Source organism: Ambystoma mexicanum, chromosome 7q (assembly GCF_040938575.1).
Source record: "Ambystoma mexicanum isolate Mex_15411 chromosome 7q, UKY_AmexF1_1, whole genome shotgun sequence".
Taxonomy (NCBI): Eukaryota; Metazoa; Chordata; class Amphibia; order Caudata; family Ambystomatidae; genus Ambystoma; species Ambystoma mexicanum.
This window is the reverse complement of record NC_090941.1, coordinates 535,102,273-535,246,451: the sequence shown is the minus strand read 5'-3', so window position 1 is coordinate 535,246,451 and position 144,179 is coordinate 535,102,273.

Genomic DNA, 144,179 nt, shown 5'->3' with positions numbered 1-144,179 from the left:
TGCAGAACTAACCCTTCTCTGCAAGGCAATGTGAAAAGGGAGAATGGGCTCTTGTTGAGGAGTTCCTGATAGTATATCAGTCATGTCATCATCTTGACAGACTGGTGAACTACTACCCCACCCCATAAATTCTGTAACTCTATTCATGAGTTTTCTGTAACCCGCATCAGCCTGCTCTGATGGGTCTGGCTTGTCAAATTCGTACTCTGGAAAAGTGTCCAGACCACTTGCAGTCTGTAAACATTCTTGTAGATCTTCAATTTTTGATTGAGGATTAATTAATTCCTCTGGAACAGATCTTGTGCCAAATTTAACACCAGCAGAGGTGACTTCTTCCTCTTCTGATGATGATGATCATTGGTCGAAATGGTGACAAGTGCTGTAGGTTGTACTTTTTATTAACTCTGCACTACAAGCCTGTCCGACAATTTGTACATTTTATGCCACCCCAGAACATTAGGCTGGAGAGGCGGTATTACTTTGCAAGTTTTGAAACTTTCTTATCCCTTGTTCTAAATTGATGGAATAGCCTTAGTCAGTCTTATGATCTGACTTGTGGATTGTGCAAGTAGATTGAGACTGGGGCTAATATTAGGACATCAACAAGATATCCTTCTCTACATCTCTATGCCCCTCACACCTTTGTCTCTCTCTTCTTTCCAATTGTTCAGGCCCCCCCTACAATTGTTTTTTTCTTTTGGGGGACGACAGCATTGATGCTCACCCGGCACCGCAGATGGCGTTGATGTCGACTTCAAGGGCCTATGATGTTTTGACGCCATTTTGTTTCCCTCTACCTTCGATTTATGCACCAAAGGGTCTTTTTCATGAGGTGATCGAGAAGAGTCCCTCGATGAAACCCTCAACAACTTTTTATCAGCTTTTCCGGTTTTGGACCTCCCTCTGTCCCGTTTTTCGTGAGTAGGGGCATGGTCTTCATTAGCTTTTTTTGAGGGGGTCTGGGCCGCGTTCTCCAAAATGTTTAGCATGGAAACTCGAAAGGCTTCCCATTTACTCAGGGAGTCATGCTTTGATGGGCATGCTATCACCTCCTCCGAAGACGTCGAGGAGGATGAGGGAGATCAATGCCGTCTTTTCTTTGTCTTTTTGGATGGCGAAGAAGACTTTCTCAATGTACTCCTAGACCTATGCTTTTTACGATACTTTTTCAAAGACTCGGCCGAGTCTTTCCCTTTCGAAGTAGACTTCGATGAACCCTCCCCCATCGCCAGTTTACCTCTGCGTTCTTTCAAGGCTTTATAGGTCATCGACTAGCACGAACCGCAGTCTTCAATTCGGTGGTCGAAAACGAGGCACCAAAGACAATTTTTGTGTGGATCAGTCAGAGACATTTCCTTTCAACACTTCAGAAATGTTTTTAATCCCGTCTTCGGCGTGGAAGGGTTCGAAGAAGAAGACATAGCTTTTTCTTCACAAAAGATTGAAGCGCCGTTTGAAACGATTTGAAGCGAATCTAATGGATAAAAACGGAACTGAAGCCAGCAGGTATGCTCAAGGCTCTTATACAGGCGATGACGTTGATATTCGATGGGTGCCGCCGAGGGACATCGACGCCGCAGCCTCAAGGGGGTGCCCTCTGGTGGAAAGGAGAACATTTTTTCCGAAGCAGCAAGCTGAAGGTAAGGATATATCTAAGATGAGGAATACGTGGGAGGACACAATCCCTTCGAAGTGTGTGTTCCTTTGCTGCCGGGACCCTGAAGACTCTCTGGGCCTCATTACAAGTACCCCGGTCCGGATTTAACGCTGCCTGTATAACCATACCGGCACCGTTTCCACGATCGCCAAATTATGACCTACTGACCCAGAAATAGCACCACCATAAACCGCCACCGCGGACTCAGGGACCCCGTAAACTTCGCCTGCACGGAAAACCCCCCTGTTACCGGCAATACGAAACATTGCGAGCATTACGAGTAGCATGGACATGGAAACACCGCCACAAAAATAGTGCTAAAACCGTGACCAAGGTGGCGGTATCGCCGCCACCGCGAACAGGATGTTAAACAGTGCCTGGTGACCTGAATCAGGCCACAGGTGCACCAAATTAGCCCAGCTGGACCAAGCAGGCCACTGGGATCCTACAAAAGGGCCACACCCAGGCCAACTCCAAACAGAACTATGCAGGCAGCAGCTCTAGTAGCATTGGGACTGGGGCTATTGAACCAACAGGCAGCACAGCACATGATGGCAGGGGTGTGTGTGTCCAGGGCACACAACCCACCCCATGTTTTCTGGGGTGGGTTGAGTGGGTATGATGGGTACCCGTGGCACCTGTGTGGCAGCAGGCTGCGTGGAGATGGTGGTGCTGGTGGCCGGTACATCTGTCCCAGATGCAGCTGGTGGCAGAGTTGCTGAGCAGCTAGCATCCTCCTCCTGGGAAGAGGCGCTGGGTTGCACACGTGCAGGTGCCGATTGCCTCGCCTGTTGTGCGTTGTCACTGTCACTTGAAATGGCTGTGGGGACACAGAGGGCATGCTATTAGTTGTGGGGTGGTACCTGATACCTGTTGGGTGCATCAAATGCATCAGACAGGTTGATCAGTGAACATTTGCATTTACACGCATATGAATGTTGATGGCCATGTATTGTAGGGATGTTGCTCATCGTCTTGGTCATGATTGGGTCCTTTGGGGCACTCATGCACTGGCTGGGGGGGGTTGTTAATGGGTCATGTGGGGCACTAATGCACTGGATGGGGGGTGGGAGTTGTTAATGGGTCCTTTGGGGCACTCATGCACTGGCTGGGGGCGGGGGTTGTTAATGGGTCCTTTGGGGCACTCATGCACTGGCTGATGGGGTTGTTAATGGGTCCTTTGGGGCACTCATGCACTGGCTGGGGGGGTTGTTAATGGGTCATTTGGGGCACTCATGCACTGGCCGGAGGGGTTGTTAATGGGTCCTTTGGGGCACTCATGTACTGGCTGGGGGGAGGGGGTTTGTTAATGGGTCCTTTGGGGCACTCCTGGCCTCAACAAGTAGTCATATGGAATTCATACGTGTGCACTTACCAGCATCTGCAGGTGGGCTCACTCCTGCCTCAGCATCCCCAATCCCATGGATAGCCACAAGGTGGAGGACACTGCTGCAGCACTCCTCCCATGTCTGCAGCCTCAGTGGTGAGGGGGGCCCTTCATCTGTGCCACTGCTGCATTGCCGGTGTGTTGCGATCAGGTTTCGCACCCTCAGTCTGAGATCGTCCCACCTCTTGTGGCAGTCCTTAACGCTCCTTGTAGTCACGCCCACAGCTGTGCACTTGCGTGCAGCTTCGGCCCACACATCCTTCCTGCGCTGCTGTGTTGCACGCCGTTGGTCTGCAATAAACGGCATTTCGTCATGCTGCACTATGTGGTCCACCAACACAGTGAGCTCCGCCTCAATGAAGCGCTGTTTGCGTGGTCTCTGGGCAGGGATCCTGGCTGCCATGCTGGTGGTCGTTTTTGGCTTCTCAGTGTGCAGATTTAGCCTGTGCTGACTCTGGATGGCAGTGGATTGTGCTTTATATGATGGTCGCCTCTCTATTTCCGGTTTGCGCGGTCATGGTATTTCCGCTTCCGTGTCCGTGAAGACGGCGGCAGACACGGTTTTTACACTGCTTGTGGGGCCGCTATGTCCATTTCCGTGGGTGTTTACGTGGCGACGGTGATCACTGTTTCCGCGTCTGCGTGGTGCACGAGACCGACAGGCCACAATCGGCCGATCTGTCCGCAACCTTGCGGACGCGGAAACTGTATTACCGTTGTCACGGAATCACTGCATTCCGGACCGGAGTACTTGTAATGAGGCCCTCTGTACCATTTGGACCCTGTGTTCTTCATCCCAGGACATAAAGCAATCTCCCCAATCTGGGAATCTCCAGGGGTCTGTACAACCCTTTGTTCTGAAACCACACTGTCAGGCTCAGAAGCTGAATTCTTTGCCCATAGATGACAGAGGAACTTGCATCGTCAACTACTGCTTATCTCAGCTACTCTGGCCCAGACCCTCGACACACAAGATGCTGAATCTTCAATAATCCCAGATTGAGAGGGTGTAGAGACTAAGCACCTATGTTGGAGTACTCTCTGCGCTTCTGTGTCATCATTGGAACCTATGGCTGTTGTCAAATAGCGTGCACTATGACCTATGCAGTCCGCACTCTGCAAAATGGCCTGCTTCAGAACTGCTTTTTGGACCCAGGGCACTGCTCAACTGACTCTCCAGCTCCTCTGATGAGTGCTTTCGTCTCTTAAATCTTCATCTCTTCGTCCCTACTTCATTACCAAGGGTCTTTTGTGGCCTACCCTCCATCGGAACTCCAGAAACTTCTTTGGACTCTGATAGAAAGTAACCCTTTCCTGCAAAAGACTGGCCAAATTAGCACAACTGGTCCCCTTTGATCTTTTCCCAACTTTGTGGCCTAGATAGGAACATTGTTTTTACTTACCTGTGTATTTTCCCTCCTAAGAGAGACGCTTCATAAACTCTTACCTTTGTGCTTTGTGTGGACAATCTCTCGTTTGGTATTTGTGAAAAATGTGTACTATACGTGTACCTGTTAACTACCCCACTTCATCTCCCGAGAGTTAGGCCTGGACTGCTGTGCCACTCTACCTACTAGGGACCCTGGAGTGTTTCAGGGAATCACTGGTAACTAAGTAAATAAGACATACCTAAGACTTAAGGAAAATCTCCCAAACACATATCAATAGTGTTTAGTGTGTATTCATTATTCCCTTACAAAGCTGAGTCCAGAATGAAGATGGTGCTGATTGTACTACTGTATTAGTGTACCCCAGGAACAGAAAATCACAATAATCATAATAAAATCTGCCCTCATTGTGCTTTATTTTCCACTGCCAGTACATGCAGTTTATAATTTGGCTTATCATTTGGTGCAAATGGTTTGATTTTTCAGTACGGGCTATCAATCTCTAACAGGATATTTAGTGGCCTGTCCAGTCAGCAAGGAGAGCAATGGACAGTGGTTAGCCACTAGTTATTCAATACTAGCCCGTTATTAATATATATGTTTGCTCATCTATGATAGTTATTGGGTGATATGAGCTTCAACCATAGGCCATAGGTGTTTCTTATGGCCCTATTTAATGGACGACTTCAACACATACTTAAGGAATTCTCATATACATCTTCCCTCCAAGTATATACTTATAACCTCTCTTCAAGTACTGCCGAAGTGCTTGGCTGCTTCTAGTGTCCTTGGGGGCGTCATTCTATTATAAGCCTTTGAAACAATGGTTGAGACGATCCAGTATTCTTTGAACTGGGTAACAATATTATGGTGTCAGAAAATTGTTAACCCATTTTTAACTTAGCAATTTAAGAGAACGTACTGCTCACACCCATAACTGCATATTACTTCTGCAAGTTAATTACAATACATTACACTCGTGCATCTCAACTTTAATTTTCCACATGATTGGTTTAGATTAAATTATTTTACAATATCTTGCTTTAATAAATAGACATTATAAGAGCTAATTAAGACATGTTCAATTACTTGAATGTAATGCATTTATAGAAAACTCTTTCATTTTCTCCCACATCTTCCATCTGCTGGTGTATTACACAGTTGGGCTTTTTAACCCTGACACAGTAATTGAAAGTAGCATAATGAAACTAAATTGGCTATATAATGTTACAGAAATATATGAAATATAGATGCAAAATAGCAGAATCTAGATAGGATAAGCTTTATTGCAGGAAACTCATCTGAATACTATAGAGCCAGGTGAGAGAAAGAGCCGTTCTACCAGAATTACAAGAGCTTTCATCCATGGGAAAGTCCCATTGAAAACCCCTTTGTAAATCAGGCCCATTTTGAAACGAAATCCAGAACAAAATACGGTGATTGGCATCATATTTAAGTTAAGCTGAAATATATCAGGAGAAGTTCAAATAAAATGTGTTAAGGCTTTGTTGTCTGAGCATAAGAGAAATTGGCCTTATTAATGTTTAATTATGAAATGTCAATGTTCACTTAGTTATAAACAAGCTCTCCCAGGCCCTGGTGCATTGATAAAGAGTTGAGATTTCTATAGGTTGATTAGAATGTCTCCACAGAGGTTTTACTGAACACAAATCCTAAAGAATAAAGATACATGCGCCCTTCCAGAAAAGTAATGAAAACAACAGCCTCACAGGAAGATGGCCATTAATACACCACATAGTTGGAGATTACACTTTTTGTTTCAAAGGCTCCCTAAATGTTTCACAAAAGTGTTTGTATCTTGACAGCTAAAACACTTTCTCACAATGTTGATGGAAGAAAGATTAGGGATATTTCTATTTCGGATCATGCACCAACAAACTCATCCCTATTTACAAAAAGCTGCACCTGTTGGTGCAATCTGTTCTTAGCAACCTACCCAAGTTTGTTGAATGAAGTGCATTTGAAGTCAATTCAACTGACTACTAACCTGTGCCGTTGTACCAGCCCTACCTAGGATGCCCTAGACTAGACTTCCATCATACTTTAATCCTGATTTTGTGCCCACTTATCCTTCCTGTCCATAACTGTTCTAACCTGTATATCTGTATATATGTTTTACTGTGAATATACCTGTAACTATATATGTCTCATTGGAACCATACCTGTAATTATGTAAGCTTTGCATCTCCTTATTGCTGCACCCTGCTACCCTTGGGTTTGGTGCGCAATAGAAATCAATAAACAAACAAACAAGTCAAAGTAAAATATAGCATCTGAACTAGAAATGAACAGTTTACGGGAAATCCCAAAAGCAATATTGAGATCTCTATAAAGAGCGCTTGCAAGAAACATACAGAATTGTGAAATGGGCCAGGTACACAGGAAGTTCAAAGAAAGAACATTCAGGAGATTATTTTTGGGGTGGGAGGGGACAGCAAAATGTTACTATTGAGAAAAAGGGGAAATGGGTTGTTGTAAGGGGGAAGGGTTTTCCCTGTTTCTTAAAAAAAGATTGGTAGGTGAAAAGGAGACCCCCACACTTTCTACAGAGAATTCAATACAATAATTGTTGTTTTGTACATTCATGTTTTCAAATGAAGGATTTCTTCACATGGGAACGTTCAGATTTCCAGCTAAAACACGAAACGTAGAGAGCTCAAAATGATACAGCCTGTCTTATTGGCAGCGTGAACCATTCCTGTCATATTAACCCAGCCATGACGGAAATTCATTGGCTTCAGATCAAATAATTCTATAACCTAAAAGTCCTTTACTGGGTGCATAAAGCATTACATGTTACAACGCTGGGATAAATTATCAGATTGGCACATGCATATCAGGTCAACTTCCCAAGACAACATTTAAAGTAACACTGTTTGGAAGACAATACCTCTGTGGGTCAGGTTCGCAGCTATGGATCTCCTGCTACATCTGCAACGCTGAATAGACCTCTGGAAAATCACAAAGGGGCTGCAATGCCACCTTATGTGCTCTGCCACCTTATGTGCTCTGCCTGTGGAGGATAGCTTCAGAAGTTGAGGAGCTCTGACCTATAATCCTGTCAAAATTCTATACTGTTGTGTTTGGCACCCGGTGACACCGCTCTTCGGTAACAATGCAATGAAGCTGCTGTGAGGTGTCATGGGCTCTGCATCAAAATGTCCTGTAATCTATATAGCAATTAATGTGTTTATGTTACTATATTGCAAATGCGTTTGCTGTGTATCTATAGCTGCGCAAAAACAAATGGGACAATATTGGCAAGGAGGGCCGCTTTCATCCAATGGCACACTAATGCACAGTAGCAGTGCTTCTTTTGTGTGCATCATCTGCCAATGCCTGCCTGGTGTGTGGAGCCTCTCCCATGCCGTGGCAGGCGGCACATCACTGTTAAATTGTGTAAATACACTTCAGACATGTTGTGGCAGGCAAACTCTCTTTATTTAGTCAAAGGTAGACTCGTATCCAGGAAGAACGGCCCCCGGCCAGTGACCCACAGCTGTCCTCCTCTCTCAGCCTGCTCTAACCACTCACCACTCTAGAACCTGCAGCTATTACAAAGATAGCAGGCAGGTTCTACAGTAGCTAGGTTACATGATGCACATGAAGTGCATGGTAAACAACAATACAGTATAAATGACTATGTCCTATGTGAGGCACCTAGCTCCTCCTAACACCTCCTTTCCTTTTCCAAACAAAAAAACAAACAAAACATCAAAAGAAAAAAAAATAATGTGATCTGTACACTGAACTGCTAAGAGACAGCTGATATGAAATATAGAGATTACAGGATTACAGATAAAACCTGAGGAATCAGGTCCTTTGACACAGTTAAATCAAATTCCATTCATCCCTTTACACTTCTTGCAGATGGCTACCCTCTCTTTGTTCCAGACGCTACCTCCTCTGACCAAAACAGATGAACCAAGGTCCTTTACAACCTGTTTAGGTTGGGAAAATAATGAAGCCCCTTTGCGTACCTTGGTGGGAAGTTTGATCTTAATCCAGTCACCCTCCTCAAGTCTAAAATCTCTGCAGGCATTCTTTTGATCATACCACTCTTTAGATCTGACTCCGGACTCAAATATTCTCCCCCTCACATACTCCAAGTCCACTCCCACTAATTTAGATCTACCCATCCAGCCAGGACATATGTGTGAATTAGGTTTTCTCCCCCTCAGTACCTCAAACGGGGACACACCTGTGACACTGTGGGGAGCTAGTCTGTATTGAAATGTTCTCTCCATCACTGTTCTTATCCTGTCGCCACAAGTGGCTACAGCGATCCTAATGGCGTCCATGAGCGTCCGGTTAAAGCGTTCTACACACCCATTGGTCTGGGGGTGATATAGAGATGTGTTCACTTGTTCTATTCCATGACTACTCATAAATTCTCTAAATTCCCTGGACACTAAGTGGGAACCATTATCAGACAGACATTTTTTGGGGAACCCCTCTCTCCAGAACAACTGTTCCATGAATTTTATGATACTGCTGCTAGAAATGTCTTTTAATTCACAGACTTCAGGCCACTTGGCTAGAAGGTCCATAACTACTAGCACATAGCTGTCTCTTCCACCACTAATATTAAACGGACCCAAAAGATCTAGGGCAATGTCATCCCATGGAACCCTAAGAGATTTCCTCACCGTCATGGGTACTCCCTGTATCATGAGACCTTTATTCCCTTCAATACATTCACTGCAATCATTGACCTGTCCCTCAGCATCCTTGTAAACACCAGGCCACCAGAACTCTGACCTCACCAAACCTTTAGTCCTGGCCAGTCCCAAGTGTCCAACATGGGCTAAATCTATTACTAGACTTCTCATCTTGAGAGGTACCACCATTTGATGTCCCCTATGTAAGTAACCATTCTCAACCCACAGTTCTTCCTTCACTTTGGCAAATCCACATAAGTCACCTTTGTAGTTCCTTATTTTATCATCCATCACCAAAGTCAACAGTTTTTGGTAACTGGCGTCTTCACCACAAGCAGTATCCCAATCGTCCTTCTTTAATGTTTCATGTGCCTGGAATATCTCCACATTCTCCTCATAACTTGAGTGACGATCTCCCATCTGATATTCCCTCTGCACTGATCTAGATAAGGCATCAGCAACTACATTTGTCTCACCACTGACATGCAGCACGATATATTGCAAACCCTGCAAAGAAGTCACCCACTTCATGATGCGCCTGGATACTCCTTCCAGGCCACCTTTGATGAAAATCCCAATCAAAGGCTTATGGTCAGTACAAATCGTGAACTCCCTGCCCCACAGAAACCTTTTAAACTTTTCCACTCCCCGGACAAATACTAATGCTTCCTTTTCTACCACTGAGCATCTATTTTCAGGTCCCTCGGGGGACCTAGATGCAAATGCAATTGTGTGCAAACCAAATTGATCCTCCTGCATCAGGACAGCACCAATGCCATAGTCACTGGCATCCACAAATAACAAGGTACATTTTCCTTCCTCAAAATGGATTCTTTAATTTTTTCAAATTCTCCCTTACATGAATCATTCCACCTGAAAGTAACTCCCTTGCGAGTAAGCATTCTCATGTTTCTTGACATATCTGACAGACCCCTGATACATTTTCCATAAAATTCCACTAGTCCAAGGAAAGACAAAAACATCTGCCTTTGACTTTGGTGCCTACATTCTACTTATGGCTTCTATGGCTTCCTCTTTGAGTTTGACACCCTCCCCTGTAATTCCATGGCCCTGAATATACGCTTCTCCAAAGCTACTGTTTAGTTTAGTTTATTATTTGTATAGCGCCGCCATGGGGCATCCAGGCGCTCAAATTAAGAGCAACATACAGAGTAATACAATACAATACAGATTACAGAATAATATAATACAATGCAGATTTGGTATATTAAACAGGTAAGTACAGGTTAATGCGAGGTATGGTAAGCATAGGTGTTAGGAAAGATTTCATAATTGTAGGTAATTTTCCTTCCATGTGGCAACCCCCAAACTTTTTGCTGTTGTTTTACACCCTGATCTAGACTTTGCCGGAGAAGCGTAGCCTTCCGCCGCACTCCTCTGGGCTTTCGCTCCATTCTTACGGGGAAACTGACGTGCCCTTAAGTCAGTACCGGGAGACTTTGTTTCCCTTAGTCCTTTCCTCATGTTGCAGCTTTTGAGCAACATGAAACAAGAGTGCACCGTAATTTACATTACCGTGCTTTTGGGTCTCTAGTCATCCCAATGGCCCTAGAAACCTCGCTGGACTTATCATGAAATGTGCAATTGTGTCATGGACGGGACTGGTGGCAGCTATCGTTTCTTTGTGTTTTGAACCCCTTTTTGCCATGTTAACCGCGCTTCCCGCGTTTGGCCCAAATGGGTGGCCTGGCTTCCAAAATGGCCAGACCACGAGGTTCTTTGTCCTGTCCGCTGACCGTCTTGCCCCTTCACCTTCACCTTCATGCCTTGTGTGTGCCTCCAGGATGTGGGCTGGGATGTCTGTTCCCAATACACATCCTGGGTGTCAGAGAGTCTAGTGTGTCTTGAATGCCTGGGACCACAGTGGTCCGTGATAGGTCCACGTATGGTGTGAGTGTTTTGTGAGCAGATCTCCCATTGGGTCCTCTCCGTTTTGGCGCAAAGGGAACTCTGGATAAGAGGAGGCTGGAAACACCACTACCATGTCGATCTCCTGAGTTCTCACGAACGAAGGATAAGGAGCCAAGTATCCTGCAACTAAGAAGCTGAGTCGAGGAATCGCTGGTGACCCGCTGAAGGTTTGGCAACCTGCACTGCTGTCGTCCTGTGAAACCCCTCTGCCTCTGATCGAACGAGAAGACCTGTAATGGTGCTTCGACCCTTTAGAATAGTTGGAACAACTATTCTCGGCATCTTCACCAAATCCTGTATGTAAGCCTTCTGACCAGCCTACACAGGAACCTTGCTCTGTCACCGCCGTCTGGCTTACTGCTAATCCCGTGTCCTCGGCACTCTCACACGATTCGTACACTTGGCATTCCCAGGTCTGAAGTGAGACATGTGCTTTGGGACCGGAATACCTGCGGTTGCCGAGTTGCCCTGCTGTGGTAACAAACCTGTGCGTGTTCGCTGCATTTTGGGACACCCTCGACCCTGACTCCTGCTGTCGCGGAATCTACACGGCGTCGAGACATCCTGCTGATCGCATCTGAACCTGCTAGGACCGAAACGGAACCGGAGAAGCATCGGTCTGCCTGCATCGGGGACCGGTGAGTAGTCAATACCCTAACCGGTTGCCCTCCCGCAGGAGCCTGTGGCTCTCCACCGCTGTCGTAAACAGCAACCCTTTTTCCGCACTCACGCCCTACTTCTGCCCACAAGTGGAGGCCGCGCTTGAGTATCGGGGAACTGTTCATCATCGTTTTGTTCACCTCTCTGAACTGCCTGATCTCCCTGAAGAGACTCTCCTTTGCCCATTGACACCCGCGTGTGCAGGTACTTTTGAGCACAAGGCTCCACTCTTCGTAGGGCTCAGACTTCCTTCTAGTTAGGTGGCCGCTGATGTCGAACTGGGTCTAACGATTACCTGCACTGCCTGTTTTCCTCCCCATCTAGGTGGTCTGCATATTTTGTGCTTCTAACTCTTTAGACCCCTTGGTCTTGTATATATATTGTATTGCTTGTGATGTGTTGGTTTATTGGAGTTTTACTGTGATTCTTTACTATGGTCGATGTTACAAAGGTCTTGTAATAAATGTGTCTATATTTTTGATATAACACCTGTCTGGAGTCATTTGTAAGCATCCTTGCATTGTGTGCTCATTGCGGCCTTTCAGTCACCCTCACCCCTCTTGAGACCTAGTCTTGACCGCCGCCATCACTACCCTGATTGGTCTGGCTTGTCCAGAGGTTACCCTGTTCCAAGAAACTAGGCTGGCCTTCTGAACCTCTGCCCTTCCAGGACAGAGTTCAGAAATCCATCTTAACAATAGGTTATGTCAAAATACTTGGTTAAAGGTCAGGAACATGTCATAATACACGTTGTACTAGGTTGTAGATAGTATGAACGGTTAGTAGAATAGTGACGGTAGTTCAGGCTTCGTTGGATAGTAACCAAGATTTAGCGCTGTGTCTGAATCTATGAAAAGAGGGTTCAGATCTGAGATGCAGTGGCAATGAGTTCAAAAGTTTGGAGGCAAGTACGGGGAAGCTTGCGCTGCCTGCTTTTTTAAGTTTGTATCTGGGGGTGGTTAGACAGTGTGTTTGCGCTGATCTGGTTGGGCGAGGTGGGATGTGGAATGTGAAGTTGTCTGATAGGTATCTGGGTGCTTGGTTAGTTATGCACTTGTGTGTAAGCGAGGCGTTTTGTATTCAATTCTCTGAGGTATAGATAGCCAATTGCAGGATCTTCTGGTGTCAGATATATGTTCGGGTTTGGAAATGTTCAGAGCTGCTTGTAGGGCGTTATTTTGAATAACTTGCAGCTTGTTGATGTTTTTTTGGCTGGTGCCCAGATAAAGAGCGTTACAGTAGTCGACTTTGGAGAGGACCAGCACTCTGGCTAATGTAATACAATTGGTGGGTGAGAGGTATGGTCTACTGGCATTGATAAGCTTGCAGGTGTAGGCGGTGGCCGAGGAGATGGCGTTGATCTGTCTTGTCAATGTGAGGGACGAGTCAAGGTAGATCCCAAGGGTGTTGACATTGTTGGATACAGAGATGATGTTCCCGTCAATAGAGAATGTCTGATACAGATTGTCCAATCTATTGAGTCTGGGTTGGGTGCCTAGCAGTAGGAGCGCAGTCTTATCATCGTTGAGGCAGAGGCCGTGCTTGGCCATCCATTCTTGGATAATGGAGTAGATGTTGTTGAGAACCGCCTTGTCAGTAGAGTAGTCGCCTGTTAGTGGGATAAGTATTTGAGTGTCGTCTGCGTAGTTCATGTAGATGACACCCAATCGGTCCAGTATGTCAAAAAGGGGTTTAGTGAATACATTATATAGTGTTGGTGAGACCACCTTCTTTCAATATCTTTAAGAATCTCTCTAACCGCTTGTCATGTTCTATTTCATCGCTCCCACACACAAGCACATCGTCTTGGTAACACATTACACCTCTCTCACTTCCAAGCAACCTGTACATTATACTTTGAAAGACACTCGCTGCAGAAACTAACCCGAATGGCATATGCACACATCTGAATAGCCCAATCGGAGTAATGAATGCTGTAAGATCCCTAGAGTCAGGATGCAACTCTATCTGATGGTAGGCAGATTTTAAGTCAAGAATGGAGAACACCTTGGAACCAGATACTCCCACCAACAGGACATCTATCCTGGGCAAAGTAAATCTATCAGACACCACCATACTATTCAAGTGCCTGAGATCGATGCATAATCTCAAAGACCCATTGAACTTCTTAACTACCACTATGGGATTAACCCACTTTGAAGAGTCAATCTTCTCAATTACCCCTTCACTTTCCATTCTCTTCAATTCCTTCTCTACCCCTTCCCTAAGAGCCAGAGGAATGGTACGCAGTTTAACAATTTTTGGGATGTCACCCCTTTTTAAATGGATTTTATGCACAAACCCCTTCAAGCATCCCAACTTATCAGAAGTGCAATTGGTCTGCACCCCAGTGGCGCTCACAATGGTGTTAGGGGTGGTACCCTCACTCTTCATCACCAACACCTGTTCAGGATGGCTTGCTTCAAGCCTTATTCTTAGTTCTGCTTGATCACTCCAAGAAAGAAGTTCTCCACCTCTATTGGCAACATACACAATACTTGTGGATTTCTTGTCTTTAAACTGCAGTTCAGCCTCAAACCACCCTATGATCTCTATGGGAACATCTCCATAAGCATTCGCTCTGACAGTATTTTCCCATTGCGTACAGCATTCAAACTTTTCTTTCCACACTTGTACACTTATCAAAGTGTAATCTGCTCCACTATCCATGAGCATCGCTACTGGCACTCCCCCAATTATCACAGTGGCGTAAGGTTTTTTCTTCTTTATCTTACCATCAATGACATTCACAGAGAACACTACCTCTCTGCCAGTTTCATCGTAAGCGTCATCCTCATACTCCACACTGACCTCATGTACCTGACCTGTATTTGCATTATAATTCCTACAACATCTGGTAATGTGTCCTCTCATGCCACGATAATTACATATAATGTGAATCGCAAAGCATTCTTTATCTGATGCTAAATGCGACAGGCTCCCACATCTGAAACACCTCCTCCCTGTTGGACCCTTAGAATATCCAGAATCCCTAACATTCCTAAAGGTATTAGTCTCCTTGGACAACCCTTTGGCATCCCTCGCTGATGACCATTGCTAGCCCACAGCTCTACTAGCTGGCTATTGACGACTCTCAAGTCTCCTGCCCATTTGAGCAGAGCACCTTGGTGGTCCTGTGGTATGTCTCTGTAATACTTTGGACACTTTCTGGATTGTTCCTTCACTGTACTCTGACTTGGATTTCTCAACAGATGGATTGTCAGCTTGAAGCAGTTTTATGCACTTGTCTCTATGCTCTACAGTCTTTGCAATCTCAATCGCCCTGTCCAAAGAAGGATTTCTTTCCTTCCACAATTCCTTTCTGATGTTGTCATTGGAGCATTTAATCATTAACTGATCCCTCAAATGCTCGTCCTGACAATGATCAAACTTACACTTAACTGCTAAACCCCTTAAGGCTGTCACAAAATCCTCGATACACTCTCCACACGTCTGGCTTCTTGTCGCAAACTTGTACCGTTCCACTATTATGTTCTCCTCAATACAGTAATGCTTGTCTAGTTTAGCTAATGTTCTTTCATAGGGACCTCCATCAGGGGGTTCCGGTAGTTTTTTTTAAACTTCTTGCCCTGCAGTCCCCAAACAATGAAATAGTAATGGTTCTTTGCGCTCATTTGAGAAGTTAGCACCAAACACTCCAAGTGCATACTTGTGAAAACCGTCCCTCCAGTCTGACCACCGCACCCTAGGCTCACCCGCTGCAGGCAGAAAGAAAATGGGAGCAGGTACATTGGCCATGTCTCACCCAGGCCAAAATCACTTTAGCAGGTCACAGAAACCGCTATACTCAGAAACACATCCACTCGGAATTGTAAATAATACAGGACACCGCCTACCGGAATCACATATGCAAGCAAGAGCACCCAATATCCAGGAGAATCCACTCACCAGCGGCGTTCACCCTATCAATGGGAGACTGTCATGTGTCATCTCCTGAATCGGGCAAAATTTAATCTGCTGCATCCCCATCTGAGGCGGGCCGAGTCTCACCAGATTTGCAACATAGATTTGTTACGGACCAGGCGAACGGGAGACCGCATTGTGGAGCGGGTCCAAGATGACGCCACGTCGCGGCGTCCCTTCCTCTAGGGGCGCGATGACGTGTGGCCGTATCGAACTAACACAATAACAACAAAGAGCAAACCAAAATGGTCACTACGTCTCCGGGTCGTTTCCTCCGGAGCGTGGTGACGTGTTGCGGTCCCTGACTCAACAAAGGACATCCGAATCGTCACTTGTGAGCCTCCTTCTCCGGAACCCCTTCCAGGCTCAAACCCAAACAACAAAACGTGAAGGGCTCGAATCGTCGCGCGTGGACCTCCTTCTCCAGAATTCTTTCCCAGGCTCAAACATAAACAACAAAGCCTGTGGGCACCCATGCTCCTTAAACTGACTCGGAGTCAATGGCTAACATCAGTTACACTTGATCCCGTAGCAAAACGTACACAGATAACGTGACTCTCAAAAGGGTCAATCAGGGATGAGGTTTCAGCGATCCTTGTGCAATTCTGTTGTTTTGGTCCCTTTCTGGATGCACGTACAGCGGGGCTCTCCACCCGGCAGTGTGGATCCTGGGGAGCTCTCAGGAGCAGCACCCTTCGAGCTCCCAGCTGGAAGCGGGCAATGTCAAGCTTCCACCGAAATGTAGGCAAACAGTCTCTCCTCTTCTGTTTCGCCGGGGGCCGTGTCTCCCTGGGCCAGTCCTCGTCGCCAAATGTTAAGTTATGCAAATACACTTCAGACACGTTGTGGCAGGCAAACTCTCTTTATTTAGTCAAAGGTAGATTTGTATCCAGGAAGAATAGCCCCCGGTCAGGGACCCACAGCTGTCCTCTTCTCTCAGCCTGCTCCAACCACTCACCACTCTAGAACCTGCAGCTATTACAAAGATAGCAGGCAGGTTCTACAGTAGCTAGGTTACATGATGCACATGAAGTGCATGGTAAACAACAATACAGTATAAATTACTATGTCCTATGTGAGGCACTTAGCTCAGCCTAACAAGCACCAACACCTTGCATCTAGAATACGCATGCTTAGGGCAATGCCGCCTTTAGAGGCTCAGGCAAAGGTGGGGGATCATCTCAGGAGTGACAGAACTGCTTACTGCTACAGTCATCTTCATCTTGCATGGGTTCACTCTTTCTCATCACAGTACACATGAGAGTGGGGCCTAAGTCCCGAGAGAGAGGCAGCCACTGCTTCCAGGGCACAGCAAACATGTATGGCATAAGCACAGAAGCAAAGAGGCTGAGGGCACAATTGGCTCAGAATCAACATAACATGTTTTGTTCCTGCTTAGTGCATTTACATTGAGAAGTTTAGTACATAACAGATCAGAAGCAATGTAATTATGCCAATGGATAATGTAATGTGTCAAATAAAACAATGAAAAAGGATCTATATAATAAGCTTACATATAAGAATTAAAACAATTGATGAGCTAATAATATAAAGAATAAACTTTGTGACAGTATTGTTATATATTTACACAATATTAGTAAGTTAAAACCTACAGTAATCAATCAAATTAAGCGAGCCATAACACTATGAAGACTAGACTGAACAGACACAAGGGGAAGACAAATAATCAATAACATAATTTGATCTATTTTTTCATTTTTTACAGTTAGGTAGGTATACATTAAGGAGGTGTTGGTACAGAAATATTTTGACCAAATACGTTATGCGGGTAATCCAAAAGAGAGGTTATTTGTTACTATGTTTAACAGTTTCCTATACTTAGTTAGCACAATATTTTGTCCAGATCTGTAGAGGCCACTATGATCAGCATATAAGTGCCTGGATGCAGAGCAAACGTTGTACACAGTGCTTATTTGGGCCCTGGCACTTAAACAAATAAGTGCCACAGCCCAAATATGTTCAAGCTTTCCTATGACACTGCTGGTGGGTAGTTCCCCGCAACTGTTGCCACCACCCATAGCTGCTCCCCACAGTGTTGACATATTTGGGGTTATGCTACAGCTCGCACCTGCTCTTTGTGGTTGATGGATGCACTGACAATCACCACTTCATAATAAAGGTACCCTGAGACAATAAGGGCTGGGGCTCAAAAATAAGTGCCAAGGCTGAACTCTAGCAAACACCCCCACACATTAAGCACTGGCTCTACTGCACTTTGTTGTCTGTGAGCTTTGAAGGTATATATTATTAGTCGACACATGTGTCTTGACGAACTCTTCGTTAGTAAAACACCAATCATTATTGAGTGTGAAAATGTAGAACATAGAGGTTTTGCTGTACTGGGGGGCATCTAGAAGTTAAAGCATTGAGGTATACTACATGAAAGATAATGGTACACCCTGTTCACACTATAAATGCATAATCATGATAAACCAGATATGTCCCAGAAGCTCTTGGATATGATGTGCAAGTGGCCTGAACCTATTTCATTTGTGAGGATTCCAAATGGTCCCCTGTCGTACCTCTGGATAGGACTATGCCATGCTCTAGGACAGGGTTGGCTAACTCCAGGCCTCAAGGGCCGGAACGCCGACAGGTTTTCAGAATATCCCTCATTAATATTCAAGAGAAAAAATTGCATACATTTAACATCATTGTATGCAAATTCATCTCATAATAATAATAATTTAGCATTTATATAGCGCTACAAACCCTCAGATATCTGAGGGCTGCTTACTATTACCCATGGTGGTGGTGCTCATTTATCAACCTCAGAAGGATGAAAGGCTGAGTTTGGCCCTGCCGGGATTCGAACCTGTGTCAGCAGGCTCTGCACAGATGTCAAAGTAAGTGCTCTACTCGCTGTGCTATCGGACGGCTCATGAACATTAATGATGGGTATCCTGAAAATCCAAAATGTTTCCGCCCCTTGAGGACTGGAGTTGGACAACCCTGCTCTACGAAAACAAAGTCAAACAGGTATTGACAGAGCCAATTGGTTTGGATTTCTAAATGTAGAGAGTAAGATCATCTATGTGTTGCAAAGCCTACCCTATTAGCTATCCCAAGGCTTTCTATTGCAGATTTGATTAATTTCCACTGCTTCTGCTTCATGGCCTCTTCCAGATTGCCACCCTGCAGCCTCATTTGTGTATGAATTTCTCGGACTAGCAACTGTGATGAATGTTCCAGAAGTACACCAGGAAGTGTGTGCATTACTGTGCATTACTGCGAAGCCCTGTTGTTTGGGCTACGCACTGCTGCTTTCTTCCTGTAAATATTTCAGCACAAGATGGACTACACAGCGTTAAAGAGAGAGAGCTGAATCATTGCATGTACTGTGATATGAGAAGACACACGAGCCTTCTAAATATTTTCAGAAAAAGCGCTAAATATACCATTGTGTTTAACTCTAGAACAGCTTATGCAGTACAATGCACTGACAAGAAACAGCACAAGCAGCTTTGACAAAAGCAATGCTTGATAAGATATCCACTCCTCCCTCGGCGGTTAGGTAGAACTCCATGGAAACTATACAAATGCTAATACACTGTATTTTGCTACAACAACAACCTGTAATTAAAAAGGTTTTCCTATAATGTAGGATATTCATTCATTGTAATTCCGCATTACATTATCAGACAGGCCTTACAATTGAAAAATAGTGCCTGTGAAAGCACTTCCTATGTTCATATGCAATACTGTAGGCCATGTGGGGATATCTCAGAGGCAACGCGTATGTCTTGAAAGCAACACAACGCAGCACAACACAGGTGCGAATCCCGATCCAACGCTTAGAAACCAATCTCTGGTATTAAGGGTGGTATAAAAGAAAATACAATTATTATGTGACTAGTCTGCATGCTGGGGGATGTAAGGTGGGACTGGCGTGTCTCCATAGGCCAAGGACCATCCCCTACTCCCTACTCTGTAATAAGGCCCTAGAGTAGCCTTTTGGCAGACCCCCAAGGTCAGTCCCCTGTGCAGGATCAATGTTTCTGAGGGAAAAGTTCTATGGCTGGTGGGAAAGCATAATCGTGGCAATGAAAACAAAACAAACTGGAATAAGAAACAAGTAGCTCCCAGACCTGCCACCGTGCGCATGCATGAACCACCTAGTGCAGTAAGGGGCACCAGTTTATCAAAGGAACCCGAAATCCATGAGGGCTGCCAGTGGGAAAGACCCCCAGAAAGACCACTGACCCTACCTTTTGCAGGGGGATGTGTAGACCAGGATGAAACAACTATTTGAATCATAAAAGGGCTCAGAGTATCGGACGCAGTGGCCCACATGGAGGGTTTCAGGAACGAGGGCCACCAGCAAAAGAATTCCAAGATGGTAGACTCTGATTTTTTTAAGCTCAGCTACAGAGCTGTAGGACGGTTAACTAGCCTACACCCGTCAGCTGGAGAATAAGTAGTTAATGCGGGCCACATCCAATTATTGTAAATGCTCACACCACCCACACAGCTGCACGCAGTTATACTGGTTTGGGGCCTGGCCCAATGGTTCTATGTAAAAGAAATACTCAAAGGAAGATTGTGAGAGTTACGACATTTGAGTGTGGCGGTGCAGCAAGGAGGTGAAGGAAAGGGGAGGAAACTGACAGGAGGAGAAAAGTAAGGTGTCCAGAGAGGATAAGAGGAGTAGAGACACTGGAGAGGGGTAGGAGGAGTGTAGGCAAGGAGGAGAGGAGAAAGCAGAAAGGAGAAGCTAAATGGAAAAAGAATGGACAAAAAGCAGAGATGGGGTGATGATGAGAAGAAGAGGAGGAGAAGGCAGAGCAAAGGAGGAGGTGAAACAAACATACATGCAGGATTAGTCTGTCATGCTGGTATTTTAAACTACCGGAATATCAAAAATGCACATGGATGCAGGACAATGAGGCTTCATCGGGGACCATTTCCAATAGAAATGCGCAACATTGGGGAGCACTACTCGACCAGCTATACAAGTTCGCTCAAGGAGAATGTTTTAAATTGTGGTAGATAAAAGACTTTTTAGTCAAACATGTGAAACGTATCTATCAGAAATCAGCAAAGCATTTTTTCTATACACATTTGGGCCTATGGGCTATCCATGCATACAATAAGCTGTTTAACCATGGAACTCGTGATGGGGATTTAGTAAATGGTTGCCCTCATCTGGCAATATAAGAGAAACGCTAAGGCAAGGCTTGACTATGACCAGGAAGAAGAGCTTGGTTGTGAAACATAAGCTGCACTAGTTTAAAATGCTATGTTTTGGGTACTATACTCCATCAAGGCTTAACCGTTGGAATCTCAAGAAAGAGAACTAGTGTCCCAGATGTGGAAAAACCAAGGCCAAAGGTATTCATATGTTTGTAAGCTTTATGGGTCATGGGCCTCATTCCGAGTTAGGCGGTAGTCCTTAACTATGGCGGTAACGCATATTACTGCCGCATTTCAGGGTCTGCTCAATCACGAGTCTGGCAGTATTTACTTCCAGCTGCAAGCTGAGGGTAAATGCACCAACTTAATGCCAATTTTGGGGCATTATTAGTTTGTGCTAATTGCGCCGAAAATGCCTCATTGGGACCCAATGGGGAATACCCATTACCAGCCAACCATTGAGCTGGCGCTATTAGGCCGGTAAAGCTATTAGCCCCGGCGGTAACACCGCTGGGATACTGCCTAACTCGTGATGAGGCTTCTAGCTTGGCATCTACCACAAATTGACAGGTATCCTGTAGTACAGATGGCACTAACTCCCTTGGTTGACAGCATCATGTAGCGAACCGAGAAGACAGGGAGGGCAGAGCAAGCTGCTTGTGTTTCTAGCACTACTCCTTGATGGTCTGATAACTGCTAATATATGGAATGGCCAAGATTTGCCTGAGATTGAGTACTTGTATACTGAATTATTATATGTGTTTCATACTGAAAGAATACTAACTCAACAAGGGCATATCAGGTAGTATTAGGATTTATGAGGGCCCTGCATAGGAAACATAGACATGAGTTAATTGATTTTAGCATTAGAACTACCTGCACTTACTAATTAGCTGTATAGAGCAAGATACTTTAATAACACTATTTTAATGAGTTTGGTGCATTGGTGCTTTTTGAGTAGGATTTCAATTTTTGTGGAATTGTAATTGGGTTTCTAGTCCCCAGTTTAATAGAAAATAAAAGGAACCCAGGAGGCATGCAAAGCCCAATCATGATGCTCGGAGTGTGAGCTCTAAGCTCCGGTGTAGTCTTGTTATTTGTAGCAACCTGGGGTGGAGTCACACCTCTTGGCTCATCTTGTGATACTCTCCATCTTGGCTTTACTCACTACCATGCTGCTCGCCTCCATCACTCCTGCTCCCAGACTGAATTCCCCCTTTTATCCAGCTCTCTGTGGCCAAACCTCTCTGACACTCTGGCCCTCTGTGTCCATACCAGGGACTCTCATCGGCTTCTTATCACTCCATGTTTTTCCATTGCAGTTATCTCTTAGTGCCATTGTGAATATGTTTGATAACAGAGATCACTCAAGCCATGTAAAACGTGCTTTTGGGACAAAAATTGTGGGCTATAAGACTATATTAGAATGTTAGCAATTTTTAAAGAACATTACTGGTGGGTTAGCAAATTAAAATGATCGAATTCCAGGCACTAATCTCTTGGAGTGCCTGCAATTTTGCTTTCCCTCAAGCTGACCTACCCTCAACGTTCTCCCTGTTCCCCTCCCTGCAGTGGCTTACTTTGCCACCACAGCCGCTACTGCTTCTTGTGCTCCCACTCCCCGCCTTCACTTCCTTTTCACTCCCTGCTGCCTCCACTCATGTTACATGCTCCATTCTAGCCCAGCTTTTGGATGAAAGAATGCTGAGTTTGCTTCCGGGGTCCTCCGACTCCAATTCTCCCAGGATAGAGAGTCCTCTCTTTTGTCATAAAGCTCCATTTTAGATGACAAATCCTGAACCGTCATGGGTGCAAAAAAGCTTTCGCGCCTGTTATGAGGACAATGTTGAGCATAAGATGCTGCATGCGCTTCTTAACAGCCCTCAATTTACTCAGAACCATTAATTTGATCTTCCGAGCATGAAATGCCTGATATTTCCCCCTGTTGGGGGGCAATGCTTAATTAGAATCCTTCAAGTAAGAGGGCCAGTGATGGCTGGTATGTGCCCTCTGTTATAAGATTCCAATGTCTGATTTTGGCACATCCATGTCCAAAGCAATGTTAGAGAGATGAAAGAGAAGAGAAAGGATGTTCAGAAGAAGAATGTTTGGTGGGCATGGCAACTGGCAATGCTATTGGCATGCATTAGATTCATCACATATTGTTATTCCACTCGCCCATCCTTTTTTAGTCATTCATCATAGACAGTCTCCTTAATTATAGTCCTTCAGCTTGGTCAAAATGCTTCTACTGCATCATTGGCTTTAGTCATAGTCCTTCTCCTTTGTCCTGGTCCTTCTTTTTCGTTATAATCTCTTGATCTAGCTGTTTCCCTCTGTCACCATTCTTCATCAAAGTGCTTCTATTTCATCACAGTCATTCCGTCCAGTTCTTCTTTTTCATCATAGTCCTTTGTGATATTTCTTTACCGTAGTTTTTCATCAGTGTCCTTTGTAATAGTCCTTCTTCATCACAGAGTTTTTTCCGAGTTTTTCATCACAATACTTCTTCTAGCCCATCTCCTTCAGTATAGTCTTTTGTATCAGTCCTTTTTATTTGCTATACCCATATCATAGTCCTTCTCCATCATAATTATTTGTCCTAGTCATGGCTATTCATCATAGTCATTTTCCATCATAGTCTTCTGCTTAGTCCTTTGTCCTCGTCCTTCTCTTTCATCATAGACCCTCAATATAGTCCTTCTCCTTCACTATAGTCCTCTGTCCAAGTCCTTCCTATTTGCTGTGCATTGTCCTAGTCTGTCTCCTTCCTAGTCCTTTTAATTTTTCATAGTCCTTCTCCTTTTTTCGTAGTCCTTCTCCTGCTTCATAGTTCTTCATCCTAGTCCTGCTCCTCCTTCAGCGACCTTTTCCTAGTCCTTCTATTTCATTATAGTTACTCATCTTAGTCATTGTTCTTCATCATAGTACATCATAGTCCTAGTCCCTCGTCAGAGTTATTATTCCTACTCCTCCCTTTCCTCCTTGTCCTTCCTATTATACTATGACACTCCCCTTCCACCGAGTACTTCCTCCTTCATCCAAGTCCTTCCATGCCTCTGGATGCTCAGAATCTAGATTGATGCTCGTGTAAACAGCTCAGTGTGTTTTGCCAAATGAAGACCAACTTCTCCAGGAGGTTCCCGATGAATGGTGTAGTAGAGATAGGGCAGTAGTTGGCTGGGCATGAGGGGTCGGCTGAAGGCTTTTCTAGGAGGGGGTGCACAAGGCAGTGCTTGTGAGAAGAGAGGAACGAGCCAGATGTTAGAGAGTGGTTGCAGAAGTCAGCAAGAACCAGAGTGAGGGAGGAGTGGTTGTCCTAGCAGAACAGGGAGACACCTGTTTGGATGAGGATGAGACCTTCATAGAGTGGACTACGCTAGAGATCTCAACCATAGTGATAGGTGAGAAGGTAAAGAGAGTCGAAGGGGGTGTAGGAAAGGCCAACGGAGGCAGGGGCACAGGTGGAGGAATGAAGGAGGGGGAAGAGGAGAGAGAGTTCAGGATGTTCTGAGTTTTTGAGGTATAATGGGTGGTCAGTGCAGTACAGAGGGCCTGAGAAGGAAGAGGTGAGGTGGGGACTGCAGATGGATTGGCTAGTTCCTTGCAGACTTTGAAGGGTTCAGCTGTGTTGTTTGAGGCTCCAGAGATACGAGACTGGATGTGAGCCCTCTTCTTGGAGCAGATAGAGAGACGGTATTGCCTTTGGAGTAGGCAGCAGGCCAGTTTGTCAGAGGATGAGAACGAGGTTTGCCACTTCCGTTCGTCAACTCTGCACTTACGTTTCGGAGCGGCTAGATCAGAGTCGTACCAACTGTTACGCTTGTAGACAGGTTTCAGGCAGATCTTCATGACAGGGGCAAGAATGGCAAGAGTGTTGGTGATAACAAATAGAAGATTGTCAAGGGCAGAGTCAGTGAGGGAGTCAAGAGGAGGGGAAGGAGGAGGGATGAAGGTGGAGGCAAACGCAGCAGCTGCCACTCATTTCATCGGAAGGGGTGACCACAAAGGCTGGCAGTGCTTGTGGCGGCTCGGTCAAGGGGCCAAGAGGTCCCAGATGAGAGGAGAGAGTGATCAGACCAGGATAGCGGGGCGATATGAGGGTTGGAGAGTGGGAGATCAGCGGGAATGAAGGCATCAAGAGTGTGGGGGGGGGCGAGAGGTGTGCAAGGGAGAGAGAGAGGTACAGAGATCATAGAAGAGAGAAGAGGCAGAAACAGTGGAGTCAAGGTGGATGTTGAAGTCTGCAAGGAGGAGAAATTTAGAGTTAGAGGTCAGAAGAGAGGAGGTGAAGGCAGCCCATTCTGAAAGGAAGACAGAAGCAGAGCCAGGGAGCCTGTAAAGAGTGGTATGGGTGAGAGAGTCAGAGATACACTGAGCTTGTAGACAAGACTTTCAAAGCAGGAGTAGGGCTGGGTGGGTAGCAGAGAGGTAGGGATCCACTCAGGGAAGATCAGGGCTACTCCACCACCAGGTCGGTTGCACTGAGGCTTTGAGAGGATCTTGTAGCCGTCAGGGAGAAGGGAGTCAAAAGCAGTGACTGAGCTGGCATTAAACCACATCTTGATGAGAGCGGGATCTCCAGATCAAAGTCATCAAGGAGGAGGCAGATGTCAGAAGAATGTTTGACAACAGAACAAGCATTCAGAGTGGCTAAGTGAAGACGGTCACAACCTTTGAAGCTTTTCCGAGGAGGAGTACAGGGATGTGGTACACCAGTCAGAGGTGGTGAAGGAGCACAGTGAGAGAGGAAGGAGGATCAGCAGGAGAAGGTAGGAAGTTGATGAGGGCCGGCAGGCACCGTTCGATAAGAAGAAGACTGAGTTGAGGACCCTGGGCCCTGGAAGTGCCATTGTGATAAACATTAATGATGCACTTAGAGGATGAGAAGTATACCAAGAGCACTTCCCATCTAGTGCCACCATTAATGGATGAAGAGGAAAAAGGGGAGAGAGTAGAAATCAGATGGGAGAACCATAGGTCTGGAGAGGGGACAGAGAAGAGGATATCAGTGTCTGTCTGGAAGTAGCACTAACGTAGATGTCAGCAATAGGTAGGCCAGGGTTAGAAGTCAAGAGATCTTTTTAAAGCTTTTTTCTTTGAGACTTCATGAGAGAGGAGGGATAGGTGATAGAGTAACAGTTAGAATAGAGGGGCGATGGAGAGTGCCATGGAGGTGAAGGAAAAGAGGCGCAGTTTGAGATGTTGCATAATGCATGGGCAAACTCACCAGATGGTCTAGCAGTCTAGGGAGGCAAGTAAGAATGCACAGATGTAAAGCACAACTAACTTCGAAATTGCCAGAAAGCACACGAATGCAGTACAAAATGGAGCATGCACAGAGGGTGCACATGTGTAAAGCACACCTAAGGTTCCTCATAAGAACGGGAGTCCTTGTTCCCAAGAGCGGGCGTCTCTCCCGGTGAGGTTCTGCCTGCTTGCCTCTACCCATACAGAGAGTAGTGTGAACAAATCCCACGTTGATGACAAGAAGAAGAGGAGGAGAAGGCAGAGCAAAGGAGGAGGTGAAACAAACATACATGCAGGATTAGTCTGTCATGCTGGTATTTTAAACTACCGGAATATCAAAAATGCACATGGATGCAGGACAATGAGGCTTCATCGGGGGCCGTTTCCAATAGAAATGCTCAACATTGGGGAGCACTACTTGACCAGTATACAAGTTCGCTCAAGGAGAATGTTTTAAATTGTGGTAGATTAAAGACTTTTTAGTCAAACATGTGAAACGTATCTATCAGAAATCACCAAAGCATTTTTCTATGCGCATTTGGGCCTATGGGCTATCCATGCATACAATAAGCTGGTTAACCATGGAACTCGTGATGGGGATTTAGTAAATGGTTGCCCTCATCGGGCAATATAAGAGAAACGCTAAGGCAAGGCTTGACTATGACCAGGAAGAAGAGCTTGGTTGCGAAACATAAGCTGCACTAGTTTAAAATGCTATGTTTTGGGTACTATACTCCATCAAGGCTTAGCCGTTGGAATCTCAAGAAAGAGAACTAGTGTCCCAGATGTGGAAAAACTAAGGCCAAAGGTATTCATATGTTTGTAAGCTTTATGGGTCATGGGCCTCATCACGAGTTAGGCGGTAGTCCTTAACTGTGGCAGTAACGCTATTACTGCCTCATTTCAGGGTCCGCTCAATCACGAGTCTGGCAGTATTTACTTCCAGCTGCAAGCTGAGGGTAAATGCACCAACTTAATGCCCATTTTGGGGCATTATTAGCTTGTGCTAATTGCGCCGAAAATGCCTCATTGGGACCCAATGGGGAATACCCATTACCAGCTAACCTTTGAGCTGGCGCTATTATGCCAGAAATGCTATTAGCCCCGGCGGTATCCTGGCGGTAAGACCGCCGGGATACCGCCTAACTCGTGTTGAGGCTTCTAGCTTGGCATCTACCACAAATTGACAGGTATCCTGTAGTTCAGATGGCACTAACTCCCTTGGTTGACAGCATCATGTAGCGAACTGAGAAGACAGGGAGGGCAGAGCAAGCTGCTTGTGTTTCTAGCACTACTCCTTGATGGTCTGATAGCTGCTAATATATGGAACGGCCAAGATATGCCTGAGATTGAGTACTTGTATACTGAATTATTATATGTGTTTCATACTGAAAGAATACTAACTCAACAAGGGCATCTCAGGCAGTATTAGGATTTATGAGGGCCCTGCATTTATTATGTCGAGGAAACATAGACATGAGTTAATTGATTTTAGCATTAGAACTACCTGCACTTACTAATTTGCTGTATAGAGCAAGATACTTTAATAACAATGTTGTAATGAGTTTGGTGCATTGGTGATTTTTGAGTAGGATTTCAATTTTTGTGGAATTGTAATTGGGTTTCTAGTCCCCAGTTTAATAGAAAATAAAAGGAACCCAGGAGGCATGCAAAGCCCAATCATGATGCTCGGAGTGTGAGCTCTAAGCTCCGGTGTAGTCTTGTTATTTGTAGCAACCTGGGGTGGAGTCACACCTCTTGGTTTATCCTGTGATACTCTCCAACTTGGCTTTACTCACTACCATGCTGCTCGCCTCATCACTCCTGCTCCCAGACTGAATTCCCCCTTTTATCCAGCTCTCTGTGGCCAAGCCTCTCTGACACTCTGGCCCTCTGTGTCCATACCAGGGACTCTCATCGGCTTCTTATCACTCCATGTTTTTCCATTGCAGTTATCTCTTGGTGCCATTGTTGAATATGTTTCATAACAGAGATCACTCAAGCCATGTAAAACGTGCTTTTGGGACACAAATTGTGGACTATAAGGCTATATTAGAATGTTAGCAACATTTGAAGAACATTGCTGGTGGTTCAGCAAATTAAAATGATCGAATTCCAGGCACTAATCTCTTGGAGTGCCTGCAATTTTGCTTTCCCTCAAGCTGACCTACCCTCAACCTTCTCCTTGTTCCCCTCCCTGCAGTGGCTTACATTGCCTACTTTGCCACCACAGCCGCTTCTGCTTCTTGTGCTCCCACTCCCTGCCTTCACTTCCTTTTCACTCTCTGCTGCCTCCACTCATGTTACATGCTCAATTCTAGCCCAGCTTTTGGATGAAAGAATACTGAGTTTGCTTCCGGGGTCCTCCGACTCCAATTCTCCCAGGATAGAGAGTCCTCTCTTTTGTCATAAAGCTCCATTTTAGATGATACATCCTGCACCGTCATGGGTGCAAAAAAGCTTTTGCGCCTGTTATGAGGACAATGTTGAGCATTAGATGCTGCACGCACTTCTTAATAGCCCTCAATTTACTCAGGACCATTAATTTGATCTTCCAAGCATGAAATGCCTGATATTTCCCCCTGTTGGGGGGCCATACTTAATTATAATCCTTCAAGTAAGAGGGCCAGTGATGTCTGGTATGTGCCCTCTGTTATAAGATTCCAATGTCTGATTTTGGCACATACATGTCCAAAGCAATGTTAGAGAGATGAAAGAGAAGAGAAATGATGTTCAGAAGAAGAATGTTTGGTGGGCATGGCAACTGGCAAAGCTATTGGCATGCATTGGATTCATCACATATTGTTATTCCACTCACCCATCCTTTTTTTAGTCATTCATCATAGACATTCTCGTTAATTATAGTCCTTCAGCATGGTCAAAATCCTTCTACTGCATCATTGGCTTTAGTCATAGTCCTTCTCCTTTGTCCTTGTTCTTCTTTTTCGTTATAATCTCTTGATCTAGCCATTTCCCTCTGTCACCATTCTTCATCAAAGTGCTTCTATTTCATCACAGTCATTCCGTCCAGTTCTTCTTTTTCATCATAGTCCTTTGTGATATTTCTTTACCATAGTTTTTCATCAGTGCCCTTCAACTTTGTAATAGTCCTTCTTCATCACAGAGCTTTTTCCGAGTTTTTCATCACAATACTTCTTCTAGTTCATCTCCTTCACCATAGTCTTTTGTATTAGTCCTTTTTATTTGCTATACCCCATATCATAGTCCTTCTCCATCATAATTATTTGTCCTAGTTATGGCTATTCATCATAGTCATTTTCCATCATAGTCTTTCTGCTTAGTCCTTTGTCCTCGTCCTTCTCTTTCATCCTAGACCCTCAATATAGTCTTTCTCCTTCACTATAGTCCTCCGTCCAAGTCCTTCCTATTTGCTGTGCATTGTCCTAGTCTGTCTCCTTCCTAGCCCTTTTAATTTTTCGTAGTCCTTCTCCTGCTTCATAGTTCTTCATCCTAGTCCTGCTCCTCCTTCAGAGACCTTTTCCTAGTCCTTCTATTTCATTATAGTTATTCATCTTAGTCATTGTTCTTCGTCATAGTCCATCATAGTCCTAATCCTTCGTCACAGTTATTATTCCTATTTCTCCCTTTCCTCCTTGTCCTTCCTATTATACTATGACACTCCCCTTCCACCGAGTACTTCCTCCTTCATCCGAGTCCTTCCATGCCTCTGGATGCTCAGAATCTAGATTGATTCTCGTGTAAACAGCTCAGTGTGTTTTGCCAAATGAAGACCAACTTCTCCAGGAGGTTCCCGATGAATGGTGTAGTAGAGATAGGGCGGTAGTTGGCCGGGCATGAGGGGTCGGCTGAAGGCTTTTCTAGGAGGGGGTACACAAGGCAGTGCTTGTGAGAAGAGTGGAACGAGCCAGATGTGAGAGAGTGGTTGCAGAAGTCAGCAAGAACCAGAGTGAGGGAGGAGTGGTTGTCCTAGCAGAACAGGGAGACACCTGTTTGGATGAGACCTTCATAGAGTGGACTACTCTAGAGATCTCAACCATAGTGATAGGTGAGAAGGTGAAGAGAGTGGAAGGGGGTGGAGGAAAGGCCAACGGAGGCAGGGGCACAGGTGGAGGAATGAAGGAGGGGGAAGGGGAGAGAGAGTTCAGGATGTCCTGAATTTTCGAGGTATAATGGGTGGTCAGTGCAGTACAGAGGGCCTGAGAAGGAAGAGGTGAGGTGGGGACTGCAGATGGATTGGCTAGTTCCTTGCAGACTTTGAATAATTCAGCTGTGTTGTTTGAGGCTCCAGAGATACGAGACTGGATGTGAGCCCTCTTCTTTCTTGGAGCGGATAGAGAGACAGTATTGCCTTTGGAGTAGGCAGCAGGCCAGTTTGTCAGAGGATGAGAACGAGGTTTGCCACTTCCGTTCGTCAACTCTGCACTTATGTTTCGGAGCGGCTAGATCTGAGTCGTACCAACTGTTACGCTTGTAGACAGGTTTCAGGCAGATCTTCATGACAGGGGCAAGAATGGCAAGATTGTTGGTGATAACAAGTAGAAGAATGTCAAGTACAGAGTCGGTGAGGGAGTCAAGAGGAGGGGAAGGAGGAGGGATGAAGGTGGAGGCAAACGCAGCAGATGCCACTCATTTCATCGGAAGGGGTGACCACAAAGGCTGGCAGTGCTTGTGGCGGATCGGTCAAGGGGCCAAGAGGTCTCAGATGAGAGGAGAGAGTGATCAGACCAGGAGAGCGGGCGATGAGAGGGTTGGAGAGTGGGAGATCAGTGGGAATGAAGGCATCAAGAGTGTATCCGGCAGAGTGGGTGGGGCCAGAGGTGTGCAAGGGAGAGAGAGAGGTACAGAGATCACAGAAGAGAGAAGAGGCAGAAACAGTGGAGTCAAGGTGGATGTTGAAGTCTGCAAGGAGGAGGAATTTAAAGGTAGAGGTCAGAAGAGAGGCGGTGAAGGCAGCCCATTCTGAAAGGAAGACAGAAGCAGAGCCAGGGAGCCTGTAGAGAGTGGTATGGGTGAGAGAGTCAGAGATACACAGAGCTTGCAGACAAGACTTTCAAAGCAGGAGTAGGGCTGGGTGGGTAGCAAAGAGGTAGGGATCCACTCAGGGAAGATCAGGGCTACTCCACCACCAGGCCGGCTGCACTGAGGCTTTGAGAGGATCATGTAGCTGTCAGGGAGAAGGGAGTCAAAAGCAGTGACTGAGCTGGCCTTAAACCACATCTTGGTGAGAGCGGGATCTCCAGATCAAAGTCATCAAGGAGGAGGCAGATGTCAGAAGAATGTTTGACAACAGAACGAGCATTCAGAGTGGCTAACCGAAGCCGGTCACAACCTTTGAAGGTTTTCCGAGGAGGAGTACAGGGATGTGGTACACCAGTCAGAGGTGGTGAAGGAGCACAGTGAGAGAGGAAGGAGGATTAGCAGGAGAAGGTAGGAAGTTGATGAGGGCCGGCAGGCACCGGTCGATAAGAAGAAGACTGAGTTGAGGACCCTGGGCCCTGGAAGTGCCATTGTGATAAACATTAATGAGGCACTTAGAGGATGAGAAGTATACCAAGAGCACTTCCCATCTAGTGCCACCATTAATGGGTGAAGAGGAAAAAGGGGAGAGAGTAGAGATCAGATGGGAGAACCATAGGTCTGGAGAGGGGACAGAGAAGAGGATATCAGTGTCTGTCTGGAAGTAGGACTAATGTAGATGTCAGCAATAGGTAGGCCAGGGTTAGAAGTCAAGAGATCTTTTTAAAGCTTTTTTCTTTGAGACTTCATGAGAGAGGAGGGATAGGTGATAGAGTAACAGTTAGAATAGATGGGGGCGATGGAGAGTGCCATGGAGGTGGAGGAAAAGAGGCACAGTTTGAGTTGCTGCATAATGCATAGGCAAACTCGCCAGACGGCCTAGCAGTCTAGGGAGGCAAGTAAGAATGCGCAGATGTAAAGCACACCTAACTTCGAAATTGCCAGAAAGCACACAAATGCAGTACAAAATGGAGCATGCACAGAGGGTGAACATGTGTAAAGCACACCTAAAGTTCCTCATAAGAACGTGAGTCCTTGTTCCCGAGAGCGGGAGTCTCTCCCGGTGAGGTTCTGCCTGCTTGCTTCTACCCCTACAGAGGGTATTGTGAACAAATCCCACTTTCGTCACACAGTCCACAACTTTCTGTCCCTATTTTTATCCTATTCCTCCTAACCCTGTCTTACCCACCCAGGAGGTTTTACAATAGTCAATAAGTTACAAATAGAGGACTAAGCTCTACCCCTTTCTCCTATGAGGGCCCGCCCGTGCTGTGTCAATGCAGCCCACATTTCAGAATGTCCCAGTTTGTGGTAGGGAGCTGTGTTGCAGTGAATTCCTCATCAGTTATGGTATAGTCATGGTTTTGGTGTAACCGCCACTTGCCTGGGATGTTTTGCTGCTGTTACTGCTGACACAGCTGTTAGCTCCCTGTACACGGAAATGTTGGGGATTGGTGATCTCCACCACATGGTTCAACTCCTCTTTCTCTATGTGAGGTTCTCAGTGGATGGGGTGCTGGAATTCTCTGGCGTGATCTGCTCTGTCTTGTGGGCAGTCTGCCCAGACTTTTGCTGCTTCCTTATTTGATCCAGAATAAGAAGAAAACTTTCCAACATACTTGTCAAGTGGTATCAGGTGATCCAAGATGGTACTACCAAGATACAAAGATGTACTTGAGGAGGGGATAGACACTAGAGCCCTCCCAACTGCCACCTTTCCCCTCTGGGGTAGGAATGGCTCTAGCTTCCACCCCGGTAGGCCTCTAGCCCTAGGCTGAGAGTGGTCCCTAACCCCTTTGACAACGTCTGACCTTAACAATCAGCACTTACAAAGTCCAAAGAAATGCTTAGAACGTGATTGTTAACCGCGAGTGAACACAGGACTAGCACTGAGAGCAGCACTGACTGTGTTGGGCAACTGAGATTTATAGATCTTAAAGGTAGTTGTTAGAAGCACATTGAATGTATAAAATGTAGCTACACATTGGAATTATAGTTGTACAATGGTCAAGGCCTAGTTTTAAGGGTGCATTCTGAATTAAATTAAAGATGAGCCAGCGCATCTCATCACGTGTGCCAAAAAATTGAGCAGGCCCGTTCTCAAAGGGTATCAGAATGAGCGCATCTTAAATAAGCTAGTTCAGAGGCCCTGTATCATCCCTTTGTGCGTATCATGGGGCATTTCTGGGCATTTAAAAGAGCATCCCGAACTCACAAAGGGATGTCCTTTTAAATTACCAGTTTGGGGGTTCATCCCCTTGTGCCTTTTTGAAACAGATGCAGAGAGGCGCAAATCTTGGCAGGACCTATGGTAAAACCTGTCACAATAGCATTTACATCCCCCAAATGGGCATGGAAATGTTTTTTTTTCAATCATTTCACTGACACCTGCCCTTAAATGGCCCATCTGTGTGAAATGCGCTCCCAGAAACCATGTGCAGTCCCAGCAACCCAGCACGCTGCCGACACTAATGTATGAAAGGGTAATGGGAGGTTTTGCAGCAATACATTTTGGCAAAGGAGAAGAGTTAGCGTTTTTTACAATAGACTTTGCCGCATATATATGTGGGGTGTTGGTTTAGGGAAATAAGTAATGTTGGGAGTTGAAGATGGGGTGCTGCGGGGGTCTCTCACCGCATAAATATGCGCCAGAATCAACCTGTCCACAAAAAATATTTAGGTGATTTCTCCTTCGAGGAAATGTATTCGAGCAATCACCCTAAACCCGTATGGAAGGGGAATGGACACATCACTTTTTCGCCACTGTCCAGCACCTCCAGAAATGCTAAATTCACCTTTGAGAAAAAGGTGACCTGAGCATTTCAGCAATGAGCCAGGGACGAAATTTCACCAAATTGCCAGGGGTAGCAAAAGTGACATCACACAACCCATGACCTCTGATGACATCACAGGAAGTGATGTCATTTGACCCCACCCCAAAGTGATATCACGGGAAGAGATGGAACACGACCTTTCACCCCTTGACAAAACAGGAAGTGTCATCACATAGCATTGTTCATAAGCACACTACGAAACATATGGTTACAATATCACTATAATTTGATATACATTTCATACAAGAATGGCTCACCATATGTATCGTTAAGATCCGTGTGTATAGGCCCATATTACCAAATTGCTGTGAAAGCAAACAGGCGTCCAAAGCCAAACGATAATGATGTGATATTACATAGCACTTACGCTTAAGCGCCTTATATAGAACAAATAAACATACAATATCACCCAACCTGTGTTGGTACTCATTTATTGACCTTAGAAGGATGAAAGGCTGAGTTGAGGTGTTTAAGAATAGACTAAATCAGTGACTCACCCCTGACGTGTGCCTGAAAAAAACCTTTAATGAGCCTAGCAATTATTGTAAAGAATTCTAGAAAGCCAAATGATCTGGTATTCCCATTCTTTCTTATTGAGGGTCACTGCTGAAAGTGTTAGACTTGTGGAACCCCTGTTCTTTTTTTCTGTTTTTCTTTTAAGAGACCTGAACACGAAAGCCAGCCACTCCAGAAGCAAAGACCCACATGGCACTGGCCACAGCCCAGGAAGTTACATTAAAAAAAAAAAAATGTGATTTTTTTTTTAGTGGTAGCAAGGGAGACCTCCTGGCAAAACCTAAATGACTTTCCTGCAATGAGCGCAAATTAAACAAGCACATTCTCTGTGCTCCTTACATTTCCACACATTTATGAGAATCTGGTGCCAAATGTTCATTTAGAAATGTTTTCGACTCTCAGCTCAGGAGCGAGGCCCAAGCTGGTCGAAATAAGTCAAAACACATGTTGCAAAACATCCAGCAGGAGTAAAGCCTCGCACAGCAAGGTCAGAGCTTCAGTTGGCCATTTTGCATTAAAATCGTTTAAATAGATAAGACCCATGCAGGCTTCTAAGGTCAGCACGCCAAAACCACTGTATGCTACAATAAGAAATGTTCAGTTTTCAACAATGCCTGGTGCAACTTGCTTTTATTTTTCAAAATATGATGGATACACAGCTGATTGCCCAGGATAGAAATAATACCTCGCTATGATGATTAAAGTGAAGTGTATTCAAGTTTAAGGAAATTCTGAGAAATGGCATGACACGAGGCGGTGCCAAATCTTTTGACTTCTGCCAGACGAGACAGTGAGCAAGGACTGTGTAGGAAAAATGACAGCAGGAATAGCTGATTAGAAGCCTGCCAGCAGTTGGCTGTCCGAGTTGAGTCCAAGCCATGCCAAATATTTGGTATGCCATGTTAAGCCATTGAAGCACAGAAGTTCTACATGTGCTTATATAATATCCTTTTTCTATTTGCAAAGAGCTAAGAGGCCTAGAATTTTGATTCTGTTTTTCCTAAAGTTGAATTAAGAAGAATTAGATTGAAGTTTTGATTATGTCTATAAAAGGAATGGGTCCAATAATATAGACACATTAGATTAAAGTTTAGTTTTTGTCAAACATGGGAAAGATTCCAGATCTGAAGGGGTACAGGAAGGTTTGTTTTTGTTGAAACAGCTTGTACTAGCAATGTTTTTAATGAAAACATTTAAGATGGTGGTCATTTAAGTAGCGAGAACTTGCTGCACACAAAGAAATCACACAGAGTAGTCTGCATCTTTAATAAGCTTATATAAATAGATTTTGCAATATATTTGATTTTAGAAACAATTATTTTGAGAGTGATTGCCAAAGTGAGAACAGAACGTTGCTTTTAAAACCCCAGCTGATATTATGATTTTTAAATGCAGTCAGTTTAAAATGAATTAGAATTGTTTGGTATTTCTGAAAACCAATGCAATGCATGTTGATTTTAGTGAGAAGTGCTTAATGGTAAAGAGCACAGCCTTCATGCATTGTTTTGATGAATTGTGGTAATTAGGAACACACGTGCAAATGATTGATTATAGCCAAATATTCTAAAAAACACGTTACATTAAAAAAATCAAGGACTGAATTGGTACTTCATCCGGATGAGGTTCTCTGTGGGTCAACGTAGAGGCTCTGCCACATTTCAGTATCCAGTGATAATGTCGCCTGGGAAAAGGTCGCCTGGGCCCACATTTCCCCAAATTTGCACTCCCACGAAAATCAAGCACTTTTTATAGGACTAGAGTTTGAAGAGAAAATGGTACCCTTCCAAGAATATTTGTTGGAAGGCTTTAAGGGGTGCAGGGAAGAAAGTCGCCTACCTAGCACATGAAACCCACATTTCCACCGTCCAGTGATTCTTATATGTTCATGCACTACATACATCATGGAGATTATTGAGTACAGTGAGCAGAAAAGCCTTACCTCAGTGTGAGGCTGCAGAGCAAGATCTAATCCTTATGTGGAATGGTACAGATGCCTCTTGCCATGAGTAGAGCGCTGGGGTTGGAGACGATATAAAAGCAGATGCTCATGTCTCCTGTTGCTAGTGTGAGCATTCAAGGAATCCAGGAATGCAACTACCATAAAACATGGTGGTAGAGCAAATAGCACAGGATGTTTTCTGCAAGAAACCAGGTCCACGTCGTAGGGTAGGAGAAAGAGAAAATGTGAGAACACAAGGTTAACATTAGGATAGTGACATTAGGCTGTGAGGAGCAACATTGGTGAAATGTGAGCCGTGGGATAGGACACAGTGGGAAGGAGTCCTTTTTTTATAAGCATGGAAGCAATGGTAAGGTGGATAGTACATAATAGTAATAGATTTGGATTTTGGATAGGGATGGATGAAAACATGGGAGAAAGACATAAAACAGAAGAAAATGTGGATGAAAACCCCAATCTGCAAAAGGATGAAAGGTGTGGGCTAAGTAAACAGATTTGAAGGAAAAATCAATATGGAAAAAAACAAATAGGTGTGTTCTAGGGAGGGAACTGGGTGGGTAGGTGGTATCATTAGTGTGTAAAGATAGAAGAGCCTGTGGAGGAAGTTGACTTGCTTTACGAGACAAGTTAATGATCTTTAGATGGACTGTCAGAGTTATAGGAAAATATGTTGTGCCGCAGACCCTCTGACGGTCCCACTAATATACAAACAACATTAATGGTATAAATCTCTAACATGAGCTTTTAACAGGTAAAAAGAGAGTAATACATACTTTAAAACATAGAGAGCAATTTGTTATTCTTGGAGCCCTGAAGAAGTCCACTGCCTGATCAAAAGAGTAATATGCATATTTTCTTTTGTTATCAATAAAGTGCAACTGAAAGTGTATTCGTAACAGACCGATTAAACACACACACACTGGTTTGAGGTAGAAGTAGACCCGTTTTGGCGAATAGGTGGCAGTAAACCACCACATTACAGCCTACACTACCGCATTAGAGAACAGCTAGGGAGAAATAGCATGTGAGGAGGGACACAAATCTAGTGGGTGCTGTTTGGTTACTTACTCACCCACCCATTGACGGCCAATGGACATGCTAATCCCTATGGACATTCCCACCCACATCTGCCCCTGCCCGCTCAAATCACACCCTCCTGGGATCTGTATGAGCTAGCTTTATCAAGCCTTACCATTAGAAGTGCCTGCCAGTGTTTTTATTGCAGTCTTCTCAGAGTTAATGTCTTAATTGGAGTTGTAAAGGCGCTACTGGTGTAATACAAATGTATTAACCAGGTCTGCTTTCAGCCACTCAATTTATAAGCACTGTGCATGTCCTTCAATGAAGTCTTGTTAAAAACAGGCATTGGCAAAGCCAATAGTTTTGGCTTGTGTATAGGCATTAGGCATTTGCCAGGCACTGCTATAACATGCCCAGGTAGTCGCATTTTTGTTGTTGCTACCATTGATTTAAACTGTTGGCACTGCAATGCTTCTTTTATTTTGAGAAAGATCTGCATTTAACCCTTAAGATTTACATCTTTCAAACCAAAGGCTTCAGAGACAAGGCGCAAAGGGCAAAATGTAAATATAGAAAGCCCCTGGTAAAATGTATATTTTTTGTATTTACACCTTGAGGGAAGTCCCTCTCTTCAGATGAAGAGGTCGGAAAATGCATGCCACATAGTCCGCGCACAAGAGAATTCCAAGTTGCTGCTGATTCTCATGTCTATATTTATGTCCCTGCTAACACCTAACAGTGGTAATTATGGAAAGCCCATAGTTATCCAACTCCGACAAAAACCTAATTTCCAGGCAAGGAAAGAGTGTGGCTTTAAAACAGGGAATAACCAACCCAAAACCTGGTTTCAAATACAATCAGGTAATAAACAACCTATAGAAAGAGAAGTGAGAGGAACAGGACCTCTTCACTGGAGAGTAAAAGGGGCAAGGAAAGACCAGATGAGAAGAGAATCTAGGAGAAGACAGATCTAATATTCAAGCATCCTTAATGTAAGGGATGGCAAGAGATGGTGAAGTATCCAGACAGCAGGAAGGCTGGACCAAGCCTGGAAAATGCCAGTACAGGTTGAAGAACTAGAAGTTGAGAAGGGACCTGCAAGAAAGCAGGAAGCCTGAAGGAAACCCCAATCATCGCCTGGGAAGTGGACGACAGCAGGTCCTACCCTTCACCTGTGACCCAAGGCAGGGGGTAAACGGCTTGCCTATATCAGGAGGGCAATTACAATATTTTCTTCTTGACAGGGACCTTGACAAGGGAGGGGAAAATACCTCTTGCGACCTACTCATTGCATCACAGGTCCAGGCATTCCTATCAGGCTGAAGCAAGAAGTTATCAATTGCAAAGACCCATAGAAAGCAATACTCTGTGAAATACCACCCAAGTTCAAACATAAGAACCTGTGACCAACTGAAAGCCCATGGTGTGCCCATGGTGTGACCTAGGCATCCTCATAAAAAGGAAGGAAGAAACTGTAAAGTTGATTCGGCACAGTGCAGGCAGAGACCGATCGGGAAGACTGGAAAAGACAGGCAGTAAGACCTCTCGCCCTGCTGAGAAACCGGAGAGACAGCAGGGTACCTTGACCTACTGTCATGATTCCTGCCCCTCATGTCCCCAGTCCTCGAAGATGTCAGGCTGGAGCCAGGCCACGATCACCTACATGGCCCTCAAAGGTCTCTCCATCCCTCCAAAGACCGACTTGAAGTCAGACTTGGCGCTTGTGGCACCAGACTCACTCACTCCCATAGGATAACATTGGGGATTGGATTTGTAGTGCATTGATGGGGACAAGATGGATGCCCCCACATATTTCGGTTCCAAGAACTGTGTAATAAGGGAAGCATACACTGCAGGTAAGTGAAGATCCTTTATTAGTAACCAGCCTGAGCCCAGCAGTGCTCAGCCTGCACAACACCTCTTCACTTGAACTCCTCAACGGCTCCCAATAGAATCTAGAACTATGAACAGATGTAAACATGACATCAGAGCAAGAGTGGAATTCTACGAGGTAGAATTCCACTCAAGCGCAAAACACACATTACAACAAACTGCATGTGCGGTCTAGTCTTTTGGTTGTCTATTTAAGCCACACCCAGGCTGAGAAACATGCTTTGCGTTTTCTGCACCTGCACCGTGACACTCCCCGTGTTTGGATCAGTCTCCAGTAGGCCTGCATCTTTCTTCTGCGCTCAGCTCCTGCAAGAACAAGAACACCGTTAGGACCAGCCTTAGCTTGCGGTGCATCTGCCCATCAGTCATCGCTCCTTCTGTTCTGAGGGCTTCTTCGGCGGTGTCCTTCCCATCCTGGCACGCCGCTTCCTAAGGAAAAGGGAAAAGAACAGAAAAAAGGCATTAGTAAGCATTCTGCAAATCTTCGCTTATTTTTAAATATTGTACAAGCTTCAAACGCTTACCTAAATCGCAGGCGCTCTGGGGGAACTCTGTCTCTGGAACTTCTCATCCATCTGCAAGAGGGAAAGACACTCCAGGTTAGCGTGGAAACATCTAGAAGCGCTGCATTCCGCGCTTACCCACCGCATTTGTTCTTCATAACCGGCATCCACGCTGAAAACATCGCGGCACCTAAAAGACACAGAAAAAGAACTCAGTTCAATGCAAATACGAAAGGGGTGCATCGCGCTCTCACTCACCTTCAGCGCTACTCATCTCAGCAACACGCCGCCATCCCCGGATGCCGGCCATCATCTAAGGAAGGAAAGGGACGAAGTTAGAGAACTGTTCAAAAGACTCAGTATACTTACCTGTCAGACTCTTGCCAGTGAAGTAACTAGGCAGCAACAAGCCTGCATCAATCAACGCACCCCTGCGCTGAAGGCAGGACGGAGAGCACACTATCCAAGAAAACAAGGTGAGCTGTGGATCAAAGGGAAGGGTTGGACCCCGGGGAAGAAGGGGTTCAAGCACACAGAGGCAATAGGGAGTTAAACTCTACCAATCCTGTGTTTCAGGCCCAGTCTCCAGTCAGATAGCCTCCAGGGAAGGGTTTGAGGTCGTAAGAGGTCAGAACAGGCTGAGTGACGTCCCCGTGGATACCAGGTGAGCGTTACACCTAGGGAGCCTCAGGAACAGCTTCCTACTGAAACCAGCATTAAGAGTACAGAGGACTGGAAAGAGTCTACAGCAAACCAGAAGCAGACTCCTGACATGGGGATGAGGAAAATAGAGAAATCAGAAGGGCGTGGAAGCAGGTCAGACTATGAGCTCTGACAGTCTTTCTACAGGAGCTATTTCATGGACAATGGTTCTCATTACGAGTCTGGCGGTAACCAAGGCGGTAAAACCACCTGGTTACCGCCGGACTCGTATTACCATTCCGCCTCCGTGACTCCCGGAAACACCAGGGCATTACGACCCTGGTGTCCCGGGAATTCAGGAGGCGGAATTCGGTAAATCCCGATTCCCACTGAGTCCGAGAGGACTCAATGGGAATGGGGAAGTGGAAACACCGGCACCATCTCGTGATGGTGCTGGAGTTTCCAAGTCCGCCTGCAAGCAGCCGGTGTTAAACCCGCCAGGTCAGACCTGGCGGGAACATCGCCTCCCGCCTGCAGGAGTCGGGATCGAGCGGTCCGGAATTAACAGTCGCGGTGGGTTTACCGCCACTGTTAATTCCGGACCGCCCAACCTGTAATGAGGCCCAATAAGTTAGGAAAGGGCTCTTAAGAATAATTTTTGGGACTTTTGGTTGGGTTGTTCCGTGGAACATTTTGGTTTAGGGGAATATTTGTCTCAGGACTGGTTAAGTTTGATGGTTTCAGAACACAGGACATCAATCAGAGACAAGAACTTCATAAGATTAAGGCCCTGATAAAAGGGAGGGAAGAAACTTGATCTGACACTGCCTTCATTTTTCCTGACCTCCCCACGGTTTTACTAGGTGTATGTCTTCCCTGCTGCCAATTGCCCACTCTCCCCTGTTAGCTACCCGCTCCTTTTTACTCTGCTTCCCTCACTGTGTTCTTCCCCCTATGATTGTAAAGTGCTCAATAAATACGCTTATTATAATAATAATGTTCATAGTATGGGTAGGCATTAATACGACACTGCCTCCAACTAGTAGTTGCTAGTTCAGATAATTTGAATCACACCTTCTTGAGTCCACTGTTTCACAGCTCGGCCTATCGCATGAAGACTTGAACAGTGTGTGACAAGTATTTGAATGAAATATTCAGTATAGCATCACTTCATGTAAATTCATGTCACTTGACAACTACTCACATGTTGAAAATGGTTTTGTTGAGGAAACGGAGAAGTGCTTTTAGAATCAGTTGGCTATGTTGGCGGTTGTGGGAAAGCTGCATGGGTCCAACAACATCCTTCACCTCTATTCACTACTAGCTGGGGGCTGACGCTCAGGCAGTTTGCATTTTATTTAGATAAGTAGGGACCACATTCAACCACAGGCATTTTTCTCAAATAGAATTCTACCAATGTGTTCCGAAAGGAGCTTAGTATCATTGTGTAGGCTGTGGCCCTTATATGTTAATTTAGCAGTCTGAATCTTCAACATTACCAGGACTCTAACGGAATAGAAAAGGGCAACTTTCCTTGCAGCTTTTTTGTCAGGTATGAAAATATAGCAATTATTCACTTTAGCATTTCTATGCAGCCATCAGCTTTTGCTCTCTTTATATGTCGTTTTAAAAGTACTAGCAATTATTAGGCAGCCACAGCTAAATCAATTATTTCCTGTCTATGTGTGCATGTCAATACTTCAGAGCCATTATAAAAAGCATTCATCTGACATGTTTAAATATTTCATTAACATAGCTTTATAATGCAGTTTATTCTAAGCATTCTGTTTTATAAAGAGCTTTCTTTCATATTTGTTTAAAGCAATGAACAAAACAATCGACTGTTGAGAAGCATTTAGGAAACATTTGCTTTAAAGGATGTGTGGGCTAGTTTCTCTTTATGTGTATGCTTGTGTATTTGTGCACTTTAGAGTGATCATTAAAATGAATTGATGAACTCATTGTTGCTCCTAGTCACAGCAATTCAGCAAAGCAATAATGTTTCTTATTCAAGTTGTTTGCTGAAATCTACGTTTTTTACACCATCCCTGGAGCGTACAAATATAGACATCCTAAGCTAATGGAGTCTCCGTCAAAGCGGATAGCCAGTTGAGTTTTCAAATGGAGTGAAAATTAATCTAGAAAACAATGTAAAGTTCTCAGGTGGAAAAATCAAGTTCTAGAAACTTGACTTAATGGGCCTCATTACGAGGTCGGAGGTAGCCATGGCGCTATTAGCACCATTGCTTCCTCCAAAATCGTACCGACTTCGGTCTGGTGGATGGAGCAATTACCGGTCCATTCCGAGGTCGGTGGCACCGGTAATTCCCCATTCACGAGAGCCATTCCCCATTCCCATTTAAGCCCGATAGGTCTCAATGGGAAGGTGGCAATAACGGTACCGCAAATTGCGGTACCGTTATTGACCCCGGTATCCCTTTGGGGGTCCCGTCCTTAATGCCTGGTAAAACCAGGCGTTAAGGAAGGAACCGCAAAGGGAACTCGTAGTAGGGCGGTAAGGGATTACCGGCACCGGTGCCCTAACCGGTGCCGGTAATCCCTTACCGCCCACCTCGTAATGAGGCCCAATGTGTTGAGAAAAGGATAACAAAGAGTCAGACAGCAACCCAAATTCCGAACCTGAGATACAAAAACGAGGCAGAACAATAATCTCAAAGGTCAAAAATATATTGCAATTCATCCATGTGCCCACCTTCTTCTTGCATTTCTTAAAGCAATCAGCCATAGACCTCCAGGTTAAGTCTCACTCGGAGGACCACCTGGGTATCATTGGCATACATGAAGAAAGTTAGCCCATAAGAGCAGACATGGTCTGGCAGATTTTTTAAAGTAATGGTTGAACAACATGTCTAAGTGAAGAACCCTGTGGAAACTGCAGGTGACTGGCATTGGGGCTGATTCAAACTGTGGGAGATTAACTGATTGAATTAGGTTAGCCAAGAAAGATTTCAACCAAGCCTTAGCAGTGCCGTTGATACCGAAGCGAGAAAGACATTCCAGGAGGATGAAACAATCGACAGTGTCAAACACCACTGAGAGATTTAGCAAAATTAGGGCTCTGGCACAATTCCACCATCCTTCTGAGATCATCCATTACCGCCTCAATGTGCTACAGTCTGATCGAAAACCTATCTGAGAATCCACAATGGAAGATTTTCTACAAAAGTTGGGAATTAGCAATGGCCCCAATTAACTTACCCGGACAGATATGGCAGTTGCCGTAAATTTGATGGATCACACGGCTGCTTATTTTAAATGATCTGGCATAAGTCCGAAGTAGTGGTGTTATTGATGGAGTAGAGGTTGGAAACAATCAGTGTACAGGCATCCTTCCAGATGTTTTGGGGACAAGGTTCATTGGGTGATCCCATAGGCTGATGGGAGGATATGATTTTCAATAATTGAAGTTTCAATACAGGCTGAAAATCTAAAAAAGTTGGTTCAATATCCGAATCTAAAGAGTCAACATCGGGATCACCAATTAGAGCAATATGAGTAAGTTCTGCTTGAATCATTAGAATTTATTTGAGATCCAGGGAGGACAATCATCACAAAGTAATTGGGGTGGGACAATCAATGGGGTAGGATTACGAATATCTTTAAGAACTTTAAACAGTTCTTGAGACATACTAGGATTGTTCTGTATACAGACAGATTAATACTTTTTATTTGCTCCAATCCTCGCATTTTTGTATGATTGAAGAGTTAGATGGTATTGAAGCTTCTGGGCTGGACCACATTTCTTTCTGTAGCACTTTTTGGATTGTCTCACCTTGTTGTGTAAGGCCCTGACATTGCAAGTGAACCAAGGTTTAGTAGACTGAGTTTGTTGCTTCTTTTGTGATTAGAGGGAGCTGGGTTATAAATAGCATTGTCTTATAAAATCGATCAAACATATGGAATGAATTAGACTCTTGATTTCTCCAGAACAGCAGATTTGTCAGTAGAGTTGGTTCAAAGTGGTTTCAGAAATTCAGGAGTAACATTGGACCCTTTTATATTTTGGTTTTTATATTCATATAGGTGTAAGGAACAACAACCCATATGTTTCTCAGTGCCCAACCTCTGAAATGGCCATAAGGAAAGAAAAGCAATTAAATAGTAACAATTACATTTTCTTTCTGAAAGGAAGTAGTTTATGTGGTGAGTGGTCACCTTTAGGGCATTCCAATGTTTAGCAGCAAAGAGCAAGCAAGCATCACCCAGCCCTGAAGCTTGTTTGAACCTGGAAACATTGAGTGAATTTGAAGAGCTAAACCTTAAGAAACAAGCCAATTAATAGATTTTTAGATGGTTAATTATATCAAGTTCTAGTGAGCCATAGACAGATTTGTGAGTTAGTCGGAGGAGTCAAAATGTAATACAAGATTTAACTGGAAGCCAATGAAGTCTCCTAAGCATGGGAGTGATGTGCATATGTTTATGGGTATTAGTAACAATCTGAGCAGCAGTGTTTTGGATGGTTTTGAGACGTTTGATCTGATATTTTGTTGTGCCACCATAGAGCGAATTAGAGTAATTGATTTTGAAACTGATGATGGCTATCACTATGGTGGAACAGTGCAACTCTGAGAGCAAGGGCAGCGGTTTTCAAAGACACGTCAGGTAAAAGTTGTCCGCACTGACTGCTGAGTTCATTTGTGCTTTCATAGAAAGAATGGAGTTGAGCATAGCACCCAAAGTCTTTACTTTGTTGGAAATCGGGACTGGAATACCTAAAAGATGTATCTCAGAGCACAATGACCTGACCGAGGAAAGAGACTTAGAGGATGGTAGAAAGAGAAGTTCTATTTTCTCAGGGTTTAAATCTAGATGATTGTCATATATCCTTTGTTTGTATGTTGAATGTGCATGATGTTTTCTTCAGGATTCTTATTGAGCTTAAACATTTGTTGGGTGTCATCATAGAACATGTTGAAAAATGACCCCAAAGTCGATTAGAAGGTCATGCTAGGGTTTCAAGTAAATATTGAACAAAAGTGGGTAGATGCATGGTCCCTGAGGGAGGCCCCAGGAGACGATTTCAGGATGGGATCGAAACATGCCGATCTTTACTATTGAGGATCTGTCAGGGAGAAAAAAGGCAATCCAGGAGACTGCATTGTCAGTAGCAACGACAATCCTCTGGATTATTTCGAGTAGGATATTATGATCCAGTGTGTCAAAGCACAAGGATAAATCTAGGACCATAAAGTAGGCAGCCCCCACCATTGTCTATTACTTGGAGAAGGGTATCCATCACCTTGAATAGTTCTAATTCTGTGCCTCTGGAGGGATGGAAGCCGGACTGATGTTCTCCCAACACAACATGTTGTTCAACATAGGCCTGTCGCTGAACAGTAGCCTTCTTATCCAGTATTTTCAATAAAGAAGGGGCATTCGTGAAAGGGTGATAATTTGAAAAAAGCCTTCAGGCCCAAGATCTGTTTTTTCAGTAATGGAGTCAGCCAGCCTCTTACAAGACATTGGGTATTTAAAAAAGTGTGAAGGTGGAGTTATTAAAATTAGTAAAAGAGGGTTCAGAATTTCTTTATTAATGAAGCATGACAAGGGTCATTGGGACAAGTTGGATTTACATTAGCTATATTACATGCAGTTTCCTGATCGTGCAAAAGGAAAAAAAGAAGGATGAATGGTGGGGGCTGTCTGGCAGTGTTCGGTTGAGGTTGGGTGCCTTTTTGTAAGGCTACTTCTAGCTGTTTTTGATCGGATCTTTTCATTTTGATAACAAAAATGAAATTGAATGGAGTTACACAAGTCAGTTGATGAATGTGGCTTATTAATGTTGGGGTTTACTTTGGATATAGATTTTAAGATGTTAAATAGCTTATTGGAGGGGTGTGCAGCTGACTCAATCTTAGATGCAAAAAAGCCTCTTTGCACTCAGTTGTGGCTGCTTTATATTTTCCACAGTTACTTTTCAGTTTTAAAGTAAGAACAGGATTTGGATTTTTTTCTTTGCTTTCTTTCTGTTCCTTTAAGTGATGATCTCAAGAGGCTGAGTTCAGGGAAAACCATTTATTAACAATTGATCTAGATTTGACTAACTTGGAATTTAATGATCTAACACCGACAATAGTGCTGGTTATGAAGTGATTGTCTTTAGCTACGATAGGGTCTTGAGGGTCTGGAGGAAAATAAGCCACAGTGCTATATTCAAGCTGGAATAAATATGGTTCCACACATTAAGCAGCAAGTTAATGTGTATTTCTGTACTGGATCAGGCTTTTGACTTGTTTCACTAAAAATGGAGAGAATAATCTGGGGAAGTTAAAAAAGATTGCAGAATGGTCTGACCAGATCAATTTAAGGCAGTGAATGTCAAAAGAATACATTTTTCAAGTAAAGATCCAATCTAGGGAGCAACCTTTGTTATGGGTATCCATTCTCCATAAAGTTAAATCTCAGGTCCGACAACAGGCAAGCAAATAGATAGTCTTTTTTTGCGGTTGTTAATGTCCAAATTAAAATGACTTAAAATAGGTAGGCGGTGTGACGAATCTGAGGATATCGTCCCTTTTCCTATACAAAGGGATCCTTCACAGAGCACCAAGGCAGGAAGAACCCTGTGTTATAGTTCCCCTGATGGTGGTACATTGTGGGAGGAAGATCTGGGGAAGGATAACCCATGTAGGACCAGGGATAATAGGCCCAAGCATACTGATTCATATCATCAACTTTCACAATTCCTCAACTCAGTTACCACATAAATACATGTGCTTATGCAGAATAGGGGCACCTACCCAGGTGAATAATACTGGGATAAAGAGGAATGGAAGAGATCCAAAAGTGAGTAAGGATAACCTAACTAGGACGAGAAAGACACGTTCTAGTTGTTTTTTTTTTTTTTTTTTAATAAAGGCAAACAGTCTGGGAATAAAATGTGAAGAAGGACAGATGTAGGAAGCAGTTGGAGCTGGAGAAGTAGTGGATGTAGACTACAAGGAAGGAGCCGACAGCAATGTGAAAGTGCAAGAGAAGACCGACGGCCAAGCTATCCGCTCGAGAGGAGGTGCGGCCAACTCGAGGTAAGAAATCAAACCCTTTTGGGTGCCGCAGGCTCGAAGTCTTGTGGCTATAAGGCAGGGCACCCAGGCAAGCAGACGAACCACCAGATCTGGTTTGTGGCTGCTGAGGATGTTGGATGACTTATTGAGGAACACAGAGAGTGTTCACCAGGAGGACGGACTTCACTCGAGACACCGTTAGTGCGAAGCAGACTGCTGGAGTGCCACAGCCCCTGAGACCACAGAGCCCCAAGATAATGGAGCAGATGGTTCTGTAAAGCCAGCAAAGATGAACTGCCTTGGGGCGAGGAGCTCCGAGGACCAGAGAACGTGGTGGGCGACCAGATGGGATGAACCATACTCCAAGGAGATGGCCAGGTATCACGTACAGAGACAAAAATATAAAAAAATAAACAACAAGCAATACTGGGCAGGAGAGTGAACCCAGACTATGACAGAGACAATAAGAAGAAGCCGGCAATGAGGAAATTGCTTGTAGATTATTGAAAACACCATTTTCCCTCGTTTCAGTAATCAGGAGGAACAAGAGGTAGTGCTTGGCAGGAGAGTGAACCAAGCCTGCCGTGAACTGAAAGAAACAACAATAAAGAGTAGAAGGCAAAACCCTTTTTTAACTTGTGAACTGTGGAAATTTGAAACAGGCCATGAAAGAGTATGCAATCGGTATATATATTATATATATAATGAGACATACAATAAATCACTTTCTTCAATAAAGCGCGGAACCTTGGTGTATGCATCCAAACCTTTAATAAGTTAAGTGCGAACTGTCTGGCGGGCAGTAGCACCACCCACTTCTAACACGTGGGTCGGAGCACACTCAAACCAGAACAACAGAAAGGAGACTCGGCTCCTCACAACAATAATAACAATGAAAATGGGACATGACATCTTCCCCCTCCTTAGCATATGACTGGGTTGGTTAGTTCATCTCTTCGATCCATCTTGATGGCTTGGGTATAGTCCTCCGCGATGGGCTGTGTGCAGGTGGATGTGCACTTGTGTTTAAGTTGTCACTGTCACTGTCATCAGCATCTCAGTCCTCTTCTCTGTATTCAGAGTCTATGCCAATGACACGTCTGCCGTGGACAATGTAGTTCTTGCTTGCTTTCTGTCACCCTCAAAGGTCTACAAGAAAGATGAATTTCGTGTAATAGTGCCTTGCGGACTTACAGCCATTATCATTGGTCTATGTATGTGGGTTACAGTCATGGGCTCTGGCTTGAAAGCTGGGATGTCTTTGGCATTTTGATTCTGTCGCACCAGGACCTGGTCACCTATCTGAATGGAGCTTGGTCTTGATTGTCTCCGGAAGTCTGCATATTCTTTCATCTTTGTTTTACTTTCCTTGTCTTTTGCTCTCGCAGTGTTGACGTAGGTGGTGGAAAGAGCAGCATGGGGGTAGTGTGGTAGCGTGGTCCTGACTACTCGTCCAAACATCAGGGCGGATGGGTATTTTCCGGATGAGCCGTGGGGTGTGTTCCTGTATTCACGTAATAGTGTGCAGATGGCCTGCATGAATGATCCGTTGGTGATGGAACACACCTGGAGGGTGCGTTTTAAATTGCTCATGAATTTCTCTGCCATTCCATTCGCTTGTGGCCATAGTGGCGTGATCTTGCGGTGCTGAAAACCCAGATGTTCTGCGAACATGGCGAAGTCATGTCCACTGAATGGTTGGCTGTTGTCTGACTTTACTATGGATGGGATTCCATAGTCTGCAAAAGTCTTGTCTAGAGCTGGTATTACTGCCTGTGCACTTGTGGAGTGGATGAGGAGACATCTCACCAGCACGTATTTGCCAAGGGCCCAATCATTTCAATGGCCACCTCGTCCCATACTTGCAGGTCCATTGTAGAAGTTTTGAGTGGCTCTGGGAATGTGCGTGGGGCCACTGCTTGGCATGCAAGGCACGTTCCTAGTAGTTGTTCCACCTTTTCGTCCATCCAGGGAAACCACACTTTCGTTTGGTCGACACTATTCCCCTGTGTCCTGCGTGTGCAAGGGCTAGCACTCGTTCCTGGAGACTAGATGGAATGACGATTCTGTTTTCTTTTAGTAGAAGGCCTTCCAACGATGTTGATAGTGTATGTCTGATAAGTTTGAAAGTGCGGAAGTGTTGTTCTTCACTTGGTGATGAAGTTTGTCCATTATTGCGCCTGTTGTGCCATTGATCAGACCTCAGGCACTCTTCGACGGTTTGAAGTAGGTGGTCTGTTTGCATGGCTTCTAGCAATTGAGCTGCCGTGATGGATTTGGGGAGCGCATTGCTTATCAAGCAATATAAGTATTGATTGGCTTTGGCTGACATACGTTCCTCGTGAGCTGGAAGTGGGTGTCTGTATAGAAAATCTGCCGGGTTGTTGTCCTTTCCCGGGTGATGTATGACTCTGAAGGAATATTCCTGTAGCCTTAATCCCCACCTGGGGTTGCGTGGCGGCATCTTGGCGGTTGGTTTGCCCTATATGGTGGTGAGGGCCTGGTGGTCTGTGATGATTGTGAATGGGCATCCATACAGAAATAGGTGGTAGTGTTCACATGCCCATACAAGGTTTTCCTTTTTGGGTTGAGAATATGCGTATTCGGTGGCTGAAAGACGGTGGCTTGTATATGCCACAATGGGTCTCAGGCAGTCTGGTGACGCACCTGGCTTGGATTGTGCTAGTATAGCTCCCAGCCCTACTGGGCTGGAGTCTACTGTCGGTTCGGTGTCAAGGTCTGGATCATAGTAGGCCATGCATGATGCTGATACAATGCGCTTTTTAATTTCCTGGACGGCTTCCTCACAGGCACTTGACCAGTGACATTCTTGGTGTTTCCCTGTGTGTAGTCTGAGGGGCGTGCTTACTTACGCAAAGTCTTGGATGTAGCGCGTGCAGTAACTTGCCATTCCCAGGAATAAGCGTATTGTTGACACAGAGGTGGGCGTAGAGGCCTCCACTAGAGCTTGCACCTTTTCAGGGTTGGGTTGTAGGCCGTTGCTCGAAAATATGTGTCCAAAGAATTTAAACGTTGATTTACTAATTTCGCACTTGTCTGGGTTGAGCGCGAGATGAGCATTTTCAAGGGCCACGTACACTCTTCTCAGGGTGTCATCATGTATTTCTTGGGTGGTGCCAAAAAACGCCAAAGCTGAGCCTTTTGTATCTAAATATTCCGAAGTGTGTTGAGAATGTGGTGATGTATCTTGACGATGGGTGCAGTTCAAGCTGGTGGTAGCCCTTGTTTAAGTCTAATTTTGAAAACACTTTTGCCCCAAGGAGTAAGTGTATCATATCGGTCATCCTGGGGGCAAGATGACGCTCTCATTCTATGGCTACATTTGGGGCCCTCATGTCTACGCAGATGCAAATACTGTTCTTTCTATCCTTTTTGGGCACGGGCACGATCGGGGATACCCACGGCGTTGGTCCTGATGCTGGTTCAATAATGTTTTGCTTTAGTAGGGATGGAATTTCGTATTCCACGTGTTTCTGAATGTTAGGGGAATGCCCCTGTAATGCTGAGCTGTCGGAGGAATGTGCAGGTTTATATGTAGCTTGATCTGTTTGTCTTTTCATTTTCCCAAGCCTTTGAAAAGAGCCAGAAACATTTTCTGTATCATGTCCTTCGGGCTTGCAGTGTATGCCGACATGATTTGATACATGATGTGAATGATGCCCATTTGAATGGCTGACTTGAAGCTCAATATGCTTCCCACAGGTAATTATCCTTTTATGACGTAGATCTTGACTCTTTGGCTTTTGTCTTTGTATTCGCATGTCACTGTGAACATACCTCGGCAGTTGAGGGGTTTGTTTGACCCGTAGGAGTAGATCAGGGTGTCTGCTTCTTTTAGCTCCTTTTTTGTGGCGAGAGACTTGTAGGTGTTGTCATTAATTACATTCATAGTTGCACCTGTGTCAATTAGAAATTCTTAATTTTGTGCATTTAGTTGTAGTAGTAATGTTGGGCTATATTCTGCGGCTACGCTCTTGCCAATGGCATGGACGGATCCTCTCTTGCGGTCTCCACTGGAGGAGGATGAGTGTGAGTCACGTCTTCGTTGTGGCGAATCATCCAGATATCTAATCTTCTGTCTTGATTTTCTTCTTTGGGAGTCATGCCTGCTCCTGTAGCGACTGGAACTGTCTCTCCTTTCCTCTCGCCATCTGTCATTTTGTGGCGGCTCCCGTGATGTGCTTTCGGGGTTGTCGCCTGCTGGAGGTGGGTGATCGCCGCATGTGAGGTCATGAGCTTTCCCGCCTTGAGCTGTGGCCATCTTGTCTCCCCGGTGTCTCTGCTTGTTTCAGCTGATTGAAAGAATTTAATGTTCCTGTAGACAGACTGAAAATGATTTTCACCACCGCACTTGTCACAATGATGGCCTATGGCTGGGCATGGACCAATATGAGGAAATTTATATCCGCATCTATAGCATTTTTTTTCCCGCTGTGTCTCCTGACGTGCGAATGGGGCACACCATCGCAGTTGAGGCGGGCTGTGTGATCTTGATGTTTCCTAGTGATTCGGTTTGCAATGCTAGGGCAGAGTCAGCTCTCGCAAGCTGTAAAATTTCTTCTAGCGTGCTGCTTTTATGGAGAAGTTTCTAGCAAAATTCATGGGATTCGCACCCTGCTATGGCCTGCAATTTAAGTGCTTCGACCGTGGAGTATCTATCAAAGTCACAATATTTTGCCCGCTTTCTCAGTCTCATTACGAAATTATCCATGTTTTCAACCCTTTCTTGCATGGTGGTGTGGAAAATGTGTCTTTCGTAGCCTACATTACTCAGTGGCGCAAAGTAGTTATTTAATGAATCAATAATGCCTTGAAATGTGTCTGTATTGGTTTTTACCATTTCAAATACAATGTCACGTAAAACTGGACCAAGTGAGTGCATTAGAATACCTCGTAGTCGGCGTTCCTCTCGTACTCCTGAAGCGTTGAAGTATATTTGCAATTCTTTGAGCCACCTGGCCCATCTGGGTGCCAGTCTGCTGGTGTCTGAGATATCGAAATGTTGCATGGCTTGCAATTGTAATGAGTTAGTGCCCCTATCTTCTCTGGGAGTGGGGTGGCCCGGTGTGAAGCTGGACTGTGGGCTCTGCATTCTGCTGTCAGCGTTGCTTTCAGACATGGTCCTGCTGGCTCTTTATTGTTTGCCTGCTCACTGACACAGTGGTGGTGACCTTAATTGCTTTCCAGGCACCGTGGCCTGCAGTTCTGTGAATGCACCTTGAGTTGGGCTTGGCACTCAGTGGATTGGCTGGTGCTGTGTTAATCAGCCTTTGGCAGTCTCTATGATGTGAACTGGAGGTCGTTAGTAATATGAGGCAGCGTTACAGAATGATGCAGGTGCCAATCATGCATGTGCCAATGGTGAGCACGTGTCATACGCGGTGCGTGTATTGTAGAGAATGATGCGAATTTCCTCTGTGGTGGTTCTGTTTGCTTAGAATATTGCTGCACTTCTTACTTGTAGGCGCGCAGCATGACAGAACGTGCCCATGTGGAGTTCAGGGTAGCACTGGCTTCACAAGCCTCAGGCGCTGCGGTGTCTTTCACGTGGTCTGCGAGGCAGTGTCATCGCGGATGTTGTCCGGAGTGAAGTTCTGTTTCAGACGGTCCACGTCACCATTGTTGAGTATGCAATCGGTATATATATAATGTGACATGCAATAAATCATTTTCTTCAATAAAGCGCAGAGCCTTGGTGTATGCGTACAACCCTTTCATAAGTTAAGCGCCAACAGTCTGGCGAGCAGTAGCCCCGTCCACTTCTATCACATGGGACGTAGCCCACTCAAACCAGAACAACAGAAAGGAGACTCGACTCCTCACAACAATAATAACAATTGAAAGGAAGGAATATACTCCTTTTGCATATTGAACGACGAAGACCTAAGAAGAAGGGAGGAAGGATAGCTCATGGGCAACACGTTTGTCTTGGAAGCAAAACAAGGCAGCGCACCACAGCTTTGAATCCCGATCCCGCGCTCAGAAACCACTTGCTAAATGAACAATGAAATAAAAGTCAAAGGAAGAATCATATCCCTTTGAGACTGCTAAATTGGAGGAAATCTAAAGAGATTCAGAGGAAGGGAATCAACCCCTGAAATGCATGGACCTTTGTTTTGTTTTGGCACCTTTGGAACTTTCTGTGGGGACTTTGAAGAATGCTGCGAGTGGACAGCTGAGGAATCATCCCCTTTTCACCTTTTATTGAGTTTAGAGTGTGAGGGTCAGATTAGGTTTTGGACACAGGATGGAGAACTTTATTTTGGACATTCTGACACAGACTCTTGTACTGGAGGTAGTCCTACACCCCCTCAAACTGACTGTATAGGAAATAGACACCACCCACCTCAAACCAAACATAGATAACTCACCAGGTTGATCAATGACTCTAACACAACGAAAATCGGAAATGTAATGCCTTTCAGAAAAGCACTTTAAAAGCAATCTATTTTGTGGTTTCAGAATATTGTGCACAGTAGAGAATATGTTAAGTACTACATGGTTATCATAAATTAATAAACCATCCAGATTCGAAATTGAGCAGGGACCAAGTTTTGTGTAAAAATAAGTTGGTCAGGCATCTTGTAATTTAGTCAGCCATTTTTGATAAGACAAGTCAGGCAACTCTAAGATGGATGCTTGGGAGGTAAAATTGTCCTCATGAACAGAATTGATTATATAAATGAAGGTTTGAAACATCTAAACAAGGTTGAATGCTATGAAAAATTGACAAACAATCCGCTACCAAACTTGGAATTGGAATGGAATCAAAAAATCAAAAATTGGTTTGAGTTAAGTCTACTCAGTGAAAAGGAATTTTATGGACTATTAACGAAAAATTAAATTCTAGCCACTATGTATTTTCTACCCAAAGTGCATAAAGCTTTCACAAAATGTCCATCCTTAAGACCGATCATAAATGGAATTGGCTCAATTACAGAAAATGTTTCACAGTATATTGACACGCACCTCCAATCATTAACAACTAATCTTGCCTCTTTTGTGAAGGACTCAAAACATATAATTCAACAAGTTAATCAGAAGAGAACTACTTATTTGTCACCTTGGATGTAGTACAACTCTACACAAGTATTCAACACAATAGAGGAATAGAAAGTACATCATTTTTTTTAAAAACAAGATCTATTTCTTATCCACAACAAAACAGAATGATATTAGAGATGCTTCATTTTTGTCTACACAACAACATTTTTACATTTAATAACACATTATATAAACAACGACAGGGCACAGCAATGGGATCAAAGTTTACACCACCATATGCTAATCTTTTTACGTTTTTTTTTAAAATACAACATGCATGGAAACATCCCCTTTTCAACACCAACGTTAAATTTTGGGGTCGCTTTATTGATGACATTTTTTTGATCTGGGAAGGCAACACAACAGAGTTGGACATTTATGTTACCCATTTAAACAACAACAACTTTAATTTATCCTTCACAAAATCAGTTGATTCAAGCAAGATAGAATTTCTGGATTTGGAATTATTTATCGAGGATGCACAAATTCAAACAAAGTTATTTACCAAACCAACAGCAGGAAACAGTCTCCTCCATGCAACCTCATTTCATCCAAGACATACAATCCACAATATACCATTTGGAGAGATCCTTAGAGTAAAACGGAATTGTAGTACTGCCTCTACCTATCAGGAAAATTTGAAATTTACTTATCTAAAATTTAAACAAAGAGGTTATGGGATTAACAACATCAAAACCGCAATAAAGAAAGCTGAAACCATTTCAAGAGACTTTTTACTAATGGACAAACCTAAAACCATAGCCAGCAAACGCAGAATTCAATTTATAACAACCTACAGCACAGAATCAAAAAAGATAAAGAAAATATTATCAGAGAATTGGAATATTCTTCTCACTGATTTGAGCTTAAGAAACTATGTGGATGACAAAGCAAGCATTTGCTTTCGAAAATCTCCGACCATAAGAAATCTAGTGAGTCCGAGCTTTCTAAAACCATTACCATTACAAGAAAGATATTTTTCAATCACTCATGAAAGGTACTCAAAAATGTGGACATTGTAAATTATGCCCCTTTTTGAGCACAGGAAAAAAGGAAATCTTACTACCTAATGGCAATACTAAACGAATCAAGGAACTGATTAATTGTAATTCCACATTTGTGGTATATGGACTGGAATGTGTCTGCAAAAAACTTTACATCGGCAGCACAATAAGGAAACTAAAAGTTAGGATGTTTGAGCACCTAAGAGCTATCCAAAACCGGGATCTAAGATCTCCCATTGCAATGCATATTTTGGAAAATCATCCCACATTTGACGTAAAAGGATTGAAAATATTTGGCCTGGAGAAAATCTCCCTACCACCGAGTGGGGGGAACAAAGAAGAATTTTTAAGAAAACAGGAGTGCAAATGGATATGCATAATGGACACATGCATAACTGGTTTGAATAATGACACTGAAATGTACAACTGGTTATGATACCATTTTCTAATGATTATGTTGTTGAAACTGTATTTTTGGTTATGATATTAGACTAAACAAAAATATGGTGTGCAAATTGTTTGGTTAGATAATGTATAATTATAATTATTGAGTTTTTATTGCTAGATTTCCCTCAACAAATTGATGACATAACAATTTTTGTTGGTTAAATAAGCTTATATGAGAAACTTATAAGGTTAACATCATTATAAATCAACTTCACAAACCCTTTTTTTTATAAAAATCGATTATTTCCATGAGCCTGTATCCTTTAGTTCACATAGGCACGAACTTAACAACAAAATGGTCGCTTTAGCACGATTGAGCGCGATGACGTCATCGCGTCACGCTATATAACGTAATGACCCGCGCGAGGGACATAAATAGAGCAATCAGTTACAGAGTAGCCGCGAAAGCATTCGGCTGCACTCTGCTATGTAACCTGAATCTGAAAAGAGGACTTTGAAAGGAGAAACCAGATATAATACAAAGGTAAGGGATCCTCAATTAACAAATAGCCTAAAAAGACTAAAAGGTGGTTATTGAACAAAACTCCATGAGCCAAATATTTGTTGAATATATGTTTAATTAGTTATAATAAACAAGACCTTCTCTATCCCCCACAGAATCTAAAAATATTAGACAGCAGAGGGCTGTAATATGGTATAAATTACTTAAAACAAGGAGTAAAGAGAAAGTTATTTCACAAACAAAGGAAATTGGAACAAGAACAAGTTGTTTTTTTTGGTGAGTACAAAACAATAATTATTAAATTAAGAATTTTACAAAGCAAATTATGAAGTCACAAATTAAGTGGCAATGGTCTGCCATTTTTAATTTTCTTTTCTAATGTAAACCTTTGAAGCATTATTTTCTTTTTTCTCAAAAAGGTAATCAAGAATGTGTTAAACTCTCCTGAAGAACCATTGCAAAATGTGATGGGGAAACACGTGTAGAGAGTATTTGAGAGTAATTGGGAATTGAAAGAAACTATATGGAAAATTGAAGTTAACATGTCTAGTTTACAATAAATGGAACTATGGAATTACAGATCAGACTATTGGAATCATTAATCTGTTGAACCTTACTCTTTATTTTCATCAATACTCACCGAAACAAACTCAATACAAGTGGTTGGCGCATTAGAGTAAAATTATAACTCTTATCGCTTTTTCAGTTTTCAGGCATCTTGTAATTTGGTCGGCCATTTTTGATAAGACAAGTCAAGCAACTCTAAGATGGATGCTTGACCATATAAAATGGTCGATTTCTGCTGGTCATGATGAGGTCAGTGGATAACTTTTTTTCATAGAAGTTTATGAAGAGGCCACTGGTCTAGAATGAGTTAGATGAAACCTGTTCAGACTAGGTCTGAGTGACAGCTAAGGCAACCAACCAGGGATTGGAAAAGGGGTTGTCTTCAAATACCAAAGCCAATCAGGATGTCTTGTGATGATCATTGCATTACCTAACTTTTAAAAGAGTATATAATAAGCTGAAAACTGAGGGATTTGGGCGTTCCAGATTTTTCTTCGGTATGCTGTATGCTTTGTCCTGTCCTGCTGCAAAGAATAAACAGATGACTTTTGAACTCCAAGTCTGAGTGTCTTGATGTGCTTCAGCCTCCCTTTCCTTCTCCCGGGGTGCCAGAACCCACATACGGTGTTGGGACCATTTGGCGAGCCTTAGCCAGGAGACCTAAGATATTTTCTTCAGGACCACAAATCTAATACATGTACATGCTGTCAGGACAGAGAGAGAAATAAAGAGAGAGGGAGGAGGAGAGAGAGAGAGAGAGAGAGAGAGAGAGAGAGAGAGAGAGAGAGAGAGAGAGAGAGCGAGAGAGAGAGAAAGAGAGAGAGAGAGAGAGAGAGAGAGAGAGGAATAGGGGCACACTGCAGGTGCCCGCACATCACTAAAGAAGAGGGGACTCACAGGCCTGATAGCATGGGAGGGTGCCTTGGCACCTGGGGAAGGAGGGGCTATTTTTTTGGATGTCTTCCAAGAAAAAATATTTCGAAGTCATTTTTGGGGCGGTCTTCTGGAAAATTATTTAATTAATTATTGAATTTTTTGGGTTGGGGATCCCCTCGGAGAAAAAATATTGATTTATTTTTTATTTTATTTTTGGGAGGATTATTTTTGGAGGATCCTTAAGAAAAATGTTTTTTTTATTTTGGGTAAATCAACGGTTTAGAGTATAATATAGTAGCTTAGAAGTACTGGGAATTGGGGTAAAGTAACTTGAGAACGATGAGTGTTGAATATTGAGTAATAGACTTGAGGAGAGGCCAAGCAATTAATAGATATCGTGAGGAGAGGCCACAATAAAGGATACACCGAGGTTTACTACATTTTAAAGAACACAGAAGAAGTTGCACCTAGGGTGAAGTAGAAGACGAACTCGGTTAAAGATGAGTTTAAAGAGGGCAACTTACATCCCAAGTTGGGGTATTTTTAGGGGCAAGACGGTCTTCAAGAGAAGACTGTGAGATATGTGGTGCTGGCCAGTCTGTCAAGTTTGTCAACATTGTATTGTCTGTTATATGTTATGTTTTGCATGCATTTTTATGAGAAAGGGTAAAGAAAAGAGATGTTTAGTTATTTAAGAAAAATTGGCACTAAGTCAGAAATTAAAGTGATCAATTATGGAGGAAAATAGGATACAAATATGAGCTATGGATGAAAATGCACATGCATGCGTTGTTTAAAATTATGGCAAATGCAATAAGTACCAGAATACAGTAAATACAGGGTTAATTCTTCTATTTGCCAAAAATAGACAGGTTAAGCTATTTAATTAACTTCATACGACATGAAGCTCCTCTAGCTTTGTTGCAAACGAAGACCAGATAAGACATGATAAAAGAAGACTTTTTCATTTTCTTCACCTGGCTGTACAGCGCATAAGAGAAAGCTGTAAAAGTGCCAGTACATTCCGTCCTTGTTTAGAGAAACAGAGCTGAGATATATACAGGGCTTAAAAGTAACTCTTGTGCAGAAAAGGAGATTTATTTTGGAGTACGTAGCTTGGCAGTTGGCCAAAATAGACCGCGCACTCCTGAAAGGAGGACAGTGTTTGGTCAAAGGATTAAAAGATAACAGCCAACGCAGTTAAACAAGGTGGTTTCTGATCACAGTAAAAGTTGTCCTGAGTAAAATACAATTCAGGCAGTCTGCGCAGCAAACATCACAATGAATAAATGGTGAAATAAACAGATGTCAGGAAGGCCCTTGTCTGAAAACGGAGCAAATTAACTCGTTAGTGATCAGTATGTTGAAAAAACTGATGTTTTTAGACTGAAGGAGAAGTGAATACATGGAAGTTTTTGTCTGTATGATTCAAGGTTATGGCAGCAGAGCCATGTGTAGGGTGGGGTAAGCCACGCTGACATTTTGGCCCTCATTACAAGTCAGGCGTTAAGGGTTTAACGGCGCCATCAGCGCCGTTAACCCTTAACGCCTGATTCACACTTTAACGCCTGCTTTTTGCAGGCGTTAAAGTCCAAGGCGCTAAGCGACCTTGGTGCTAATTACCGTAATTTACGGTGCCGTAATTAGCGCCTTCCCCATCCCCATTATGCCCTATGGGGCAAAAATGGGAATGGGGAAGGGCAAGTGGTGAATGGGGAATTACCGCCCCACTCACCTTCGAATGGGGCGGTAATTGCGCCATCCACCATGGCGGAATCCGGCATGGACCATGGTGCTAATAGCACCATGCTCCACCGCCTGACTTGTAATGAGGGCCATTGTTTAAGAATTACAGAAGCTATTTTTAATCGAAAAAGGTTAACTGATCATGTGGCAAATAATGGTGGAAAGTCTTGAGTGGAGGGAGTATTGCTGGAACATTTTATATCTAGGTGGTGATGAATGATTTTTTTGGTGGGTGCACTTTGAGAAATGCCCCTAAAGTGATTGGTTTCTTGTGTGGCAAAAACCTTGGACATTTAGAAATGTCCATATGTTATTGAGTCATGCACTAGTTGACTGTGTGATTTTTTATTGTGTCATGAAGAGGAAAGGAGGCAGATTGCCAAAAAGGAAACAAGAGGGTATTTTAGATAACTAGAAAGAGGAGAAGGCTGAGAGTTGGGAATAGAGAAATATTGCACTGCATGACGTTTAAATGCATACACGTTTTAAAAAGTGCATTGAATACGTTTGGAATATAGTAGACAAGTGCAGAGAAGGGGAGCAATGTTTCTAGTGCTGTATATTATGTCTGTATAATTTGAGGACATTTGGAGACAAAATCTGAAATAATATGTCTAAAATCACACAAGTTGAGAGAAGTGTAGCTGAGATTCAAAATGTATTTTTGTGTGCAAAATGTGGCAAAAAACAGACCAAGGTATTTGAATTAGGCACAGTGGATGTTTATGATAAATGATAAAAAATAAATGAGAAAAACATTGTTTTGACAAACATTTTTGAGATACATGACAAAAGTGGAAAAATATTGAATTTAGCTTAAAGAAGCGGTAAACCATTGAAGGAAGTGCTCACAAGCTGTACCAATATCGGCAGAAATTCATGTAGGTGCATTGACATGGTAGCGGTTTTAAATATATATGCACACACTCATGCACAAATGCAAGCATGCACATATATGCACATGTGCACACGTGATTTTATGAAAGTATAAGCAATTAGTACATTACATACAATACATCCTTGCACGCATGCACAAACACACACACACACACACACACATCCACACACACACACCGGATGGTTTTGTATTTTTTAAATGTGAGACCAGAAACAGTAATTATATTTTTCTGTGGTCATAAGCAAAGACTGTTTAAAGTAGATATGAAAGCGGTTTGGAAACAAATAGGAGTAACAGTGAGTTTGCTAGAAAAGAATACAGCAGATATCGTACATTCTGTGCTGGCTCGAGGACAATCTTGTGAAGGTCAAAGCTGATTCATGAGAGAAAATATTCAGGAGTAATGAGGAAAGTCACAAACCACAAACAAGTGAGTGCATTGCTGGCAAATAATTAAGTGTTAAGCAGGCTTTGTAATCAACAACTTGCACCCATGCAGATATGACAGAGCACACATTGTACGCAGTATGGGCACATTTAAACTATGAGAGGGGGCATTGGGATAGGTGTGGTGAACTCCTCACTGAAGATCATCTTCCTCCATGTGGAGAAGCTGTATCCCTTCCTCCCTTGTGGTTATCCTATGTTGGTGTCCTTCCTACTGGAAGAGTAGCTCAAAGGGAAATGTCCATTGATATTTGATTTGCTTGGCAGAGCCATGTGTAGCCATGGAGCTATTTCACTATTATCGCCATTTCTTTTTGACTGAGCAAAGTTTTGGTATCAGCGGATTTCATCTCCATTGAACATTATGGGTTCTGCTGGATGGGCTGCACGGAATATGGCTTCTTTCTGGGGATATCGTACCAGTGCGGCTACCACATCCCTTGCTCACGCCCCTGGTTCCTGTCGTTTGGGCCCCATCCTGTGGATTCTGTCAATAGGGATTTCCCCTGTTCCTTCTGTGCCCAAGAGGTCTGAAAATATCCGTGTGGCCGTAGATTTGAGGTCTGTGTCTCCTTTAGCTTCTGGGAGGTTTTGGATGCAGATGTTTGATCTGCAGACCTTTTTTCCAGGTCCTCACATTGCAGGTTCGTATTTTGGGTTACCCAGGCCAATTCCTCCAGTGCCACGTCCATTGAACGCGTGTCCTTGACTACTTCCTGCAGGGGCTCTCTCCGTGGTGTCCGTCCCCTCTTTCTTGGCCGTTATGTCTTTCCGGATGTCGGAGATCGATTGTTTCATCTCCACCATGAATGATGCAAATTGTGTTTGAAACGTGGTGGTGAGCTTATCTTGAATTCTTGGAAGTAGGCCTCAATGTCAGCTTTTGAGGAGGGGGGCTGTCTGCTTCAATCTCTGGAATACTCAGTAGACCTTGTGGTTTGTCGTGGTTGTCTGCGGTTTCTGAGTCCCTTCACCAGCAGCGTTGGATGGGGAAGTCAGGTCCTGCTGTCGTTGATGCTTGCTTGCTGGGAGTGTTTTTCCCTTTATTTCTTGGCATCTGGTTTACCCTGTGGGTGTTAGCCTTTTGCTGTTTTAGTTCCTTAGCACAGTGGGGGCTATCTTGTAGTCTGCTGAGGTGTAAGCCCACCCAGGCTGTTGGTTGGGGCTTGAGTGAAGTCTGGCCCTGGGAGTGTTCGCCCTGGAGTGGGGGTTGTGGTCCCGTTCGGGTTGTCTCTTACTTGGGCCTGCTTGTTTCCCCTTCCGAGGAATGCTGCATGCGTTTGGTGCGGTGTTGGGGGGCGCCAGCCATAGAGTGTCCAGTGATGATGGCACTGGGGAGCGCGGGCATGAGCATGCACTCCCGGGTGCTGCCCTGAATTAGTTGTGTGCACCCACCGAGGGTGCATGGGGGAATCACTTGGGCCCCCTATCTGGAATATTGGTGCCTGAGCACTTTTGCGCTACTTGGGGGCCGCACCACAGGCTTGTGGGTTGTTAATTCGATGTGCAGCACCTTGAGGTGTTCGCTGGATCTCCCGGGTTCTGTTGCCGTGGTTAGGATTGCTAAGAAGGGATCGGCTGCTCCCCCTGTGGCGCTGGATGTGTGATGTGCCCTCGCCATGCTCCAGTTCCCCCCGGAGCAAGACTATACTGTCTCCAGGGTTGCCACCTGCTGCTTATGTTGCCGGTATGTGTATCCTGGGTGGGCGTTGTGTTGTGCTCCGGCGATTCCTCCCCGATTCTCAGTGCGGGTGCACCTTCGGTGGCAGTGGGGCTCCTGACAGTTGCGCCTGACCTGGCCCACTGTGTGGGGGTGTCTCCAGAGGTGGCGGGGGCTCCGAGTTGTATGGATGCGCGCAGGGTGGCGTGGCCTGCTGTGCTCTGCCTGAGGGTTGTGCCGGCTGGGTCCACCAGTCTCCCTGAGCCCCAGTGCTGTGTCGCATTGCCGCACGTGTGGGGGCAGCCACTGTCCAACCACCCGGCATGAGACCTGTGTTCTGGAGTGTTGGTGGGAGACCCACCACCTGATCTGTGATGCTGCCGAGGGGGTGGTTCTCCTGTTGCACACCGCTTCTTTCCTGCCTGGCTGAGTGGAGCGGGCGGCAGAGGTGGTGCAGATTCCTTTGTGGTTGGTTCCACACTGGTCTGAGAGGATTGCTGTGTAGCCCTGGAGGCGGGTACCTGGATCGGTCTTCTCCTGCGCTGGGGCCTTATACTGCTGCTAGGTGGGGGGTTGGCCACTGTTACCTCGGGTACAGCGCAGCGCATATTATTTTGGTGACTGGGGGAAGTCCGCTCCCATTTTGTGTATCTCCCGGTGGATGGCTTTCCCCTGCTTGTCACTGTAGCCCTCTGCTGCATTTGCGTTCCTTGTCCGGTAGACTGGGCAAAGCGGATCCCAGCTTCTGGTGCCCTGCTGTGTTGTTAGGCCTTTTGGGGACGAAGCTGCCACGCACACGTCCTCAATGTCTGGCAGCCACCTTGGAATCTGACATTGCTTATTTTTAAGATGCTTTAAGCAATTAAATCTGATTTTGAAACACTGTGTGTTACCCGGTACTCAAGGGGTTAAACACTCATGAGCCCCCTCCGTTGGGAAGGCGGAGCTCTGACTGGGCAAGGGGGTTATGGGGCATGTGCGCAGCAAGTGCCAGTTCCTGTTCGGTTGTAAAAGAATAAAGAAGTTCCTCCTGTCTCTCCGTGTGTGCGTCCTTCATTAGGCCTAGATCCCTAGGCAACATTTGGCGACGAGGATTTCTCCCGCACACTGGAGTCCTCCTCCTGCAGTAGTCCGCTCGTGGTGGGCAACCCAGCGAACCTCCTCCTCCTGCTCCACCTCCGCGCAACGTGCCTGGCCGTAGAAGAGGCCCGAACTACCTCACCCCACGCGTCGCCTACGCACGTGCGGGCCTCGCCTCCCAGGCGCCATGAGCACCTCCAATCCTGGGTCCAGCCAGGGCTCTCCTCAACTGCCGCGGGTGGCGAAGTCGATACAACTACGCCTGCCCGCGCCGTTTACCATGACTCCTCAAGCCACCAAAGGCCCCAGGTGGACCGACTGGATGGATGATTTTCGTCATTTCGTGAGAGGATCCGGCGACGGGGACTCCCCCAACATGAGAGACATTTTCCTCAACCTGGTAGGGGGGGAAATCAAAACGGTTGTCAAGACTATTCCGGCCGCAGACCAAGATACGTTTCCCAAGTTGATTGGTGCTTTGGACAAACTGCTGATCATTGAAGTCAATCGGGACTATGAAAGATATTTGTTCAACCAGTGCACCCAACTCCCGCAAGAGACGGTCGACGAATTCATCACACGTCTACGAGTGAAAGGGGCGAACTGCCAATTCGACGCGTTCTCACTAGAGGAAGCCATTCGGCTGAGGGTGATCGAAGGGTGCCTCTCCCCCGCACTCAAGAAACAGCTACTCAAAAAACCGCTCACCATACCCGAGGTCAGCGAACTTGCTCGCATCCATGAGAGAGTGGATGCACAGGCCTCAGCCATGGGACACTCCAACAACCCTAAGGCAGACACGGGGGAACTTGTCGCCGCCATACTGCCCCCCCGTCAAGGCGACAGGGGCCCCCAGCCATACAGACCGCCGACAACCTCCATCCCGCGTCTACAAAGACAGTGCTACCGCTGCGGGATGTCTTTCCCCCATTCGGGGTCCTGCCCAGCCCTGTCCCAGCGCTGTACCAATTGCGGGAGAGAAGGACACTTTCACTCCGTCTGCAGGGAGGGCGTACCTTTCCCCCCGACGCGACCCCAGGCGGCCCCTAGAATACTCTTCCGGCCGCAGCCCCTGCAGTACAGTCAGCCAAGACCATACCAACAGGGCCTCGGGCAGAGGCGATACGTTCGAGCGATGGATGAATACCAAGCGGCAGGATATGCCCCACCGTATGACCAGGCTGAACAGCCTAGACATTTCACGGACGAATATGACAACCCCCCTGCAGACTACAGGTCTGAGACCCTCGACCAAGAAGACCAGGCGATGGCCTACTACGCACCGCAGGACCAATACGACCACGACGAGTTTGTGAACCTTATACTCGATAACAGAGAGGCCAGGGAGGCCCCGCAAATCCCGCTCAAGATGGCAAATTGCCAATTTCAATTTATGATTGACTCTGGGGCCACAGTGAACATCATGGGTGAACAGGACTATGACCGTATACCGTGCCCACCACAGCTTAACCCGTCCCGTTCCAGAATTTTCCAGTGGGGAGCTGCCACCCCGTTACAGACGGTGGGCCAATTCACCCAATGCCTTCTCCTGAATGGGCGGCAAGTAGATGCGACCATTCACGTGATACGGTCTCTCGCCAGGAGTCGATGCCTCCTCAGCTACCACACAGCGTCGCATCTGGGGCTGATCGAGATCCACGTGAATGTGGGAGACGTAATCACCGCCGCAGCGGCCAACCCCAGCCCGGGGAACGCTGTAGGATCGATAGCTTCTCATCAGACTCAATCGCTCGTCTCACAAGAAGACATCGTGGGTGCCTTCCCCAAGCTATGCGAGGGGCTGGGAAAGCTCCGGGGACCCCCCATCAGGCTCCACATCGACCCCAACATTCGACCGGTGCCGCAACATCCCAGAAGGGTTGGTTTCCACCTTCAAGAGACAGTCTCGGAGGCTCTCCGGCAACTGCTCCGCGACGGCATCATCGAACCGGCGACGGGGCCGACGCCGTGGGTGTCCCCCCTTGTGGTGGTACCCAAGGAAGGGGGAAAGATTCAGTTGTGTGTGGACATGAGGGTGGCTAACACGGCGATTCAACGGGAGAGACACCCGGGACCATGTATCGAGGACATGATTGTGCTGCTGAACATTGCCCAAATGTTCTCAAAACTGGACCTAAATCAGGGATACCATCAGCTGGAGCTCCACCCTGATTCCCGGCCCATAACCACGTTTGCGACACACGACGGGCTCTTCAGATACCGGAGACTGAACTTTGGAATCTCATCGGCCGCTGAGATTTTCCAGGAAGCAATACGCCAAATCATCCGACCTATAAAAGGGGCTCTCAACTACAGTGACGACATTCTCGTCTTTGGATCGTCCAAGGAAGCCCATGACAGGGCACTACACGACACTTGCGAAGCCCTTCAGAGAGCCGGCCTCACGCTTAACATCTTGAAGTGCCGGTTCAGTAAAACGAAACTCAAGTTCTTTGGACACATCTTCTCCAAGGATGGCATGATGCCTGACCCGGAGAAGGTCGAGACGATCGCCCACCTCGGTGAGCCCCGGCAAGTAGCGGACGTCCGCTCGTTCCTCGGCATGGCAGGATACTGTGCGAGGTACATCCCCCACTACGCCTCCATCACTGACCCGCTGAGGAAACTGCTGCAGAAGGAGGCGTCGTTCGAATGGACACCGGCCTGCCAACAGGCCTTTGCGGACATCAAGCAAGCCCTTGCGGAGGCTCACCGCCTCGCGTATTTCAACCCACTGTGGCACACCGAGGTGATAGTGGATGCCAGCCCCGTAGGCCTCGGTGCCATCCTGGCCCAAACCAGCGGCGCGGATGTTAACCCCAGACACGTGATTGCGTACGCGAGCCGAGCGTTGTCGACGCCTGAACTATCCTACTCCCAGGCCGAGAAGGAGAGCTTGGCAGCGGTCTGGGCGTGTGAGCACTTCCACAACTTCATAATCGGCAAAAGGTTCACGCTGATCACCGACCACCAGGCACTTCTATCACTGTTCGGGAACCCGCATACCAAGATGCCACCGAGAATTGAGAGGTGGGGCATCCGCCTCCAGGAATACGATTATGACATTGTACACCGCCCGGGGGGCGACCTCAACCCCGCAGACTACCTCTCCCGACACCCCTTAGGGGCCCCGCTCGCACGGAAGGGTGACGTCGCGTATGTACAGTATGTGGCAGCCCAGGCGCTGCCTCCGGCGCTGTCCCTTGAAAGGGTAGCGGCCGCATCGGCAGCCGACCCGACGACAGCCCTGGCGATCAGCCTCACGACGGCCAGCAAATGGAAAGATCACCACAGAGCCATCCTAGCTCACCCGGGGGTGAACAAACAAGAAATCGAACGGCTAGCCCGTGTACATGGTGAACTTGCGGTGAAGGACAACAATATCCTGCTCAGAGGGTGCAGGATCGTCATCCCCGCCACACTCAGGAGCGAGGTGGTCAGCGTAGCGCACGAAGGTCACAGAGGAGCGGAGAACACGAAGAAGCAGCTCAGGTGCCACGTGTGGTTCCCTCTCCTGGATGCGGCCGTTGACGAGTGGGTAAGGAACTGCCACGCCTGTCAGTGCACAGCCCCTGCAGAACGTCCGCCCCCACTCCAACATACTCAAATACCTGATCACCCATGGGAACGAGTAGCCATGGATTTCTACGGGCCGACCGAAGCGGGTGACTACATCTTACTCTTCATAGATGAGCACTCAAGGTTCCCGATTGCCAAGGTGGTCAATTCCACGGCGTTCACGCAAGTGGCGGCGACGATAGAAGAGGTCTTTAGCGAGTGGGGGATCCCCAAGTGGGTCAAGTCCGACAACGGACCACCATTCTGTGGACACGAGTTTGGAACACTGGCAGAGCACCTGGGGTTCAGGCACATGAAGATCACACCGCGCCACCCCCAGGCAAATGGAATGGCGGAGCGTTTCATGGCGTCGATCAAGAAGACTATACAGAGGGCACGGCTTGACGCAGTCGATACACACCAAGCGCTATGCCGCCTGTTAAGAGACTACAGGAACACTCCTCATGAGGTCACAAATAAGACGCCCGCCGAGCTCATGTTCCGATATGAGGTGCGAACCCGCATCCCGAGAAGTACGGCGCAGGCAGAGCCGGCCGACCATGATCTGCTCCAGAGAGACGCGGCGGCAAAGGAAAACGCGAGGCTCTGTACCGATGCACGGAGAGGAGCGATACCGCCAGAGTTCCAGGTAGGAGATGAAGTTCTGGTGCAACAGCCGATGAATAGAAAAACAGACCCGCGGTTTGCTCCAAGCCCCATGAGGATTATTGCAGTGAAAGGTACGATGGTGACGGCTGAAGACCAGAATAGGACCGTCACCAGAAACTGTCAGCAGTTCAGGCAATATGCAAGAAGAGAAAACACAGAAGGACCTCAGAGGGCACTCTCACCAGAACCAAGGACGCAGAGGGATGATGAGTGGTTTCCCCCGGAAGGAGATCCCGAGGACACGGCCCAGAGTGGAGCGACTGAAGAGGAGCCAGATCGTGGGACTCGAGGTGAGAGGCCGAGACGGCTCATAAAGAAGCCGATGAGACTTGTTGAAGAGTGCTAAGTTATTGTTTGGACACAGAGTGTCAAGTTGACGTTTGAACATATTGTCCGGGGGTAGTGTTACCCGGGGCTCAAGGGGTTAAACACTCATGAGCCCCCTCCGTTGGGAAGGCGGAGCTCTGACTGGGCAAGGGGGTTATGGGGCACGTGCGCAGCAAGTGCCAGTTCCTGTTCGGTTGTAAAAGAATAAAGAAGTTCCTCCTGTCTCTCCGTGTGTGCGTCCTTCATTAGGCCTAGATCCCTAGGCAACACTGTGATATAATATTGTGGAAATTTTAACTTTTTTATTTTGTTAAGGTTGAACATTGTTTAACTATGTAAAATTAAGTAAAAAAGAATGATGTCACACTATGTTACTGGCCAAGTTGCCCGCCTCACAGTTAGATACACCTATTAAATACACACACACAATCTTCACTGGATGATTATAATTTGTGTACTTTTGATCAGAAAATGGTGGATGCCAAAACTACTCCTAAATGCTTTGCGTGCTAAAGTGTGTTTCTGATATAATTCAGAGTAGCAAAATGTGAACTCAACGCAATCAAGATTATTGGAGTCTGTGCTTGCAGACACACACTTGGACATGTGACATTTCTATTTGACATACTGCTTCATAAAGTTATGTATTCCTCTCAGTGTATTATTTAGAAACATGTATAGCCAACGTGAATGTGGTTTTAGAACAAAAAGGAGACTCACATTCACAGCACATTTGCTTTGTCTCTTAGTCATATGACTAAAGAATGATGAGCGTAATTAGTTTTTCTATGCCCGCCCCTGAACTCTCAAACCACACACTACTCAACGTACACTAATACACCACACACTACTACCATCAGACTGCAAATACGACGATAACTAATTGCAGACCAGTGGGGGACACAACAAATCCCCAGTACCTAATACAGTTTGAACCACATCAGAAGTAAGGCATGGTGACCACATGATGAAACTCCTTCGAACCTAACTCTGTATACCCGACCATCCAGGACTGCTTGGCTTGGAGGGTGGCCAGCCCATCTGGCTCCCTTGCTCAGACTTGCGGGAACCTGTATAGCTCCTGATAGTTTGAGAGTAGCTGTTATAATTCACATAAAATATACCAGGTTAGCCTGCCCATGGCAAGAACTCAGTATTGGGTTCCCTGTTTATTGACCTCTACCTTGACAACTTACCTAGATGATCCTTGTTGTCAGCCTTCCTGCAGTCAAAAGATTCATGAGGATTGCTGATGATTTCAGACGATACTTGAAATTGTAATCATGAGTCTCAGGACGAAAGCCTTACTTAGAGGATGCTTTAGGCCAGCATGTTCTATTGCACCTATAGATAACACAGACTTTTTTCAGATGACCTTAGTGCTCAACTACTTCAAAGACTAGGCTCCGTCCGAGCCTCAAGGTACGTATGCATGCACCTTTTCAGTGAAGTTCGGCATCAGGCACGGCTATCCTCCAGTACACATTAGAATGCAGCAATGACCTGACAGAAATTCAGGTCTAGCTGGACACATAACAATCCTCCAGGCTTAAACACAGCACACAACACCTCTTCCATCAAAATGCAGCAATGATCTATGACAAAATGAGTTCTAGCTGGACACTTAACAAATCATTATTGATATCACACATATATCTCTCCATTCAGCACCCATCCATGTGCCTGACTCCATGGGTTTCTTTACGGAGCTTGGCCAACCCTCCTCAATCCATATCTTGGCCAAATGCACACATGCATTCTAACCTTCACACTACTTCCAACACCTTGGACTTCGGTCCCTTCAAGGGCGTTCCCACCACCGGCGCGTTGAATCTATATTAATGGGATTAAGGTGCTATACAAATGACGGCTACTACTACTACTAATATGTGAAAGTTAATATTTGAATCATGCTGTACATTTCAACTGTGGGCTAAGGTAGAGTGCTTGTCTAGATGACTCAAGCAAACAAAACTATCTAATGGGTTAAGGAAGAGAGTGATAAAAAATAGGATGACACATCCTTTTGTTTTCACTGTATTAGACCAATGCACATGTTTTTTATAATCAGCGATGCTTCAACATGCCATGTTAAGTGCAATGAAATTGTTTGAAGCTTGCAAAAAAAACGAACATCGTTTTACCGGCAGATGATAATCTGTCCATAGACTGCACATTCTATTGTCCTAGTATGTTAGAGTATTTTTCTAACACTCTCCCATGGAAGACTCCCAATGGTTGGAGGGCTAGTTGGCTCAGAGCTGAAGCCCAGGTCAAGTTGAAGTCAGCACAATATCAGGTTATATTAAAAACCAATATGAAAGAAACACTGCTTTTGTAAATATTTATAATGTAGGATATTATTTAAGTACACTATGTTATTACAAGCTTTGTGCAATAAAGTTGTTGGAGAAATAAAGCATTACATTAAAATAATCTGAATGAATGATGAGTAATTTCCTTCATTTGGTCTAAAGTAGGAAACACATAAGCATGCCATTCAGAACACTGGAAAACATCTTACCACTGTAATGTGATCTTTTTAACATTTCTGTAAGATTGTCTGTGTTATCCGATTGACAGGATTATATTTTTGGCAGATTCGGGCCTCTCTGCACTTTTGACAAAGAAGTTCCATTTTAAACTGATACTTTCTGCATCTCCTGTTTTCCTTGGCATTGATATAAACACAGTGATTGAGTGAGATGTACTCAAAGAGCCTTGGGATGGGTTTGTTTGTGGCACTACTACCATGTGCTGAGTGCTATCTCTCTGGTTTGTAAGTGATTGCCTGCATCCCTTGGGTACACCCATGTTGTGGTAGCTAGTAAGAGACAGAAATCATAACTAATATGATGTATTTTTATGGCGCCTCTCTAACTTAAACTTGAAACAGTCTCCATTGGTCTATGACTTCACCTACACTGAGCCATTTGCTTCACACTTAAAAGAACCAGCACAGTTCACAGGTTTCTGGCATCAGTTTGCTTAACGGGAACACTCTTGGGCATCATTTACGTTGACAGGCAGACCAAGGTTTTTAGAGGTATGAATAGGACTAGGATCGAAACATATGGGAGAAGGGTAAGGTTCTCATGATAATATGAAAGGGATTTGCTAAGGATATCATTTCAGTGAAGCAGACTAACTTCAGTAGACATGGTGGAGTCAGATAGTGTGGCGGAGGACTTAGATTTCATAGGCCTGATCAAAGGGCAATAAGGGCAATGTGCAATGCAGCTAGAACAATTAACAGCAATTCAAAGCAAAGTGTTCGCACAGCGCGAAAAACCCTAGGAGATAGACATGTTCAGTGAACGCTCAGGCAGATGACAAACTCAGCAAAGTGTGTGGCGTGAATGACACACACACCAGGCACAACAGGCAAAACAGACTTTTTTCGTTAGTGCTTCGTGCTGACGTGGACGCTGAAGTGTAGTTCGGAAAGGACTACTGGGTGTGAGTGCGAAGATAGGGGTTATGCCTATTAGTCAGAATACCCAGAAAGCGACAAAGTAAGTAAGGTTAATTACAGATCATTTTCGTCACTTTGGGATTGAAGACCAGTACAATTTCAATCACATTCATACCGACAGCATTGATAGTAAGCAAGCAGCATAGAAGTTCTGAATTTTGACTGCTGAACTCCATATCAGTGCTTTGATTCCTTCAGACTGGGAGTTTTTGTCAAATAACAAAGATGTGGGGTACAACAGTTTTTGCTCACTGACTTCCTCATATCACTATTGTTCTGCATTGCTTTTGACTTGAGCTTTTTTGAGCTCAGCTAGTTGTAGCACATGTGCATGATATTCCAGGCTTCTAAGTGCTACACTAGGCCAGTTCAATGTTACCAATAGTGTCTGAATAGGTGAATTTAATTGAAGGCCGACACATTTAACAGAAGATACAGTAATAAAAACAAGTAGTTCCAATTGGAATATTGAAGCAGCTTCTGCAGAATTGGACTACATATGAACCATTCAGACGCATTTGTATATTGCTGTAGAGTATACTGATGGGTCATAATGCAATGTGAATCTAGTGACTTTAGCAATTTGCTCACATGGCTTAATTCGGGATGCTTGCAAATAATGCATTCAAACGGATTCCTCACAATTCTTTCCAGAATAAAGTTCTGTATATGCATCTTCATGAGTGACACAAGCATGCATGTATTGACCTTTTTTTTTTTTTTTTTTGCCGAAAGTTATGTGCCTTGTGCATGACCTCGAGGATCAGAGAACATGACAGAACATGACAGAACATGGAAGGTGTAGCTTGCACTGGAATACTTAACATTCCGACAAAGCAGAATAATAGAACTGGTTGCCTATGACACGAAAATGTGCATGTGTAAAGCTTGCCAATTAAAAGCATTTATTTGGTCAGGCCAAGTCATCTGAGAGCTGCCTGGCACACCTATGGTCAGTGTGTGCAGGAGTGCTGATATAATATGATTGCTTACAGCCTTTTGGCCATTTCTAATTCCAGATAAGTAATTTGGTTTTACTCAAATCACATCTTTGATAACATGAAGCAGGTTGTATATTCCATTTTGCAGGCTGTACACAATAGAGTCCACTGCTTCGAACCCTGTTAAGATGGCATACCTTTCTGCTTGATGTATTAGTAACACTGCATGTCTCCAGGTCTAGGAAGTGCTGTCTGTAGGCGCTTTGCTCACCTGGAAATGTACTGCAGGGCTGATTGTGTGACAACTAGCCCTACTCGGAGCATGCCTGTCTTGGGTATGTACCAGTCTGGCTGATTATGTAATCGCTGCCTAGTCTCCTGTCTTAACCCAGGTATCTATGGTGCATATCATGTCACTCAAATGTGACTTCAGCACGATGCCTTGACAAATATTCCCTATATTGATTGCATCCGTTTCTGTAGTGTTGTGGGTATGCTATGCCCTTTTGATGTCATGTCTGTATATTTACTGCCCACCGATGCGAGGGTAGCCTTTGCCCCCTCATTGCCTATGACTATGTCCTTTGTATGTAAATGGTTGCACAACAGCGCCCTGATGCCCTAGGGCTTAGGCGCTTTACAAATGTAATAAATAAATAAATGTGTATGTTTCAAGGTCCCCTTTTCTTGCATTCATTTGCCTGAGCTGTCCACAGCACGGTGGTGCCTGCCTGATGCTCATGTGATAGTCATGTTATCCTTAAATTCCGCCCTATCTCTGTAGATATAGAAGGTACTCCCAAATAGACCTTTCTTTGCTTCCCAGTCTGAGTAAAAAGATAGATTCATATTACTACATGTCATTTGGAAGTATGTGTGGTTAAACAAACATGTGAGATATGGAAACATGCATGCCGTGCCTCATGCTTGATGTCCCTGTTTTGCCATTTCTCTTTCGCCAAATTCGACCGCAATGGGACCAATTCATGTCATGTGTTTTCACCCATGTTTGCCATACATGAATAAATGGGAGTAATAGAAGTTTTGGAAACGTTCTAGTTGTGAAAGAAATTGATAGTGGTTTTCCTGCTTGAATGGTCCCTGTGAAATATTGGGAAACTGGACCTTAAATTCAGGGAAGGCGTCAATAAAAGGCACAGCACAATGTTCCCAGTGAGTGTGATTCAGCCACCCTATGGCGACGTGTTTAAAAAATAGGAATGCATTAAAATATCAAACAAAACCTACAGGTGCTCCTTTATTAATTCAATATATATGTATGTATTTGTTGTGGATTTATATAGTGCATAATACAATGCTCAAAATACTTTTTGGTGTCCCAAATGGAAAGGTGGGCACAAAGATAATTGGAGGAGGGAACTCAAACGGGTCATTCCAAATGTGTGCCTGGAATGATGCATTGTCAACGTGTAATCCACCGGGTCAATTGTGTACATACAAAAAAGGTAGCAGGCGCCCCTCTCTCGAAAGAACACGGCATGATATCACTTTGAGAGTTCACAGCCATCTGCTTTTTGCTCACTGTACCTTTCACAGATGGGAAATATCCATTTGCATATCAGTCTTTGTCCCGCCCACATGGGCAGTCCAGCACCAAAATGCTATGGCAATTCCTCTCTGAACAAGAGTACCAACAACAACCCCATACACGTGTTTCAGCCTTGTTGGTCCTCATCAGTGAGGTGAAGCTGTGCCTCTCTAAGCCCAGTGAGCAGGGAGTCCACGTCTGGTTGCCCCCAGGTAATTTAGGGTGACCAACCCCAAGTTCCTTCCAAAAATACAAAAAAGGTAGCAGGCGCCTCTCTCGCGAAAGAATACGGCATGATAACCTGTTAAGTGATTATTAACCACTTTCAGAGTTTGCAGCCATCTGCTTTTTGCTCACTGTACCTTTCACAGTTGGGAAATAGCCATTTGCATATCAGTCTTTGCCCCGCCCACATAGGCAGTCCAGCACCAAAATGCTATGGCAATTCCTTTCTGAACAAGAGTACCAACAGCAACCCCATACGCGTGTTTCAGCCTTGTTGGGCCTCATCAGTGAGGTGAAGCTGTGCCTCTCTAAGCCCAGTGAGCAGGGAGTTCATGTCTGGTTGCCCCCAGGTAACTTAGGGTGACCAACCCCAAGTTCCTTCCAAAAATACAAAAAAGGTAGCAGGCGCCCCTCTCTCGAAAGAACAGGGCATGATAACCTGTTCAGTGATTATTAACCACTTTGAGAGTTCGCAGCCATCTGCTTTTTGCTCACTGTACCTTTCACAGTTGGGAAATATCCATTTGCATATCAGTCTTTGTCCCGCCCACATGGGCAGTCCAGCACCGAAATGCTATGGCAATTCCTTTCTGAACAAGAGTAACAACAGCAACGGGAAAGAGTAATGCGTTTGGCAGGCAAGCAGGAACCGCAGAACACGTGGAAGTCATTCAGCGTAGCCGGCAAGAGCGTTAAGTGGGAACGGAACACTGAAGCGCTGATTCCAGTTTACCCCGAGAGAGCTAAAAATGCCACGGAAAGCCACTCTGTCCTCAGGAGGGATACTGGGACACCGGGGCACTTTGAGAACATTACCGAACACTGATGAAAGTGAGTGAAGGAAAGGGAATATGAGACCCGATATTTCCAAAGGAAGTACAATAGAGTGAACACAGCAAAGTCAAGTTGGCAAGTGTGTAAAGTGAATCATATAAGAAAGTCCTGGCAGAAGAGCACACCAGGTAAAGCCAAGCTTGTGAGTGAGGTTGCATTAAATTGGAGAGAAACCTGGCAGGTGAATAAAACAGGCATCCTACAAAGCTGGGACTTGTATCCAAGTTGTTCTGCATACGATTGAAGTACATAAATGTCCAAGGAAGACTCACATCCTTAAGAGAGAAAAGCCCAAAGACATTACACTTAACACCTTAGAGTTACTTTTAGAATGTGAGGGCTAGGATTGGATTTCAGACACAGGAAATTTTAGCTTTGGACATCTTGACACTGGACAGTACCTTCGTTTTGGTTAAGGTATGGAAACACCTCTTAGAATAGGGGCAGCAAGGCATTTTAACCCCCTTTAATTTTGAATAAATGTTTATAGCCAAAACTATGAGCTCTCTCTGTCCACATCTTATTCCTGGCTTCTCACAACACCTAGAGAATCAATGACGCGCCTAGAAAACTACACCCAAACAAGTCACAAGACAAACTAACACTACATTACTTCCAATTACAGATAAGGCTAACAAAAATGACAAACATACAAAACATACACGTGGAGAGACAGTCCTGAATCCTAATCCTTCTCCTTTTTCCTAGTCTTCATTCATCCTAATTAGACTGTCTCTTGGGCACAGTCTCTCAGCTAGTCACAAACTCGCTTCTCTCTCAATGCCCTACCACTTCATCTGTTTTTTCTTTACCCCCTCCGTTTGTCCCTCTTTGTCTTGCTCTCTCTCTCAATCCCGCTCCCTCTTTCCCTCTGTATCCTCCAATGTTCCCTCTTTCTCTCTGTGTCTCATCCTCTATCGCTTGCTCTCTCTTTCTCTCTTTTCCCTTCCTCTCACTGGGGAGTGTGGTGCCAGTTGGTGTGGAATGGTATAAGGAGGTGAAGAAAGAATTACGGGCTGCTGCATGTAGAATTTGTAAAGGGGCTAGAGGCTGAAAATATTAAATGTGATTTAATCATCAAGGAGTTTGCTCAATTGTGCTGAACTAACACCCCGAAGCCTGCATACTGATCTGCATCTGGTATTTATACATTTCTCAAATGGAGTCCTCGCGGGGGGGGGGGGGGGTTGAGGTATGCATAAAACGTAAGGGGAGGGTTTGCAGGTATGCATGAAACCTGCAAACAGGGACAGAGTAGAGACGTTTCTTCAGTTACTAAATGTAAGTAGGATATTTACATCAATGTTGATGACCTCTATCATGGGCAGGGCTGGTTAACTAGTGTTGATCCTTTGTATAGAACAATAGTCTCATCTTGCTGCAAATAATAGTTATCAAGCAGTACACGCCCTCCTACACAACGTCTTATATATCATGTATGTCTGTATATTATTACATGATAGTACAGTCCTAATTTGTGGCCCTGTGTTAAATGTACTGTTAGGGGTGACCATGTGTTGTAACCAACTAGTGGAACAGATCTACACTATATTCTATATGGGACATCCCAAAAACAATATGGATGCCAACTCACCTAATGCACTCATCCTAACGGACATCTCTGCTGTTTTTCTTACTCTCAGCAATATGAGTCTGCTAAACAGATGTGAGGACATTGGATTAAAAGGACCAGCTCTATATTGGATCAATTAATTTCTCACTGACAAGACTGAAAATGCACACATGGCTTCCTTTAGACCATGTCCCTGCAAACTCCCTGATGGAGTACACCAAGGATCCAGTCTGGCACCTCACATTTTTAACACTACATGACCCCTCTGTTGGAACTTTTCAATAACTCAGGCCTTGTATGTATTAACTGCACAGATGATATCCAAATCATCTGCAAGGTCCCAAACAACTCTATATCAATTCTCGATGAAGGCAAATATACTGAAACATAACCCTAACAAAGACAGCTTATGATTTGCAGCAGCACAACAGCAACCCCTGCACCAATTCTCTTGCCTGAAGAAATGGAACCAAGCCCTCTACCTACTACAATGATCAAAACCCTCGGGATCTTGATAAGCAGCAACCTCACACTCAAACCACAAGTTAGAACCACCATTGTAAGGAGCTGCTTCTTCCAACTATAAGCTAATAAATGCATCATGACTTACATGACCTTCACACAGAGAACCATGGCAATGATTGCTATAGTACTCTAAAGATGAGTCTACGCCAAGAGCCTCTACCTCAGGCTCCCAATTTACCCACTGAACAGGCCATACAGAGTACAAAGTACTGCAGCTATACTTCTTTTGAAATTTCAAAGACACACACATCACATTGCCTCCTGATTAAATGAAGGATTCACTTAAAAATACTATGCAATCCCCGGAAGACGCCTTGCATAATACTTAGTCTGATCAAGAGGAAAACTGAAAGACCATAGCTGACCATAGGCAGGAATTGAACGATCTTTGGAGGAATGCGCCATTATATCAACATTGATGCCTAAAGCAAAGATTTTTTGAAAAAGGGGACAAAGTCCACACGCTTTAGCTGTAAGGCTCTGTAAGAAAAGGGCGGAGAGGTCGGTCATAGGATTAAGGAATCTGCAGGGTGAGAAGTTGACGACTCCAGACAGCATAGTTCATAGGTTCACCCAATATTATACCTCACTGTATGCTAATGAAGCAAATTCCCCGGCTATGTTGTAGGGGGCTACCTTAAAGATGCTCACCTTCCCAGAGTGGGGACGTAGGACGTGGCTTCTTTGAATGTCTTGATAGAACCTCAGGAGGTTTTACAGGCTATTGCCACGATGAAGCCCGGTTTGGCCCTGGGTCCTGATGGCTACACTAGTGCTTTTTATAAGAGGCATGGCCCACTGTTGGCCCCTTTTCTTACTTCACTTTTTAATAGTATAATGGTTGTGGAATTGGTCTCTGATTCCTTTATCCACGCCAGGATTGTAGTTATTGCAAAAAAGAGCAAAGACAAGCTAGAATGTGGCTCTTACAGTTCTATATCGCTCTTAAATGTTGATGCAAAGATGTAAACCAGTGTGTTAAGGGAGCATCTAGGAAGGTTGATGCTCACCCTGGGACATAGGGACCAAGTGGATTTTTTGTGCTAGAGAGGCAAGGAGCAGATAGTATTTGAAAAACGCTCGATTTTATAGCTTCTATCGACCCTTTAGAAGAGGACCCGATTTTGGGTCCACTTGATGCAGAAAAGGCCTTTGACAGAGTCGAATAGCTTTTTCTTAGGGCAGTCTTTGCAAGATGAAATTTGATTCTCATTGGTGCAAGGGCCCTATGGCCTTATATAAGACTCTGAGAACACAGGTGACGGTGAAAGGTCTTTCCTCTGACATGTTTACCCTGCAGACAGGCACCAGGCAGGGCTGTACCCTAGTGCCACTTGCAGACCTTATTTGAAGAGATGAGGTCATTTGTGGGTTGGTAAAACAGGGGAGAGAATTTAAACTAGCGCTCTTCGCTGATGATATACTGGTCTATGTAACCAAGCTAGAGACTTCTCTTGCAGGGCTGATTGCGGCATTAGACGCATAAAGCACTTGTTCAGGTTTCAAATTAAATTATGGGAAATCAGAAGTCTTGCCCTTAAAGGACCCCACACCTGAGCTATCTAGATGGGTCACTCAAAATGATCTTCACATGCACACAGAGGGAATGTGCTTTCTTGGGGTTACTCTTTATAGGGACATGGCAAAGTTGTATAATTCTCACTATCTTCCTTTATGGGCCACCATGAAGTCAGATTTAGCGAGATGGACAAATTTGGTCGACTCTTGGGCGGGTTGTCTTACTACAGTTAAAATCAATGTCCTCCCATGTTTATTGTTTTTGTTCCAAACTCTGCCGATTGAAGTCCCTAAGATGTTTTTAAACAGACGAAATGAGATCTTTTGAGTTTTTTATGGAATGCAGCAAAGCCACGTGTAGCCTATAGAACACTTATTCAGCCAAAAGATAGGTGTGGGTTTGGCTTTCTGAATTTATGGGATTATTAAAGGGCAGCACAGTTAGAGTTCCTATTGGACCATCTTCGGGGCAGCAGAGATAAACAATGGGTTACCCTTGAGAATGACGTGATGACCACGGCCCATGTAGGGGAATGGTTGTGGGTACCTGGTAACCACCTGTCGCAGAGGGTTAAGAAACACCAGGTACTAGCCACTTGGTGTTAGGAAGAAAAAACACATTGCCAAATGAAATAACGACTTGGCCTTCCCCCCTGAGTTGTCTCTGAGATCCCCCGATAATGGATAAGATCCACAAGCCACTCTGGTTTCGGTCATGTTATGAGAGAGGTTTGATACGAGTAGGACAACTGTGGAAGGGTGGCTCTTTACTCGACAAACCTGTTCTGGACAAGATATTGGGGGTGAATCTAATCTCAAATTCTATGTATTTACAAGTAAAGGGAGTTCTCATAGACCATACCTGGAATAACGTTCTGAGTCGCCATTTGATTACTTTTGCACAGGCGCTTGACTCGCATATAGGTTCTAGGGGTTTGATTTTGAAGCTTTATTCAGCCTTGCTAGGAGCTAATGATAAAAAGTTGCAGAGGGCTCAACAACACTGGGCAAGTGATATTCCCTTTTTAGAGGGTAGAGATTCCTGGCCATTAATATGTCGACATTTATGATAAACTTCAACAGCAATGCAATATAAGATGCATGGCTACAGATTCTTGCAACATTTGACAATTTTCACTGGACAGGCTCTCCAAGATGTTCCTGGGATCTAGCCCTCTGTTAAAGGGGATGCAGTAATGTTGGTACTTACTGGCACATCTGGTGCGACTGTCTGGCAATCCAGACTTTTTGGAAAGAGGTACTGGCTTGGGTGAAGGCAGTGGACGGAATTGAGAGGAATGTGGCTCCTGTATTGCTTCTTTTTGGGCTGCATTACGATGGCAAGACTTATACTAGACTTACTCATATGGTGGCCAATCTGCTCATCGCTGCTAGGGCATGTATAACAATATATTGGAAGTGGCCTCATCCTACCACACGTAGAGAATGGCTATGTAAAGCACATGGCATTTATGACATAAATCACATAAGGATATGGAAATGGAGTGGCTCCCCTTCTCGACCTATGAACAACATGGTTTATTGGATTTGCCAGGGTTCCCTCAGGACCCAGGATAGTACACACATGTTTTCTTTCCTAGGCTGTTAGGAGTGTTCTGTTGACCTCCCTTGTTCATTGTGCTAGTTGTAGGCAGTTATGAGACATTTGACGGCCCCATAAGGTTATTGGATGTTTGAATAGTAACCGGTTAATCAATGTGATTCGATGTCCCCAGTGACGATAATGGTCCTGTTTGAGCATTTGAATATCAAAGAGTTCCTTTTCATTTCTTTTTTTCTTTTTTCTACCATTGTTTTGCTGGTTCCCTTGTTTGGTTGGGGTGGGAAGGGAGGTATCTGGGTGGGAAGGGAAAAAAAGCTATAAAACATTCAGAGGGGTTGTTGTGTTTTAACACTATTACTTACCTTATTGTTTAAAATGTGATTGTTTTTTTCTTGTATTCTTGTTGTAAGAATTGTGGCATCATTTGGGTGCTGGTGAAACTTGAATTTGTATGTGAAATTGGATTGTACAATTGTACCCCATTATTATATGTCTCCTGGGCTAGGCCCTGGACTTGGTTTGTTGTTTTTATAATTTCATGTCACCTACTGTAAACCTTCTGAATAAAACTTTAAATATAAAAAAAGATACTGTGCATAGCCCACAACACCTTCAACAGCAGGGGATTAGAATCCACTATGAGGAAATAATTGCACTTCACACCATTGAGAACGCTTTGATCTACTAATGCAACAAACGCCCACTCTCAATAGCATCGATCAGACAGAAACTCATCTGCTTAAAATTACACAAACATGCCACTGATGTTATGTTATGTAAATATATAGTGCGCACATCCACCCAAAGGCATCTTGGCCCTATGCAGAGTCCAGTGAACAGCTCATACCCTCTGTTACCGCTTAGACTAACAGAAACGTCTTTGAAGATCGGCGCAAGACTAAGTGAGTGGAAGGGAATCCAACACCCAGCTGCAGCGACAGAAAAAGCACTCCCTTCAATTCGAGAGAGACGTACACGTGCAACAAAAATTGTGCATGACTCGAGCGAATGAAGCAGCCGGTTGGGGACGTATGTGCGAAACTTACTCTGCAGATATTCTGTGCCTTGGCCATAGAAGGCTCAGAGCAAAATGCACATAGATTTAAACTGAACTGAACTCTCTAAGCCACGAGGAGCCAGTGAAGCTGCCGTATAGCTGAAGAGATGGAGATACAGTAGGGAATACCTACCACCAGTCTAGCTGCGGCATTCTGCAGTACTTGCAGGTGCTGGATTAAATATGTAGGATGAGCTAAATATAGAGATTTACAGTAGTCCAATACACTCAGCACCAGTGCAGCTACCTCTGGCGCATGGAACTGTAAGAGGAGAAATCCCAACACCCTACGCAGAACTATCAATGTATAGTGACCCGATTGATAGATGGCAGTCACGTGAGCCTCCAGAGAGAGCGAGGCAGAGATTTTCACCCCTGAATCTTTCACCACCGAGACCAGAGTGGGACAGGGACTCAGAAAGGAAGGCCAAAAGGCAGAAGTCCACAGAGAAGGTGTAGACATGGGGCCCACTGCCAGGATCTGTCTTGTCCCCATTCAATGTAAACCAGTTGCAGGTCATCCACCTCCCCACATCCTCCAAGCAACTCTGTAGCTGTGAAGCCGGATCAGGATGGGAACGATCAAGCCACAGAATAATCTGTGTGTCATCAGCATAGGAGTAACACTGGAGGCCGTGAGAGTGGATGAGCCTAACTAACTGCTGGATGCAGAGATTGAATAACATAGGGGACAAAGCTGAGCCCTCAGGGACGCCACAAGTCAAAGGAACAGACACTGAGCAAAAAAAGTGGAAGAGAAAGAGCTTGTGTACGATCAGTGAGGAAAGCAGAAAACCAGGAAAGTACTTGTCTGTATATCCAAGCCCCTCGCCAGGCAGGCGAGCAGGATGGGGTGGTCAACAGTATTAAACGCTGCTGATAGATCTAATAAAACCAACACCCCCACACCCTCCTGGTCAGAGAGATGTCCAAGGTCATACACTACTGAGACCAGTAAGTTCTCTGTACTCTGGATGGGTCGGAAACTGGACTGAAAGAGATCAAAGAAGGCAGAGGTTTCCAAGAAGGAACTAAGAAGAGGAGCCATTAAGAACTCCAGAAGCCTCATAAAGAAGGGGAGCAGAGAAATAGGGCGGAAGGTAGAGGGGCAAGCAGGATGCAGTGAAGGTTTTTTCAAAAGTGGGGTCACCAGTACATGTTTCAGCTGCAAAGGAATAATCCCCAACTGACAAGATTGATTAATAGCTTGGGCTTCCCACAGGAGGATGGCTGGCATATCCTTACAAACTGCTAATGGAATAGCATCCAAAACGGATGTGGATTTAAGCCGAGAAGTGTCCTTTAAGATCTCCTCCGCTGAAAACACAGGAAAGGTAGACCATGTTCCCAGGGAGGAGCAGCCAGATCGCACCGGAAAGCCACCCTCAGACCCTGGGTGAGAATGCGATAGAGTCGCACATTTTTTACAATTTTCTCAGAAAAGTTGCTAGATAAAGAATCACCCAACTCCTGTGATAGAAAAGCTCCGGCCAGAGCTACTGCAGGGGAGGATAGAGAGCGAACAAGTTCAAATAGCTCTCTACGCTGATTAAGAGCAGCCTCATTATGGAATGCAGCCGTGGCCTGGCGCATTGACGCCCGGTCTGGCTGAGAGTAGGAGCATCTCCTTTTCCGCTTGGCCGGCCACCGCTTGAGGCGCAGAGATTTTAAAGCATCATCAAACCTTGATTTGGATTGCCTTTAACGCTGACTGGGCATGTCAGGAGCAAAAGAGTCAGTTGTCTCTGAGAAAATCTGGCTCAGGGACACCAGGTCCACAACTGACAGGGCTCGGCAGCCGGATATCACAGACTGCGATACGTCATTGAAATTAACAGACTTCCAACTACGCTTCCAGATTTTTGGCTCAGTACAGATCTGAGGTGGATATGCCACCATTAGGCATAATGTAACTGCAAAATGATCAGACCAGGCCAGTGGAAGTTCTGGGAAGGCCGAAGCTAAACCAGGAGGGGAAAATATCAGATCGAGTGTATTACCCAAGAAATGGGTAGGACCATCCACCAGCTGAGTTAAATCACCGTCCTTCATGCCTGACAGGAACCGAAGCGTAGGTTGGTCATCAGCCAAATTAACTTTTAAATTAAAATCCCCTAATATTATTACATTATTAAAGTTGAGCTGCAACTCGGCCACCAAATTTAAAAAGGCCCCACAAAAAGAGGAATCATAAGGATGGGGCCGTAAACTGTTTAAACATAGTAGGACTGGGATGGTGTGACTGATAAATGAACAAGCAAAGTTTCCATTTTAATCCCATGATCACGGGGAATAACACACGCAGTCAGGGGTGACTTTTAGAGAAGTGCAACCCTGCCCCCAGATGCCAGAGAGGGGCGATCAGTTCTCAAAATACTATAATTAGGTGGAAGTGCCTGCACAATTGCGGGACCAGAATGGTCGCACAGCCAGGTCTCTGTAAAACAGGCGATATTTGGGCCATAGTCCTCCAGTAGATCATGCCAAGGAAATGCATGCACCACTAGTGAACACGTGTTCAGTAGAAGGTATGTAAGAATCCCTAGATGGTCAGCCTGCCTTCCGTTTGGGGTAGTATGCGTGAAGGCCGCAGGTCACACTGTGTCTGCTGGAGCCAGCTGTATCAGCTGTTACGGACTGGATGCCTCTGAAATACTGTGAATCTCTCTAGCCAGATACCCCCACAGCCGACCCACAGCACGGACGAGCACAGACGGGCTTGAATTTGGCACGGCTTTAGCATGCAGAGCCCTCGCCCGCTGCGCTCATCGGCTGCGTGGCCGAACCTGAAGTGCCTTAAATAGGCACATTGTATCGACCTAGTCTAGCCCCTCCCACTGTTCCTAGAGAGCAAAGACCGTGAAGCGTGTCTTGTCCGGGGGGGGTAGGTCGGAGTCAGGAAGCCATGTAACTTCCAGACCGGAATGCCGGTCTACAAGGAACCAAACAATGATATAAAATGAAATAAATAACTAAACACAAATATAATGAAAAATGATTTTAAATGAATTGATGGAGTCCAGTCACCTGCCTGCTCATGCAATGAGCTGAAAGGAAATTAAATGGAACACAATAAAACTAATCAAAAGGAAAAACAATTAGGCACTGGGCTGATGGCCGTTCCCGCGTGCAGCAGAAAATGCACAGATTCAATACAAAGACTCATAATCCGATCTATCTAGTATCCCTGTGGACTGACATTCTTGTGAACATACAATGGGCAAGGGGGCAGTGCATAATGAGACAGCCAAGAAATACATATTGGACTCATTTGGATAGGTATCGCCTCGCCATCTAAGCTAAACTGCAACAGCAAAAACAAGTGTTAACAGAGATGATGACCAAATACTCCAACAATGCTAAACCAACTGTCTTAAACTAAATGGTTCCCTCTTGCTGAACTATTCCTTCTCGAAACATATCACATCCTCATCTCTCTCAACCTTACGCTACTCTCACAACTAACCCTCAAACTCGGCAGCAACAGTCTACAAGCCCAGTAGACCCACTGAGCAAAACCACTGCTCACTTCCCTAGCCCTCTGACGCACAGCCATACCAATAGCAATATAGGTTTTCACAGTGCTGTCTCCAACTGACTGACCTTCGACTCTTTCTTCTGGTTGAAACCCAGACCCACGTCTCTGTGGGCCAAAGGTCACTTAGAATTATGCCCATACTCAGATCTTGGATGTTTCTGGCTTGCAAGCATCATCACCACAGGATTCATAGCTACATCTACCTCTATCCCATTAACAACCACCCCCACCCCATTTCCTTGCAGGGCAAAGTGCAGTGAGGCTGCCAACATGTCAGAAATGCACTCTACAAGACGATCATATTATTGATTATTCTCTACTGGGCGGTACAATGTTTAAAAGCAGGCTGGGTAAACTGGGTTAGATCTTCATGGGCCAATAAACGTTCATACATATAAATCTAAAATGCAATGAAAAACTGTGGAATCCAACACTATTGGCTTTACCAAGGCTTGTTTCAACATTGTGATAATGACAGGGGGCCAGGCCATACAGGCGGGTTATGGCCTACCGGCCCTTGGTAATGGCCAGCATGAAGTCTCTTTTTTTATATAGAAAATGTTTCTCTCAGTGAATGGGATATTTTGCCAGTGGTTATATAACACCCTTCTAATGGATTGTGTCCTCCCATGGATCCCTCATCTTAGATATAGTTGTATCCTGAGTTGCCGTCTCTGAAAATAAAGAGCACGCTCTTGCAGCAGTTCGGCTCGCCTCAGCGAATCCCTCTACTAATATCTTTATTCTTTTTGAGTTTTTTGAGAAAAAATCTTCACAATGTATATGCCGAAAACAAGCTTCAAGAGATGTGTGGACTATGGCCCTCATTACAAGTCCGGCGCTGGACCATGGTGCTATTAGCACCATGGTCCATGCCGGACTCCGGCATGGTGGATGGCGGAATTACGGCCCCATTCCAAGGTGAGTGGGGCGGTAATTCCCCATTACCCATTTGCCCTTCCCCATTCCCATTTTTGCCCCATAGGGCATAATGGGAATGGGGAAAGGCGCTAAGTACGGTGCCGCAAATTGCGGCACCGTACTTAGCACCAAGGTCACTTTGCGGCATGGGTTTTAAAGCCTGCAAAAAGCAGGCGTTAAAACCCGGGACCTCTTAATCAGGCGTTAAGGGTTAACGACGCCGATGGCGCCGTTAACCCTTAACGCCTGACTTGTAATGAGGCCCTATGACTCGAAGATGTCGATCACTGATCTGCACAGGATTTGTCTCTGGTGCCTCGGCGAAGAATACAAAATCAGTGAGTACGGCTCCTACCAGTCGATGACCAGCAAAGCCTTGAAGGAGAGAAGAACGATGCTCACCTTAGGTCGGTCGTTTTCCAAGTTTCTGTCTTCCACACCTTCAAAGAGAAAATCTTCCGAGAGATAGAAGCTCCACTACAGACAAGTCTCTAGAAAGGCCCAAAAAAAAATCTCGGCATTCTAAATGGTCAACATCCAGGAGTGATTCCCGTCATTCTTCCTCTTCATCATCACAGAAGAAGTCAAGGAAACAATGCTATTGTTCTTCATCCAGCCTGACAAGGACCAAGTACTTTTTTCCCAATAAGACCATTTCTGAGGCCGAATGGGAAAAGTTTAGAGAGAAAATGATGGCGGTCTTTTCTAAGGCGGCCCATCCCGGTCCCTTGAAAGAGCCAAAAAAGGCTGTTGATCCCACTGCGTCTTCAAAGACCGGCAGGGAATCCAGTAAGGTTTTCAAACCCCACGCCAAAAGCACAAATGTGAAGACCTCATGAATGTCGTCTTGTGTAGGGTTGACCACAGAGACTTCATCGAAGAAAAAGCTTCTGTGACTTCCTCTTCGAAGGAGTCAAAGTCGAAGATCTTTTCAGTGCATCCTTGAAGAAGACGAGAAGGAAGACAATGTTGTACCCTTTGGGTATAAACCTTTTGGAACTCCCAATGTTCCGGAAGAGTTGGTCTCAGACCAGTCCCGGCTTGAAGACCTAGCCACTTGTCTGAAAGAAGCCAGTGGTCTGGATACCTCTACCGAGGTTGAATTTGACACACCAGACATCCACTCTCACCCAAATACGGCCTATAGGATGGTCATGAATAAGGTGATTGAGCATTTTGGCTGCTAAGAACATTACCCAGGATGCACATTTTGGATAGAGGCCCTCCTAAGGAGCCTGGGCTGCCCTTCCATACAGCACTAAGAAACCCCATTCTGGAAAACTGGCAAAAACCTGTTAACAATGTTCTTCTGTTGGCCCTGACTTCTTTTCCAGGCACCCTACACCAAAGATTTTGGTGGTGGAGGTGTCTCTTTCCACATCAAAGGCTTCATCTTATTTGACCATCCCACCCGTATAGGGACAATAAGAGGTACGACACACTGGAAAAGAAGGAAAAAGAGGGTATTCTCCGCTGGAAGCACGGCACTAATAGCCAACAATGCATCTTGGGCTCTGGCAAAATACTCATACACATTATGGAATGTCATTTCTCAGACTGCAGAAAACATTCCCGAAGGGGAGATGAGAGATGGCTTCAGTAATCTCATCATTGATGGTAAGGAGGCTTTTGCCAGTCCCTTCAGTCAAGCCTGGATGTGCCAGACTGCGTCGGCCAGTGTATGGGCTGAAGTGCAGTGATCAGAAGATTTGCGTTGTTGCACAACTCTGGGCTTGCCCCCGATGTCCAATCAAGGCTCCTGGACATGCGCTTTGATGGATCCAACCTTTTCCGAGCAAAGGTGGACAACAGCCTAGAAAAGCTACAGGCTACAACGACTGCAGCGAAATCCTTGGGGGTAGCTATTCGTCAGCCGCAACAACAACACCTGCTTACGCAGGCTTGGAGAGGGTGTTCCTTTCATTAATTCTCCTATTTTAGCTAAAAGGAGACGAGGTCAAGGTACCCAAAGAGGACAAAGGAGGTTCACATATGCCCCCAGAGGCCATGGAGGAAAAACTGCACAGGGGGCCACCTCCTCACTGCCAGAGCGACAGCCCCAAAACCTCTCTAAGCCACAGGACTCTGGTGGGAGGTAGATTGACCCAGACTCTGCAAGAATAGCATTTCATTACTGCAGATGGATGGGCACGACAGAGAGTGGCAGTACAGAGACTGTTGCCCATTTCTACAAAGACCTACAGGTTGTTCCCTGAGTGAGCAATCTCTTTAGGAACCAGATCTGCTCCTTCTACAGAAGAGTCTTTCCCTTTTGGAGAAAGGTGCAGCGGGAAGGGTACATGTAGTGGAACAATACCAGGGTTTGTACGCCACCTATTTTCTGGTTCCCAAGAAAGATGGAGGACTGCGACCCATCTTGGACCTGGGAGGCTTGAACAAGTTCCTCAAGAAGGACAGATTCAAGATGGTCACTCTTTCGCATGTCCTCCAGGCCCATCAGCTACAGGACTGGATGGTGTCACGACATCTTCAGGATGCTTACTTTCATGTGCCTATACATCCCAAGCACAGAAAGCACCTGAGATTCGCCATTGGCAGTTCGCACTATCAATTTCTAGGACTGCCTTGCAGGCTCACTCCGCTCCGAGGATCTTCACCAAGTTGATGGCGGTGGTGGCAGCGACTCTAAGGAGGGGAAGGATTCACATCTTTCCCTACCTGGACGATTAACTGACCAGAGCTCATTCTCCCCTACAGGCTTTGGAACATCTCAACGGCACCTAACACTCTCTCCACAAACCTAGCTTCTCCCTCAACTTCAAGAAGTCTGAAGTGACACCTTTTCAAAAGCTGCAATTCATTGAAGCGGTCCTGGGCGCTTCCTCTGGAAAGGCTTCGCCTACCGAGTTGAGGGCTCAACATATCTTGCAGATGGTAATTACATTTCAGAACACCCAATATCTACTAGCATTAGATTTTCCAAGGTTCTGGGCCTCATGGCATCCTGCATTTTCCTGATGCCAGAAGCCGCCTAAGGATTAGGTCCCTCCAGTGGGTCCTCAGATCCCAATAGTCACAATTCTCAGGCAGGATAACGGACTCTTTCAGGTCCCAATCAAGGTCTCACAGGTTCTCATCTGGTGGGTCTGCGAGGAGAATATGTTGATAGGGGAACCTTTTTGGCAATCCTAGCAAGAGCTAACTGTTGTCACAGATGCTTCCATCGCTGGATGGGGAGCTCAAATGAGCAATATGATGATCAGCCGACTTTGATCCCCATCAGAATCAAGACTACACATAAACCTGTTAGAGCTGAGGGTGATCAGACTGGCCCTGATGGCCTTTTTGCCACCCATACAGGTGTAGAACATCCTGATAATGATTGACAAAACAGTAGCCATTCATTTCTTCAACAAAAGAGGAGGTGTAGGGTCACGACCACTGTGCAGGGAGGCAATGCAGCTTTGGTTTTGGGCAGTACAAACGGGATCTCTCGTCGGCTGTTTACCTAGCCAGAGAAGAGAATACATTGTCGGACGCTCTGAGCAGGAAGAGCACGATCTCCCGTGAGTGGGAGTTGGCTCAGGAAGTCCTTCTAGAGATCTTCACCCTTTGGGGAACCCCTCAAGTGTATCTGTTTGCGTCAAGTATCAGCAGGAAGTGCGACCTGTTCTCAAGAACATTTCCACAGAGAGGAGCTCTGGGGCATGGGTTTGTAGTGGACTGGGATTTTCCACTCCTTCACACGTTCTCACCACTTCCCGTCATTCCTCATGTCATCAGGAGGTTCAGGAAGTTCAGGAAATCTATGATCCTGATTGCTACAGATTGGGCCAGGAAGACGTGGCACCCGGATCTTCCAGACATATCCATCTGCCCTCCAATTCTCCTTCCCCAGAGAGTGGACCTACTCTCCCAAGAGGGAGGCCATCTTCACCCAGGAATCAGAACTATGAACCTTCATGTCTGGTTTGTGGTTTCGCTGGTTTGTGAGAGGTTACGATATAAAGATTGGGACATCACTCTTGAAAGACGTGATGGAGGTGTTGCTTTCAGCTAGAAAAGCAGCCACAAAAGGTCTATACTGCATCATTAAAACAGGTTTTGCACCTGTTGTAGGACTAAAGATATAGATCCTTTCTCTTGCAATACACCTGCACCAAGCTCATCAGGGATTGCAGGCGGCTATCTTCAAGGGATACATGACAGAGTTATCCATTGTTAAATGCACTCCAGAACAAGGCTCTTCCTTTTTCTGGTTCTGTTTTGTGGCGGCTGGTGACTTTGAAAGGTGGTGGGGCGTACATTTCACTGAGAGAATTTGCGAGTGCAGCGAGCGAGCCCACCCGCCACCAAGGGTGGTTCGGGGGGCCTGTTCTCCACTCTGAAAACATATTTGAAAAATGGCATCCAAAATGTGCAATTTACTGTCCAAAAATACGACATAAAAAGCATTAGGTTTTACATACTAATGGTGGTACATCATTCTTACTTGTTACAACAGCTTGTATTGAGAATAACTGGTAGTATGGTGAATGCATAAAGAAATTCATTATATAGATAACCAGTAATGATGGAAAAATATCATTTTGTCATGCTCTTACTGGCATTCATATGCGTTCATCCTCTTACTAAGCTTTGAGTTGGAACCAATAAAACACTACCGACCCATGAGATTTTCAAAGCAACTGATGCGTTCACAGCAGAATCACAAAGAATAGTGATGGCCAGCAACCGCCCATTCGATTAAGAAAAAACTGTCCCTGAATGCTTATGGAGCTGTACTACAAGTTGAATTAGACCATGCAATACAAACATACTAACCGCAATATAAAATAGCAATGAGCAGGTGCAGCACGGCACAACTACTTTAGGATAACTCATTTTGAAAATGTATGGAAAATGTATGGAAAATGCATGTTTGCCATGAACAGGTTGGTTGAAGCAAGTGGTAACACCGGAAAGACGTGCCCATGCGATTCACAAGGCATTGAAAAATGGACACAGGATTGGAATTCAGAAGTACCAATGAAAATCGCAGTAATTTGTGTGCATTAAATATTCTGAACGCGAGTATGTTCTGTGCTGAGCCAATATTTGCAAACACGAATCCAGGGTTTCTTGGTTCGTTCTGGCCCTTGTGGACTTTTTTTCTTATCTTGTTATCTTCTTAAACTTTATGTGAGTCACCAGCACCAATCATTTGCTTGCGGTTTAATTAGCTTTTAATAGGTGGCATGCGAGGGGGATGATTTTAATTGTTTTCTTGCAGCTGCTGAGAGTGTGGGGGAGAGGGGGTGGGGGTAAATCCTTCTGAAAAAATAACTCGCATATTTCGAATCGTCTTCCAAAAATGCCAGAAATTAATGCAGTGTGCTGGTAGAAATCGTTGCGGTGAAAACAAGCTCTAAAAAGCCATCCGACCAGAATGATTGACTCTCGTTTAATTTGTTTGATTGCAATCTCCTACAGCTAATGTAAATAGTGTTTTTCAACCGAGCCCTTTCATGGGCACACGCTCTATCGTGATTCAAGAGACAGTCTGATAGCAGAGGAGAGGAGTGAGCTCTTGTTCACGAGACTGGGCGGATGCACAAAACAGGATGCCTTCTACGAGCACAGACTGAACCTTCATTGTACAACTGTAGAACAGCAGTGGTATTTGGACCTTTCGCTATATCTTTGCCAACCTCATTCTGGACACCGCAATTGCCTCGCGCTGCTATTATTTACAATAGTCTCGGGCCGGGGATATCCGGAGGGGGAATAAGGGTGTGTGCTTTAAGAACACACGTATTCATTATGGGGAGGTGTGTTAAATGTTCTGAGTAGTGCACAGAAATGTCAATGGCCTATGTAAGTGCAAAGTGGAATTGCAATCAATCTGGCAGCTGGCACATACTCAAAAAGTCACAATGGCAGAATGAGGCGTGTCTGCAGTTTTTTTTAAGTCAGGTCTAAGATATCTGCAGAAAGCACATAATCTCTCTCACACACACGTGTTTAAGGAAGCGGACGGGGTGAATGCATAGTGGCTACTGTGACTGGTACAAAGCGCCCGTCTGCCACCCATGCGCAGGTGTGTGCCGTGGCTTGCAGCGCCCGTGGGCACGAGCTACACCCCACTTACACTAAACGCCCATCTCGGGTAGTTTGAGGTCCCATGTGGATGGGGTGTTACCTTACTGGCTCTGAGCTTTCTTTCAATTTTTTGTGTTGTGCTTGCTCGCTCTGGGGTACCACCAACCAACGCTGCTTTGCGCATTGATGACTGGTACCGGCACAGAGGCGCCTGAAAAAGAACAGAGTGGAAAGGTGCCTAGAGGGGGTTGAAAGCTTTCCAAGAGCACCTGCAATGGCAAGCGATCAAGATGAAGATTGACTATTTTAGCCAATCTTCAATAAGCATGTGAACCAACAAGTGCGACATTACATGTAGGCCGACTGCCGACTTTAAATATGCTAACATCTGGACTCGGGCCGAGACGTTAGCATCTCAATGCACATGAACAGAACAGTAAGGCGAATAGTTAATTTACCATGGTTGCGCACTTGGCAAGGGTTAACAAGGCCGCAGTGCACCGCAAGTGAAGCGGGCCTGCTGTTCTCTGTGCAGCTCAGCTCGTTGTCTTCTACATAAACACAAACACCAGGAGAAGTGTGAAGGTGGCGCAAGCGCGCCCTGCGCCATCACGCCACCCTCACACTCAAATGTCATTCGCTGGTAAACAGCCAATGACATTACTGTATCTGTGCAGACCAGGGTATCGATTCTTCGGTGCGCTGTTTGCGCACATATTAATACTGGCAGGGCCACCCCCAAGCACCCCGCCAGCTTCCTAGTTTAAAGGGATTAAACACTTTATGTAGAGTGTGTTGAGCTATGAGCTTACTATGGGAAAAGCAGTGTAAAATGGGAAATGCCCCGCTGTAGCAGCCGGCCCATGATAGAACTCCAATCACGGGCCAGTTGCCACAGTGGGGTGCGTCCATAGGACGGTATTCGTCACAGTGCCCCTGCGCTGCTGTCAAATGGTAACATATTCAGAAGAACTTCTTCTGAATCTGTTAACTACTGGAACACTTTTACACCTGGTGGGGGCCTAAATTGGGGGGGCAGTGCCCTGCCGCCCTATGATAGCGACCGCCACTGCTTGCCACCTCCGTCCTCGCATCACTCGTGCTTCACCTCCTTTACCTGCGTGGCCCCTCGCAATCTTCCATTGCGTTGGCTCAGCGCGCTGCACGTTCCCTGACTTGCATGGTCCCTCGTAATCCCGCGTGTGCTCTAGCAGCCTCTCCATCCTCGGCCACGCTCGTGCCTGCACGCCTTTAGCCCGCGTGGTCCCTCGCAATCCCTGACCGCGTGTTCCTTGCACTTTCCATCACTGGTTCCTCACATCGCGCTTCCCTGACTGCGTGGTCCCTCGCAACTCCCTATCGCGTGTGCCTCGCGCCCCGCCCCTTCTTCAGCCTCCTGCACCCATGTGCGCCATTTGCTCTTCCTTATTGACTGCCCCGTTTTGCATTGTAAGAAGAAAGGTTTCCCCACAAAATAACTGCGCCACACTGTTTTTTAGATCTTTTTTCAGAAAATCTGTATTGAATTAATGTCAAAAAATGTTTGTGGTGCCCTTCAGTTTACACGTGTTTCGGCTGCACTTGAGCCTTTCTAAAAAACAAAATAGGGCGTAATTCTAATTTTGGTAACTTAAATCCACGTGAAGAACGTTTTTTCCTCCATTATGTTGATGATGAAGTCACGGGTTAAATCCCACCTGACAAGAGCTGCATAGGATCTCTGCGCGACGGCTGTACAATTACGGACGAATACAGATCAACTCAATACAGATTTTCTGAAAAAAGATCTAACAAACAGTGGCACAGTTATTTTGTGGGGAAACCTGTCTTCTTGCATTTTATCCACAGAGGTAGGGGTGTTGGTTCCTTCGCATTAACCCAATTGAACGCGACACATACTGACGGAAACAATATCAGGTTGCAGGCATAAGAAGTTGTACCCCGACCTGACCCCTCACTGTTTTGCATTGTATTGCTCTGTGTTCTGTTGTATTCTTCCCACCCGTAGGTTATCATTTGTCTACTGCTTTATTCTTTTGTATATTGTTCTGTGTTCTGCTGTTCTCCACTCTCCTCTAGGTTCTCTGTTTAATGAATGCTCTGTTCCTGATGCCGTGGTAACCTGATTTGCTTACCAGACTGCCTTGTTTTCTGTCTCATCTTCCATCTGAGCTCTTGTCTTCTTAGTCAATCGTCCACTATTGTCTTGTCCCTTTCTGTTTCGTCTGCTGGCACCCTTCCTTGTGTCCTCCCCTAGTGTCTCACCCCCACCTTTTCCCTCCACCCCTCTTCCTCTCTAGTCTTCCCCACCTGCTCTATGGTGCTCTCTGTTTCTCCTATCTTTTCAAACTTCTTCTCTATCGACTAGCCTGCTCTCCTCACTAAGTCTGGAAGGAAGAAGTTTAAAAAGGATTTCCTGGTCTCCAACCCAGGCCTCCCTATCGCTGACACCTATACCAGTGCTTCATCCAGACAGACCCTCACCAACATCCTTTTTGTTGCTCCCTCGCCAGACCTATGGACTCTCATATGGTCTCTATTCTCTCCTTTCTCTTCTTCTCCCATTAACGGAGGCACCCGGCCGGAGGCCCTCCTGTCCCCCTTCCACTCATCTAAGGTCATCATTAATGTTTACCTGAATGGCACCGTCTTGGTCCAAGGCCCTCAGGCCAACCTTCTCCTCTTTGATAGACGCTTCCCACGCCTCATCAATTTCCTTTCTTCTCCTGCTGTTCCTTCTCACCCATCTTTGGCTTCCTTGCCTCCCCGCCTCTGCCTCCTCCTTAGCTACCTTGCCCTCTCCTCCTTCCTCTTTTGCCCCTCCTCGGACTCCTTCTACAAATCCGCAGGGAGTACCTCTGATTTGTACCCCTGCCCAGAAGTCTTTCAAGGTTGGCAACCTTCTCCATATTGCCACTCTCAACCCTTGCTCAGCTGTCAAACACTCCTCTGTTATTTGCTGCCTCTTGGAAGAACTTGACATCGATGTCCTAGGTCTCACCGAGACATGGTTCACGGCCAGCTCTGTCACAAGCTTTGACACTCTCCTCCCTGATGACTACAAGATCCTCTACGTGCTCAGATCCAACCGTCCCGGAGGGGGTGTAGCCTTGATCTTCCTGGAGTGGATTCCTGCCTCTGTCATTCCTATGCAGGCCTACTCCTCTTTCAAATGGCTTTCCTGCAGGCTCTCTCTCTCTCTCTCCTGGCCACTCTCTTAACGTGGCTACTATCTATCGGCCACCTGGTCAGATCACCTCCTTCCTCTTTGAGTGGGCGGACCGCTCCTCCTCGATCCTGGCCTCAACCACTCAACTCCTCCTTCTTGGAGACTTTAACATCCACATGGAGGCTTCCTGTCCCTCCTCTGGACACTTTTGTGACCTCTTCAACGCTCTCTTTTTCTATTCTCCCCTCTGGCCCGACTCACTCTGCAGGGCACACTCTGGATGTTCTGATCACCTTAGACGTCCCCCTCTCTAGCCCCCTCACCACTCTTCTCTCTTAGAGTGATCACTTTCTCCTTTCCTCCCATCTCTTCCTCTACCGCTCAGGCCAAGCCGACTCCAGCACTGCCACCCACCTTCTCTGTCATCCGACCCATGAAGCGTGTGTCAGTTGAGGCTTTCGGCGCCACTTTATCTCCCCCTCCTCCTCCTCTTGCTGTCTCACATCCTGACACAGCCCTTTCCATGCTCCACTCTTCTATCTCTGATACTCTTGATGTTCTTGCCCCTTTCATGGCGATCTGCTTCAAGCCCAAAGTCAAGTGCAACTCCTGGTATGACACTAACCTTGTCACCCTTACATGCAAGTGGAGGGTGGCTGAGAGGAAATGGCTAGCTTTTTGTACATCCTCTGACAAACTAGCCTGCCGCCTGCTCCAAAGGCAATACCGGCTCTCTGTCCGCACTAAGAAGAGAGCCCACATCCAAGCCTGCGTCTCTGCGGCATCTAACAACTCGGCCGAACTCTTTAAAATCTGCAAGGTGCTGGCCAATCCTGCTACAGTCTCTACCTCTCCTGTCCCCTCCAAGGCCCTGTGCACGGCCCTAGCTTCTCATTTCATCTCTAAAACCCAAGACGTCCTGTCCACCCTCTCATCCTCTCCTCCACCTCCCTCTACTTTCTCCTCTACCTCTGCCCCCCCGTGGCCACCTCTCCTCCCTCTTTCTTTTCCTTTCCTCTGTTCTCCCCATACAAGGTTTCTAGTCTGATCTATGAAAGTCTCGTCAAAACAGGTTCTTCCCTGTTCTTCTAAAACCATCAAGGACCACATTGACACCCCTGCTCCTGCCCTGGCTGACTTCTGCAAAGACTCCTTTGGCACTGGAGCCTCCCCTTCCCCCCTCAAACACTCTCTTGGGCACCCTCTTCTCAAGAAACCCTCAGCCAACCCATCCTGCCCGGCTAACTAACGCCCGATCTCCATCACTCCTTTCCTGGGCAAACCCCTGGAAAAACTGGCCATCTCCCAGCTTAATCCTCACACTGAATCCGTTGGTTGTCTCCATGACCATCAGTCTGGCTTCAGAGCAGCCAGAAGCACAAAAACTGCTCTCCTGAACATCCGCGAAGACCTGCTCTCTAACCTGGATTCTAATCTCCCCTGTGTCCTCATCTTACTCGATCTCTCTTCTGCCTTTGACACGGTCAACCATGCCATCCTGCTCAATCGTCTCCGTGATAAACTGGGTATGATCGATCAGACCTGGCCGAGCTGATCTTGTTCCTCTCTGATCGACCCTCCAAGGTCCAACTTGGGTCCTTCCTTTCCTCTATTTCAATCTCTACCTGTGGTGTTCCCCAGTGGTCTAACCTGTCTCCCTGGCTGTTCAACCAATACCTGGCACCTCTCGCCCACTGCATTGCCGCTCTCTGCTCCAACTTTCAGTGCTATGCGGATGACACTCCGCTCGTATTCAGGCTCTCCTTGGCCACCTCTTCTCCTTCTCTCATCTCTGACTGTCTGTCTGCTATCCATGAGTGGTGTGCCACCAACGATCTCTGCCTCAATGCCAGTAAGACAGAGATTCTCCACATTGGCGCACCTGCACCCTCCTTTCCATATCTGGCCGGCCTCCCTTGGCCCTCTTCCTGCTCCGACCTGTGAGGCTAAGAACCTCTGGATCATCTTCGACCCCACACTCTCCTTTTCTCCTCACATCTCTGATGTCTCTAAGAAGTCAAACAACCAAATGCACCTCCTCAGAGGTATTCTTCCTTTCCTCTCCTTCCCCCAGAAGCTCACTGTCTCTAGAGCTCTGGTTCTCTCTAGGCTGGACTACTGCAACAGCCTCTTTCTAAATCTGCCTGCTTCTATTCTCCGCCCTCTGCAACTCATCCAGAACAGGACTGCGAGACTTGTCCTTGGCCTCAAGCCCAGGGATCGTATCTCTCCAGCACTGAAGTCTCTGCATTGGCTCCCAGTGGCTGCAAAGATTTTGTTCAAGACCCTCTGCATTGTCCACAAGGCCTTCTGGGGCCTGGGTCCTCAATACCTCCAACTCTCTCTTCGCGAATACCTTCCTACTCGAGATCTTTGCTCCTCCACCTCCAACACCCTCAGGGTCAGTCGCTTCTCCAAGCAACGAGTTGGTGGTAGATCTCTTTATTCGGCTGGGGTCTCCGTCTGGAACAGCCTCCCTGCCTCTCTGAAACTTGAGGAGAACCATCTCTGGTTCCGGAAGCACCTCAAGACCTTCCTCCTTGCTTCTGCCTTCTCTCTCCCTCTGTCCTGCTGATTTCCTGTCTGATACTGTTATTGTTTTGATCCCATATACAGCACTGCCCCCTCCCCCTTCGGGTGGCATTTTTTAACTCCCCCCTCCCCTGCACTTGGGCAATCTCAATTTCACTTGGCCTAGTAAGATCGTTGTCTCTGTCCACCCTCTGTTCCCCCTTCCTTACCTCATCACGCCTTGAAACACTTGTATATAGGCGTATATAAATGCTATATCATATCATATAATAACAACCCATTGGTTCAAACTTTATTTCTACACTCATGGTTATTGGCACAATTTACACAACTGAATCCACCCCTTATCATAGCCTAGCATGTTTTGATCCACAGGGCCATCTTAAGCTCTTTTGGGGCCCGACACACGGGGAACTTGAGGTTTATTACACGGTCACACTCAAGTCAGGCAGCTCCTTTCCCCACAATGAATGTGGTGCACAATAAAGCACTTTTGGTTTTTGTTTGGTTCACTTTGGTAAGGCCTCCAACTTGTCTTGCACCCAACCCCAACAAGTAACCTGGTGCCACAATGGACTAGGAACGAGGCTGGTGTGTATTTAAAACATATATATTTATTGATGTATTTCAACCAAATATCACAAATAGATTAACATCAGCCAATAATGCTGTGGCACCAGAAGAACAAATTGACTTCCATAAAATACTATCACAGAGATATGCAGTCACAATAAATGCCTTTTAAATCACCCCCCAATACAGGAAAAGAACAATTCAAGACACACCGTAATTTCTGATTTAAAACACAATGTTATGAAACCTTCCCCCCAGCAACTGTCACCCTCGAAACAAAAATTAGACCTGATTCCTCTGAATGGAAGGTAGTCGCACAGTGTGCAAACACAATGGGATAATCGTATTCAGGGTTTGAATCACAGAAACAATATGAAAAAAACAAAAGCAATGGGAAATTTGTTTTGCTATACTTAAAAAGAACAGGCAGGGCTTTGTGGTTTTGGTCAGAGGACAGTGGGAAAATCGGTTGTTTGAATTTTTGGCACAGATGCAATGTGACAGAAAGAAAAGCAAATGGAGAAATGTGTTATGCCACACCTAGAAAGAACAGGCAGGGCTTTGTGGTTTTGGTCAGAGCACAATTGATACACAGGGGCAATTTTGTTTTGCACCTTGCATATGCAAAGGCACTAACAGGCTTCCCACTTCTGATTTAAAATGAAGGGGATCAATGGGGTATTTTGTTTTTACACCCTGCGTGTCATGACCCGGCGAAATTGCCCCTTCTGGACCTCATGGTCATTGTCACGAAGGGCTCGTACTCCTTGTTCCTCCCAACATGGCCGTACCAAGCTCCGTGCTACGCACTAGCTTTCACGTCGTGGCACGTACTATAAATTGGTCACGCCCCTGCGGGTCCGCGCGTCTCAACGCTATCTTCAGTAGTGACCTGACGTGTGCTTACTCTCTACATTGGTTTCCTTGATCCTCTTACTTCCTTCCTTGCCTTTTATCCTGTTCCTGGATTTTCCCCCCTACTTACTCGTTCATCGCTAATCCTGGATACCCTGGAACCACGAACTTCCCGTAACTCTGAAAGCGTCCTGCAACCTGACGAGGCTCGGGCGAGCCTATTCAAGACCCGAACCATCCACAGGAAGAGTCATTTGCAGGCCCCTGTCACTAATCTCTGAATTCAAGTGACAAATTGACCGATATTTTGAATAACCTTAAAGCACCTAATACAGGGACCATACTCCTCTGAGATATTAACAGATGGAGGTTCAATACCAATGACCCTGAAGCTACTAATCTAGAGGAAGATCTGCAAAACTGTTATTTGACAGTAATAAATAAAGATCCCATGGCTGTCACTGGAAACCAGCTAGACTGGATAATTAAAAACAATGCAGACATAACAGTGCTGGGAACATACCTATGTATATGGACAGACCACTATAAAATCGAAGGGAAACTAATTCTAAAACACAAAACAGAGAAATTAAATAATTCCCCCAGAATGGTACTAGACAGAAACCTAAAAAAAAAATCATGCCTACCATTTTATCGGAAGGCATCAACCAAATCATGCTCAAAACTAAAGATGAGGATCTATGTGAGGATATTATATCAATATACAACAAACACATAGGAGAATTACTAGATCTCCATGCCCCTATGAAAAATAAACAAGTTAGACCTAATATAAACCATCAAAAATGGTTTAATGCTGATGCCACCAAACTAAAAAAGGAGAAACGGAAGTTAGAAAGGAAATGGTCAAAAGACCCCACAGAAACAAATAAAACGAAGTGGAAAAATGCAGATACCAGGTATAAGACCAAACTCATTGAACTCAAGAAAAACCACTACAATGAACAAATTAACACAGCTTCCAACTCCACCGGTAAACTTTTTCAGATTCTTAAAGCCATTGAAAAACCCAAAGCTCTCTCTCCGCCATTTCAACCGTCAGAATTAGAAAAACGATTGTGAAAAAGTCCAAATAGCCATTCACAACAAAATCAACAAGGCCAGAGAAACCATCTTAAATTGGCAGAATTTTAACCTACCTACCCCGGATAAACCATGTGAGGTCAAGTATGGACCACAAAATCCTAAATTTCAATTTATACCAATAACATTGGAAGAGATGAAGAAAACTCTCTCAAGTATTAGATGCACCTCATGTACAGAAAACGTGTTGTCGCCCAAACTAATACTAGAAAATGCCGATATCTTTGCTCCATTTCTCAGAAGAATGGTAAATGCCTCCTTCAGGGACCGAATTTTCCCCGCCATAAATAAAACAGTAACTGTAACACCACTACCAAAGAAACCAGAACTTGACCAACAAGACCCGCCAATCGAAGGCCAATTACAAACTGTAACTTTTTACTAAAAATATTAGATAAAATTGCCACCGAACAGCTCCAAGATTATGTGGACAACAACAACCTCCTCCACCCACAACAATTGGGCTTCAGGACAGCCCACAGGACTGAATCTGTGCTATTAGATCTGCAGACAGAAACATTGGATATCCTTGACAGAGGCAAAACAGGTCTACTGATCTTATTAGACCTCTCGCAGTCTTCAATCTGCTTGATCATCAGAGGCTCCGTGAGGCCTTGGAACTATCGGGAAACTGCTCACAAGAGGCCACTGATTGGGTGTCTTCCCTTTTGCAGGATAGACAATCCAGGATCATCTGGGGCAACCATGCCTCGCCAACTAAACCAGTGGACTGTGGAGTTCCACAGGGAGCTAGTTTCTCCCCTCTGCTGTTCAATTTATACATGTGCTGCTTATGTACAATGCTGACCCAGCTTGGCATATTCATATTCTTTACTAACTTCGCCGACGACACCCAATTGGTCTTTGAACTCAGTGGAGACTATGGGCTGGATAGTGAAAAATGTACATCCGCATACAACATCATTGAAGGCTGGATGAAGGCAAATTGGATGTGCCTTAATGGTACCAAAACCAAGCGAATGATATTTGATCCCCATATGCTAGGAAAAAGGAGCATATTACAAATGACAGAAGAGATCTGCATTGGCTGGGCGTTGAGGAGCGAATTATCTTCAAATCTCTCACACTGGTCCATCGTTGCTTATATGGTAAAGCCACTACATACCTTAAAAAACAATTCAAATGGCACGAGCCAAGCCGTAATCTGAGATCAACTAACAAAGGCCTCCTCCAAGTAATGCCAGAAAAAAAGGCAAAGGGACTAGGCAGGGCCTTCACGAGCAGAGGTGTTCTTGAACTGCCTGTGGCTTTGAGGCTGGAAACAAACCGTCGATGCTTCAGAAAAAAACGTAAAACTTTCCTGTTCAAATAAGACCTCGTTATGCACTACTACACCTCTGCATCAATCACAATCCGACCTACTATGTGTGGTTACCACCACTGTCCCGTCATGTTGAATTCTCCTGTCCTGTCTTTATGCAAAGCGCTCTGATGCCTGTGGGCTGCAGCGCTATATAAATAAAATAAATAAATAAGGGAGACCATTTTGAAAGGTTAAGGGACTGGCAACTTTGACAGGCCAGTCCATACAAGATTAAATGAGATTCCCAGGATCACACATCGGTTAAGCAGTGAAACTGGGATTTAACCAACTCTGCAATTTATGCACTTCACCATGTCCTTTTCCAGGTTTTACCATGAACTAAAATAATCCCATTTTATAGATCTGACTTGCAAAGTACAAAATGACATAACCAAACATGAACATTTCTAATAACAAGATGCTATAGAATTGTACTGGGCAAAGTGGGAATGATTCTAGCTTCATTGTTTCCACCATCAAGGGAAGTACACAAGTGCCAGCATACTAATTGATGTGATCATAAAATATTTCTTCCGGGTTTCTCTTTAGTATTTTAAAACTTCAAATATACACGTAACACTTGTAAAATTATTTGAAAATATGCAGACAAACCTTTGAATTTTACAAAAAGAAAACGTTTTTTGTGTCAAATGAGCCTCCTTAAAATATGCTTCTCAGAGGCATGTGGTATCTGGTTTGCTCTCCTCTGTCTAGAACCCCTTCCACTCAAATGGCCCCACATAAATAAAAGATTGGGCAATGGACTAACAATGCCACCAGCATGCGAGAAGGCAAACCTTTGTTAGAGAAGACAGCCCAGTAATGCCAGTGGTATCAGATGATTTGTCCAGGATCACTGTATCGTCTGCTGGCAAAGCCAGGATGCAAGAGTGAATGCTTTGGTTCCACAGTCTTCAATTTGGATACTTAATCATCTCTTGGACTAACACTTATGCTCACCATTGGAGGTGGCTGTCTAGGTTTTACAACTCCCTATCTGAACAAACCCATTTCTAGGCCTTCACCATACTGATGCCATGCTAGTTTTAATAACAACCGCTATCTGATGCAGGAACATTGCTCATAACAGCACCTAATGTGCTACAAAACAAAGTACATACAGATGCCGGTTTATCAACTTCAGACATAGAAAAGGCAGACCTTGCTGGAATTTGGTAATGTATATCTGCATATGAACACAGATCTCTGCTTAACACACTGAGCTATCCTCTGAACAATTACAATACTCAAATGTATCAATATGCATTTCACCTTTGGCTACTGCACATGATAAATATAATTCCCACAGAAAAGTAAGCCTGCTACAGGAGTGTGACATAGTGAACACACAAACTTTGTATACCCCAGTGAACACACAAACTTTGTATACCCCAGTGAACACAGAAAGCATTACAGGATGAATTGATCAGAGCAAATGTACTTATCAAAAACAGACAGGCACCAGGATTAAAGTCTCAGCAGCACATCATCAAATATGCAGACATGTGCTATTTAAGTTTGGTAAATTATGGGAACTGATTTATTTAGATCGGGCAGCCTTGTGGGGCCCCCTCCAACGTGGGGGCCTGAGGCAAGTGCCCCTTTTGCCTTCCCCAAAATACATCTCTGTTGATCCACCACCTTCTTGTCCTCGCAGGTCATCGCCACCGCTTAGGCATTCAGGTAAAATTTATTTTACAGTATCTTCTGGTGAGACCAGCTTATAAAGAAGGTGGACCCTTTCAATGAGACATATACAGTCTCATTACGTTGATGGTGGTAACCCGAAAGTGTTAACAGCGGTTTGCCGCTGTCCTCATAACACCAAATCTGCCGCCTGACTTCCCGGTGCACCGGCAGAGCGGGAAGTCAGGCAGCGGATTTAGTAAGTCCCCATTCCCTTGGTGTCCCATAGGACCCTACTGGAATGGGTTCACGGAAGCACCAGCACTATTGTTAATGGTGCTGGTGATTTCGTGACAACTCTGCTTTCCAGGACCGTAGCGCCCAGCCATTGAGACCTGCTGGGTGCAATGGCCCCAGAAGGTAGAGTGGTAGTGTGGCAGTCCGGAAATGCTGCCAGTACGGTGCAACCAGCATCCTTATTGCCGGACCTCCACACTTGTAATGAGGCCCTGTAGACTTTTCCTTTCCTAGTCAGTCCTTAAAAGCAAGTTTAGCATGGAACCATCCCAAAAGATCAATGCAATTGGCGACATATGTAAAAGGTTGATACAGGCAAAAATGTACACATTTTAACAATAATCTAGAAATCAACAGCAATCATACCTTTTCAATTGAAAGCATCAAAACAAAAAATAATAAAATTAAGTGTATTTAAGTACTTGGTCCAGATAACCTATGCATTGCAGATATAATAAGGACTGCAGGAGTATGGGCACATTTAATATACAAACTCTACATGGAATTTCAGAAGAACTATCAACTACTTGGAAAAAGAGAATTGGCATTCCTATATTTAAGAAAGGTTGTAGGAAAGATCCAAGAAATTACAGATTCATTGAGATGCTGGACTATCCACCCCTGTATCGAAAATGTTCCTATAATTCCAATAAATCAAACAGGCTTCAAAAAGGGTATGTCAAGCCAGGTTAACATAACTGTATGATCAATATTAGCAAAACCAGCAAAAATAGAAAAAATACAACCATTTTAAGTAGCATACATTGACTTTCAATGGCCAACGATAGGGTTGAGTGAACATAATGATGGTTTAAGTTGGAGCGATGGGGAATGGAGCAATCCATATTACATCAGATCGATAATTTGAATCATAAAAATTTGCTGCAGATTAGACTACGTAAAATGTTCACACTTTAGGATCCATGGTTAACTGTTTTGCGTTCTGTAAAATCAAAGGTTTTAAAATACATGATAGGGTGTAGTGTGACCATAATCCTTTGATCGTTGATTGGTAGACATGCATACCCCCTCAATCCAATGAGCAGCATAGCAATGATCTGATCCAGGTTCTTGAAATGCGGAGAACAGAGAATTTGGATCTGTCATCACTTCTCCAAGATAGTGTAATCAGCAGAATTTGAGAAAGATTATTAGGAGCAGAGGCTCAGTATGAGGTGGTCTGGAACTTTTAGCTCTTACAGGCCCGAATCTACTTAACTGTCCCCCATATCTCACCTAATGGAATGATCAGTGGGTCATCGAGAGGAGACCCCCTTGGTTTGCTATAGTATGCAGGCAAGCTAAATGGGCCATCCACCAAGCGTCATTGCAGTCCTCAATTCCCACAGGTTACCTTTACTCCATCAAGAAATCCTATAAGAACCTCTTAAAATATAAGAAGCACCAGTTCATTGAGGTGCCCGACGATGAAATGAAGGCTAGAGACAAGATCATATTCTCACAAGTAGAAATCAGAGAGCAACTGAAAATTTTAAAAACAGGCAAGGCAGCAGGGAAGGCAATGGTTAATTTTCGACATATATATGGGAATGTGGGGGACAAACGAATGGTGGATGCCTGTGTTTTGTCAGGTTTTTAACTCATTAGCCGATGCAAGCATATTTCCATCCTGCTGGAAAAAAAGTTTAGTAGTCCCTCTATTAAAAAAGGAGACCTGACTGACCCCCATTGCTACTGGCCAATCTCCTTAATTGACGCTTCTAATAGGCTCTTCGCAGGGTGTTTAGTGGCCCAAATGGAGAAATGGGTGTCAGTGAACACAATTCTACCGGAAACACAGGCCAAATTTCGCAAAGCCTTCTCCACTATCGATCAGTGTTTTATCCTGAATTCGCTAGTGGAGATATATACAGAAAGGAGGAAGAACAGCCTGTTCACTGCCTTTATCGATCCGACCAAGGCGTTCGATTTTATATGTCGCATGCTGTTGTGGAATCAGCTCAACAGAATTGGGGTGCCCATAGGGCTGTTGCGATTAATAAAGTTTCTTTGCGATGATACATCGGAAGCGGTTAGATGTAAAAAGAATCATGGGTATTCACAAGCTTTGTTGACAACTAGGGTAGTAAAGCAAGGATGCACCCTTGCTCCACTACTATTCTCATTATTTGCATGGGACTTTAACCCTCACAATGCCACAGAAGGCTTGATTCCCCCTCTATTGGATGGAGTTTAATTTAGCACCCTTGTGTACACTGATGATATGGTCCTTATGGATCTGACAGCCAGGGGATTAGAACAGTCTTCAGCGTATGCAAGCAATTATTTCCAGGCACATGGTTTTAAGCTGAATTTGTCAAAAACTAAAAGCTTGGTATTCTATCGGGGTAAGAAGAAGTTTAATTGGGCTCTTGACAGATCTACAATAGAAATTGTAAATTCATTTAGGTATTTGGGGCTGCTTTTTACAAATAGTGGTACATGGCAAAGCATGTAAACACAACTGTTAATCAGCCAACCGTGGGTTTTGGAAGGGCTGGTGCATTTCTACCATCAATATGGTGGGAAAAGATACACAAATGCCTTCAGGTGATGAAATCAGAAATTAACGTGGCAGTACTTTATAATTGTTCTTTTATAACGCGCTTAATACCAGCAAATGGTTTCTAATTGCAGGAACGAGTTATAAACCTGTGCTGTGCTGCGTTGTTTTGCTTCCAAGACAAACATGTTGCCCCTGAGCTACCCTTCCTACATTTATGGCGCAGAAGTCTAGGGTGCGTCAACGTGAGGGTGCCTGGAAAGCTACCAAAATCCAGGTCTATGCAGGCTTTTGGGCCTGCCGCCCAGCGCCACTTGGGATGCGATGCAACATGAACTGGGGCTTGTTAACTATACCTTGTGGGTCGAGCAGCGATTTTTTGAGGTCTTTTTTCAGCTTCAAGTTGTTACCCCCACAAACTAAAACCTTGTTGCTGCATCGAAGGATACATATCATCAGTCAAGTAAATATAGCAATAGCTGGTACAACAGAGGGATTAGTTTAATGAAACGCTGGAAGCCGATAGATGTGGTGGCTTTGGGTGCACTTACGAAATCGCAGTGCAAGCTATATCTTGAAAAAAGAGCGGCTGAGTTGGGATTGGCTGAATTTTATCTTAGAATCATTAAGATGCCTTTGCTAAAACAGTATACGTTTGCTCTCATGTATTTGAAGTGTCCAATGTCAGTCCCTACGTTAGTAAATATAAATCTCCTGATTGGCGCTGATATGTTTTGATTACTCGATTAAATATTTTATCACTGAGATCCAGGGTACCGTGGCTACGAATTAGGAAGTCTTGTCCATGTGGTTTGGAATGTAAAGAAGATCTAATCATTATTTTTACGGTCTGGAGGTTTATAATTAAATTTAGGAAGCAGTGGCTTAAGTCTCACTTTGTCAGGATTAACATAAGGACGTGTGAAGGAGCTATAACAATGATGCACAGATTGTATTAGATGCAGGAAATGTTATCAAGGATGCTTTTATGGAAATGTGCAGAAGGATGTCTGCTGTAAATGTAACTGGCAAATCTTTTAGAGAGCATGTTAAACTTAGCGATGTCTAGTGATTTTAATGTTTTGTATCATGGTTTTATAATGTACTTATGATGTCTGATTATGTTTTCTGAATAATTGAGACCTGTACAGGTGTATGACAGGGATGTGTCTTGGCCCCTGACCTGTTTAACGTATGTATGGACGACTTCCCTACATTGTGGGCGGGACAAAGACTGATATACAAATGGATATTCCTCCTTTGTGAAAAGTACAGTGAGCAAAAAGTGATGGGTGCATACTCACAAAGTGGGAAAAAACCACAAACTAGGTTATCATGCCATGTTCATTCTAGAGAGGGGCGCCTGCCAGCTTGTTTGTATTTTTGCAAGGAACTTGGGGTTGGTCACCCTAAGTTACCTGGGGGAACCCAGACGTGGGCCTCTTGCTCACTGTGCTCAGAGAGGCACAGCTCCAACTCACTGATGAGGCCCAGGCTGAAACACGTGTCTGGGGTTGCTGTTGGTACTCTTGTTCAAAGGAGGTTTGCATGGCATTTCGGTGCTGGACTGCCCTTGTGGGCGGGACAAAGACTGATATGCAAATGGATAGTTCTCCTTTGTGAAAAGTACAGTTATGGGAAAAAAAACACAGAACAAACACAGAACAAGTTATCATGCCATGTTCTTTCTAGAGAGGGGCGCCTGCTACCTATTCTGTATAAAGGTATTAGGTTTTCCCATTAAACAAGGAAAGGTACTTTTACTTGGGAAATAAAAGATAAAAAATGGCGACAGTAACTCATTATAAACACTAGTCATTACAATAGAAGAAAATCTGAGAAAAACAAAAACAAAATGCACAGCAAATTTGAGCAAATATTGAATTCACTACTAAGTTTCAAGAAAATAAAAGGAATGCAGGATTTGCATTACAACCTTTTAAAGAAGCCCAGAAGAACAAATGAATGCCCAGAATACTACATGCTCCTGAAGATCTGGACTGGATGTGAGAACTGGAAACTAAACTATACTGACCAATCCTTTGCTTGGCAGCAAGCACATCAGCAGTTTATCTACCAATCGAACTTTGTCAACACAGGAAAATTCTGGGCTGTTTTCGTATGAAAATCTTGACAGTAGTATTCAAACTGGACTCAAATACTGAAGAAAGAAATTAATAGGCCGACTGCAGTATTAAGAACTTCTCAAATAATCATATGATTGAGTCCACTTAATTAATATGGAGGATTCCTCCACATTTCCAAACAAAAGACGATTAACATTAGCTTTGAAAATTTGGCATAAGAAGCTGGTTTGGAAGAGTCATAGACAAAAAGATGATTGACCATATGAGGATAACAGACACAGATAAGGAACTGCCACTCTATCTGCATCTTCTTCCATGTCGGATTAAAATATGGCAGTTCCTTAAATTTCGACTGAATCCCTTTCCCAACTGTTGAAATAACTAGAGCATGGAATAGAATTCCAAGAGAGCAGATGCAATGTCGAATTTGCAGCATCCCGAATAAGATTGAATCATTGAAGCATGTATAGTTGGAGTTCACTCAATTAACTGAATTAAAGACCCACTTGTTTTCAAAGTCTTGCGAATTCTGAGGAGGCACTGACATCTGAACAGTTGTGGTATCCAACTGTAGGACATGAAAGCAACCATATTATTTTTGCACCTTTTCATAGTGGGTAATGATAGACATTAGGCTGCACATACAACTCTTAAAATGCCACAGGCAGTTCAAAAGAAATTATATTAGCATATGGAGATTGTTATTGACCTCCTCTCAACCAATCAGAATGTTCAAAACACAGTCAATAATAACTGGTATTAACTGCATTGTGAACATTCTGACACGAAAAACCAGAAAGAGAAACCCCAATGCAATTTTTCGGGCAAGGTTTCTTTCAACAAGACATTTCCTTTCTGGGAGGAATTTTATTTTTTTGCGGCAACATGACATTTGATACACCAGAGAGAAGGCTAAAATATGGGAATGCGATTTTGCTCTCACTTCCTTACAGATGAACAAGTTACTTACCAACTGGTAAAGTTCTTTCGATTGGATGTTCCTCCGACGTATGTATTCCATCCAGCTTTAGTTGCTTCATAAATTTTTTCAGCAGAGGGCGCTGTGCGTTGAGTCAATGGTCCCTCGGAGGCCTCCGTCGAGGGTGATGTCACCGGGTATATAAGTAGCACGCGTGGCACCCGTTGGCCTCAGTTCTGTTTTTTCCCAACTCCTATACTACTGTGTAGATTGTGCCTGTAGTCAGGTATTAGCCTTGCGAGAGTTGAAGTGGCAATAACCCAGAAAATATACAGGTAGGATGGGAGGGCGATGAGGAATATGTTGGAGGAACATCCAATCGAAAGAACATTACCAGTTGGTAAGTAACTTGTTCTTCGAATGGATTGTGTCCTCCAACGTATTCCTCATTTTAGCAGTATGGAAAATTCTCTGGAGGAGGGAGTAGATTTTTGATACCCTTATATGGCTGAATATAGCTTTACCAAAATTCAGCTCCTTAGACTGGGAAGCACCAAGTTGCTGCTTCATAAATGGATTTTATGGGAACACCTCTTTGAAGAGCTGTCGAAGAGGCCATGCCTCTGGTGGAATTGGCCCTTAAGCCTTCTGGCGGGTCTTTCTCCACCAATCTGTAGCATTCTGAAATGCAAAGCACAATCCAGTGTGATATGGTTTGTTTTGACACCGATTGACCCAATTTCCTTCCGGCATAGCCAATGAAAAGTTGATTATCCACTCTAAGCTTGGAAAGCTTAGCAATGTAAAAGCTTAGAGCTCTTCTCGGGTCCAACCTGTGCAATCTTTCCTCTTCCTTACTAGGATGAGGTGGAGGATAGAATGCGGGTAGAACAATTTTCTGATTTAAATGAAAATCGGACAAAACTTTAGGTAAAAATGAGGGTGTAACCCTTAATACCAATCTGTCCCTATGAAACACAGTATAGGGTGACCCAGAAGACAGCGCCTGCAATTCGCTCACTCTTCTTGCAGATGTTAAAGCAACTAGGAAAGCAGTTTTCCATGTTAGTAATCTTAATGGACAAGTGTGCAAGGGTTCAAAAGGGGCACACATTAAGAATTTTAGAACCAGATTAAGATCCCAAATTGGTACTTGGAAAGGGTAAGGAGGAAACACATTTGTGAGTCCTTTTAAGAATTGTACTATTAAAGGAATTTTGAAGTAGGAGCATTCTTCCGATGAGCGCTTGAAAATGGAAAGCGCTGAAAGATAACCTTTAACGGTCCCAACATTTAGACCTCTATGTGCTAGGGACAAGAGGAAGGACAGTACTTCTGGAATAGAACATAGAAAAGGATCAACATTCTTTTCTCTGCACCAGTTGCAAAACTTTTTCCAACGGCAATGGCATAGAGATTTTGTTGCTGGCCTTCTTGCTGAAAGCAACACCTCCATGATGTCCTCTGGAAGGCCCCAATCCTTGTATCTCAGCCTTTCAGATACCAAGCATGAAGATTGAGAATCTTGACCTCTGGATGTAGATCCTGGCTCTCCATTTGTGAGAGAAGGTTCTCTCTCTGAGGAAGACGTAACGGGGGACAGATGGACATGCCTAGAAGGTTCGGGTACCACATTCTCCTGGCCCAATCCGGGGGCATTAGGATAATGCGGTGTTGTGAACCGTCTCAGTCTCCTGATGACCTGAGGAATGACGGGAATCGGAGAGAACGCGTATAATAGTGGGAAGTTCCACTCCACCACGAACGTGTCCCCTAGGGCTCCTCTCGGGGGAAATTCCCTTGAGCAATACCTTTCGCACTTCTGGTTGATTCCGGTCGCAAACAAGTCTACTTGAGGGGTTCCCCAAAGGGCAAAGATCTCTTGAATGACTTCTGGAGCCAGTTCCCACTCGTGGGACACTGTGCCCTGCCTGCTCAGAGCGTCCGCCGTCATATTCTCCTCCCCGGCTAGGTGAACTGCTGTTAAGGGGATTCCTTCTTCAATTGCCCAATACCAGAGCTGCATTGCCTCTCTGCACAGAGGTAGTGACCCTACACCTCCTCTTTTGTTTGGATAATGCATGGCCACTGTGTTGTCCATCATTATCAGGAAATGTTTTCCTCTGACAGATGGTAGAAAAGCCTTCATCGCTAGTCCGATTGCTCTCAGCTCTAAAAGGTTGATGTGTAGTTTGGACTCCGATGGAGACCAATGACCGCTGAATGTCAGCTCGTTGGCATGAGGTCCCCATCCCATGAGTGAGGCGTCCATCACTACTCTCCGGCCATGGTTGCCAAAACTGTTCTCCTTTTAGGCTATTCTCTGTGCGAGTCCACCACAGAAGATCCTGCCGAAACTTGTTCAGAATCTTAAGAAAATCCGTCATTTGACCTGAGAACTGGGACCAATGAGTCTTTAGAGCCCATTGAAGGGATCTCATCCTCAGGCGTGCCTCTGGCACTAGGAAGATGCAGGATGCCATGAGGCCCAGCAACCTTAAAAAGTCGTAGGCCTGGAGACTTTGGGCATTTTGGAATTTGGAAACCATCTGAAGAATGTCTTGAGCCCTCGACTTGGGAAGCAAGCTCTTTCCCAAGGATGTGTCTAATACAGCCCCTATATACTGGAGCTGTTGGGAAGGTGTCATTTGTGACTTCTTGAAATTGAGGGAGAAGCCCAGTCTGTGGAGGAAGTGGAAGGTGACTTTCAAATGATCCAGTGCTTGTTCGGCAGAACGTGCTCTGATCAACCAATCGTCCAGGTAGGGGTAAACGTGAATCCCCCCTCTCCTGAGATGCGCTGCCACTACTATCATCAACTTGGTGAAGACCCTTGGGCGGAGGTCAATCCGAATGGAAGGACTCGAAACTGATAGTGTGAGTCGCCAACTACGAACCTCAGGTATTTTCTGTGCGTGAGATGAATTGGCACATGAAAATAAGCATCCTGGAGGTCCAATGACACCAACCAATCCTGAAGTTGCAGGGCCTGAAGGATCTGAGACAGAGTAACCATCTTGAACTTGTCCTTCTTGAGGAGCTTGTTCGAGCCTCGTAAGTCCAAGATGGGTCTCAGTCCGCCGTCCTTTTTGGGGATCAAAAAGTAAGGGGAGTACCATCCCTTGTTCCTCTCCGCTACAGGTACTGGCTCTATAGCACCTTTTTCCAGCAGAGTTAGAACTCCCTGCTGCAGGAGCGGGTCTGAAAACTTCAAAAGGTGTCTCCCTGGTGGATTGCTTTGAGGTTGCATTAGAAAAGGAAGGCAGTAACCATGGGCTATTATTTCTAGAGCCCAAACATCTGAAGTAATGGCTTGTCATTCTTTCAGATGTTGTGACAGCCTGCCTCCCACCGGTGTCTTGTGATGCAAGTCCTCAAAGTGGTTTTGTGGCGGTTTTTGCGGCCGCTGATGGCAAAGAGGCTGCAGCTGGAGCTGGCTTTGCACATTTTACTCGTCCACCGCGAGTGGCCTTTCTCTGGCCCCTTGACTACGCTTTCTTCTCGGCTTTCCATATGAGGAGTATTAACGATAGGATCGTCCCCTCCAAGATTGACCTGGCGCACGAAAAGGCTGTGGTTGCCTAATAGCAGCTCCTAAAGACTTGGCAGCTGCTTTTGAGGTCTGCAACCTCTCAAGGCTCTCGTCAGCCTTTTTATCAAAAAGGTGAGACCCATCAAAAGGCATGTTCAGAAGACGGTTCTGCACGTCTGGTGCGAAGCCCGACTTCCGTAACCACGCAAATCTACGCATTACCGTACTAGTGCCCATGGACCTGCTCACACTATAGGCTCTCTATATGGAGCACATATTTCGCCAGTGCTTCGCCAACTTCACTGGCTCCCAGTGGCTCAGCGAGTTAAATTCAAATCACTGTGTATTGTCCACCGGGCAATCCAGGGCCTAGGAGCAGAGTTTCTTCAAACCAAATTTGTCCAATATATCCCGGAACGCAATCTTCGCTCCTCGACCACCAACCTTTTGGTGGTTCCTAGGTACACCGGGAAAGACTCGGTGGCAGAGCTTTTTCCATCGCTGCGGCCAGGTTGTGGAACACCCTCCCACCGCCATTCAAGTCTACCTCTAACCACCTGGCTTTCAGGAAAGCCCTGAAAACAACTCTTTTTTAGCTCCCTGCCTACTATTGTTCTTCCTGCTCGGTAGCTTCCTCATCAGCGCCATGATGCCTTCGGGTGACCGTGCGCTTTATAAGTGAAGGTAACATAACATAACATAACTATCCGCAGTGTTCAATCCAGATTGAAGGGATTCCTGCATGGCCTCCTTTCCATCTTTAACAATGGCTAGGAATCCTTCCCTTACATCCCCTTCTGGTATGTGCTCCGCCGCCATTGCAATGCGCTCCCACAGAGAGTATGAAAATTTTGCCAAGGCACATGCGGAGTGGCTGATTTTAATGCCATACTCCCAGCTGAAAATACCTTGTGTGCCCAACCATCCACACGCTTGTCATCCCTATCCAGAGGGATAGAAGGGTATGCCATTTTATTTGAAGCTGTGGCTGCTTGGATCACCAGACTCTCGGGAGTGGGGTGTTTAGACAGATAGCGGGGGTAGCTACTGGAAGGGTGGTATTTTAAAGTAAGGGATTTATTCACTGGAGGATAGAATCCGGATCTTCCAATTTTTGGCCACCCTATTTTTCAAGGCTACATGGAAGGGTAGAATTGGATCTTCGGTGGGACCATGATCCAATATATCAGTCAGATCATCCTGGATGAATTGGGTTGGTGGTCTAGCCCACCCTTAATAATCGATCACTTTTGTCATTAGTTGATGGTATGAGGGACTGGCATGCTCCCCTGGTTCTGGCCTGCCAAAATCTGTTTCAGGCGATGTATCAATGCCACCTGCATTATGTAAGGATTCCACCAGGTCCCTCATCCTGCTTTCCTCAGAAATCAGGCATTCTGGGACATTTGGGGTACCATATTCCAGTCCAAAAGGAACATTCTCCTCATCAGATCTCTCCTGTTCTTCAAATATTGAAGTCAAGGATTTGAAAAATTCCTTCCTTGGAAGAGATTTAAAAACCTTTTCTGGGAGAGGTGGGAGAGGTGTATTAGTGGAACCTGAAGGTATTACAACCTTTGCAGCCTTCTCTTTTTCTTTTTCCGGCTGAGTTGGCTGAACTGGAGCCTTTGGAACCTTTGGCGCTGAGGGCTTCGGGTCGACATCGACAAAGGCTTTGATGGCGCCGACGAAATAGTGGTCGTCCACGGAGCCGGCTTCAAGGGCGTCAAGGCGCTCTTCGAAGATTTGCCCTTCGAGGTGCGTCGGGTTTCAGACGGCATCGGTGACCTTGAACCATCGACTCGACTCGAGCGGTCTTTTTCGCTCGGCGTCCTGGAACGTTCCCGATCCTTCCTCCTTCGATCACCCGGGCTCGAGGGCGCGCAAGTGCCTGAGCGATAACACTCCCGGCCGGCTTCCGAAGACGGTGCGGACCGAGGCTTCTCTTTTTCAAACACCTCCATCATTTTCACCCTGAATGCTTCCCACTCTTCGGAGGAAGAATGTTTTGTGGGGTATTTAATCCTTTTTGGGGATTCGTCCGAGGACGAGGTGGAAGGGGACCTGTGGCGTCTTTTCTTGGATTTTTTCGTCGCAGACGAAGATCGATGGGAATCGCTTCGGGACCTAGACCGATGCCTTTCGCGTCGAGGAGACTTCTCCTCACGGGACCTCAACTTGACACTAGAGGCTTTCCGGTCGGATTTATGACCTACCTGCAGTTTTCCTTTCCTCTCTCGCAAGGCCTTCCTCGTCATCGCCAGACACTTCGTACAGGCCTCCATGTCGTGGCGTTCTCCGAGGCACCACAGAGACACCACAGACATTCTCGATGCGGGTCCGTGATGGATATTTTTGAACCGCAAGATTTACACTTTTTGAAAACCGATCGCGGGGTCGTAATTGGAGTTGATGACGAGGATATTTCCGGAGCAGCTAAAGCTGGAAGGAATACATCTAAGATGAGGAATACGTTGGAGGACACAATCCATTCGAAATACCATTTACTTTTACACAAATTCTAATGCATTCACATGTTTAACCCTCTCCTGTTTACGTTTTCAACTGAAAAGCTTAATTTGTGAAAACTATTTAAGTACTCCAGATTAAACCACATTAAATTTACAAGTTTGTCGATTTACTTTCTCATTATTGAGCTAACTTTTTTTTACTTCATCACCCAAACTCAAAAACATGATTTCCTAGCACCACTATATGCTAATACCCATTCCTCGGTCAAAAGGCTATATTGCTCAATCACAGCAAGAATGGCCCATCCAGGATCTCTGGCATAGTGTGCTAAATTGTGAATTTTACAAAATGCATACTTGTCCTCTACTAGCTACAAGCTAGCCTTTTGAATGTAAATTGAAACAAATCATGTATGCTACCATGCCTATTCCATTCGGGAGGTGACAGTCCAGTCGTCTTTTTTTCTTTGCAGTTATGGCTTTGTAGCCCTGGCTGTTCCCAGTCTAAATCTAGGACTACAACTCCCAGACAAAGGGAAAACCGGACTGGACTAGAATCTCCCTAATTAAATGGGACATTTTGACGTGTGTGAAAAAAGAACCATAAACGATTGCAACTGACGTTTGTATACTGCTCATTGAATTGCCCAGAGAGTTATTTTGTGATCTTTAGTATTGGAAATCTTTACCGTTATCAGACTGCTTGCCACATGGTGCACTACTTTGCAAAATGTAAAAAGCATGGGCGATATAGAAAAAACATGTGATATATATATAAATATTGTATCTGGTGTAGAGGAGGGAAAAACATGTTTTGAACCCTTCGCTATGTTCAACCCAGGTGCTGCACCATAATATTGTAAAATTCTTGGCAAACTAAGATACGATACACACAACCTTATCCTCCCTTTCTAAAATTCACCTTATGTCATATAGAAATAATGCTACCTCTTAGTCACCCTGAGTCTGAACTGGTTGGCACCTAAATGTTCTTTTCTACAGCAAGCTTTACCGATGCAATTTCATGCAGGGGTACACCACAATAGCAGTCCCTCTAAGGCAGAATAAATAAGAGTGCATTTTTAAAAGTGGACCCAACCATAATTTCCAAATGTAGGTGTCAAAAGAACACACAATCAGGAAGTGACATAGAATACCCTCACCCCCAGACAAGTAAGTGCTGTGTTTCTTTTGGCTGTCTGTGTCCATGCTGACAGAGGAATCTAAAATGTACATTTTGTGAGCTTTTACTGGCTCTGCTGCATTTAAATAGGGTCCGAGAACCCAACTGCTCTTACATTCACAGTAGGTAACCATCCTTGTTGTAGGTAACTACAATATCATGTTTTACTAGCAGTAGCCAATATTTCCTTTCATTACAATATTACATGCTGATGTAACGTTTTTGGAATCAGACTGTCAATATTTTCAGAAAAAAAAACATAAATAGCCCAGGAATAAAGCAACAAAAGACCGCTTTGCATAAGACAACCAGAGATCCTGATCACTGTTTTTGCACATTAAGAGATCTAACATGGCACCTTTAAATATTTCACACCGAGGGTTTACCCAAATGTGCAACCAATAGTACAGAAGCATAACTAAGGGCAGTTAGACAGACAATAGATGTCCCTCCCAGCTCATGTTCCATGCGATTGTAGGAGTTGATTATGGTAATCCAAAACAGACCTATCAGTATTTTTTTGTTTTGGCTATAAGGTGGCGCTTTACTTCCTCATATAAGCCGAAACTAATGCATTGGAGTACAGCCAGGGAGAGTTGGCATATGAGGAGGGACGCAATGTATGTAGGTGTTGTTTTGGTTATTTACCCACCTATTGACTGCCCATTGCCATGCTATTCCATATGGCGACTCCCACCCACTTCCTGCCCAAAACACACCCTCCTGGGATCTCTTTGAGGATGCGTTATGAAGCCTTAAACTCAAACTTTGCACTCAAAAGGCCTACCAGTTTTTTTTTAATTTTTAAAGCCGTCTTCTGGGAGTTAATGGTTTACACAGCCAACAGTTTTGGCTTGTGTATAGGTATTAGATAGGCATTTGTCAGGTACTGCTATCATATGCCTCGGTACAGCACGATTCTCAAGCTGCTACCATTAATGTTATTGATTTCTTGTAGAGCATGTTATCATCCGGGGGAATCTTGGTGCTAGAAAAGTATAAGCTTTCAGAGAGGTGATTTAAAAGATGGATTAATTCGGAACACAATGGATAAAGAAAGATCTTCATAGCTTTTCATAATGCAGCGAAATCTCCCATCAGCCCTAAACCTGGAGAAAGGTGTTCCAGAGGGAAGGAGCAGCATCTGAGAATGCTCTACCACCTCCCAAAATCGTCTTAACACGAGAGACCATATGAAAACCAAGGTTGGCCGATCAGAGAGCTCTAGCTGGCTTATAAGGAATGATCTTTTCCTGAAGGTCTAGAGCACCCTGCCCATGAAGGGCTCTTTGTGTTAAGCACATAGCTTTTAACTGGATCCTCCTTTCAACTGGGATCCATTGAACTTGGTGTAGTATGGAGGAAATAGGTGCAAACTTTGGTAGGCCAGTCACTAACCAAGCTGTAGAATTGTGAAGAATTTGAAGCCTATGAAAATGATATTTAGTCTGTGCTAGCAACGCTTCATTGCAGTGGTCTAAACTTCCTAGCACTGCTGAGGCCACTACAGGTCCCTTTAGTGCAGATGGTATGAAAGGGACCACCTGTTTAAGCATTTTTAATTTGAAATAACCTGCACTGCAACAAGTACTCATTTGCAGGTCAGGAGACAGAGAGCTAGTCATTTTTACTCCCAGATTTTTTACCGAATCAACTGAGGCAGGGAAAGCACCCAAAGTGGAATGCCAGAAATCTGGGAACCAAAGGGAGCAAGAATCTGTTGGGCTCATCACCAAAACTTCGGTCTTATCCCCATTGAGCTACAGCCAGTTGCTCATTCACTCTCCTATAGCAGCTAAACAACCTCTCAGGGGTAAAGAAGATTCTTTCAAATTCTTATCGACTCTCAAAATCAGCCGAGTGTCATCAGCATAAGAATTAAAATGGCATCCATGAGAGTGGATGAGACTAGCCAGGGGCAAACATAAATGTTAGAAAGCAAATGAGAAATAACTGATCACTTTGGAACCTCACAGGTAAGGTTTGATGGAGCTGACCTGTAAGGCGGAAGAGGAAGTGTTTGGTTACGATCTGAGAAAAAGGACCTAGACCAGTTTAATACCATACCTGAAATCCCAACCCCCTGTAGACAATGACACAGAATGGAGTGGTCGATGGTATTAAAAGCTGCAGACAAGTCCAGCAGTATCAAGAAACTCACTCCACCCTAGTTACTCATCCTAGTGTGGTTGCCAATAACAGAAACACGTAGTGACTCAGTGCCCATTGAAGGATGGAAGCCAAGTTGAAATGGGTCCAAAATACAAGCATCCGCTAAAAGGTTTCTAATTTGAGTTGTGGCTAAGGCCTCTAACACTTTCATGAAAAACATGAGAAGTAAAATAGGACAGAAATTGGAGGGAAGTGCAGGATCCAGAGTGGACTTCGTTAGAATAGGGGTCACCAGTGCATGTTTAAAAATAGCTGGATCAGAGCCATGTTCAAGAGAGAAGTTTACAGCTTTTGTCATAACTGATGCTAAATCTACACTGATTTTTGTAATCAATTCCAAAGGAACGGGGTCCAAAGGAGAACTGGATTTTAAGTGTTGTATAACCATAAGAAGCTGGCTCTCAGTAGTTTTAGAAAATGGCGAAATGCACTTTCCATTATGTTGGAGATTAGGTCTAATTTGGGAATCATTAATTACTGCTCCTCTATCCAAAACCAACATATTTTTCCTGATGTCGATAATCTTCCTAGTAAAAAACCCAGACAGAGAGTTATCAAAGGCCTGAGAAGAGGGAATTCGAAGCGGAAATAATACTGGGAGATGATCCCTTACCACTGAAAATAGGTATTTGGGCTGATTTAAAGCCTAAGAAATGAGATTGGTAAAATACAAAGTTTAATGGCCTGATGATATTTAAGGCAGCAGATTTTCAGAGCAGTTCCGCCTGCCAAATGATAGATTGAACGCAAGCTGCGCTCCTTTCGCTTATATAGCTATTTAAGGGAGTGTATCCTCACTCCTACTTCCCCTGGATCCTCTTCTCAGGTGGTCAGGGAAAGGCCATCACTTTTGGATCCTGACCCTGTGGGTGGAGAAGCGAGGGAGGATCACCTGGGTGGAGGGTCCTTGGGGATTGAGAGTGGGGTTCCCACAGGCGAGACATGGTATCCCCCTTTTCCCTCTGAAAACCATTCTAACCCTCCCCAGGCCTTTATGGGCTACTGTAAGACATTTCTCCTCATTTCCCCAAATTTGACCTATAACAGTACTGGGTCAAGGAAGAAGCGACTATGAGTAGTGAACACCAATGGGTATTTTCACCACTCTGGTACTGAGACGAAGAAGACTGTGCAAGAGTAACATTGGGGAAGTCCGGCATGTCCCACAAATAGGTTTCCTAAAAGTCAGGCAATTAACATTACTGGCACACACCTGTGACCCTTAATACTCCTAGGGAGTATAAAAGGTGGGTCTGTACACCAGGGAGAGAGACCTGTATGAGAGCTGACAAAAGGCCAGGAACAAGAGCGGGCAGGAAAGAAGAGAAGGAGAACCTGTCATGTGTTGCAGCGGCAGGTGTGAGCAATCTGAAGCAGAGGAGGTGTGGTAGGAGTGAGAGCTTTGGCAGACAGAGTAAGAGATCTGGAGCAGAGCGCACCAGGAATGAAGACTCTTGGATGCTTGAATCCTACCCCATGCGTGGCCAAGAAGCTCTTACTACGTATGGCAGAGGTTGCGCATCAGAAAGCAGTGAAGTGTGAAATTGTGACTCTGACTGCTTGTTCATTCCGGAGGCTCGAAGGGGCAGTCTGAAGCCCCAGTGTGAAGCCAGAAGCAGCAGCAGTTTGCATCGAGGTTTGCCGTGCAACCCAGCCACTTCAGAGATGCCGGTGAGTTCCTTTTAGCACGGACTGCTATGTACACAAACACTGAAAAGTAACGCTGCAGTATGGTTAAAGTGATTCCATTGTTTGAACCGACACGCAAGCTGAAAGTAAGCAGCATACAATTGCGCAAGTATTTACTTCACATGGCAAGTGGCATGTGTAATTTAGCGAATTGGATGGAAATGACGGTTTATAGTGATATAATCGAAAACAAAAAGGTCGTAAGTCAAAATGTCCAATTCTTTTTTATGATGTTTTTTTTAAATGGGGGGTTCCCCCCCAAGCCCTCTTTTTTAATTTTGTTTTTTGTGTTACCCATTTTTTTTTATTCCCGGACCCCAAAATAAATATATAATTAAAAAAGGAGGAATTCGACTTTTTTATTTTTCGACATTTATTTTTCGACATTTTTGTCTTTCAACCTTTTTTTCGATATTTTGACTGCACACCGGGAATGACAGAAAACTCTCTTTACAAAAGTTGAAAGACTGATCATAATATTGAATACCGAACTGAATTATACCATTGTGGGCAAAGCTACGAGCCGATGAAAGTTAAAGGGAAAGTGTCCATTTAAAGCGAACACACGAGTTCAAGTGTTAAAAGAGCATGACAGAAAGCTGGGGGGTAAATAAGACCACCGCAGAGTGAACTGTATGAATGAATAGAGTGCAGCAAGGCCAAAGACTGGCAGAGGAGGTGTGACACTTTGTGGCAAAGCCAAGAGGCAAACCATGAAAAGCCAAGAGAGTGTGAACCTGCACATAAAGCCAAGAGACGGACAAGGAGAAGCTACGTGAAGGTGAATCCGTACACAGGGACACATACAAAAGAACCTGTGTGGGCTGAACAGCATAGGGTTCGTGGTTGCACGACCTGTGATGGGTGGACCGTGTTTTCTGACAACTGCGCCGAGACCAGGTAACCCTTAATTGTCAAAGCCAAAGACATTGGCCCTCATTACGACCCTGGCAGTAAGTACCGGTCATTACCGGCATGGCGCAATTACCGTGTCCGTGCTGGCAATAGACCGCTAAAAGCGGCCCATTACGAGTTCGCGGGCACGAGCTTTGCGCCATGCCAGTAATGAACTCACTGCCATGCCGCAAAAGCCTGGAAAATCCCCCTTTCCGGCATCGTTTGCAGTGGAAATAGCACCTCCGGCATCCTAGCCATCGGCATTAGTGGTCACCATAATAGCAGTCACCTCAAATAGCAGAAACCGCTATTAGTGGTGACCGTAAATAAGCGGAACCGGAAGTAGCGTCATCGCACAGGAACGGGAAAGAGCACGGCAGCCATCTTTAAAAACACAATCCATTGCCATCCACCACAACCAGGAGCCATCTGACCCACAGAACTCCCACACACCTCAACCACCACCTGTTTGAATTTAGGATGCCAAAAGCTTTAAATAAAACTGGAGATCGGCTACGCCAGAAGCGCTTCTCCAGAGAGGAGCTCACCATGTTGGCAGAGACACTGCAGGAGCATGCAGACGTGGTGTTTGCAAATGACATGTCCCGACCAGCGCTGCTGCGTAAAAAGCAGATTTGGGCATTGGTCGCCCAGAGAGTCAGTGCTGTCGCCACCACACCCCGCACACCAAAACAATGCCGCAAGTGATGGGACGACCTACGTCTACGTGTGCGAAGTAAACTGTCGGCCAACCGAAACCTTGGGATGGCGACAGGTGGAGGTGCAGAGTCGCCCATAAAACTCCAACCATGGGAGGAGATATGTGCCTCCACCATAGGCACCGAGTCAATAGAGGGAGTCGGGGACATGGAGAGAGGAGCCCCGTCATCAGCCGATGCAGGTAGGTGTCTCTAATCAAACAATGCCAATACCACCGCGATGATGTCCACATGAACTGACAGTGCAATGATGTATATCAGGGTACACCAGACACATAAGCACAAGACTGCCTACAGGCAGTGCAGAGCATTACCTTGTCCACATGCATGATGCAGCCCATTTGTGTTGCAACCCAAATGCCTCCATGCATCACCCACCCAAGAGTGAGGCAACCTGTATGTCACTCCCCCCAATGTGACTCATCTACCAATCCATATCAATGCAGCCACCCCAATGCATGCTCAATGCCCGTAGACCCATCTCTAACCCTCTCCCTCCTTTGGTCCCCCACAGGCACACAATCTGACAGCGCTGATGAGGACACAGGTGCCACACCACAGAAGAAGGCCAGGGCCGAGGAGGGACAACACCGCCCTCCACTTCAAGGGGAATAGGCCAACCGGCACGACATCGGAAGGCCAAGACCACTCCACAGGCCACAGAACCAATGTGCTCTACGTCCACCACTATGGCGCCCACAACAGCCACCATCACCCAAGTGTCGGCGGCAGAAGGGACTGCATCAGCTGCAAGCAGCACAGTTGGCGAAACAGCTGCCATAGCAGCAATCTCTGATGACTAGGAAGGGGATGTGCTGCATGTTGCAACTCCCCCCACTGGCCCCCTGCATTCCCCACCCCCGTCCCCATGCAGCCTGCCCGACACCAGCATGCACTGGCAGTCTCCGGCTAACTCATGCCAGCAACTCCCAGCCCCACCCCAACTGTGCCAGAGGAACACAGTATTTCGGGAACCCCTCAAACATCCACCCCAGCCCCAAACACCTAAGAGGGCATCCAGGACATTGTAAGGTGCCAGCAGCAGCTCACTGGCCTCTTGACGCAGCACATTACTGAATGTGGTAGTGTAAGAGATGACATCCGTGAATGTGCTGCATCCCTGAAGTCAGCAATAGAGTCATCCTCAAAGGACATATGTGCAGAACTGGCCGCAGTGCGGCACGTACTGTCTGAGATGGTGGCAGCAATGTGGGACATGCGCCCAACACAGTTATCCGAGCAACCAAGTACATCTTCAGCTGCTAGTTCCACCAGGACCAGCCCCGTGCGCAGGTCTGGCAGGAACCTGCGCCGATCAGACAGGGGGGCACCTGGTGCTGGAAGAGGGGGATGCCAATAGACACAGCCTTGCATACTGGTTCCATGTGGTCCACTGGTGGACAGTACTGCACACCATGTGTTGGGGAGTTGAGGGGGGAGAGGGTGTGTGGGGGAGTTGAGGGGGGAGAGGGTGTGTGGGGGAGTTGAGGGGGGAGGGGGGAGAGGGTGTGTTGGGGAGTTGAGGGGGAGGGGGGAAAGGGTGTGTTGGGGAGTTGAGGGGGGAGGGGGGAGTGGCATGGGGGGTGGAGGGCTTGTTCACTTAGTTATGCTTCTTCAATACACATTTTGCTTACTCATAATTCACATGTGTGGACATTGCTTATTTCGTACGTGTGCTTTATTGGTTAGCAGTCTACAGTGTCCATGTCCCTAACACACCCAGTGCCCCGAGTGCCATCTCCATGTAACACCCCCCGTCCATGTGTGCTAGAAACATTGGTTGATCAGAGTCTGACGCCTGTCATGTCCCTCCTGTGCATCGCTGCCTCCCTGAGGTGCTGCCCCATCCCCACCCTCCTCATCCTCTTCGTCAGGTGGTTGCAGTTCAGCATCAGGGGGCAGGGGCACATTCCGTCTGATGCACATATTGTGTAGCATGACACATGCCATGACGATCTTTGCCACCTTCTCATGGCGGTACAGGAGTGCCCCACCACACCTGCTGAGGCAGCAAAACCATGCCTTCAAGAGGCCAAATGTCTGCTCAATCACCACACGGGTTCGTGTATGGGCACGATTATAGTCCTCCTCGTGCCTGTTCTGTGGTTTCCGGACTGGGGTAAGGAGCCACCTCTTCAAGGGATAGCCTGCATCACCTGCATGTGGCAACAATGTATGTGTAAGTCATCACATCATATTTGACCTCATTAAGTGACACCATGGCATGCATTTATTTCTTAAATTCAACCCCATTTATATGCATGAATCGAGACACACGATGTGACTGCTATGTGTGTATTCCTCTTATGGACTGGTTTGCATGCCATCAACTAGTGGGCGCAGGGGGGTCCAGTTCCTTGTGAGTGCTCATGCACTGTGTTAGTCCACGGCGGTTGTTTCTGTGATCTGGCAGATGTCCAGTAATTTGTATGCTTTCATTCTGGCACCGTTGATGTCAGCCTCATGATGATCTCACTATGCACAACAAATGGTGTTATGCAATTCAGTTGGGCCTCTGTGTCAGTGTAGTGGTGTATTGATGTATTTGACCCTCATGTGACTCCTTTGTACGCAGTAATGGGGGACTGTCCTTTAAATTGATGGTGTTTGGTGCTGTGTATTGGCTATAGTCATTGCTTGTAGCTGCATTTTGTTGAGGGGGATGCGGTCTGATTTGGTACAGTGCACATGCAGATGGCTGTGGAATGGTTGTGACACTGCTTCATTTACATGGTAGGGCTGCTTACATCTTGCATTATGTGATCAGGTGTCAGCTCCAGTCTGGGCTGCTTTGGGGTATGAGCATGCTCCATTCCCTCTGGCACTCGCAGCCAGGTGAAGTATGCATCCCCCCCCATCTCAGACAGGTGAAGTATACATCTCCCCCCCCCATCTCAGCCAGGTGAAGTATGCATCTATACCTCAATCACCTACCGACATCATATTTCCATGGGCATAACATGCGACTCACCGAGAAGCCAGGATCCCTGCCCTGCATGTCGCTCCATGTAGCGTGGTATCGTGGAGTTCCCCAGGACCATTGAATCATGAGTTGATCCGGGGAATCGGGCACAACAATGTGTGATGATACTGTTCGAGTCACATACCATTTGCACGTTGATTGAGTGGTATAGCTTACGGTTGCGGAATGCTACCTCCATGGCATGTGGGACCACCAATTCTACATGGGTGCAGTCGATGGAGCCAATGCAACCAGGTATGCCGGCCAGTGAATGGAAACCTACTTTGGTGTTTGAGATCTCCTGGGCAGACCGTGGTAAGGAAATGTGGTCGTCTGTGTGCTTGAGGAGGGCATCAAGCACTTGGTTCAGCGTACGTGAGAATAATCGTTGTGAAATGCCATGCAAGTGCCCCACTGTGTGCTGGTAGGTGCCTGTGGCCAGGAAGTGGAGCACAGACACTACCTTCAGTAAGGGTGGGATGGCGTGTTTCAATTAGGCTGACAATGTCGTCATGTATCATGTCCACAATGGTGGTGATGGTGTCCCGGTTCAGACGGTACAGGGTGTGGATCTGCTCAGCAGTAAGGTTGAATGGACTGGCTCTGATGCGTGGGATTGGGGGCTGCCTGCATGGTGCCACTGGCAGTGCTGGTGGGGCATGCTGGCCCTGCCTTACCCTCCTTCTCCTCCTGCGTCTCCTCTGTGCTGCCTGTTGTTGTTGTTGTTGTTGTTGTTGTTGTAGTAAGACTTCCACTGGAATCAGGTCCTCCAGCCCCAGCATTGCTAGTAGTATTGGAATCATTGTGGAGTGTGACTGGGTGTGGGAAGGGGTGGGGTGTGCTCCTTTTGTGCTTGCCCAGTCTGTATTGCCTCCACCTGTGCTGATTGTGTGCACCTGTGGCAGTTGGGAACACTGCACATAGCCGTTTACGGGTGGTCCGCGATGGCGGTATTTACACCGTGGCGGTAAGGTACTTTAAGGCCTTCACTAGGGCGTTAACTGCATGTCCGCGCGACTTGTAATGTTCCCCACTTTGCCCCATTCCGGTATTTGCGGCATGGGTGGTCTCGTGCCCGCGCCCTTGGCGCTTTTAGCGGCACCGTTAATTACGGTGGCGCTTATAGGGCTTTATCAGGTCATAATCGGCCGGAGCGGTAAGCGATGCCGGTAATCCTTTACCGGCATTATTTTTCACTTACCGCCAGGGTCGTAATGAGGGCCATTGTGAAACAAAGCACGAAGGAGCACTTTAAGTGACATGTTAATGCAATCCAGAAGGAGTGTCAAGTTAACTTGAGACAGTGCTGAACTTTGAAAGACTGAAACCAAATATAAGTTGATACGTTGGAGTCTTTGGGAAGGGAACCCTGAGACTTGATGAACTGCAAAATTGTCTTGAGGATGCATCCCTCAAGACCCTTCTCTTGGGAAAGGTGTTGCCTTGATCTTGGGGAAGGGAACCCCAAGGAGTTGTGGAACTGTTTGAACTTGGAAAAGGTAACCTTGAGACTTTTGTGGTATTTTCTTGAACTTGGGGAATGGGAGCTGAAAAGGAAGCTAGGAGGTGAAAGAGACTCAGAACTTTGTGTTAATTACTATTTCTTTTATTATGGACCACCCTACACATTGTTTAGCTTTAGTTGTGAGGGCAAGGATAGGTTTTGGACACAAAAAGACTTTTAAGTTGAACTTTTGGACCTAGACTTCCTTAGCTTCATTCAGGTAGGGAAATCTCTCCTGGTCATAGTGCAAGTTAGGCCTTTAACCATCCTGACATTTGATTTAATAAACTATTTCATTTTGAACTTTGAATCTGTTGCCTGTGTCTTGCTTCATGGTGCATTCACACCGCAGAGAGGCTGTATATCAAGATGCTGAGTGTGTCCGGGGTATAGAATCTGTCCATAGTGGAGACACCTCATCAGCTACCAGTGTAAAGGCCTCATGCAAAGCCCTCAAATGGTCAAGGGCAGTATGTTTGGAGGAAGATAGCTTGAAGTTTTCCAGAATACTCGAGGGCAACAGAGACAAGTATACTTGCTTCCAATTTCGATGTGGTTGGACTAGTGATGAACCAGTTTTCAAAACTTGCATACCAAATACTCTAAAAGGTACTAAAAAATGATCTTACAAGACTAACGGTAGACAGGTATGAATGTTAGCCAGTACCATTACGGCAATGCCTGGCAAATACCATTCCCATATCTGCACAAAAGTCAACACTGTTGGCATTGCCCAATGCTTGTTTCAATAGTCTGCAATACAGAACATGCCAGATCTTCCCAAATATCTGCCTCCTACAGGGCCGAAGTTCTGCTTGTCTGTTATATATCGCACCACCACCAAGATTAAAGTGCCACGCTCAAGCTGAGCTTTGTAGCATATAAAGCTTTGTTCTACCTATGCGTTCTTTTCTGTTGTTTTTGACATTAAAGCATTGGTCTAAATAGTCAAAGAATTTAACATTCTCCAAAATGTTATTATTAAGAGTTAATATACTAAAACTAGCCAGATTATAAATATGTTAAACACATTTGGCATCATAACACACCCCTGACGCATTACCATCTTAGTTTGGATTGTCTCTGTTAAATCACCATTTACACTGAATTCATATTGTGACCTGTGTGAAGTAATCTTATCAGAGGGATAAGATATGACAGCTATTTCAACTTTTTTAAAATTCATACATCTTTCCCCTAGAGATAGTATTAATGGCTAATTTGAAGTCTAAAAAAAGCCTACAATATTATCTCTTTCCCCAATGTCTTGTAAGCGATATTCAATCAACACTACAGCTAAGTCAATGCCTAGTCTGGGATGCTGAGGAAAACCCTGATTGATGTATTTTTATGTCCAGTTCAGTACTCTGGACGACAACCCTTGTATAACACCCCCCTCTTAGAATCCCCCTGACCCCACTGAGCCAAGAAGTAGGTTTGTTTTGCAAATTAAAAGGTTTATTTGGACAATTCAACAATATATATCTATCACACTTTTATAATATATTAATATCTGATAGTACACTGAGACATATGATGTGGATCCACAATGGGTAATGTTACAGTGGTACACTTGATTACTTAGGAGTAGTATAGAGGATGAGGTAGCTGAAAATGCTTTATGGTTTCAAGGAAATGCAATGAGGAATAAAATGCAGTACAGAAATACTTGGTATGATTTTAGCAAAAGATAAGATAATCACTTTTTCTCTGGCAATTCACCCCCCTCCCCTATGCAATGTAAGAAATGGAAGGAGATGGAAAGAGGAGCACACAGTTCTCAGGAATGCAATCAAATACAATACGAATTTCAGTTCCCCCCCCAGCAAGCTTAGAGGAAACAGGTAGGAGTTTGAAACACAGGCCCAAAATGCTTTTTAAATGTGATGGCAATGGATGGGAAAATGTGCCAACTGATTTTAATTCCCTCTAGAGATTCAGGGTGAGTGGGAGATGCGTGTTGGTATTAGTTCAGGCTCACTTTAGCAATGCTCTATGAATGATTAGCAGATTGCAAACGAATTTTAGCAAAGAGAGGCAAAAAGCTGCTGATTTCTACAGATGAAGAAATCGGGCCAAATCGCAAATCGCGGTAAATTTCGCGAGTGCGTGTCTCGCGAGTACGGAGAAAGTATAGGTTCGTTGGAAAGCCTAGAATCACAGCTTTAAAATGAAAGTTAAATTTCGTTCCTAGCCCAAACGGTTCCAGAGATACGGACGATTTAATAAAGGTAGATTTTCGGATTTAAAGTAAAACTCAAAATGACAGGTGACAGCTTGCAGCTGCAGAATTGACAGGTGACAGTTGTGCAGCTTTAAAAATGACAGATGACACGATTTCTAGGAGGCTGTTCTACTTAGGTTAAAATAGTTTGGATTAGATTACTTTAACTAAGAGATTGGCTCTGCACAGTTCTGCACAGGTACTCACAATATCAATTTGAAATAGGCCTCGTCCGGTCTGGTCAGGTTGAACGGGACTTCCGGCGGGTGGTTCTGAAGTCCTGACTATCAGCTCTGCTCTCTGGGTCTGTCAAGCACCGGATCTGCTCACAACGGTCTGGTTTGTGGTTCTCTCGGGTTCCGGATACAGCACTGCTTTCTGGATACTGCTACAGGTTCTTGCAAAAATTCTTGGCAAAATTCAAACAGCTCGCCCGGCTGTTGAATAGTTTGGTTGGTTTTGAGGCCGGATGAAGAGGATTCAGCTGGTGGATTCAGGCCTCTCTGCTACAAATTCTGGAGTTAATTTCTGCTACAGGTTCTGGAGATTGATGGATTTGAAGTCTGGATCTCTGGATGTGAAGTCGTCGGTCAGCATGCTCCGCAGCAAATGGAATTGACTGTCTCTACCTGTCCCAGCAGTCTCTTTTTATGTGTTTTGAAAATGGGTGTGTGCCTGGGCCTAGCTAAGCCTGCCCCTCTCTACTTGTCATTGGCCCAATTCTCCCCTCTCCCATGATTGGGGGAAGGAAATGGATTGTCATCATGATGAGGTCTGTTTATGGGTCAGAGGATCCTCCCCTGGTCAATTTGCACACAAATCTATTTCTGACCCAAATACATATTTATCTATGTACCATTTTTCTAATATTATAGGTCCAGTTAACATATTTTCTGTAGCACCAAACCATCCGATCCCTGTCTTTGTACGATGTCGTGTCCACTGATGACAGAATTCTCCCCTTTTCATCCAGATAACGACCTCTAAACCTTTCCAGATTTTACACAAATGTGCACCAGGGATATGGGTTACAGATGATAAAGTGTCAGATTTTTAACATGCATACATTTGGAGTAAGACCCTATTTTCCGCTAGCAACCCCCCAGAATACACCACAGGGTCCTAACACCTCTTAAAACGTGCACAGAAAAATCACAAAAATAATGTTATTACTTATATAATTCTGACAAGTCCACACTATGAGTTATCTATCTTTTTAAAATTATGCCCTGGTCAAACAGGGGTGTGGCTTCCCACATCACATGGTGGAATAACTGGTTTATCCACTTCCCCCAAGCTCAGCTGCTAGCAGAGGCACTGCCCCTCCCAGTTTCCCCAAAGAGGAAGCTATTTTACGACGCCCCCAATATAACATTTGCCTGAGTCAAGGAAGTTGCATTGTTCTGTCCCTTCCAGTTCCCAGGTGCTCCACCCCTAATCTAATCAGATAGGTGTCAACTCCTTTTGGTGGGGAAGCAGGATGCAGTTAGGCCTGGGAAGAGTGGCTGAGCAGGTTTCTCCTGTCGGGGGTAGTTGTCAGGCAGAATTCAGTTTCATTAAGCCAGGTTTCAGCTAAATGTCACTTTTTGTTCCCAGTTTTCTACATTCAAATCAAACTGACAATTTTTACCTATACATTAAATAATTACTTCCTTCAAGTCATTTCAGAATATAGTTTTACATTGTATCCACCTCTTAGCAAGTCTTTCCTTGGTCTGGTTTTGTTTCATTTGTTCAGTTTTACACAAAAGTCTGGTGGTTTTAAAACGCCGGCTTTCTGGTAGTGGTGAGTACCGGTATTGCAACCATTTTTGGGATTAAGAAAATGAATTCCCCACAGTTCTGAGTTGCTTTTTGGCAATCAGCATTGCCATTCCCAATGGTTTCAGGCTACTGTGTGTGTAGCCTGATGGTGGTTTTAGGCAGTGCCCTCCTGTGCTCACAACATAGGCAAAAATGGGTGGCAGCCTATTCTTCATGTTTTCCCTGTGCACTCTCTGGGGAGTTCTGGCCATCATGATTTTTTCCATGCCAGTACTGCACAGTTTTATGGTAGGGCTTGGATGCATGGGTAAAAAACATCCCACAGTCTCCTATTTAACTCATGTGATGGTTAACCGCAAATATCGACCAATTGTTGATTGCCCTTTTCTTAAACATGCTTGATCCTCTGTGATAATGTTCTCTCTTCTAACCAATGAATTAGCCTGTTCAGCAATATTTCTCTGAATTTATTTGCTAAAGAATCAATCAGTGAGATTGGCCTATAATTGTAAGGACTGGTTATAGCCCCCTCTTTACATATAGGTACAATTTCTACACCCATGCAAGTTGTGGGAGCTATACTTAAGTAAATAATAGCATTATACAACTGGGTTAAATGTAAGGGATTGAAATATATACTTGAAAACCATATTAGGACAATGGAATGTGTTCTCTACCTAACTTCTGGTACCAGAAGAACGACTTCTTGTATGTATGTATGCATGTGGATGATTTATATTGCACAAATCTAGCTATAAAGTAACAGATCGCTGTACAATTAAGGCAAGTAGAATGTAGTGGGCAGATTGTCTTGGCCACTATGCAGCTCTCTTTTGGTGGTGAAGTGTTCCTTGAAGACGGGGGTCTTTAAATTCCCTCAGAATCCCTCTAATTCTATGTCAAGACCGGAAGCTCCCATAATGCTTCTCTTTCTTTTATTCGACAATAAAGAAAAGCTCAGCAGCAAGATATTTGTGCACCAAAAGTGAATGTGCCATGAGTAATGTGCAGAAAACAGGTGCACCAAATATATATAATAAACATAGCAATATAACAGTAATATAACAGTAACATCTTAACATAAAAGGTAAGAGTCTGTGAAGAAACTACATTTCCCAGGGAGCTTAGCTCCAGTTCATTTAGAGGCCATCAACACGTGACGTGAACTCGCGCCGGCTTCCCCGCAGCTTCATTGCGCTCCTGAGGTACTGGGGATCCGGCGCGGCCTAGTCGGACCACGCTGCACCGCCTGCAGGCCGCCTGGGGAGCTCCTGCTCTCCGGGTCCTTTCCTCTACATTCCGGCGCTCCAGCGCGCATGCCCGTTATAATATAACGGTTCTTGTAGCTCGAGCGCCGGAATCTTTCCTCAGACAAGAACGACCGTTCCTTCTCGCTGGTTTTTTCATTGCGCATATATCAAAGAAATGTCCTATTCAGCATATTAAGAACAATTACAAAGCTGAACTGAAATAACATTACTGGGCAGTGAGAGAAGGCGTTCAGAAGCCCAGAAAAGAAAAAAAAAAAAAGTGAGTAAGGTGCATTTATTTTATAATGGCAGAACAGTACTCGCCTCAATCAGATCAGGCTTGGTCTGAGGCTGAGGGAGATCACTGTTACATAGATGAAGTGGCAATGGCTAATAGTTTACAGAAGGTTCTGGGATCCTCTGTGGAGACCAGTGTTAAGAAAGCTGTAACGGATATGCTCATTCCCATACAAAATCGTCTGGACACTATGGAGGAGCATTTCAGAGGGACCTCCCCTCCTGGGAGGAAGAGAACACAGAAAAGGAAGCACCTTACCGAAGGGGGATGTACACCGGCTCGCAAGAGTAAAAGCTCTACGACGCCCCCGAGCCAGCCATCAAATGCCACAGCTGCCGTAACGGACGCCTTCTCAAGGCTGAAACAAGCCTTCATGAATAGGAAGGCAACCCCTTCCCATCAACCCTCTTACCCCGAGGAGGAAACCAGGGGAACTAGACCCTCAAGCCCGGAGGGATATGGACAGGGCTCGGAAGAAGAAGATCATAACAAGAACGTCTACGACGCTGATCTTTATCACTCCTCTTCAGATGAGGAATTTCATTTTGTAGATTCAAAACCCTCTGCGTCAGGGATTGCGTCAGACCCCATCCCTAATGACACAACCGGGACCAAACCTTCTACTGAAGGTACATTTACCCCGGAAGACAATACACCCCAGGTCCACCGACTGGGAACCATTTTCCAAGACATCGAGTTACATCCACCTTAGGCTGCGCAAGCCACTTGATAAAGAAGTTTGGGCCAGACTACGTGCTGAATGTCCACGACCAGACATTGCGGATAAAGTAGCTCTGACTCCAGAGCTTGATTCTAAAATGATTAACTTTCTGGGTAAAAAGGTTAAAGACCCCAGGAAGGGTATTGATCGCTCCTGGAAGGCCTGCCAGGATAAAGTACTGGACATAGCAGGTCCACCAGCAAAAATCTCTGATCTTGCGAATGCAGCCATCACCTCATCGGACCCCATCGACCCAGTGATACTGTCCGGTTGGGTCCAGAGGGCTATTTGCCTCTTGGGCAACGCCAGTTGCGCAATCTCAACAGAGCGACGGAAAGGCATCCTATACAAAATAGATGCCAAATTAACTGAACTGGCAGACACAGAATCCGGCCCAACTGCGCAAGGCCAGCTTTTCGGAGACCCTTTCATGAAGGAGATGACAAAATTCGTCGGGACATTCACGGCGTTGGACAAAGCACAGGCTTCAATAAAAAGAGTAGTTGCAAACAAGGTTTTCTCCAGGGCCGGACGAGGAAGAAGTCGCTCTTCCGGCCGTTACTTCTTCGACAAGAGACCTCAACAATCCAGAGGTCAGCATAATTCCTGGCAAGAACGCCCCAACACTTTCTTCCCCTCGAGAGGTCGTGGAAGAGGGCGTCCCTGGAGGAGAGCGGCTAGATACCCAGCCCAGCAACAACCCACAGGTCAGTGTACTGATAACTGCGCCAGCGCCACTAACACCTATAGGAGGGAGGTTAAGGATATTTGCAAATGCTTGGGATACCTTATCGGGAGATGCATGGGTCAGGGACACAGCTCGGGTCTACACCTAGAGTTTTTTACGCAGCACATTCAGACATGTCGCCCCACTCCCATAGTAATTTCTCTATCAGACCAAACCGCCTTAGACAGCGAAATACTCAGTCTCCATCAGAAGCAAGCGATTCGCCCCTGCTCAAGTCAGGGAGGCTTCTTCAGTCCCATTTTTCTGGTACGGAGGAAGCAAAAAGTGCGCCCAGTCATAAACCTCAGAGCGCTCAACGAATTCATCCTTTACCGCCATTTCAAAATGGAAGGTATAGACATGCTCAGAGATTTTCTCAGACCGAACGACTGGCTTATGCGCCTAGACTTAAAAGACGCTTACCTCGCAGTACCGATTCATCAAGCACACATCAGTTACCTCAGATTCTCCTGGAGAAACCGAGATTGGGAATTCACAAGTCTCCCCTTCGGACTCTCTTTGACGCCTTGGGTATTCACCAAACTCTTAAGACCTGTAGTAGCTCAATTAAGAGAGCAAGGTGTCCGTCTCATAATTTATCTAGACAACATTATTTTCATGGCCCAATCACATGAGTTAGTCCAGAAACAAACCGAACTAGCAATACACTTGCTACAGAGCCTCGGTTTTCTTATAAACTGGGAGAAGTCAGTTCTACTTCCATCCAAAAATATGGAATTTCTAGGATTCCTAGTGGATACACAGAATTCGCAGCTTCGACTCCCATCAGCCAAGATTCACTTTACCAAAAGAGAAATATGCAGACTCTTAAAGAAGAACATGTTCTCTCTTCGAGAACTAGCAAGAGTGATAGGGCTACTTTCATCTTCCATTCAAGCAATATTTCCCGGCCCTCTTCACTATCGAGAGCTGCAAAGACTAAAAGGCCAACACTTAAGGAGAAGTCTTTCTTATTCTCAACTCCTGACACTGTCTCCTCAAGCGAGGACAGAGCTCAACTGGTGGCTCACTCACATGGAAGCCTGGAATGGCAGAGCCATCTTCGGCTCCGCTCCAGATATTATTATTGAGTCGGATGCCAGTCCCTCCGGTTGAGCAGCGAGATGCGGTCCCATAGCCACGGGAGGGACTTGGTCCCCTCAGGAGCTGGACCTTCATATCAATTGTCTAGGGCTTCTTGCAGGTTCCTTTGCAGTGCGCTCTTTTGCCAAAGACAAAGCGAGTTGCTGTATTTTACTAAAGATGGACAACATCTCAGCGGTAAAATACATCAACCATCTGGGCGGCACCAAGTCGAGACCCCTAGCAGAATTAGCCAAGGACTTCTGCCATTTCTGTCTGGATCACCAGATTTCAGTTACAGCGGAGTACCTTCCGGCCTCTCAAATGCAGTAGCGGACTGGTACTCATGCCACTCGACAGATTACAGCGATTGGAGAATCAACAGAAAGGTTTTCCTCCGCCTTCAGGAGATCTGGGGTCCGATGTCCATAGACCTCTTTGCTTCCAGACTCAACTCCCAACTACCACCTTTCTACAGCTGGAGGCCAGACCCAGCTGCAACAGACGCATTCCTACAGTCATGGTCCCAGGGAATACTGTATGCCTTTCCTCCTTTCACTATGATAGCGAGGACCATGGCGAAGGCCCGTCAGGAGCATGCAAATCTGATCCTCATAGCGCCGGTCTGGACATCTCAGACCTGGTATCCAGTTCTTCTGGAACTTTCTACGGATTCTCCAATCCTACTACCCCAGTTTCCGGATCTCCTATTAGATCCATCAGGTCAGCGTCATCCTCTCCTCCTCAACAGATCTCTGACCTTAGCAGCCTGGAGGATTTCAGGTCAAGATGGAGAGTCCCAGGCATGTCTCACAAAGCGATCAACCTTATCGAAGAGAGCTGGGCTCATAGTACCCGGAAGAGATATTCCAACTCTTGGAGCATCTGGAGCTCCTGGTGTCGTGAGAAAGGATTACATCCAATTTCAGCACCTGTAGAAGAGATTTTGAATTTTCTAGCATCCCTAGCAGAAAAAGGGCTCGCCTACAGGTCTGTGAACGCCTACCGTTCAGCAATTTCCGCAGGTCATGACCTTATCCGAGGAGTACCAGCAGGAGAACACCACCTCGTCTGCAGGTTGCTCAATGGTGTAAGGCTTACCGTCCCACCTCCAGCTCGCTACGACAAGCTTTGGGACATTAATAAAGTACTGAACCTTTTTCTGGCATGGCCTAGTAACAAAGAACTATCACGTACAGCCCTATCTGGCAAACTCACTACTCTACTCTGCTTGGTATCCTGCAGGAGAGTCTCAGACATCAGAGCTCTAGAACTAGCAGGCAGAGCCTTTTCTCCTGATGGCATTGTATTCCATATTCATAGAAGAACAAAGTGCAATTCCAGGGTGATTTCCTATCCCGACTTTAGAGATCAACCTAAGCTCTGCTTGGTTAAATGCTTAAAAGTCTACGAAGAAAAGACGGCTCCACTCAGAACCTCCCCTAACGGGCAGCTACTGATCGCTCTCCGTAAACCCCACAAAGCAGTATCAGCACCGACCTTAGCACGTTGGGTCCGGTGGACGCTAGCTCAAGCAGGGATAGACACCAAGCATTTCAGAGCCCACTCAGTTAGAGGAGCCATGGCCTCCAAAGCCTTTCAGGCAGGAGTTCGCCTAGAAGATATCATGAGGATGGCAGACTGGGCAAGTGAATCAGTATTCAAACAATTCTACCTAAAACCGGTAGACCAGCCGGCATCTATTGTGGTAAGTAAGCTTTAAACAAGCATAATGGGAGCCTCCGGTCTTGACATAGAATAAAGATTTTCCATAATAACTTACTAGAAAGTCTTAATTCTATTAAAGACTCGGAGGCGAGCATTATCCCACCCGGCGAGAAAATAACAGCATGTTACCTGATATTAATTAAATATGTAATGAACAGATTAATGTTCTGAAATTTACATGTACCCTATCAGAATAACTCCACAATTTTCTCCCACCCTGATAAGGGATCTAGGGTTGTCATATACAAGAGACTAAAATTTTCCTTTTTCTTGACAGCGCCTACAGACAAGTCCGCCTGATCACGGCCCGACACAAGTTCTTCTTCTTCAAATTAGCTACAGTTATCTTCTACTATGGACAGCCAAGTTCGCAGCCCAGAAAGAGGAAGTGTCATCATGCTTAGGACTGTTTATGCAGGGGATCTGAACTACTATTGGTGGACTAGGTCACGTGTTGATGGCCTCTAAATGAACTGGAGAAGCTCCCTGGGAAATGTAGTTTCTTCAGAGACTCTTACCTTTTATGTTAAGATGTTACTGTTATATTACTGTTATATCGCTATGTTTATTATATATATTTGGTGCACCTGTTTTCTGCACATAACTCATGGCACATTCACTTTTGGTGCACAAATATCTTGCTGCTGAGCTTTTCTTTATTGTCGAATAAAAGAAAGAGAAGCATAATGCTTGCCTCCGAGTCTTTAATAGAATTAAGACTTTCTAGTAAGTTATTATGGAAAATCTTTATTCTTTGATGAAGCAGATCCATATTTATTTTATCAGCCTCAAAGTGAGGTTATTTTGTTATATAATCATAGTATCGCTCTTAGTAGTACATACATGTTTCTGAAAAACGCAACATGCTTTGACGAAACCAATATGCGTGTATTAATATTGAAAATGATGTATGTGTTCAGTCAGAAGATGTACTGTTTCTGCAGTTGTTAAAAATCACCATATGAAAGAGCACAGCAGAGACGTCTTTATGGGAGGGCCCACCTTGGGGGAGTGGGACTACATGGCAGCCTGATGCAAAAAAGTCTTTGCCCATTTTTTGAAAATCTTAATGACCATTTTATTTTATAGTGTGCTGGTAAGGCTGTAACCCTGCTGCTTAGCTGGTGTTGAAATTCCATTCCATTCAGATCAATTATGTAATGATTCCCGAGTTCACTGTAGTGCATACGGTTTGTGTGTTTACTACAGTAAACCTTCTGTTGCCTTTTCCTGATTTTGGTGGCAAAAAACCTTAGTTAGGAGAGAGTTATGGTGATCAGATTTGACGCAACAAAACCCTTGAAATTCAGCAATCACATTTCGTGCAAGTCCACCTAAACTATGCGCCCCCTGTGCGCAGCGTATGACCACAATGATGACATCAAAGATGACATCACAGATGACCTCCCTGGAGACATCACTAATTACATCATGCATGACATTACTGATGTGTCTGGTTTGATTAATTACATTTTGAAATATGACAACTCTGTTTTTTAACATACCATATGTGTACATATTTCATACTTACACAGTGCAATGTATTCTGCCCTTTACATATAACATGCGGTATACAATTATGTAGCATAAGTAATTGATTTTCTTTCATACTAACCATATTTCGTATTCTTAGATTATATATTATCACAATGCAAATGGGCACATACTTTCTTTTGTATATGATTATTTTTATCATTTAGAAAAGAAAGTGTTCATGTAATGTTGTTATAGTGAGGAGAATTGTGCATTTAAATGTGAGCATTGCCTATTGTAATGACACTTACTATTAAACATGTTTCTACTTCTATCTATTCTTGTTTTATTTTTTACTACTACATATACGTATTATATTATGTTTGAAATACGTGAAATAGGTTTACCAGAATCAGGTACTGTCCCTGCAATGAAGCATTGTAATTGTTTACTAATACATGAAATTCAAACCATTTGTATAACTTAAAATATTTTTATTTTAAGGTTTATAAGTTGATAAGTATTTTGTATTTATTTTTTTATTTGAAAAAAGCTACAGTTTTAACATAAAGAAAAAAGTTTTGTTTCAAATTCTACAGATACATTAACTAATAACCATCCCTCTCACGCTCCTAAAAAGAGAAGAGAAAAAGGTTGCAATCTTCTAAGAAGAACTTTCATACAAGAAGTTTGAGACACATTTGATCTTGCCAGCATTTGACATTATTGCCAGAAGAAATCATTCGCCACCAGTCAACCATTTCTTCGTCTATAGGAGCAAATTGGCCAAGATGTATAGAGCGAAGATTACAAGTTGCCCGGCAGTCCGTGACTAGATGTTTTAACGATTCAACTGAACCAAGCCAAAAGTGGCATTGATTGTCTTTTGCCAATTGATCTTTTCTTTGCCATAGAATTTCCTTAGATTTCAAGATGTTAATTTGAAATCTAAGGAATTGCTCTCAGTAGTAGCGGGAGGAACAATGCAGCAAATAGGTCGACTGGGTATTTAGTTTTTTTTGTTCATTGCCCAGCCAGTGAGTTGAAATCAATTTTTCTTGTTTCTTTATATTAACAATCCATGCTCAAAGACTCAAATTGTTTTTGTACATGTTGTGGTCGAATAAGAAGATCATATTTGCTAATTGCCGCAGCATCTACCCATGTTTGCACTCTTAGCCGCCATTGATCCAGCAAATTAACATTCTTGGCATCATGTTTTTTTATGAATATTTGATAAGCCGGTGACAGATTTTCAACTATCATCTTTCGCATTAGCGAAATTGATTTCCAGATCACATGGCTGTACAATGAGTTCAATGATAGTTCATGACGTAATGTTATGATTGAAACACATTGCGGGAGTTTAAGAACGTGCCGCCAGAAACGCCCTTCAAGTAAGTTCCAGGTTTGCTCATTTATGTTCCAGCTGACTTCAGCACCAAAAGTTATTATGGGAACTACCTTTCGCAGGTAGAACATCAGAACCGGTGATAGGGAAGCCTTGAGGTCTTCAATTTCAGTTCCTTCACCCACTGATGTTCACAAATGGAGTTGTTGAACTGGACTCCCAAGTATCGTATAGATTCAACTGAAACCAAAAACTGGCCTCCAACAGCCCACCGAAAGGCTCTGCATTTTTTACTGGTGACATCTCCAATGGCCAAATTTGTGTTTTTTCTATATTAATTGTAAGTTCATTAATGGATAGATAGTCATAGAGACAGGTAAATAGGCGCTGAAGGCCGATCTGGGTTCTGTCCATCAAGACTAGATTGTCTGCATAAGCAATGTATCTTACTGGAACTTGTTTTATTCTAGGAGGGAAACAATGTGCCTGATCGAGATAGACCGGCAAATCTGCCAAAAATGGTTTGAACAAGTCAGCAGCTAGGGGACAACCCTGCTTAACTCCCCCTGTTGTTGGAATGGGCTCTGATAGTTCCCCGCTCTTGTTAAGATGTACCCGAATTGAAGTATTCGAGTGAAGGGCCATTATTGGGTCAAGAATATTTGCTGGGCACATCAATTTTTTTAGTTTTGTCCAAAGCAGGCCACGGTTTATGCTGTCGAAGGCCTGCTTCATATCGATAAATGCTAGATGGATTTTAGTTCTAGCTTTCTGGGCTTCCCATTTTAAAATTGGGAGTATCAAGAGGTTGACATCGACACCCACGCCCTTTGAGAAGCCAGTTTGAGGTACATCAAGAATACCCGCAGCCAGTGCACAATTTACAAGGTTCAGTCGTAAGTGAGAACCAAAGATTTTACCGATTGAGTCGAGCAATGCAATGGGACGATAATTGTCAGGAATGTCCCAGCTGCCCTTCTTGTGAATGGGAACCACAATTGCTGATAGCCACAACTCCGGAAGTTGTTTACATCTAGCAATTCTCCTAAAGAGACTTTCAATGAAAGGAGCCCAAACCAGTATATTCTTTTTAAGCATCACATTGCTAATCAGGTCAGGTCCGGCAGCACAAGAGTTTTTTAGCGTCTTAATCGCTTGAATTATGTCGACACGCGACATTTCTACCTCCCAAGACCCACCTTCTGACCCAGGAAGTGATTCCAGTTCTGAGCTCTCACTAGTGAACACTCTGGAGAAGTGTGATGGTATCCTGAGGCGAATCTGTGCCATCGACATTGCCCATATTCAAAATTTGCCAAATTTCCCGAGTGTTCTTCGTGATTAGAAACTTCAGCATCAGTTCTGCATGATCGTGTTCAATAATTATTCTATATGAAGTGGCCCAGTTCCTGTAACTGGCTCTTCTTGCTCTAATTTCCTCTAGCACCTTGTGCCTTGGGATGTATTTTTTTTTATAAGTCTCAGATCTCTTCGTAAGGCTTTCTTTTTCTTGTGCATAATAGTGCTAAACATATGTTTATGACATTTATGCTTTTGGCTTCGATCACTGTTGTCATTTACATAATCAGTTAGTAATGGAGTGTAATCAACTCCATATATCGATCTTGAGAATCTTTCAGAGAGACAACCAATCTGGGTGACACTTAATCAAAGTCGATTGCCCCTACTATTTGACTCAACTGGTAGATTATATAAAGAAGCTGAAGTCGTAACTACCAAAAGACAACCAAGTTTCAATAGCCTATGATCGCTGTGGGTCATGGTTTGAGATTGCAAGGTTAGAACCATGGACTCAAAATTTCTTGAGACCCAAAAGTAGTCAATAATGCTGTTAGCGGAATCACGATGCCAGTTTGATTGAGCAGGGATGTCACCACTTACTGCACCATTTAGCATCACAGAATCACGCATTAGCATTGCATTCAACCACATTTGCCCCCCTGGCTACCATGTCTCTTTTAGCTCGCTGTATATAGCATTGAGTTTGTTGATCATATTGGAACCATGAGCAGTTAAAGTCTCCGTCAAATTATTATAAAACAACATTGCATCATCCATTAATTTGCCTATGGCATTTACAAAGTCTTTAGCACTAATTTTTACAGAGTTCCAGTAACAATTGAAAATCAAGAGATGTTTTTTTGCCACTAAATTACAGTTCATTGTAAACATGATTGATCCTTGCACATATGGATTTGGATTTAAACACACAGGCATTGACCAACTTTGAGTTATTTGTACCATTGTTAGTAGACCCGCACTCGGTCTTCCTTGAGCATTTTTTATAGCTGGATTAACTAACATGTATTATCCATCTCTCATAGGTGCCTCAAGCAGCCACGTCTCCTGTAAACAGATTGCAAACACGTTTTCAAGAGGGACTTCAAAGTCATTAAACAAATGCTTGAAGCCATGAGAGAATAGAATATTGTGCCTCATGTGTTTCCAATCATTGCTAGTCCTGTACATGTTGACTCTTAACATTTCGCCGTTTGGCATTGGAGTTCCCCAGGTGACCTTGTGTTGATGCAGAACTCATAAGATTCCGTAATTGAGTCACATCAATGTGGTTATTTACACTCGATTTGTTATCAACCGCCTTGATAATATAATTTGAGTTGTCTTTCCCAGGTTCCAAGGAAATATCAAAGCCAAACACCAAGAGATTGTTGGCAGCTTTGAGAATCGTATTGCAGACCCCCGCTGATTTGATATGAGGCAGAACAGAGTCAGAACACTGCTCTGTGACATATTCGATGATTTTTATGTCGTCTGAATTAATCAAACGGAGTGGTGGCACACATTTAAACAGCCGCAGCACATTTGCACGATTGAGATTCAACTCATTATCATCTCTTTGGATTTTCTGTAGTCTTAGTTTACAACTGAAGATGACTGCATGGTTTGACTTAGTTTCATGGACCCGAGATTTAAAGTGAGTTAATTGTTTACGTTGATTTGAAGTAAACTTAGGATTTAAACTCTGCCCAGCCGAAACAGGTTTCGCGAACTTGCCATTTTCGGCAGCCGAAATTAACGGCTGCTACACTTGTTGCCTCAAGGGCACAGAGCTCTCAGTGTTTTGTGCTGGTCAAGTGGGAGGTCGTGGGGCAAAACTTGACTCCACACCAGGATTCTGTGAATTTTCATCATCGTCGGAAGATGAGTACATAGATAAGTCACAAAGATTGGGTGATGCAGATTTCACATAAGTGACTGACAGGCAGTCGTCAGAACTTATTCATCATCGTTTTGGTACTGGTTTCGCAGCCAAAAACTGACTGTTTTTCTCCTTGGTAGAAGGTCCTCTGCAAAGACCAGGATTACGCTCGAATAGACCCAATCTTGGAGGAGACGTCAGATTCCTAATGAATTTTTTGGTAGATCTGTGGCCAGGTAGTGTAGTTTTCGTTTTGGGTTTCTTTGCAGCAATAGAACTCATATCTTTCCTGGAAGATACCAACAACTTATCAGAAGAAGCAGCCACATTTATTTTCGGCGCCATTCCAACCGAGCCTGATTTGACTGGGCCAGAGAAAATGCTGAATGAAGAGAATTGATTACCATGCAGCTCAGTTTGTAACTGAGCTTGTGGTCTTAATGTGTCGCCAGTAAGAGATTCAGCACCAGCCAGAGCAGATAGATCTTTTTTCACGAGAGGCTGGAGCTGATCCACGTCAATTGGTAGTCGTGGGATCGAGTCTACCGGTCCCAGATCGCTGGTTATAGCTGCAGATGTTACTTCTGGAGAATTGTTCATCACATGGCTAGGATCAGAACCCTGAAGTGAATGCGTTGTGGAAGAAATCTGATGAAGAGTTATTGGCAAAACAGGTGGGACCAGATTATCTGCACTAAGCTTTTTTAACGTGCAGGTGCATATGTTTTCCATTGAGTTGGCCTTTTGTGTCATCTATTTTATTGCATCGAGAAGACCAGTAATCAGGTTATCATTTCGACCATGATGGAGTGTGGCTAAATCACCAAGCCGCAGTTGCCATTGCGTAGTCAGTTCAGCTTCGGCTTGCATTTGTTGTTTTAAATACAAGGTGAAGTTATCGATTTGCTCCAGTTTTGTAGTTAAGTTCATTAACATTGTCCCTTGGTCACGAATGGTTTCATTCATTGCTTCGTAAAATTTTACAAATGGTATCATTGCTTGAGATGATGCCACAAGCACATTATTGTGAATTTGGATGGCTGAGGCAACTGAGAGGCTTGATTTCACACTTGGAGTTGTAGAGTAGTCAGCAACTGGACTTGCGCAGCTTAATGACTCTTTATTTGGGGTTTGAAACTTTGGTGAGATCGCTGGAGCGATAATCGAGCTTGCTCTTTTAGAGCGATTATATCCTTCAAGCTGTTTAGCCTAGCTCACCGTTTTTTGTGAGTTCCCTTGTTGGCCACACGGAAGAGATGGCTGGAGCGACGATGTAATTAACGCTGCCGATGCAAGGTTAGCCGTTTGAAGACACCGCTATTTCGTGAAAGATTGATTCTGTTTTGGTAATAACAGATTGTTGGTTCGTGGCACATGCGAGGCAGACGGATTATGACGTTCATCCTTCGATTGTAATAGTAGAGGAGCCTCAGGGATTGCCGACTTCAACGTCTTAGGCGTCAAGGTAACAGACACATCTATGGATGGCCCAGACGTTCCTGTCTCGCTTTCTGATTGAGCACCAGATTCAGAGGGCGAAGTCAGGCTAATGCATGCTGACTCAGAGCCTGCTAAGCCTTCGCGCAAGCACGGATCGGCAGCACTTAGATCAGATGGATCGTAATGGACATCTATAAGTTTATCCTGCACCAAGCTTGAAGCACTCATGATTTCAGCATCCGTTATATCAAAGAGGGAGAAGTAGATGTCAGGCGAGTCTGCGTGCATTGGGGATAGTTTATGGTCCGTGACACTCTCCAATGTCGGCACCGGTGCAAGATTAACAAGGGATAGCAGGGCAGCCGGACTTATTATTTCTTCGACTTGAGAGTCATTTTGTGTGTTAATTGGACATGCAGCTGCACATATAGATGAATGCACAACAGATCCGTCATTGACACGAGACGCAGCCTGATGCACTTGGACAGAGACCTGTAGGGGGGCGGCAGGAGTATTTAGGGTAACCACTTGTTTGCTTACCTTACTTCTTGCCATACCTTTCTGTGATACAGCCGTCCATGTGTTTAGCATCCGGCGTTGCTGGAGCGTTTTATGACGGGTCTGGGGTCCATTAGCCGAGCCATTCTTTGGAGAGTCAACCATGCCGGCCTCAGACGCCCTGACCGATCCCGGGCGGACTGGGCAGACTCGTACTCAGTGACAGACTCCGCGACGCGCTCCTCGTGGGAAAGGAGTTTTTATGCAAAGTTCAGCAACAGCAATAGAAGCAGGACAGGAGTTTTCCACAGGATAACAGTTGCTGT